Source organism: Gambusia affinis, linkage group LG08 (genome assembly GCF_019740435.1).
Source record: "Gambusia affinis linkage group LG08, SWU_Gaff_1.0, whole genome shotgun sequence".
Lineage (NCBI taxonomy): Eukaryota > Metazoa > Chordata > Actinopteri > Cyprinodontiformes > Poeciliidae > Gambusia > Gambusia affinis.
In genome coordinates, this window is record NC_057875.1 from 8,155,788 (window position 1) to 8,279,109 (window position 123,322).

At 37.7% G+C, this 123,322-nt stretch overlaps 8 protein-coding genes and 1 long non-coding RNA gene across 13 annotated transcripts; 6 read left to right on the forward strand and 3 right to left on the reverse strand.

The window, feature by feature from the left end:
• The first annotated feature begins 1,801 nt into the window (after positions 1–1,801).
• On the forward strand, positions 1,802–17,657 carry lg08h15orf39 (linkage group 08 C15orf39 homolog). The gene is made up of 3 exons (XM_044123739.1): positions 1,802–2,172; positions 8,012–11,195; positions 16,012–17,657. Exons 2-3 carry the CDS (start codon positions 8,054–8,056, stop codon positions 17,085–17,087), a joined length of 4,218 nt encoding a protein of 1,405 aa, XP_043979674.1. The 5' UTR covers positions 1,802–2,172; positions 8,012–8,053; the 3' UTR covers positions 17,088–17,657.
• A 2,931-nt stretch (positions 17,658–20,588) lies between these two features.
• On the reverse strand, positions 20,589–35,639 carry arih1 (ariadne ubiquitin-conjugating enzyme E2 binding protein homolog 1 (Drosophila)). The gene is made up of 14 exons (XM_044123740.1): positions 35,182–35,639; positions 31,568–31,635; positions 30,719–30,866; positions 28,376–28,468; positions 27,686–27,741; positions 26,461–26,527; positions 25,760–25,866; positions 25,636–25,678; positions 25,463–25,534; positions 25,237–25,367; positions 24,838–24,895; positions 23,896–24,156; positions 23,616–23,728; positions 20,589–22,448 (listed from the first exon to the last, which is right to left on the reverse strand). The coding sequence occupies exons 1-14, from the start codon at positions 35,464–35,466 to the stop codon at positions 22,364–22,366; spliced, it is 1,587 nt and encodes a 528-aa protein (XP_043979675.1). The 5' UTR covers positions 35,467–35,639; the 3' UTR covers positions 20,589–22,363.
• Positions 35,640–36,926: 1,287 nt separating this feature from the next.
• hexa (hexosaminidase A (alpha polypeptide)) lies at positions 36,927–41,189 on the forward strand. The gene is made up of 15 exons (XM_044124728.1): positions 36,927–36,930; positions 37,030–37,134; positions 37,226–37,291; positions 37,984–38,030; positions 38,141–38,251; positions 38,323–38,424; positions 38,616–38,748; positions 39,053–39,233; positions 39,383–39,469; positions 39,551–39,623; positions 40,014–40,038; positions 40,129–40,287; positions 40,529–40,619; positions 40,725–40,832; positions 41,024–41,189. The coding sequence occupies exons 1-15, from the start codon at positions 36,927–36,929 to the stop codon at positions 41,085–41,087; spliced, it is 1,356 nt and encodes a 451-aa protein (XP_043980663.1). The 3' UTR covers positions 41,088–41,189.
• A 2,925-nt stretch (positions 41,190–44,114) lies between these two features.
• On the forward strand, positions 44,115–47,016 carry LOC122835037 (photoreceptor-specific nuclear receptor-like). Its single transcript, XM_044123741.1, has 8 exons — positions 44,115–44,337; positions 44,928–45,072; positions 45,200–45,303; positions 45,403–45,663; positions 45,786–45,973; positions 46,269–46,506; positions 46,598–46,703; positions 46,801–47,016. Exons 1-8 carry the CDS (start codon positions 44,250–44,252, stop codon positions 46,931–46,933), a joined length of 1,263 nt encoding a protein of 420 aa, XP_043979676.1. The 5' UTR covers positions 44,115–44,249; the 3' UTR covers positions 46,934–47,016.
• A 598-nt stretch (positions 47,017–47,614) lies between these two features.
• Positions 47,615–52,117, forward strand: stoml1 (stomatin (EPB72)-like 1). The gene is made up of 7 exons (XM_044123742.1): positions 47,615–47,970; positions 48,064–48,170; positions 48,265–48,414; positions 49,333–49,536; positions 50,291–50,495; positions 50,594–50,794; positions 51,817–52,117. The coding sequence occupies exons 1-7, from the start codon at positions 47,814–47,816 to the stop codon at positions 52,011–52,013; spliced, it is 1,221 nt and encodes a 406-aa protein (XP_043979677.1). The 5' UTR covers positions 47,615–47,813; the 3' UTR covers positions 52,014–52,117.
• Positions 52,118–52,312: 195 nt separating this feature from the next.
• LOC122835039 (cholesterol side-chain cleavage enzyme, mitochondrial) lies at positions 52,313–55,343 on the forward strand. Its single transcript, XM_044123743.1, has 9 exons — positions 52,313–52,697; positions 52,866–53,021; positions 53,110–53,309; positions 53,379–53,582; positions 53,687–53,847; positions 53,929–54,095; positions 54,496–54,574; positions 54,654–54,845; positions 54,936–55,343. The coding sequence occupies exons 1-9, from the start codon at positions 52,426–52,428 to the stop codon at positions 55,056–55,058; spliced, it is 1,554 nt and encodes a 517-aa protein (XP_043979678.1). The 5' UTR covers positions 52,313–52,425; the 3' UTR covers positions 55,059–55,343.
• Positions 55,344–65,857: 10,514 nt separating this feature from the next.
• On the reverse strand, positions 65,858–98,027 carry LOC122835042. 2 transcript variants are annotated; one of them, XR_006371257.1, is made up of 4 exons: positions 97,903–98,027; positions 97,548–97,632; positions 77,161–77,267; positions 65,858–68,415 (listed from the first exon to the last, which is right to left on the reverse strand). It is a non-coding gene; the product is annotated as an uncharacterized LOC122835042 (long non-coding RNA). The 2 variants fall into 2 exon arrangements; XR_006371256.1 differs by lacking the exon at positions 77,161–77,267.
• Positions 97,552–117,087, forward strand: stra6 (signaling receptor and transporter of retinol STRA6). Of its 4 annotated transcripts, XM_044123747.1 has the most exons (19): positions 97,929–98,183; positions 102,072–102,288; positions 102,386–102,482; positions 103,408–103,474; positions 104,155–104,237; positions 106,043–106,176; positions 106,616–106,782; positions 107,512–107,637; positions 109,456–109,526; positions 109,600–109,679; positions 109,770–109,831; positions 110,149–110,311; positions 110,397–110,472; positions 110,853–110,986; positions 111,070–111,187; positions 111,509–111,610; positions 111,701–111,864; positions 113,037–113,174; positions 115,251–117,087. In XM_044123747.1, the coding sequence occupies exons 3-19, from the start codon at positions 102,412–102,414 to the stop codon at positions 115,490–115,492; spliced, it is 1,998 nt and encodes a 665-aa protein (XP_043979682.1). In that variant the 5' UTR covers positions 97,929–98,183; positions 102,072–102,288; positions 102,386–102,411; the 3' UTR covers positions 115,493–117,087. The 4 variants fall into 4 exon arrangements, with proteins under 4 accessions (XP_043979679.1, XP_043979682.1, XP_043979680.1 ...); XM_044123744.1 differs by lacking the exon at positions 97,929–98,183 and adding an exon at positions 97,552–97,693 and having other exon boundaries at positions 102,072–102,482; XM_044123745.1 differs by having other exon boundaries at positions 97,929–98,147; positions 102,072–102,482.
• A 246-nt stretch (positions 117,088–117,333) lies between these two features.
• islr2 (immunoglobulin superfamily containing leucine-rich repeat 2) lies at positions 117,334–121,498 on the reverse strand. The gene is made up of 2 exons (XM_044123749.1): positions 121,225–121,498; positions 117,334–120,676 (listed from the first exon to the last, which is right to left on the reverse strand). The coding sequence occupies exon 2, from the start codon at positions 120,666–120,668 to the stop codon at positions 118,500–118,502; it is 2,169 nt and encodes a 722-aa protein (XP_043979684.1). The 5' UTR covers positions 120,669–120,676; positions 121,225–121,498; the 3' UTR covers positions 117,334–118,499.
• Positions 121,499–123,322: the final 1,824 nt, after the last annotated feature.

The following is a 123,322-nucleotide window of genomic DNA, read 5'->3' on the forward strand; positions in this document are numbered from 1 at the left end:
TAATAAACATTATGTTTGGAAAAGACATAGTGAGCTACTTTATCAGATAGTGGTGCAATTAATCTGCCTTTGCAAAAAAAAAAAAAACACCAAAAAAACAACCAAACAAACAAACAAAACAAAAAAACCCTAGTGATTTAAGAATTCATATTCATTAAAGTTTCACTTGTTGTCTTGTGCTTTAGCCACAACTTCAATGTATTTTACTGGAATTTTATGAAGTAGGTCAATGCATAAAAAAAAATTGCACATTGTTTTCAAAAACTGCTGTACATTTTTACAGAGCCACATTTCCCCCAAGATTCAGTCTAGCAAGTTTGCTTTAGAAATAATTGACTAAGGTTTGTAAATAGAATCCACTGTATCTGACTAAAGACAAAGATAGAGATTCTGGGGGCCTTGGAGATTAGTTGGAGTACATTTGTGAACAAACAAAATCAAGAAGAGCAAGGGTATACCAGCCACCAGAGATAAAGTTGAAGAGAATGGAAAATCACTGTTGGGTTATAAAACAATCATCTGCCCATCCATAGGCTGATGCCTATCTCCAGTGGACATTGGGCGAGACTCTGGACAGGTCACCAGACCACCAAAGTGCAACATAGCCATACAAACACACACCTAAGAACAATTTGGTGAGATGAATTAATCAGTCATGTTTTTAGAGTGTAGATAACCCACATATGCACAAGGAGAACATACAAACTCCTTGAGATTTGAACCCAGGACCTTCTTACCACAAGACAAAAATTTTTAACTGAACTTTTTATTTTTTATTCAAAACACTAAGCAAAATACTTAGAGAAAACATGCTGTTCAGATACTATTCTTAGTCAATAAGCATTGATCTTAATGTTTACAAGAAGATGCATGGAGCTAAATGCAGGATAATGACGGCGGCCTGTTAGAGCTAAAATGAAATAGCATAGATGAAAGAATATTCAAAACTTAGACTGGCTTAGTTATTATTAATCCAACTGAGTGTCTGTGTCAAGATTTTAAAAATCTGACTGGGACCGAGAAGCTTTGAAAAGAATGACCATGATTTTTTTTTTTTCATTTTGAAAACCATGAATGACTTTTTCTTACTTTCTTCAACATTGGTTTCTCACACAAAAATCCAAAATAAAAAATACTGTCTTTCATTGTATTTTTATGGTTTTAAAGCTTTTTTGCACCCTTTGCTTTATAAAATGTACATAAATTTTAGCCTAAAATTTTTGACCTACAAACAGTAAAATAGTAATTTTAATATAATCTTAGCCATATAGAGTACCACTGTCCATTTTTATTCACACAAATGGATAAAATTCAGCTTAACAACATTAGCTGAATTTCAAATATTTAAAACTGACGATTGCACCTCTAATAGACTATAAGTTATGGGGGAAAAGGTAAAAATGTTACAGTTGGTTCCTTATCTCTCGCATTACTTATTAAGTTTTTCGTCTGTCTGCTTTGCTTAAAGTTTTGAGTATTGCGTGAAGTATTGCATCCCACAGAGCAGCATGCAATGTGTGGTCCCTTCTCTTATCTACAGAGAGCGGCAGGAGCCTCTATTTGATCATAAAGTGCATTTGAAGAACCTCGAGGTCATGGGTCTACGAACCTTGTTTTTCAGAATTCTGGCGGATTATAATGTCAGCGGGGGTAAAATAATAATAAAATTAGATACACTTCCGTCTGGTGACCGCGATTCCCCGAAGGATAAGGAAAGTCGAATTTGAGGAAAGAGGGAGGCGTGACACCAATACAGGAGCGCGATCTGTCAGGGAACAAACATTCAGAAGTCCCAACTTCAGTTTAGGTGCCAGCTGGCCGCCGGGTATTAAGGATATTCAGCCAATAAAAGCGAAGGAGTCACCAGCGGGAAAACATCCCATGTGAGGAAAACAAGCCCTGGTTTGACTCGGGTTATAACTCCGCCTATTGATCAAAGACCATCCTCCACCCTTTTGTCTTTTCTTTACTTTGTTAACTTCACTAAAAGCCTCGTGGATTTGGGGCCAGCTGCGCAAACCTTTTGGCATGCCTCCGTTCTTACTTGGTGGGATTTTAACGCTTTGGAGCTGAATAACAACATAAGCTGATTGGAGATTTCTGACCCTATTTTACTATCATTAAATCGACTTTCATGGAGTTTATCGGGAGATTACTTACGAAAGCGAAAAGGTAAGATTATTTGTTTTTGTATATTAAATTGTTCAATCTGGGTGATGGCAAACTTTTGAAGAGGCAAAACACAATCAAGAACCCAATTCTCCTAAAACAATCAAAGCAATGACACACGTCCTGAGCGCTTGAAACGCTGTTTTTTGCCACTGTGTGGTTTCTTCTTTTTAATTTAACCATGGCTGACGGCGCTCTGAAAGCAGCCTGTATGAAAATAAGCCGCACAATGATCGAAAGCTAAAACTCGTCAATTATTTCCATATTATTTGCGTCCTCCTCCTATCAAATTAAGCCGGGGCAGTTGGGACAAGCAGGGACAACGAGCCTGTGTTTACTCATTCCTCAAAACATGCAAACCAACCGGATACCAGGAAAAGCTGAGAGGCAACTTTTTCCCTCTCTCAACTTGAAGTTCCGTTTCAGACTGAGTCACTTTTTATTACATGGCGGAAATAATAGTTTCTCCTAACGCGAACTTATGTATTTAGCAGCACGAATAAATAACGACAGTGATGTGAAGTTTTCAGTGCATTCTCAAGGTCTCGCGTGGTTTGTGGCCTGTCAGTGTGGACGGTTTGCTTTCGGAAGTCACACTCCATCACCCTTGCCCTACAGATCATGGAGTTGGGGCTTGGGGGTGAGCGCACGGGGACTCACGCGCGCGCACACACACACGCTACTCTTCACGCCTGCACCCTTGACAGCGCGCGCCTTCCGTCCGTCGAAAACAGCACTTCTGCTGCTGCTTCCTCCTCCATGCACAGAAACCACATTTCTCCTCTCTACAGATAAGCCATCGCCCTGTGTGTGTGTATGTATATATATATATATACATACACACATTTTCTCACTGTGAAAGGTGTCAACAGGATGAAGTGATAACATCTGTTAGCGTTGCAGGCCAGTGTAAGGCAAGAGGTTGGATGAAGCCATGTTATGTCTAATCCTGTACATCTTCATTTTGGTTGTATAGGCTACACTTTTTTCCGGATGCATATGTGATCATGGGATTTGATAGACCTGCTTCAGCGCTTATTTTCAGATATTTTCGGTAGCTTCAGTTTGGCAGCTGGTCATAACACATCAGGGGTGTGTGCTGTGTTGTGACTAAAGAAGGTCTATGACAGTTTTAAAAAAACTGCTTGGCCTCCATGTATTACCATTGTGTAAAAAAAAAAAAGTCTCTCTCTCTCTTTTTTTTTTTTTTACCACACTTTGAATGTTACTTTTAAGAAATAAATAAAATAAATTATTTAAATTAAAACACATGCAACATGCAGTTTTCCAATAATATGTACATCCATCTACTGGTTTCCTCATCTAACAGCTTCAGGAGGGAAGCCCATACATCTCTCTCCTCTGACCCTTACAAGCTCACCCTGAGGCATTCCCACCCAGGCTAGGAGGGATGTATAGTCCCTCCAATGTAATCTGGATCTCATTCCAGTTTAAAAAAAAAAATTGCCTCACTTTTAAAATCATGAATTAACTGAGCTTAACCACATTTCCTGGAAAGGCGAGTTCAATTTCCCAAGAGCCATTCATTCCTGATTGCTGCCAGACCTATAGAATTAAAAACAAATCTGTTAAATTGAATCTCTCGGACAACATGAAAGAAAATGAAAGATCTCAAAAGGTAACACATTGATCCCTGAAGTAAAAAATTGCAAGAACAGATGAGCGACAAAGTCATTCAAGGTTACAAAGTCCTTTTTAAGGCTTTGGGGCCTTTATCCACAAAGGGAGAAAACATGGAACACTGATGAACATTCCCAGGAGTGTCAGACCTGCATTGACAACCTCATTTTAGAAGTCAACCTCATTCTAGGCTACCATAACCCTAACCCAGAAAAACAAAACAAACATCATATGCAATACTGCAGATCTCACTTACCTCAGCTAACGTCAGTTTTAACTACTCGACAATAATAAAAAAAAGAGACTGAACAAAAATGGCATCCATGGCAGAGTTACAAGGAAAAGCCACTGGTGACCAAAAAGAACACAAACACTCATTGCATTTCCCCAAAAACTATTTTGATGATACTCAAGGTCTTTGGGGAAAAAATCTGAAAAATGTCCATCCCATTACATAAAGTCAACACAGCTTTTCATAACATTGACTTCAAACTGACAGCTCTACATGGTGTTTGTAGTGTGATGGTGTTGGGCTACCATGAGTTGTACTGTCTTCCAGGAAATCTTGAAGAAACATATTAGGTCATCAGAATGTGATAGGTTCAAAGCTACTCAAGAACAGAAGAGAATTTTCTGAAATGACAAACGATCCAAAATAAATAAATAAATATATAAATCCATGCAGTCAAAGTTCAAATCTGAAACTGATTGAGATTACCTTAAACTGAGGCCTGACTAAAACAAAGAAGTTTTAAAGAGTAGAAACTTCAGACTGATTGCAGGCCTCCTCCAGGATTAAGAGGTGAATGAATATATTTGGATGTGTGATTGAATTAAACCATTGTATTGCATGCATGGTAAAGTAAGTAATGTGTAATTCTGATCATTTCTATTAAAATATAGTTAACTTTTACTGTTATAAAAAGAGCACCTCATGAATGTTACACTTTCTGATTCAATATTTTGAAAAAAATAAACTTCTCGGTGGCAAATTTTATTTATGTAGACTCTTGTGACCCCAAATATTGGTTGATATACAAGCATTGCAATTATACCAGTAACACTGATGTATAGATAGGCACCAATGACATACCCAGGGACTGCACTTGTAAATGTCTAATTGGCTCAAATTAATGATCAGTGGGTCAAATACAAAAAAAAAACAATTGTTTTTTTTCCCCTCTTCAGTAAATTAATTAAAACTGAGAACCCATGCAGCATTGTTGCTATCCCCATTAGTCATAATTAAAAAGACAAAAGATATGAATTATTTTTATGAGAAGAAAATTAGCAAAATATGTAGCCGAAATAGTATGACAATTTGTCAAATACCCAGTAAGCCTCATTTAAGGTATTTGCCAGAAAGGATGTGAACTAACCCTGATTTGACCTGAAGCCTATTCTCTTTAAAGTGATTTGAGGGATCACAATGTTCCCTCCCTCATGGTACTTGCAGCACTTTGTGACTCACAGCTCCTCTGACAGGGCTGAAGAGGAAACAAGAAAGGGGAGAAGAGCTACTTCTGTATTTTTAACTTTCTACACAGAAGTGGACCGTGGGGCGCAAACCCAGTGACAACGCTGAAAGTGCAACAGTGTTCTTTTTTGTTTTTGTTTTTTTTTAATGCAGTTTTGTTTAGCTTTTACTTGTGCTTTTGTTTGTTTTTTGAAATGTTGTCAGACCTCCTGGCTACCATGAATTTTTGGGGTAATGATTTAGATGGGCTGTAAATGATTTGTACTGTAGAATATAAAACAACATGCCACTAAAGTTGGGTAGTTTATAAATCCGTCTAACAAGAGTAATAAAATGTTAATCACTTTATTAACTTTATCTGCTGGTGATTTCCTGCTGCTAACACTTGACCTACTAGACATCAAACTAAATGATATGTACTTTCAGCTGTTGTTCAGACTTAGGATGATGATAATTTTTTTTTTTTAAATGCAGTAAGCAGAAGATCAGTAAAAAGGATCTGAGTCAGTTCCACACTGACATTAAAGAAGTGCAGAAAAAAAGGAACTGTTGCGTCTCTTGCAAGTTTTGTGGTAACAAAATGCAGAATAGAAACACCAAGTCCTCTCTGCTGTTTTGCTGTTTTAGGTTGTAAACACAAGACAAGGCATGCATGCCACATTTGGGAACACATTCTGCTTTGGCGAAATGTTCCCACCTGACGGCAACAAGTGATTCGGGCATTTGAAGCAACCAAAACAAGCTGAGAACAAATGAAGCATTTATCAATTTCAAGAATTCCATTGTGTCGTAGTTCCCACGCTTGAAGTGAAATATCATCCAACCAAATCAACACGGTGTTTAGGAAATTGCTCCCATTCTCTCTGTTTCTCAGTCCCTGCAGTCCTTGCAAAAGTGGTAAATAAATCATCCTCAAGAAATTCCTCAGATTGTAACTTTTCTGCCACTTGTTGCACAGTGTTGTTTCCACTGTTTCTCTGAATCAGCTGATAAGAGTTGGTGTGATCTGTGTGATAAACCACAAGATTCGTCAAGGTTGCGAAATACCCTCAAGCAGATTTTATCTAATGATCACTCTGTTATGTGCACAAATTGGCCATATTTCTTGTAGTTGTCTATACTTCCAAAGTGGGAGAATGTTCAAGATGGCTGTATCAGCTGCAAATACAGTTGCACATCGATACATGTCAATAAGTTTTAAAGGCTAATTTATTTCAGTAATTCAATTTAAAAAGTGAGATTTGTCACATTTGTATGTATTTCAAGTGTACATTTTTATGACGTTTTGATGATTATAGCTTGCAGCTAGTTAAAACCAAGACAATAGTTTTGCAAAAAATAGCAGAATTGCATAAGAATTAATTTATAAATTGCATAAAAAGGAAGTACTGTCCTATTGACAGATGAGCCCGTGTACTATAGTATATGCATTCAAACCTTGAGATGTGTATTGCATTATTTACTGTTCAATGGAACAAAGCATGGAGGTGATCAGGCTGTGAAGTGTTAAGGAAGCGCAGGTGGCTTTGACACCAGTTTACAGATCTTCTGCATAGTTTGGTTGCCAAATGCAGGGATGCCATTCTCATCAAAGTTCTGCTTCTTTTGCACAGTCATGCTGAAAAATTGTGTCTGTGTTTTGATAAAGCTTGTTGGTAGAGGGAAGCATGCAGCAGTGATAAAATTTACTGGTGGCTTAATAAAACAATTTGGGCAGACACCTAGATGACATGGCTCCAAAAGTCATCAATGATTGGAAACTTCACACTGGATTTCAAGCAGCCTGGATTCTTTGTCTCTTCACACTTTCTCCAGGCTGTGGGAATCTGAGTTCTAAAATAAAAACGTAAAATTGAATTTAATCTGCCAAAACACTTTTGACTACTGAGCATTTGTGGGGTCCTTTATCACCCTGACCAAGATAAAAGTATTTTGATGCCATCTCTGGTTCAGGCATGGCTTAAGACAAACAATGTCATGATTGTAGCTCTTGTCCTGGATATACTTGAGGTGGCTCTTCAAGCTCTGACTCCTCCTACAGTCTACACCTTCTAAATCCATCCAAAACTTTTGACAGAGCTTAGCTCTACAAACCTCTCAAAATTACTGTTATCCTAGTTACTTGTGCACATTTTTCTTCCACTCAACTTTCCCAATAAATGCATGAGTAAAGCTTATTAACGTAGCAGTCGACATTGCCTGACTGCTGGATAACTGTGAGCTTATCAGTCTTTCCCATGGTTGTGCTGGCCATAACATGACCATAACTTAACATTTCTGAATTTAAATCTTTTTTTACTGGGCTTGTAAGATTTTTATATATCATCACTACATTTTGGGCTTTAGATGGATAAATGTTATTAATCACAAAAGGGTTATTTGATTAACAGCAGTAATCATGATTGATAGAGCCTGATGGCAACAGGGAAAAATGACTTCTTGTATCATTCCTTTGAGCATCTGGGTCTAGTAATAATCCAACTTCTGAGATTGAAGTGGCTGAGATTTGTTCATTTGCTGTACGCCACGAATATCAAAATGAACTGAAATAAAACCTTGAAATCCATCTGTGTGTGTGTGTTATATATATATATAAATCTATTCTTAACTTGTTTTTGATGATTATTTCTATAGAGAATGTCAGTTTTTAATATTGTAAAATTTTGAAATTCCTGTTTTATTATAACCATTGACATCCTACATCATTTTTATATATTTTCTCAGGTTTGGAGTCATATCAGTTAATCGCAACAACATCGCCAGACGATGAGCCACGAATCGATGCAGACCCTCTCAGACCCAGTGTTTCGGAGAACGATGCCCTTATTTAACGGAACAGCAGCATCCAGCGGACTTTCAAAACCGCAAGCCATGTCTGGTTTCCTGGGTAAACAGACTCTGCAGTACAATGGAGCCTATTTTACTTATGAGCCCAGAATAAAGGAGAGGGATGGATTCATCCCTCCTTGGAGCCACTCGAAGACGTCTCCAATGGATGACCAAAGTCCTGTGAGTAATCTCACTGGAATGATACAGAACCACATGGCATACAGGAAAGACGGCATTTCTTCAGAGGCAGGTCATCACACCCCAGTTAAGAAAGGTTTTACAGTTTACACTAAAAGTCCTGAGATAAACAATTCGACAACTGCTTCCTCTGGAGTTATTAGAAAACCAAAACCAGGAGGTGAGAATGCCCCCTCCCCATCTCAAAGCTCTGTTTACCTGGCAATCCCCAAACCAGTTTATGGACTTAGTCCCTGCTGTACTGAGCTGGGCTGTGTGATAGGACACCGATATGGCATGGAGCACATCTCTCCCAGGATACCAAACACTGTCTACGAACATGAGTGGATGCAAAGCAATGGCCACTACCTTGAAAAGTTTCCTATTCAGAGAAAAGACGCACTGCTGCAGCAGAAAGACTTGCAGTTCGAATGCAGTGCAGAACAGCTGAAGAGGGCAACTGTGGAGGCCTACACTCCGAGCAGGGTAAGGACACTGCCCTCTGTCATTGAGCCAAGCTACAGCAGCTACTCCTGCACCCCACCTCGCACACTGTTTAGTTCTTTCAGAGAGCCCAGCAGTCGGCAGCTGCAGACCTCCCCCGCAGGCTACCCCGGCCTGTACGCCCCCCGCCCCACATATGAACATATGACCTCAGAGGTTTATCAGGAATGTTCTCCCATGTCCAAATATGGCCAGCTAGCACAGCACCCAGGGTTTTACTACTCCCAGACAAACGGAGAGGCAGAAAACAGGACACTGAGGAAGGAGAGCAGTAGTAAGCAGGGAGAAGATGGCCCTCTCCTTCATAAACAGTCAATTCCAAGTCCCCGAGAGCATTTTGTAGTTCCTCCTCTGCATCACAATGATATTCCTCTGTCTTGCACTGAAATGTTGCCAAATCATTGCTTTATACAGGGTTATGACTATCCATCTTATATAGTTCCAAGATTTCACTTGAATGCAGGACAAATCAAAGCCCCTTTAAAAAGGCTAAATTCATTGTCTGCGTTTCATCCAAGTCACATTAATGCTTCCTCATCCAGCCAACACATGGATGTCCCTACAGCTAAAGAGAAACCCAACACCGCTGTGCACATTGACCACCTTCACGGTGCGTCGTCATTCATGCGGGTGAACAAAACCAGTCCTGCCAGATGTTTAAACCCATCTGCTGTCTCACCATCCAGAATACAAGTCAGCAGGTTTTTCCAACCGTTCACCAGCCTGCACATAGACCCAGCAGTCCATCCACAACCTGGCAGTAACACCGATAGGATCATAGACCATTCCCGTGGTGAAGCTCAAGTAAAACGGTCAAAAAGCCTTCCAGTTTCCCCAGCACTGTGGTTGCCCCCGTCACCCTGCCACAACTCAGAAAGAACCCATGCAGCTGTGCCCAGTAATGTCAGAAAAATTATCTACTCCCCCACTGTTAAAACAGGAAGGAAGCACAATGGGCCAGTGTCTGACGCAGGAACCAGTGACTATAAAAAGTGCCTAAAGAGGAGTGTTTCTCACTCATCTCACCCAGTCAGAATAAAAGATGAGGATGTATATGAGGTAGAATGCACCAACAACAAACGACAAAAGGTGGAAACGGAGAAAGCTAAGGCAAGTAATAAAACCGACTCTCCTCCAATGCCAGTTATTGACAATGTGTTCAGCTTGGCACCCTGCCAGCCGCATCTGCAGGAATCTGGAGTTTTGTTTCCAGGAAGAGTAACTCAGAAAATCAGCCAGACTTCTGGGAAGTACAACAAACTCAAACAAATTACCAAAGAGAACAGGTTGGTCCAAAATGATCAGGAGTCTGTTATCTGCCTGGAGCCTAAATGCTCATCAGAAACTTCAGCTGATGAGTCACCTGTGGAATCTAAAATGATTAAAGTGGAAAAAGCAGATTCACCAGATGCTGACACCTCTGCAGAGAGTCAAAAGCATCACAGCAAAGTGGAGATGATGAATGAGCCTGAGGAGACTGGATCATCTGTCAATGTGCCTGTGGCATCAAAAGAGAAATGTGAATCCAATGAACTAGAAAATAAGTCTTTATTTGCAAGTGAAAATACAACTTCAGATGAGTTGAAACCTGCTGAATTGATTGCACAAATAGACCTGGATAATCCGGATGAGGCGACAAAAAAACAGGCAGTTACATTACAACCACAAGCCAGCGCTTTGTTGCCTCCAGGGAAAGTCAGTTTTAAAAGCATTCCCCCTCATTGTCTTAAACTTTCCACCTACAATATTATCATTCCTGATGGAAAGCACTGCAAGATTGCTCTACCTGCAAAGCAAATTCCACCCCCACAGCCAATAACTGTGCTCACAGCTAAAGAAGAGCCCCAATCCCCAGTACGCAAGCACTTCTTAGAATTGCATCAGTCTCTCTGCAGCTTGATATCCAAATCTGTATCTGCCTCTTCAGAGGAAGACCTCAAAAACTGGCTGTCTCAGCTGGAAATATCGGAACCTTCTTCTCTTTTAAGCAAGGTCCAGAGAGTGCCCTGCCTCTTGGGCGTAAAGGTGAGAGAGGCGTGGATCAACAAGGAGATCAAAGCAGCCCTCCAGGAGGTCCTGAAGAGGCTGAGGGAGTACACAGCTCAGAAGCGCTGTCCTTTTCCGCACGTGATGCGGACGGGCACGGTGTTTCTCCCCATGCTGGTTGTGAAGGAGCTGCTGTTTCCAACAGTCCAAAGCTGCTTCGTCGACAAGGTGCTGCAGGAGCACAAGGTGGAGCTACGGCCCACAACGCTCTCTGAAGAAAAGATCCTCATCCAGCTTCATAAGCGAGCTTGTTCCTCCAAGCTCAGGAGGCTGATGTCCCTCAAACACCTGCCAGACATTTACACAGAGATGGTCAACCTGCTGTACTACACGGATGTCTGCAAGCACCTGGGTGAGTACATTCTCCCTGCAGACCTATTTGAAAGGGTCATTTATTAAGGACCCACTGCAAATAGATTGCTGCTGTTGAGTCAGAGACTTGTTTGGGATAATTTCTCCAGTTCTTCCCTACTAAACCTTGTAACAACTGCTTTGGTAAGGAAATTATTCCTAATTACTCATCAGGACATTCTGGACACAAAGTATTACAATGATCACGACTTAGACAGGGAATGAACTGCTGAATGTTTTACGCTTAATTTTGAGGCTGTGGCAGAAGTGCTACCTATTAAGTGGGTGGGTTCAGCAAACTACAGCTCAACCGCTCATCTTTGGAATTCCAGTTGTTGCAACATAACAAAAAATATATTTAAAGAAGCAAACGAGTCTATAATAACACCTGGAACTTTGGGCATGTACTCATGTTACATTAAAAATCTTTCTAGTTATTGGGTTTTGATGGGATAGAAAAACACAAAGTAGTGCATAGCTGTAATGTAGAATGAAAATTATGCATCGTTCTTAATAGAAATCTGAAAACTGGGAGGAAAATATGCTTTTTACTCTTAAGTAAAACTCAGTGCAATAAATTCCCTTCAGAAATCTAGAAGTAAATTGACCTGCTTGTAATTTAATCTGACCTCTTTTATGTAAAAATAATATTAATATAAATCAATTTGTTCAGTGGAGGACTCAAAAGTTTTGATAGGGAACATTAAGAACAAACAGCATCATGAAAATAAAGCAGAAAATACAGCAGATAGGCCAGAGATGGAGTTAAAACAATACCAACGTTAAACATCTTACATAGTTGTTCTATAAATAATCTGAAAATGAGTATCTCTCAAATACAAGCCTAAAAGGACACTATCATCCATCTAAACAGGCAGATCTGGTAAAATGGCATTAACAAGAGAAGGAGCTAAGTGACCCATGGTAACTGGAGGAGATGCAGAGTTCCTCATGTCAACATAGTAATTCTACTGACAGGACAAAAATTACTCATGAAGTTAGTAAACATGGCCTATTGCTGAGGAATAGCAAAAAAAGCCACAAAAAGACCACTCTGCAGTTTTTCCTCACGTTGCCCAGGGGACTGCTAAAATGTGGAAGTACTTCTTAAAGGGGAATGAACCCTTTTGAGGAGCACTTTGACTATAATGAACCATGAACTCCAAAAACAAGATGCTGCAAATAATGTAATATTTATAAAAACAAACTATAAAATAGGATAAGGTTTTTATATTACAGGTTTTTTGGGCATATTACCCCTTTTTTACTTAAATTATTTGTACTTTCCACAAATTTCACTTGAATTTGTGTTTTATCATTTCTTTTTCTTTCAGTGACTGTAACAACATCATCTCTTTGTGGCATTTACAAAGTACTGTTCTTGTACCTATTTTTATATGGGAATAAAATTATTGCATGGCTACAAAGATGATCATCATCACCTTTTTAGTTATAGCTAACTGCTGCTGTCAATGTAAAACTCTTAAAACAAATTGAAATGTCTTTTTCCATGATAAATAAAATTATATGATTTAGATAATCCTGTAAAAATGCTGAATGTAGGATAAAGGGCAGAAAACAAGAATGATCCTTGGACCTTTTAAGAAACTGTTAAATAACTCATGAACAAAACACTGAATTCAGCTCAAACAGACTTCAGAAAATCAGTCTGTGGAGATTATAACATAAAATTGAAAATTTAGTAACTTGGTCCAGTGAAACCTAAGACTTATGCTTCACATACATTTGACACAGCACTTTTTTAAAGGTATTAAAGGGCTTTGGTAACATTCTTTTTGCATGTAATAGAAGAACTTTGTCTTTACAAATAAACAAAGTAAACTCGGTATTAGCTTGCAGATTTTTGGAAATCCCCTTTAAATGACTTACGAGCTGCAGTTCTGTTTTGTAGCCATCCCTACCGTCTGTCTTTTTTTTTTTTAAATTCATTATTTCTAATTCATCTAATCAAATTACACTGGTGGCCCCTTTTTTGTGACAAATGAAGCAGAATTAAAAACAATTATGCAATATAAAATTCATTTATTTTTTTACAGAATCACCCTCACCTGATGTCCAAAAGAGAGTCCAGGTATATATATACCTTTCTGTTTTTAATTTCGACCTTAAATTAACCACTCTTTGCTTTTCCATGATCGAATAGCAGAAGGTCCTTCTGCTAACTTTCAGCAGCAAATCACAAGAAGTTGCATGATTTTACTGGTAGAGGCCTGGAGGGGGAAGGGTGGTGAGCTTGGCTGATTATAGAAAAATGAAATCATTTGGGAATTTGTTAACTGACCTCAAAAAAAAAAAAAGGCGAGGGAGGTTGGCGCATGACGTAACCAGAGTAGTCGAAGAGATTAGCTTTTCTCTCCTTTTCAAATCACTTGATCTTCACGTTTCAGCCACAAATGCTCTTTACTGAAATTTTATGTGATAAACACAAAGTGGTGCATAATTATGTTGTTAATAAAAGAACATTCATGTTGTTGTTTGTTTTCTTCTACATTTCTACAAATTAAAATCTGAGAAGTCGTCCTGGGTATATCTTACCAAGTTTGAACATCTAGTTGATAAACCTTTTGCTCATTCATTTTTGCAAAAAAGCCCAAGTTCAGTCAGATTCAACGGCAGGTTTCTGCCAACAGTGATATTAGAAGATATTGCAACAGAAGCTTAAAATTTCGTCTAGGCACGGACTAACTAGAATTTTCCTCTGCTGTAGCTCTGGGTGTACGAGGTCCTAGTCCTGCTCTCTTTCAAGAATTGTCCCGTATTTAGCTCAGTACACCTCACCATCAACTCTGACCAGCAAGAAAAGCTTAAGCACAGCAGGAAGCAGCCACAGCCCTTGTTTCACAGTAGAGATGGTTTGTTTACGATCATGTGCTGTTTGTTTTCCACCACACAGCATTTTGCATATAGTTGAAAAAGTTACATTTATGATCTCATCTGAGCAGAGTCCCTTCATTGTCATGTTTGCTGTGCCCCCCGCAGCTTGAGACTAAACACAAATGGAACTTCTTATGGCTTTAAGAATGATTTTTCTTCTTGCCTGTCATCCATATAGACCAAACATACTGTCCTAACTTAAGTTTACAGATATTCCCCCTCCACACCTGGACTTTCCCAGGTGTGGAGTTACAATGGCTGTCTTGGCTGCTTCTCTCATTAATGCTCTCCTTGTCCGATTTAGGTGGACAGCTGTGTTTTGGTAGGTTTGGAGTTGTGCCATATTGTTTCCATTTTCAGATGATGGATTGAACAGTATTCTGTGACATGTTCAATGTCTGCTGGTTCCCTTAAGAAACCTCTGAGACCTCGATATTCTTTAGCAAAATCAGAGGGGATTAAATCCAAATTAATGCCACATTTTTCAGATTATTCGGAAAACAAATTTGAAAACCGTGTGCAATTTCTCATTTCGCTTCACAACTATGCACTACTTTGTGTTTGTCTTCCACATAACACCATGAGGCAGTAGGTTTTGGGAGGGTGAGTGGACTTAAGTAAAATTCACACCTTCAATTCTAAAGAATTTACTGCCCCACTTACCTTAATAGTTCAATTTTAGCTACACATGTAGTACTCAAGTAGGTTTTTAAAAGGAATTCAAGGTTACAAGACATGTTTATTTTTCATGAATCTGTCCTGAACTTCTGTCCACTGCTGACACTTTTCAGTTCACATGGCTTAGAGGCACTTAAGTTTAGTAAATGATCTTTGCTCCTGTCTTGCTCTTGCCCTCACTGTTGTTTTAGTCCCTGACTGATTGCATCCCCTATAGCAGATGAGTTTGTTTCCAGCCTTCACATTCACTCTGATGGCCTTTCTTTCTCTCCCTTGTCTGTCTGTCCTGTTAGAATGTTTTGTGGTGGAGGATCACAGGTAGACGTTTCTCCGACTCCTGTTTATCAGTTGACATCAGTTTCCTATTGTTTCTGTGTGCTGATGAGGTTCCTTTGCAACATTAAACTATCTGCCTTTCAAGGAAATCTCACTTGGGAAACCTGGAAAAAATGTACTCATTATATTTGTTTACCTTTGGATCCCTTCTAAAAGTTCCCTTTTCCAAATCGCTGTCCGGTGGTTCTTCTGAGCACTAAATAAATGCTATAACCCTCTTTAACTCTTGTTCCCTTTTTAGTAAGCAACCTGATTTTTTCCAAACAGGTTATAATATCATCAAAATGTAGATTTGTTACAGTAATTACATTTTAAAAATGTGTACATTCTTTGCACACAGTGATGTATTTCAAACCTCTACTTTTGTTTATTATGGCTTATAGCAAATAAAAAAAATGTTTTCCTTAGAAAAATAGAATATTATGTAGGGAACAATAAAATCATCTTTAAGGTCACAATGTTGAGGCCTTAGAGAGGACTGCTAACTTCACCATTATGTTTGACACTGAAAACATTGTCAACCATCACATACATTACTGTATGTGATGAGTTTCTATAGCAGCAAACTTCTGTGGAAAGTGTTGATGGCTGTCAGTTGGATGCCTGTTAAGTCAGCAGTGTTCTCAATAGTTGTGCTGACCACATTGCAACGTTTCTGTTTTAAAGGAATAATTTTTCTCTTTTTTTTCATGGTCTTGTGTAGTAATCTAATTTTCAGAGAAATCATATCATGGGTTTGCATTAGCTGTGAGCCATAATCATCAAAATGAACAAAAACTAAATGTAGTTAATAGATAAGTTGTTTTATTGCACTGAAATAAATGAACCATTTGATGATATTGTGATCTATTGAGATAGGTGCCATCAGTTGCTACCAGCTTCTAAATGTAACGATCTTTGTGTTGCAGGACTAAATATGGATCCTTATTATAAAGAGCAAGATGGGGGCCATGAAGTGTCAAACGCCACCAATGCAGTTCCTTCTGATGCTCTTGCCTCCCCAGCCTCTCCATCGGAGTCGCACCAGCAGACATGCGTGAAGGAAGAGGAGAGCGAGTCGTTTCCTAGCCAGAGCAAAACCAAATGCAGAGTAAAGAGCGAATTGAGGCATACGTTTCTGGTTTCTGATGAGGAAGGGGCGGGTGGTGCAGGGCAGGTAGCAGATGAAGAGGATCTGAAATCACTCATAACTAAAACTCATCAGATAGAAAATGAAGACTCTGATCATGTGGATGGAGAGGAAGATCTTACACCTGCTACACAATCAGCTGACAATTCCTGGACATGTCCACTAACGCTGGACGAGCTGTCTCCCTCTCATAGCGATGCTGAAACTGAGAGCTCCTCTAGTCTGTTGACCGACAAACGGCCTTTGGGACATTCTGTCCAATCCAAGAACTGCTCTGGCATGATTCTCAAACTGAGGAAGATGCTGAACGCAGGGATAAACAGAAAAAGGGCTTGCTACGAAGCTGTGTCGCAGTCCGGGGCGATTGCTGAGTCTTCGTCATCGCAGACTAAAGTTGGAGAGGGTGTAAGTGGAGAGAGCAGCCAACACAGGAAGCCTAACGCACTGCGCAGGTGGAAGGGAAAAGGAAGCTTCTGTCATCCTGGAAGGTCCCTCAGCAGCCCCTCTAAAACTAAACAAAGATCTCTGCTTAAGATCAAATACTGTCCCTATTTGTCGGCCTGCCACAGCGCCCAGCACAGGCGGCGGTGGGTTCTGCGCTCGGCTGTCCAGACGGCCCGGAGGGCCATGAGATTCTACTACCCGGACTTGGTGGGGAAGAGGATCAGGCACTTGTATGAGGAAGACGACAAATCAGAGGTGTGGTACCGAGGAGAGGTGCTGCGTATCCACGAGGCTCACACCAACCCTCTAAAGACGGTATTTGAGGTGAGGTACGACAGCGAACCAGAATGGAAGTACTACCTGGAACTGCTCATAGATTACAAGAAGGGCTGGCTTAAAATAGAAGACTAAACATTCCTCAAATGTTCTTATTCTGAAGGGTTGTCGGCCACAGAGTGCAACGACGAAGTAAAAATGATGCTGGACTGGATGAGGGGAAGTCATGCAAACTTCCCCCAAGAATGCTTTTCTTCGTCGTTTTTCTTTGTAAATGACATTTTGTCTTTGACGCAGTGGCTTTAAGGAGTTTACTCAGAAATTACTAATTTCCACCATCATTTATATTTTGGTAACTGTTCCTTTATTTAAAAAAAAAAAAATCCCTTTTAAAAAAATGTAAATGAATACAGTGCCACGTGTGTGTGTATGTTTACAAGACTTAATTTCGAGTAATTAGTTTTCAAAGGGACATTTTTTGGAGCAAATGAAGCTCAACAGGCATTAAGGTACTTTATATGAAGCTGCTTTTTTGTTTTTCTAAGTAACTGGGAACCTTACTGAGATTTGTGAATGGAAGTATATTGAACTCAAATATTCTGACATTCGTCTATGACTGAACCTGATACCTTTTACATTTTTTCCACAAGAGTCTTAGAGAGTGAACAGGTTGAACCTTAAAAAATAAATGTTTTTATACTGAAAGTATGTTGCATTTTCTATTCAGTTAATTTCACATGTTGCCAAATATTTATCTAATTAACAGATACATCATCTGTTCAGAACATGGAAAAAGTCTGGTAATGGGAAATCTATTCCATTTGGTGAAATGCACCTGTATTCTCCTAATGCCTGACTCACTCTGAATCTGGTATGTGTGGCAATAGGAGAGTGAACTTGTAGAAAGGCAGAAGTTTGTTGCTATAAAAAAGGCGTTTGTCACCATCCTGTGGAAGTTCATACCGTTGCATGCTTTCTCTTCTACCACAGTTTGCCTGGATAACCTGCAGTCAGATCCACCATGTGCTAACCCTGTACAGGAGCATCTTGAATTAGAATATTAAAATTATTTTTTCTTTTAATTCAAAAAGTGAAACAAAGATTCATATTTTACTTGGCTCCTTTTGTATGAATTAGGGCATCAATGTAGTGACTAAGAGATTAGTCTGTTGAACCTTCTGCTGCTTTAACAGAAGCTTTCAGCTGTTATGGATGCATCAGTGTATAGCGGGTCTTGAAACTTTAAATTCAGCTGCAGTCCACACGTTCTGAATCTTTTCAAGACGCCATTTGCTTTGCTTCATCATCCTGAGGCTACTGGTATCCCAGTTGGTTGTGCAACTTTTTATATCACTTTTTTTCCACTAAGCTTTCCATTAATATAATTAGATACTTCTCTCCAAACAGCCAGCTTATTGAGCAGGGATGTTTTGTGACCTTCTGTAGGGCGTCATTGACTGACTGCTGGACAACTGTCGAGTCAGCAGTCCTCCCTGTTTAGGTCATTACCTGGCAATGATATTTTTGTATTAAAAATGTTCATTTTTAAAGTCAGTGTTGTGTAATAGTCCCATTACAAAAATTTTACTTTGGGGATCCTGTTAGCTTTAGGTAGCTTTGACAATCTCCTAAATAAGCAAAAAGATCTCAGTTTGTGCAATGAATATGAGTTTCACACTTAAGTTGAATTACTGAAATTAGTAAACCTATTGATAAAATTCAATTTTATTGATATGCAGCCAAAGGCTGGCGGATGCCAAACAAAATGCCCACAATCAACCACTCATGCAAGACGACTGTTTGCAACATTATGCACTTTAATATTTTTTTCTCCAAAAACAAACATCTAATTTCCCCTCACATTTTACACTATTAGGAAATAAAACACCTTTAATAGCATAAAGGAAAGGTATGTAGAAAAGTATTAAAAGTTTTTGGATGTCTCGGTTTAATGCAAGTAGCTGCTTCTGTTACTCCAAAACGTAAAATCTGAAATGGTCAAAAACTTCTAGCAGACAGTGAAAACAGAGTGGGCCCCTGGAGAGCGGGTTAGGATAACAATTACAGCTGAAGCTGAAGTTAATGCAAGACAACTTTGAGAAAAGCAATTTGTATCCATTCATCTTGTGTCATCTTTGACAAAAACAACTTCTAGATGCAGTGACGTGCGGTGAGGTTCATAGCTGGTGAGGCACTGACGTCATCAGAATCAGATTTGCAAATAGATGCATAGATTGACAGCAGTTTACAGGTTATGTTTCACTTCTGCATCCTTACACATACAAACTGTAGCTCACAAAACACACATATTATCTCCTGCTTCGATTGAAAGTCCACTTGAGAAAACTTTTTTAGTGTTGTAATGTAGTCATCCATGTCGAAAGTCGGGATAAGCGAGAGGAAAAAATCACTATCTCTATTATAATCTATCGCTGCACTTGACTTGCTTCCCGAATCGTTTAGCCTAGCTCGCTGTCACTTACTCGGCAGTTGAGGAGTGAACAAGACGAACGTCTGGGATCTTGAGCGCCCCCTGCCATGAGGCAAGAGAACTGCCTGCCTCACCTCGAACCTGTTCTCTGCCGTTTATAATCGCTCATTACACGAAACACGTTACACAAACACAGTTGGTGACAAAAAGCACTGTACATTATATACATAAGCTAAATTATTGGAAATAAGTTCACATATTAAATTTGTTTAAACCATTTTATTGACGCCGTACAGCAACATGCTCTCTCCGCTTAGCAGCCAGCGCAGAGCCAGGGGTTGCGCAATCCAAGGTGAGGCAGAGCTAGCTGCCTCACCCTCGCTTCAAGCATTTGAATGGGAAAATAAGAAAATTCAGCGATTTTGAACAAATAAAAATCGAAATTGGTGAAGCTACATGAAAAATAAATATTTTTTAGTACAAACCACCGGATGAATATAACAATTTAAATTACTTTATGATTATATATTTTCTTTCTTTCCATGATGGCTGGTGAGGCACTGCCTCACCTGCCTCCCCTGACCGCACGTCACTGTCTAGATGCTCAATAACAAAAGAAACAATCTGAATGTAAACTTGGTGATAAAATGAGTCAAATTTGATCATTTAGACCAAAACTCAAGATTAAAGTTTCCAAATTGATTCCACACCTATTCGGAAGACAAAGCGCTGCAAAGGTCTGCAGTGTAGAGAAAAGAGTGATGGGTTAGAGGTGCACCAATCAACTGAACAATTCTCTTCAGATCCCTCAACCACAGGTTCAGTTTTCCATTCATTAAATGAATCAAAACTAAGAAGTCCGACCATTTTCTGCCTCTAAAAGCATCAAACAAAATGCATTGATTGATTAATTTTTAGTTAAACAAAAATGAGAACAGTTTTGATGCATAAATATTGTTAATCTTATATTTCATTTTCAGTTGGATTCAAAACTACTACCTCCATCACAGAACCAGCAGTACATTTTGTTCTTTTTTTTGTTTAAGTGCTTATAGAAAAGAAATAAAACTGTAAAGACCTCAAAGAAAGCAAGAAATCGATATTAGCCACTCAAAAGCCTCATCTGTGCATTTCTCCTGATATCTGGCTAATTACACTGCTTGACACCAGGCCTACTCTAATGACTCACACATCACTCCCATAAATCAGATTTCTCATGACATTTATTCAAATAAACAGTACAGTTTATAATTTGCTAGGATAAAATAATAACTTGAAACACATAGAAGCATTTTGGGTGACAATTGCCCAAAGATCTGAAACTAGGGCGAAGGATGTATTTTAACGATGGCTGACACTGGTGTCATCTTTCCAACTTGCATCAGTGCCTGGAACGATCATGTCCCCTCCAGCCAATCTTGTGAAGACTGCCACATTGCAGAGACATGAACGAGCATCTACAAACAAAGAGCTTGACAATCAGGGCAGCTGCTACACAGAACGATGCAAAACCTGGAGGGGCACTGATATTTCACTGCTGAAACCTCAACCCATGTACAAAAACAGAAAAACAACAAGCAAAAGAAAAACACTGACTTATGCAAAAGTATACCAGCTTTACAAAACACCCCTGCAACCTTTAGGATTTGCCCTTAAATTTGCATCTCTTTACAGAACACTGAAGTCTGTCTGTGTAGCTTGGTTTAAAGCAAGGTTCCGTCTTACTGCAAGGCAAAAGATCTCTTCAAAGCGATCGGGCAACTATCGGCCTGTTGAGAAGTTACCTACAAGGGTGACGTAAATACCTGGCAGACTTCGAGAGTGATCAAGCCCAGTTAGAACTAAAAAAAACTGTCAGTACATTCTACCAACCCCTCTCTGTCCACAAGGTGCAAGCTGACTTAAAATAGGACTAACTCAAGCCACGTCAGGAACAAAAAAAAAAAAAAAAAAAAAAAAAAGAGTGAATGTCACTCATTTTGGCTCTTGCAAATAATTAGTAATGTCTCTAAAAAGAATTATGATAGCGCAACGATAAGCGCAGAGGGGCATGGGGCTGGTACGTTACTATCTCTTACCTGTAAAATCAATTTTTTTTCCTTTTACCTTGACTGTACTTTCAGAGTCACTTTTTTGATCACCTAAAAGGTTTCTTGGAGTTTCCTTACAGACTAACCTGATGAGGAACTTTTGTCCAGTGATCTGAGCAGACTGATGACGACAGGATGAATGCCTTATTGCCAATGCTTCCAAACTCCCACTGTTAATGAGAGGTGTAAACGGACTCAACTTAAATGGGAAAAGTACATCTTTTTCAAGATCGGTAAAGAATAAATATTTCAAAAGTATGCAAACACGTGCCACTCTTGCTCTTTAACTTCCATGCATATGGACTATTTACAATTTGAAAAAATACAGACTTGCTGTTTTTTGTTCTTTTTGTGTTTTTTTTTTCTCCCCCCCTGAAATGTCTTTGCCCCCTTTGCAATCAGCCCATCAATATTCAGCCATCCAAATGAGGATTTCACCAAATATTGCAGACATGGCCAGAACAATTAAAGCTGTGTAAAACATTTTTTCACACTTATGGAAAAAATAAAATAAAAACAAAAGTCAAAAATCAAAACAGAATAGTTTCACAAAAAAAAAAAAAACCCAAAGAAAAGATAGTTTAGAAGAGGGTTACAATACAGACCCAAAGGATGTATTTGTTTATGATGGATTTTTCTGCTTCCTGTAGACTCCACTCTGTCGCTAACAATACTGTAGTACACTTTCTCTGTATTACTCTACACTTTCTTTAAATATAATTTATTTTAAGATTTTTTTGTTAAAGAAATCCAGGAAAAAGAAAAAAAATGATGCAAAAGTGGTTGGTTGCCAGAGGAGAGGCGGCAGAAGGCCCGTGCTGCCCTGTTTAATTGCATCAGCGCTCTAGTTTGTCAAGATACTCAATAGTCCGTTGCATTGGGACGTGTCCTCAATCTTCAATGTACTCCCACAGGTCCTTCTCATAGCCTTCATGTACGTGCTGTAGCAGCACTCTTCGCCTGCTCTCACAGTATCTACAGACACAGGAGAATTTCAGCAGAATTTCAGAGAAGTCCAGAATAGCATATTTACAGGAAGTGAGAGTTCTGGTCAGAGATGTACATCCACTCATGGGTACAAATGTTACAATAATTATAAGCTTTTAATTGTCCATTTGGACCGTTGATTTCCCTGCAATATGACAATGTTTCAATAAATAACTTCAAACAAACATTTGAAAAACTATTGAGCATAAAAGAGGAATCCATATTCAAATATATACATGCAATCTCACTTGGATAAATATAACATGGTAAGTTGCAGAGCAAACACAGCCATCAACAAGGGATAAATCTGGCTTCAAATTAGTTTTTTCCCCATACATGGACCAAGATTTTGGTCAGAGTCTTTACAGAAGATCAATATTCAGCCGTTTGATGTGTGCTTGGGATTGTTACTCAAATGCCAACAATATAGCTAACAATTTTAATTGAGGTGGAAGAATTTGGAGGTGGTCTCACCTTGATTACCCCAAACATGCTTCCTGTTATTGTGGCTACATAGCTCAGTCCTTGTCTCGTCTGACAATAAAACATTTCTTTAGTAGGAATACTTTTCCATACAGGAAGTGGAAAACTTCAGTCAAGATTGAAGGTGTTGATTTTTCCCTGGTGTCTTGGCTGAAAGCCTAAGTCCATGATGGACTTTGATCTTCTCTCCAAACCATTACATTGGCATTTTAGCAGCATCCATTTTATGATCCTAGCTGGTTCCTGGAACAGTCATGAACTTTCCAAATACTTCCCTTCCAAATGAATGGATAGATTGTATCAGATGGTTGGTACTTGGACAGACCAGTTGTTGGAACAGGACAATGATCCCAAACACACAACAAAACTGCCTTTGGGAGGCTTGCATTATGGATTCTGAATAGCATAAGTGAATCAACTGATTTAAATACAAATTCTGCTAAGAAAAATGGTTAAAAAAAATCCAGAACGATACCAGAAATATGTTGACAGTATATAGAATTTTGACTGTGTTGATTTGAGAATAGCCACTATCTTGGGCAGCTAGTTCTTTTACAAATCACTTAATACAAGTGCTACCCAATACCATTTACTCCATACAATAAAGGTTCAAATGTGTAATTAAAAGCCAAAGAGGATGTAAACTTCTTATTGGAACACTACTTCACTTACCTGTACTTATCTTGTACTTTCTGTTTGATGTCCTGCAAGGAATCCTGGGAAATATCCCGCTCCAAGTATCCAGAGAGCACCTCCGTGGCATTTTCCAGATCTGCCTGGTTGTTCTGGGGAACAGAAGTAACAAATGTCATCCTCAGTAATACTTTTAAAAATGTGTTTCTAGTTCATACCAATAAAGATAGATTTGGTTCTTGTGTGCTTTGGATTTGTGTGACTTTACATTTTGGTGGTTGGTAGCTTTAGCGTTAAGCAACACTTTCACCCATCTTACCTCAAAAATAATGGACTGGTTGTTCTTCTTGAGGTAGAAGGCAAAGACGTAAGTGAACATGAGTGTGGAGCGGCACTGGCAGAGCACATCTACAGCCTTCTTTAGGAACTGCACTTCAATCCAAGACATGTTGTGCTGCTGCATCTCCTCCATCTTCTGCTTAACCTGAGCATAGAGCTTGTGCTCAAAGCGCAGACTCTGCATGTGGTTCATGTAGCGGTTGCAGTAGAACAGGTACCTCTGCAAGGCTGCCCTGGAGCGCTGTACACACAGTAAGGCGAACCGGCTTAAACTCACAAACACACCCAAATACTGGATACTGGATTTACCCAACTGTACAGTGTTCACATTTCAAATTTCCTGAACTCTCAGTTCTTTTTGCTCAATTTCTGACATATAGATACAAAACCTTATTGCAGTAAAAAAGGAACCTACAAAAATCAGAGATAAACAAGCAAAAAAGAAAAAACAAAGGAAAAAAAAACAAGAAAGAAAGAAAAAACATGGAAGGAGCAAAGTGGGGGAGGGAGAAGGAGGCAAAGAAGATAAATTGATATTTTTTAGACTGTAGGACAGGGAACAAAATCTGGAAAATGCCATTCCATACTTATCCTGAATTGAGAAGAACTTAAATGTCATAATTTCCCATACTGCAAAGAAACCCTGAAAACTGTAAAAGACAAAAACTGTGTGTTGTACCAGCAGCATGAATGTCAGTCTTGGAATCTCTGCAGGTGTTTCATAAAATAAATTTTGTTACAAACTATAAAATCCTAATAGTACTTGTTTACCATACAATTCTCTGAAAATTAAACAATGCAAGAATAAAAGAAAGAATAATTCTGCACTAAAACATGAATTAAATTGATGCATTTATGTAATAAACCTTTTAAAGTTAACAAATGTTTCACAATTTTTGAGGGCAAATGTAGATTTATTTACCTCTTGAGCATCTCTGGCTGCCTTGGCATCGTCTTCATTATAGCGGTTGCAGTTGTACCTGGAAGGTCAAACAGGTCAGTGGTATTTACAGAGTATTTCAGACAGACCTCTGGACATTTTTATTACCAAGATTTGAACTCTAAGGTGGGTGCGTGAGAGAAGCCAGAATATTTTAGATTCTGTACTCTTTGTACTGAGACTAACAAATGTATCTAATGAATGATACGCCGTTACAAAAACCGATGATCAAATATGTACCAGCTGTGGTTTCACATCTTGAAACATTTAAATGTTTTCATTTTCTACCATCTTACCGGGAGTCGCATTTAGTTTATTTACTTGAAAGCAACATTATTACATAAAAAGTAACATGGAAAAAAATAAGGCTTTAGTTCTCACCAGGCAGAGCCATGAGGTTCCCATGGACCCAGGCAGACCCAACAGAACTCCGCTTTGCAGTTCTGGTTGCGACAGACCATGTGGTTGCAGCCGCCGTCCTTCTCAATGGTCACGTGACATTTTGGACACTCCTGTAGAGTTAAGGAGAACATTGTGTTCTGCTATTAAATTGAAGAACAGAGAAATCCAATATTATTCATATCAGGGAGTCTGATGAATGTCATACCTTGGTATTTGCTGCAATCCAGTTGGAAGTCTCACTGTCGTCATCACATTTCTTAATCCATTTTCTCAGCCACTAAAAAAAAAAAAAAAAATAAAAAATAATTGAAAAGGGAATAATATTACTTCCTATAACTGCCAGAATTCTGCATATTTTCATTTTTCCATTCAGCTTACCTTACACTTCACAGGATCATGCCAGTTCTCTCCACAGTTGAAACTGTAATAACAGCATGCAAATCAACCCAACGTCCAATAACATGTAGAAAACCTGCTTTCTGTCAGAGTTTACTGATCTTACCAGAACTGACGGCCACACTTGCATCTCACCGGCTTGGCATCTGGATACTGGACTTTGACAACGTGATGGCAGTCCGGTGCAGGGCACCACTTTAACAGTCGATTGCACTTTAACGAGTAATAAAAAATATGTTTTTAATTTTTCCAGTAGTAGACCCACAGGTTGTCAATTACATTCTAACTTTTCTCAAAGCACTCTACAGAGGAGAGACGTATGGTTAGCTATGTAGAGATCTGCATAAACACAGCCATGCGGTTAACTAGGACATTGAAGATGTACAAGTTTATTTATCTAATAGAAAAACAAAACATGTATACAGAATGTAAATGCTAAAGAATTTACAAACATAGAAGTATCATGTGATAGTAACAGTCAAGTTTAGGTCTTGACACATTCATTTGTGCTCATAAATGAAGGACCATAGGGTTAAATAATTCTACATTTACTTTTAAACCAACCAAATCCTTAAATATGTGTGGGCTCACTACTTGTTATTACTTGTTTACCTACATTTTCCTTAAGCAATGTACAACAGAACTGTTTTTACTGAGTGCTAAACTGACATTCATCCAGCTCTATAGACATGTTATAATTAAAGAACTAGTTGTTTCAGGATTCTTCTTCTCAGATTCAACCTGAAAGTCAAACTGCAAAGCTCAGCATAAACGTTTTTCAATTTCCTGCCAAGCAACAAAGCTTACCTCTACAAAACTATTCGTGATTAAATGCTGGTACTTCAACTTTACTTTTGAATCTGTTATGAGGCGCCTGTGGAAACATTGAAAATCAATTATTAGCCTTCATTAGAAAAATGTTATATATATGTATATATATATATGCACATTTGGAAGCAGAGATTTTTGTATTTACTTTCTAAGACCTAAATGCATAAGTTATACAGTAAATATACTGATTATTTTCTCCTCTTGAAGAGGTTAATAATTTTAAATTTAAAGTGACAAAAAGAAGATCTGGAATCTTGGCAGCATTAAAAGACCTGGAGATCCACCAAAGACAAGTCATGAATCACTCAAAGACTCAAGATGAGGGGGAAAATTATTTTTCAGAAAAAAACTTTTTAGAGTTCATAGGAGACAAAACAGAGATGAAATCACACTTCAATGATCGTCACTAAAAAAAACAAGTTGGATTAACATACATTGAAGAATATAATATTTGATAAGTATAATAATTATGTACAAAATATAAAGTTTTAACAGTGAAAACTACCTTGCCGATTTTAAAATTGGGATGAGTCAAAGTAACTTTACATTTTCTGTAGTGTGCTCTGCTACACATTTGTTGAGACCGAGATGATATGAAATTAATTTTCCGGTTCGTCCATAAAGCTACATTTACATTAATCATTTACTGTGCAGCCGCCCGCCTTCTTCAGTCTATCCGTATAAATACACCTTCAGTGCTCCTCTCTGCTCTGAACACCGGCCAGTAGGCAGCAGCTCCGGGAGGAGAAAAGCTGCTGTACTATAAGCATCACGCCAGTCATTTTAAGGATGCTTATTGGTGCCCCAAAAGACAACAAAGACCCAGACATTATCATCAATCAATAAAATCCTCCCAGGCTGAACTTGAAAACTGGACGTTATGCTGCTAACACTTAGCTTTCGTCAATAACTCATAGGTGGAAGTGAGAGCTCTGCGCAACGCAAGTAATAACCCGGCCGGGAACACGGAGCGATAAATAATAAAACATAAATTAACAAAGTTTCGAGGCAGATAAATTTTCCTCGAGGAATTTTAATAAACGAGATACTCGAATTACACAAGGAATCGTTTCAGCCCTACTTTACATTGAGCATCACAAAATTGTTTTTAATGAAAGACTTTATCAGCGTTATCTTCTGCCAAATATGATGATCATTACAGACCAAAAAATAAAACGAATACATGTACAAACATACTCACATGACTGTGTTGTCATCAACCAAAATGTCACAACTATGAGCAGGGCACGAAATCGTCTGAGAAGAAAACGTAAAAATAAAATCATTAGTTGGTTATTGAAAAAAATAAAGGCTATTTCAGACATCAAGAGTGACACCAAATGTAATAACAGTGCTAATTTTACTGTTTTTAGCTGGCTTTTAGTTCAGCTAACAAGTCTTTATAGTGATTATTTTATGTTATTTGTCTTCCTGACACAATATTAAACGTGTATGACCAATCTAAGTCAAAGAAGCCCACTTATATTCCAAAAGCAAATTTCAATTAAATGCAGTAAATCTTAGTAGTCCCTCTACTTTTGCTCCATAAACGAATGACAGACCTTAATAGACATCTTAAGATAAAAAAAATTTAAAAAACATCAGAAACCGGTTAGGTATATATACTTGGTTCCATTAAATAGAGAAAATCTTGTCAGTTCTTTATTTTCTGTTTGGTTCACAACTATTGCCTTCATCAAAGAAGCTGTGCTACATTTTCTTTTCTCTTTTATGCTTTCTAGTCCTTAGAAACGAAAAGCAAACGTGCTGAAAATCTGAATTATTATGTCAGGTATCATAAAAATGTAGAAATTATTTAACAAATGATAAAATTGTTACTGGCAAGAAAAGCCAGATTAGTGCATCTCCACAAATGAACCTTGAAATGTACCTGTCCCATTCCTTCCTCTATGATTTTGGTAGTCAAATAATCTCCCCAGCACTGCATGCAGAACTTGTGTCCACACTCCAGACCGGTAAAGTACTGAAACAAACATCATCCAACAGTTTAAACATACAACCCTTGTCATCAATATTAACTTTTTAAATAAAAGACATTAAAATGACTTGAGATTAATGTGTATTCATGACTAATACTACAATGCTCAATACAAATTTTATTTCCAGAATAGTTTTTTCCCCCTTCGTAAAGCCCAATCTAAATTTATTTTTACATTGCTAAATGAAAGTACAAAGGAAGGAATATTTGAATAACTTCAAGTGAGGGTGTTGCCCTTCTTCTTATTTATAATACATCATTAAAAATTACACAAACACTGTATAGAACAGTGGTCCCCAACTCCCGGTACCGGTCCGTGCAAGAAATAATTAAACATTTCCGTTTTATGTATTGAGTCTGGAGGATCTTTTATTTTGAAAATCCTTTAACCGGATTCTGTCGGTTACGTCTTGCGCGGCAACAGCATCGGTTTCGGTCTCCTCCAGACGCGCGGACGCGGACCCCCCCTCACCTCCTCACCCCCACCCAGTTTTCTTTTCCAGACGCGCGCGTCCAGCCCCTGGTCCGCAGGAAATTTGCGAAGTCTTAACCCGTCCGCGGTACTAAAAAGGTTGGGGACCACTGGTATAGAAGATTTAAATGCATTCCAGTGTAAGGAAACGGCTAATAACTGAAGAAATAAATATACATAAAAAGACTTAGACATACAGAACAAAATTTTGTTGCATACGGCTCAGGACAATGTTTTGAGGTTCCAACGAGGTTACTCCAGAATAAATAAATACAACATTAAATATAAATATTAAATATAAAGTGCAGGAATGACAGTAAAATAGAAGTTATTTAGCTATGTACATGAAGTGGAGACCAGTTTTTGAGTGCAGTCCAGTTAAGAGTTCAGCAGTCTGAAGGGGAAAAAGCTGTTTCTGAACCTGGAGTAAAGCAATTTTATTCCATACGTAGAGCTGCAACAAGTCAGTGTATGGGAGGAGAGAACACGTTGACTCACTATCTGCTACCGTTTGAGTCAGTCAGCGCTTATTGCAGTTTATTTTAGAAGAGCAGCCCTTTTTAAAGTCTTTAAGCACATTTTTGATCTGTTACCAAAGAAAGTTTCAGGAATTTTCCTTGAATCTTTAACATCACTCATTTTAAATAAGAGCATATTGCCACACTGACACATTTAATGCAGGGATAATTAACATCAATTTAAAAAAATCTAAAAATCTCAACAAGAAAATGTTCTTGGAGGGTGTTACAGTTAAATAAATCCTTGCTTTACTGCCATCCCTGATGAAACTGATTAGGATTTCTTTACTGTGATTTTCAACCCTCCTCTTTATAAGGGAGAAACCTCAGAAAAGCTTGCCAATTTAACTGAATGTTTCTTTGTGCTCTTTGTGGAATAGCAGTAGAAGTTTGTCAAGCTGACCTAGCAGGTTAATTTGTGAAACAAGCTGCTTGGGAAGAGGCAGCCAATTGGCTGCTTTACAGATGGGCTGCTTGTAGCTCCAACATTAGAATTTTTAAAAACTGTATTAGCTTAAGGTTGAAACTGGCAATCCTTTAGTTTACACAGCAGACAACTAACTGTCAATTACATAGATGGTTGGTTTAATTTTGTTCTATGTACTTAATACTAAAAAGTATGCTATCCAGGGCGCTACAGAGAAAAGACAACATGTTTGATGGTACAAAAATAAATCACTGCTGTCCTTTGATACTCCCCAACGCGATCATATATTATTTTCTTTGGACAATTGAAATAATTGTCCAAAGATGTAATGATATCTACACTCACGGTCTGCTAAATAGCTTAAAAACTTGAAAACCTCATATTAGTAAGAAAGTACCTTTTAGAATCTACAGATGTTTTCAAATCTAGAACAAGTAGGAACCTCAGAACCCAAAGAAAAAAAAACAGTAATCATAAAATAAAATGGCTGATCATTAACCTTTAACTTTATGTTTTAAGTTTTTTTGGCATCCAATTCCAGATTTATGTTTTGTAATTTCAAGAATTGCTTTCAAGCTTTTCTGAAAATCAATTTCTGGATGAGATACATATTTTTTCTTCTTGGCTATGCTACTTCTCCCTTGAGATGTTGTCACATTATGAAAGAAACATTTGCCTTAATTCTCTAAAAAACTGTAAGTTTGGAAATCCAAATACATAAATACAATATTTAACATAATTCCCATCTATGGCTGAAGATCCAGTATGATCAGCATTATGCTCATCCAGGATAATGCTGCTCTAACAAGGTTACTCACCGAGTTGGGGAAGTTTAAGTAGCAGATCTGACAAGGCATGTCTTGTGCCGATGATCTAGTGTTGATTGGAGGACGGATCCGAGGCTTCTTACTGGGGTTGATGACATGACACTCAGAGAAAAGCTTGTCGAGATTTCCATCAAAGTATCTGCAATATTTACGCAAACAAAAACAAAAAGCAGAGTTAAGAGGCATGTAAACATTCAAGATCCAAGAAGAGCTGACCTGGCTATTGCAATCCTACGCAATTCTGCTCGATTCTCATGTCCCTTCAGTGTTCTGTCTGGGATTTCTCCCGCTGAGCTTGATTTCTCTGGTTGAATTCCAACCAGGCTCATCAGCAAACAGAGGGAGGATTTGTGAGCAGTAATATTGATTTTCTGCACCGTTTTAGGCTGACTGTAGTTTGGCAATAGCAGCAGAAGAAGTGAATGAAGCTGTTCACTCCGTGTTGGCCACTCTTCCAAATACTGAATTAACATTAACAGCCATCTTCTTCGACTTGTCACTTCTCTCTTCACAGTGAGGGATAGCCATTTACAACACACACATTTTCCGGTAACCTTCATACTGTCAAACTGACGCATTACATACATGACGATCAAATGCCAGCGATTGGGTAGATCTTAAAATTTCAAAAAAGTCCACGTCTTTAGCAAGCAATTGCTTTTTAACAGACCCCATGTACAAAGAAAATAGCATAGAGTGAGGGTTTGGTCTTTACCAGGTGGAAGAAGTGCCTTTGTTATTATTTTTCTTTATTTTCGCTAAGTACCAATTAATAATAGTACTAATAGTACCAATTAATATCACATCATCAACTGGTCAACATAATCCAGAGATTCCTACCTTTCCATAAGCTTTTCTTTATCCCAGTTAAAGTGGCTGAGGAGAATGCGTGTTATTGTTGCAGGGTTCTAGAAGGGAAAAATGGTGAGAAATTAAAATTCCAATTTACATTTAAATTTTGCTATTGTTCAAGGAGGTTATCATACGAATTAATTTTGCCAAACCAAAGTTAAAATCAGAAGTTGTAGAAGAAAAACATTTGCAGTGATGTCATCTCACAATATCAAAGATTAATATTTCTAAAAATACTTCATCATATACCCTGCTTAATACAATCATAGGTTAACAACTTAACTTCCCCCCCAATATGCTTACATGTTATCCATGGGTAACAAAATTTGTTTTATTTCTATTCAAATGGCAGCTGCTTTGTCAAACATAGAGAGCCGTTTGTAGGCAAAAATATGTGTAGAGAAGCAGCAAGGTGACTTAAAAATAAGTCCAAAAGTTGTTTCTTCGACTTTTTAATGTCATCACTTTGCTCAGGAGGGAGCAAGAATTGACACAGGGTTTGTGTCTTATGTAAATCCAGGGAGTTTTCCTGAGTCTACTGTCTTTATAGGGTAAGGTAAGGACAATGGCAACTTTGTTGCAGGTTGAATTCTGTTCATTCAGTAAGCACTCAGTGACTCTCACATTTCTCTGCCTTTTGAATAACAGCTTCTGAAACCCAAACAAAAAGTCCTTTCTGACACAACAGAGTAGGATTAATGATCAAGAAAGCATCATGTGAAACCAGTAGGCAATCTAAAACAAAGATAGTCTCATCTCCTCATGAATCAACTACAAACTTCATGTGATCAATGCAATGCCAAAAGAAAAGAAAAAGTATTTCATGAAGCACAAAGTATTTCATGAAGCACAACATTTCCACATTTCATGAAAAGTATTTCCACATGAAAAAGTATTTCATGTGGAAAAATCTACTACACTAACTTAAACTGTAAAGAGTCAGCTCAATTAACTTGTTACTGTTCTTTCCTGTTTCCACAATCAGTAAAATTCACAGTTTTGAGATTATTTGTGTATTCACAAATTTATAAAATTATTAAAATGGCAAACTAAATGTGTTGTTTTTTTTAAATCTAATTTATCCTAGTGTTTGGGAGAGATAAAACCGTAACAAGACCGCCCCGTAGTGGACAACTGTTTCATTTGTAATGAATCCTGTGCTACTTTTCAACATGATCACATTCAACCATTTGATTATGGGGTTGACTTGATGCATTAGCATAGAGAGAATACTTAAGACTTTTCAAACCAACATTAACATGTAAACTTAGTAAACTGTCTGAACTGTCTTTACTCACCAAAAGAGTGCACTGATTTGGCTAAAAAAATCAGGCATGATGACAACCATGCCTGATGTGGTTGTCATCAAGGTAATGTTCACACTGCAGCCTGAAGTGACCCAAATAAGATTTTTTTGCCCATATGTAACCTGTATCTGATATTTCCATGACAGTCTGAACAACACAGGTCAGATTATTACAAATGCCACATAGGCTACTTGCATATGTGGTCCTAAATCTGATATGCATCTAATCTTTTCAAATGTGACCTGCGTCTGTGCGGCCAGGTTGCAGTCATACTACCTGTACGCAAGTAATTCTCAATAAATGTCACTACTGTGCATCCTAATACAGACAAACGTAGAGAAAAACAACAACCATGGCAGAGGATAATGAGGATCAAGTTCTTGATGTGCTGGCTCTGATTGGACAACACTTTAAAAAAGTAAAACAACTCATTTGAAAAATCTCTTGAATGCATTTACAACAGTCTCAATTTGACTGCATTAAACGTTTTTTTGTAATTTGAAATAGGTTTGTGACTGGCAAATTACACACTTGGTAAACAAAGAACAAGGAAAAATTGTGTAAAAATAAAGCTGGAAAGATTGTGCAATATTAGCTTTAACTAGGTACTATGTAGACATACCTTTGATATTGAAAATCCGTAATACTTTTGAAAATGACATATATATGGAGATACATATTTATTTAATTATGGAGAACAACAGTCACAAAAACACTAGGCTCCCACTTATAATTTAAGTGTACATTGCTTTTGAAAAACTTTGTATTCCACCCTATGTCCACCAGGTAATAAAACTTAACTTTTATGAGAGCTTTGGACCTTTGATTAAACCAACATAATTCAACAAACTCCTGTTGGGAAATATTGTTTATTTGAGTCACATTGCCACATTTCCTTACAACACCCTATAAAGAATATTATTGGAAATTGCTGTAAAATCTGTCATTTTCAGAGACTGCACTAAAGAACCTAATGGTGTCTACGAATTGAGCCGTTGATGGTTGAACATATTCCACTGTGGATGGCACTATTTCCTACCCCAAACGATTAAGTATGAAAACAACCAAAACTAGAAGAATATAGGATAGCAAAGGGATTAAATTACCAAAATCCTAATGTTTATTAATAGAAAAAAGATTTAACCAGCACACAGTCAGAATTAAATTATCAAGTACAACAAAAACAACAACAGGTTCTATCTACCCGAGATATTTTTGTATTTCTTTACATTTGTTTTTTTTATTGTGTAATTCAAAGCAATTACACTGACACGAAGGACCTCCAGCAATGTCAAACTTCAAACAACCTATAAAACTAAAACAGGTATGCTTGTATATTATTACTACTCAAAAACATATAACCACAGTCAGTTCTTAAAATTGGAACAAGTTCAAAGCAACCGTTTTGTATGGGAAGAATTTATATATTTTCGACTTTCAAGCTTCTTCGAAGTCATATTTCGGAATGATGGTTCATGCTATATCACAGAAAACTAAGTGCTAACTTAATAGGACCATTTTTTCTTTCTTTTTTTTTTGTTTATTCTATGCCTAAGAGAGGAAATGGAGGCCTCAGTTGGCTCTGTGCTGCACCGTACATCTCTGACAAACTATTGCGAATGGAATCAGTTGTTAAGTCAAAAAGCTTATTAAAATTCAATTCTTTAACATTATTTTATCACATCGAAGTTCGGACAAAATGGTTGGTCGCTATTCTGTGACTAACATAGCTTGTCATTTGCTACATTACACAATGTCCAACTAGCCTTTAGACAAACGTCAAAATACGTTAACGTTAGTCTAGCTACATATTTCTATATATTTATAGAAGTCAAACTTGAATTAATTAGTTAACTTTCAACCGTTCTGTCGTCAAAAGTCACACCTAACGTACACCAAGTCAACAACCAAAGACGTTGGGTTTTTTCAGAATACTGCTGCTAGCATAGCTGAAGAAGATGCTAAGTAGCAAGAAAGCTAACATTAGCTTAGCAAAGGTAGCTGCCAACTTCTCAATGGGGATTAGACTACTTCCTGTAACAAAACTTCTGTTTAAATGTGTATATTTAGTGAGATTTCAACATATCCGCATTCATTCTAAATACACACTAGTAACAAAAACTTACCATCGTTAAAAACGAATTTCAACACGTGTTAATCTTGTGAAACTGTCACCTTCCTGTAAGTTAACTACTCCTACAAGGCTAGCCGATAAGCTAACGTCCGTGGCCTGTAAACGCTTGATAAAACCCTGGACCCCGGTCTTTCCTGACGATGGTATACCAAAATACCTACCTGTATGACCTCGTTGACCTCCCTGATACACTCCACCATATGCTGGAGGATCTGCTCGGCAGTCAAAACCTCGAAACGATAGTCCTCCTCCTCTTCTTCACCAGGACCGTGACCACCTACACCAGTCTCGCCACCCTCGTCTCGCTCCCCGCCGGCCACCACAGGATCGACCAATTCCACCTCACCGATATCCAGGGTGTCGTCCTCGGGCTCCACTTCGCCGCTGTCCTCGCTACATTCGTCTTCGTCGTCGTATTCATAGTTATAGCCCTCGTCTGAGTCCATTCCTAGGGTGTTTACCGACTTACGACGAGCACACCTTGAGGTCGAAAACGCCAGATGTAGATTGCGGAACAATACGAAAACCAAAATTATCCGAACCTGTTTTTCAGCTGCAGCGAAAATAACAACAAAACGTCGCCGCTGCTAAGCCAACAAAGAGAGGCAGCGTCACCAACTGACGACGGCCTTACGTCAGACAAACTAGAAAATAAAATGTGAAGAGAAATTTAATGCCTTTCTTTCTCAATATCGAACCTAGATTAGCCAAACAATATAATAAATAAGTAAAAATTGTTTCAAATGTTGGCAATGTCTCACTCGCACACTTAATGTTAAAAAACTCTATATTTGTGTTTTAAACCTCACCATTGTGTCCCAATAAAATTTTAATAGTAAAACTTAAGTAAACCACTCATATGAGTAATAGGTTTTACTTTTACTTTTGTTTCTATGCCCAAGATTCAATAAATAAACTGATAAATAAATAACTAATGCATTGTGCAAAATGAATTTAATCTTCTCTTATGATCCTTCTAACATATTATTACTATTACGTGGCCAAAAATAAATATTTTGTTTATTTATTTATTTGTATATTTGTTAAATTACCTTCTTAGTTGTAAATAGGCCCATAGTATAATAAAACTCCTGAACTTTTAAGCCTTTGTGTGTTGGTTGCCCCTATTTGGACACCCCTTTGAAAATGTTGGCAAGGCACCCCTGGTAGTAGTAGTACCACTATTATTATGTATATTAGTAGGCATAGTGGTAAGCTGCCTGTTGTTTACCTCACCTGACTATGCACCTGACTAACTCAGTTGCGCAGAAGGTGAAAAGTCGAATATGAAAGTCATGTGCTCAGTAAATCCTGGACACTGTATTCTGATGAAATATATTTTCCTACTACTGATCATAATTCATCTCGGCTTAAACACAGCAGAGAGCGTGTGGCCATTGCCACAAATATTTATCCCCTCTCCAGAGAGATACCAACTGAAGCCCCAATCTTTCAGTTTTGGATATAGAAGATACTTGGATACAAAGCACAGCTGTTCTGTTCTGGATGCAGCATTCAAGAGATATTTTTCCATTTTATTTCCAGGATACACTTATGGTAAGTGTACTTAAGAAAATACATATTTTTCACTTTATTTGAATTTAGAAGCCAACCTGATCACTTTTAGTGTAGCTACATAATCATTATTTTTAAATAGCTTTTAAAACAACTCACTGTTGGTAAACAATCCTTGTATGTTTTATCATGAACCTAAGAGAAGACATTCTGGTGATAACATATTTAAAACTTATTTACAGCTGTGAATTGCTCAGTAGTTTTATTATGAATGTTTTTTTTGTCATGCATTTTAAAGTAGATGAATGGGTTTTGTAAAAACAGCAGCTCAGCTGTAGGCTGTGGTAACAGGCTGTAACAAAGCCTGTTACCACAAACACATTCAATGACAATGGGCCAGCTTTACCCTTGTGTTGTCTAACAATACTTTGGTTGGAGCATTTGTACATTTTAGTAAAATGTCATCGATATATATTTACACTCATTTTTCATAGGGAATGATACTCTACAACTCAGTGAGAATGAGGTATTCACTCTCACAATTAGTCTTGACCGTCATGACTGTGAAGGTTACCCAAATCAAGACTCTTCAGAGAGATGTAAGAATAAACATACATACTGAGGTATTAAATTTACAAAATCCAAATGGTAAGAGCTATCACTGAGAACTTTTTCTCATTTGTGTTTTAGACAAATTGAGTGTCTCTGCTGGGCAAGCATCTCTGAATGCAGAAACTGTGTGGGGTTCTCTAAGAGGTAATTACTGTGACTATATTTTTACAGAATTAGAAAGTATCTTATTAAAATGGACATAATGGCAGTTAACTAATGTTATCAATAACTGTTATCTTACACTCTAAAACCTTGGTGAAAAACAATAAAATTTCAGTTATTTTGCTTAGCAGGTCCAAGATCAGAGACTGGATAGGTTATGGGTTTTGCCTAGAGCAGGGGTCCCCAAAGTCGGTCCTCGAGGGCCGGCATCCTGCACATTTTAGTTCTCTCCCTGGTGGTAGTAACAACCTTTTCAGCATGTCAGTGTTCTCCTTAGACTTTCCAACAAGCCATCATTTGATCCAGGGGAGAGAACTTAAACATGCAGGTCTGACTTTGGGCACCCTTGGCTAGAGTATTATTCCAAGTAAAAACAAATGGATTAAAGTGACAAATTAGAGCTACTAAAGACTTTTTACAGCTAAATCACTGACTTGTTTTTTGCTGAACAAGTCACATTAGCATCAAAAGTAACCCATCTTTTTCAGCTCTGGCTAAATATGACTATGTAAGTTACTATGTAATCTCTGTATTGGCATTCAAAACAAATTTAACATACAAGCCTAATATTTGGGCTAAAGAAATAACTCATTAGTTTTTAGAATGTGAATGTCCTTCATATATGAATATTTGAAAAAGAGTTTTTAATGTGTGTTTTTTCTGATCAAGCACAGGTCTTGAAACCTTCAGTCAGTTGGTGTATCAAGATGATTTTGGCTCAGTAAGTCAGAGTCTCTCAAATAATAAAGCTCAGGTTTATAAATGATATCCATCATTATGCAATGATGACTTAGCTTTTAGTTACCAGTTTTTATGTTTTTTGTTTTTCAGTATTATATTAACAAGACTGAGATTGAGGACTACCCACAATTTAACTATAGAGGAATTTTACTGGACACTTCACGCCACTACTTACCAGTGCAGGCCATTTTAAAAACTCTGGTAACAGTCATATATCATCTTAGCCCATATTTCTGTTCAATTGATCATACATGGCTGTTTTTCTTTTCTAGGATGCAATGGCCTACAGTAAGTTTAATGTATTTCATTGGCACCTTGTTGATGATCCATCATTCCCTTACCAAAGCCACAAATTCCCAGACCTTTCCAATAAGGTATGTCATTTGGAACAGCTGTTACATTGTATTTAAAGATAATGCATTTTAAGAAAAAAAATGAAATAAACATTAAACCACATTCAATTATGCATTTCCTTAGTGAATATTTGTAGCCCCCTGCTTCTTAAGTCATGAGTGCTGGGAAGTTGCCTCCTCCCTATAACCAAAAACTTCTGGCTTTGTTACAGGGGGCTTTCCATCCAGTGACTCACATCTACACACAGTCAGATGTGAGAAGGGTGATCTCATATGCCAGGATGCGAGGAATAAGAGTCCTTCCGGAGTTTGATTCACCAGGCCACACAAAATCTTGGGGAAAAGGTAGAATTTCAAAGCAAAATAAACAACATTTAAAACAAACAAGCAGTGAATCAGTCCTCCAGATCTCATTTGTGAATGTCACGGTGGTATGGTTTTGAAGGCCAAAGCTTTGATAAATATTGTATGTTCATGTGTGTTTTTTTTAAATAAACCTCATACCACACAAATCTTCTAAAAGTTCTAAAAAATGTCAATATTTAGTATGTGCATTGGTTTGCTCCACTAGCCATTTAATGTGATAACTATTTATTTTATGTATATGTGTATGTATATATATATATTTACTAAAGGATTTATGTCTCAGGTCAGTCTGAGTTGTTGACTCCCTGCTACAGAGGGGGCACTCCTTCAGGGACTTTTGGACCTGTTAATCCAACACTGCCTTCCACATATCAGTTCATGGCGTCACTTTTGAAGGAAGTGGCCTCTGTGTTTCCTGACCCTTATATCCACTTAGGAGGAGATGAGGTTGACTTTTCTTGCTGGTAGGTTTAAAAATTAAAAGTAAGTTAATGCAAAGAAGAGAAACACAAACTTAATATTCAACTGAAGTAGTTTTCAGCTGCCAAAAAGCTGCAAGTCATCACTGAGCGTAACAACATGAAAGTAAATACTATCCACTGCTTTTTTGTAGGAGATCAAATCCTTACATTCGTGCATTCATGCATAAGATGGGTTTTGGATTGGACTTTTCTAAACTGGAAGCATACTACATTGAAAAGTAAGAAAGTAAGATTTTGGGTTGAAGTCTACATGCAAATCAAATCTATAAAAAGATTAATATGTCCACTTTTATTAACAGAATTGTGAACATCACATCAGTACTCAGGAAGACATCCATTGTGTGGCAGGATGTTTTTGACTACCATGAACGAGTAAGGATGCACCAACAGACATATGTACTGTTTATTGAAAATGACACATCTGTGTCACAGAATGTCTTTAGAAATTCATCATTTATAATCCAAAATTAATTTTAAAAAAATCCATCCATTATCTGTACCCATGTATCCTTGCAGGACTGTGGGAGGCTGGTGCTTATCTTTTGCAGTTATTGTGCAAGTTACTAGAAGGCCCTAATTTTATGTGACATTCATGCACAGTGTATGTAGACTTTTGAAAAGTTGAAAACCCTTTGACTGAAATGAAACTAAAATGTTGTGGATGTTTGATTGAATTATAAATGTGATCAGATTACAGTGGTCAAAATAAAACTAAAGAATTAATTTCTCCATGACTGTCAACAGCGGCTATTATTTTTAAAGGTAAAAGATGATGGACACCATACAAGTGTGGATGATGTGGAAGGTAATGAACCACTGAAACTGTGTGTATATCTAATAGTGAGTTGCTTTGTGTTGCAGCGCTGGTTTTTGTCAGTGGTGGAGGTGTGGAAACAGGGCTGTTACCTTTGTGAAGTACGCAGGGTTGTTAAAGCTGGACTCAGGGTGATTCTGGCCTCTCCGTGGTATCTGGACCAGCCTGGACCCACACACAACTGGGCCCGCTACTATAATGTGTGGCCACTAGCCTTCAAAGGTTAGTGAAAAAACACTCACTGCTGTGAGTTGTTCAGGTTGTGGAAATAGTTCTCAATTTTAGACAACCAATATTTTCATTGATGTTCCATTGATTGTCAAACCACCAGGTGGCAGCAAACCCCAAGTTTTATAGAACAAAAAATAGACTTTTGTGAACATTCTGTTTTCATTTGTCATTACTTATTTAGTCTCAAAAGTAAGAATCTTTTATTTTCATTTAAATTTTTTTATCTGAACAGGTACTGAGAAGCAGAAGAGTTTAGTGATCGGGGGAGAAGTGTGTATGTGGGGGGAATATGTAGATGCTACCAACCTGTCCCCACGTCTCTGGTGTGTAAGATCCAAACATCTCTGCAAAAATAAAATATTATTGAAAAATGTGCTTGTTTGACAAGAATATCTTTAATTCTTGTCTGTAATGATCAAAATGAATAGGCCAAGAGCAAGTGCTGCAGCTGAGAGACTGTGGAGCAATGAGAGGCAAACCTCCTGTGTGGAAAGAGCATTTCCACGACTACAGGAATTTCGATGCAAGCTCCTGAGGTACTTTAGCATGTCCGCCTTTATACCACTTACTGCGTGGTATAACGCAGTATACCACGCAGTAAGTGGCCTTTAGGAAGGCACTACCATGCCTTTAGCAAGGCATGGTAGTGCCTTTAGTAAGACACTACCATGCTTTTTATAATATCTGCCTGTTACATTCTGTTGTTTCTGTTTCACTTTCTGTTTAGACGTGGAATCCAAGCTGAACCTCTTTATGTGGGCCACTGCAAACATGAGTATCAAAGTGTTTAAAGGATGATTTTGCATGCAACCTTTTTAATCATTTGTAAAAAGAGAAGAAGAAAAAAAGAAAGATCAAAGAAAATACAAGGAAAATGCAATACGTGACACATTATTTTTTGGGTACCCAATTTTACATAAAAAAATTGTAAAGGTATTTTTTTTAGCTTTACTGAATTTTACTAAGGTTATTTCTTGAACTGCAATAAAATACACAGTGTGCAGATCATATAAGATTTTCGTCCCTATTGTGTTCTTTCTAATTAAATTCAATTCCCTCTTCAATTCTATGAAAAATAATGGAATATAAATTTCCTGGAAAACCTTTTAGCTTATACAAAATGCATCAGGTTTTTTTTTTCCTTTTTTTTTCTCCAAAGAGTTTTTGCAGCGCTAGTGGCTTGTATTTTTGTGGCAGTAGGCAGACAGGAAAGCGGGTGAGGAGAGGGGGGAAGACATGCGGTGAAGGTCGTTGGGACCGGGAGTCGAACCCGCGACGTCTGCATTGAGGACTAAGGCCTCCAAATGTGGGGCGTGCTAACCCCCCTGCGCCACCACAGCACACCCCGCATCAGTTTTTAAAGTATAAAAGAATTAAGGTAATAAAAAAAAGATAAACCAAGTGTATTAAATAAAAATCATTATTAGACCGCTAGAATGGAATATTTTAAAGAGTCCAGAACTGAGGTGATGCAATTGAAGTCATAAATAAGATTGAGAGACAGACTTATGGAAAGATGCAAACATAAGCATCTTCTGTTTGCATTTTTTTCTTTATTATTTAAAGAAAAAATATAAGTACTTTTATCAATTTCAGAATGTACAGACAGCAAACTTATACTTTAACAGCTGTGTCATATGAACTTGTCTTCTTAGGCAGTTGAAGTTTTAGGTATTTGGAATGAAACTATGGTTTAAAATAGTTTCATTAACATAGCTGTGAATGTAATAAAATGTTTTCTAATCTTACCTCCCAGTTGTAGTGCAATAAAAAAGATTAAGAGGGTGGGATCCACCGTAAAAGCAAACATTGTAAATTGCTATGTGGTTACTCATAATATTTGGATGAAGCTGAGTCAATAAACCCATATAATTTTTGACAAAGAAGGAGAACACAACACATCAGGCTTATTAGTCTTTTTATAACTCTTCAGCTTTTTTAAAGAGTCGCATTATATTTTATACCTTAAAATCCTGTTGAAATGCTTTTGGGCATTGAGAAACACTGTTTTGTTTTCTTTGGTTTTTCTTACTTCTTTGACCAGTGAAAATAATATTATGCAAACTTTAACTGACAAATAATTTGACCCCTGAAGATCTCTTACTATTACATTTCATGTAAAATTTCTCACACAGAGCACCTCCAACTCACATGGCTTTACTCATCAATAGCCACAATTTTATGTCAGGATCTGACAATGTCTGTGTCCCTGTAAAGACCAAACATATTTGCAAACGTATGAGACTAGCTGCATGGAGCTTGTAAATCTACATTCTTCATTTTGCTATTACAACTAAACTGTCATGTCTTCTTTTTTATTTCAAAACAAACTATACACATGGTCTGTGGTTTTGGTTTTATAGAAACTCTTCATTGATTTAGCCATCAGATGGATTATAGTGAATGACAGCAGATGGCAAGAGACGACAATCCCTAAAAGCCAGAGTGCTGACACCTCAGTCCTTCTACTTTATCTGTTCTGGAGGAGGGGTGAAGGCTGCGGGAGGCTATGAATGATGTTCGGCTGGAAGTCAGGAATTGCTGACCACAGACTAACCAACGTTTATTTATGACAGAAAAACTATTACCATTCATTTTTGCCTTTTTCAAAGTCATACATTAAAAATAAAATAAGTAAACAACACAATAGTCAGTTTTGCTTCAGCAACCTTGCTCCACTTGCTCCATATGCATGAAGAGAAAGGTAACAACTCGAAAAGTTAAGCTCACTCTTTGACAATAGCTGAAAGGAGATTACATCCAAAAGCTGCTCAGACTGATGCAGAGGTTTGCAAACTAGCATTCAAGGGCATCTTCTCAAGGACAATAAAGTTATGTCTTGCACATAATCTCTTCTAAACTCCATTCATGTGCAGGATTTTACTCTAGGCACAGAATGCTATAGGTGTGCACAATGTAAAAATGCATTTAAATACAAGCAGTGAATAAATAATGAGCTATAAATATAAGAATGAAAAAATAACAAGGGAATGAGCAAGGGTATTACCAGTGACGTGTGTTGATTCACCTGCAGGGAGCTGTTGTGATAAAAGTTTCCACTAAATACATAATCACTTGGCTCATGGTGGCCCGCTGCTAAAGATGATTGACATGTATCTTCATAAGAGTCGCAGGACTCAGGTGTGAAGGAACGTGACTGCTATCCTCAATAGTTAAATCTCAAAGTAGCCCTTTGCTGATGGTTGCAGCATGTTAGTCCTGCCTACATCTGGACTGTTGAGCTGGTTAGATAAACCAGGACAATCAGATTCAGGACTATGATATAAATCCAGTGTAAAACTAAATCAGACATTATGAGTTTAAACTATCCTCATTTGGACCGTTTAAACTTGAATATTAAAAAAGTGCACTGTTGCAACGGCATGTTTTCCACATTAGTGATATGTCTTTGAGATTAACATTCTCTAATGCAGTTTTTCTCTATCCATAATTAATTGCAAGATTGATCTTATATCCATTAAGTCTTTTACTCAAAATACCTTTAAAAATATTACATTTTGCATCTTATTTTGATGTTAAAAACCTGTCTTTTTTGCTAAAGAGAAGTAGTTCATCTTCTCTTTTGGAAGAAGGGTTTTCAGTGCTTTTTGTGACACTGGTTCCCCATTGTTGACTACTTTGCAAAGACCACACCAATCTTTAGCACAGTAAAGATTAAGAGGATGACACATTGGTATTTGCTTACACAGCGACTGGTGTTAATCTTCTTGTCCTCCTCATGAAAGCCCCCAGACGACTCAGATGACACTCACTCTAGCAGATCTGGCAGTGACCTGACATTACATCAGACACAGAAAGCTGTTTGTGTTGGGTGCTTTTATGATCAAAAAACAGGCTTTTTGTGTTTTTCTATTCCTCGATTGATTTTGACTAGTCTGTTCTTCCTCTAAAAGATTTAATTTCCATATTCACGTATAGTGGTACAATAAATAATGGAAGATCAGGTGATTAAAGTAGATATTTTTTCACAGGATGACTCCAGCAACTTCACAAAACAGACCCTAGATGGAATTCAACAAGGTATGAATTCATTTTTTTCTCCATGACATACAAAGAATTGAGTTATTATTTGCATTATATTGAGAAACATGTTCAGTAAATATAAAACTCTGTTAGCTGTAGTAGAACTCATAAGTGTATGTACACTGCACAAAAAAGAAATATAACCGATTTTTTCTCCATGTCTGACACTAAATCAAACAGAACTTTTTCTAGTTTTGAGTTAGCACGTTTGCCAAAAACTATTTGCCAGTGAGAATTTTATATTAACTTTCTTAAATTCAGAAGTTTACTAATATTTCCTTTGATGTAACTGCCTATTAAGCTGAAAGACATGGTTAAAAAAATTGGGGTATCCTTCCACAAGGTTGTCACAATTCTCTGTTGAATATATCAGATCATTAGCTCTATAACCACATTATATTACTGTCTTTAAGACATTTGAAACAGCCTAAGTTATAACATTATACCTTACATTATGATTTTGCCCATTATTACAATTACTAGTTGCTGCAAGGCTTCATAACAAACTTAACAAATATATAAATGTAATATTTCTAACGATAAAGCATTTGTTTAAAAGATTCCCTTTGGCCATTTATTCTGTGCAGATAAAAGTCGTCTTAAAGCTCTCGGTCAAGGCTTGCTTTGCAAAGTCTGCTCTGATTCAAGCAGTGGCAAACACTATGGCATATATGCCTGCAATGGCTGCAGTGGCTTCTTCAAACGCAGTGTACGAAGAAGACTCATCTACAGGTGAGTGAGGGGTCATGCAATAAATGTTGCATTGCAAGGACAGTAACAAATGAGTCCAAATTAATATAAAGTATTTTCTAAATCAGTTATTTTAAGAGTTATGCATGTGTTTTTATTAACCTTCCAGGTGTCAGGCTGGGACAGGCAGATGTCCTGTTGACAAAGCTCATAGGAACCAGTGCCAAGCCTGCCGACTAAAGAAGTGTCTCCAAGCTGGAATGAACAAAGATGGTAAGATATTTTGTTTTGAGTTGATTTTACTCCTTCAGTGACAAGAATATTATTTTAACTCCTCTTGAAATAATACATCTTCCATTTTGTCTTTGGCAGCAGTGCAGAGTGAGCGTCAGCCTCGAAGCACTACAAATGTTAGTCTCGATTACATAGATGGGGAGGCCAAGGCGGAAGACCTTGTTACCACACAGGAGCTCACCACTTCCAGCCTCCACTCCTCTATTAGATTTAGACCTCTGGTCACCTTGCCTGATCCCAGTTCTGCATCTGTACAACCCTGCAGCAACCAAAAGACTCACTGCTTTATGGTCAGCTTGCTGACAGCAGAAACTTGTACCAAACTGGAGCCAGAGGATGGTAAGGTCATTGGAATATGGAGGAATTACTGATACAGTGGGAAGCAATATATAGATATGTAGGTATTGTACTAATCTTGGTTTATACCGGAATCTGTTTTCTGCATTTTTTTTTGCTCATAGATGAGGAAAATATTGATGTGACAACAAACGATGCAGAGAAGGGCAACTCTTCATTAGACCGCGCCAGGCTTACATCCATCTCTGGCTCTACAGAAAGTTTTGATGAAACAGCAGCTCGACTTCTCTTCATGTCTGTGAAGTGGGCAAAGAATTTGCCTGTTTTTGCTCATTTGCCATTTCGAGACCAGGTGAGGTAGATTGTAGGTCAGGGGACTGTAACTCCATGTTCTCCAGTGCCACTCTCCTGCAACCTTTGGATGCTTCCTTGTTCCAACACACTTGAGTCAAGAGGCTGGATTACTTCTTTGGCATGTCAGCGAGTTTTACAAAGGTTTAATCATTAATCATTCATTTGATGCAGGTGAGTTGGAACAGGGATGCATTCAAAAGTTACAGTGGCACTTGAGGGATAGAGTTTCAGACACCTGCTCTAGGTTTTTGGTTTCTGTCTTCTAATATTATACATTTCTGTAAAATCTTAAGGTGATTCTGCTGGAAGAAGCTTGGAGTGAGATGTTCCTTCTGTGTGCCATTCAGATGTCTCTACCTCTGGATAGATGTTTAATTCTGTCTCCAGAACTTTCCCCCACTCATGAGGTTAAGACCAATCTTGTCTCATCTGAGATGCAGATTCTTGAAGATGTATTCAGTCGCTTCAAGGCTCTGGCTGTCGACCCTACTGAATTTGCCTGTCTTAAAGCAATTGTTTTGTTCAAGCCAGGTAAATTAAAGCCCAACTATGCACAAAGCCACTATGTATTCTGTAAATTTGATAATCCAACTCATCTTTGCTTTTTGATTACATGACACAGAGACACGCAACCTCAAAGATGCCAGCCAGGTTGAAAACTTGCAGGATCAGTCTCACTTGCTATTGAGTCAGCACATTCAACTGGTGTACCCCAGCAATGCTTCAAGGTGACAAACTGTATCTTTAAAATATTACAAAGATCTTTAAGCATTTTTGAACATATAAAAGGGAAAAAGTAAAACTTTTTTGCTCTTACTCAACAAGGTTTGGGAGGCTGTTACTTCTGCTGCCTTCTCTCCACTTCTTGAGTCCACGTAAGATAGAGCAGCTGTTCTTTCACAGGACAATTGGCAACACACCCATGGAGAAGTTACTGTGTGATATGTTCAAAAACTAAACAAGCATAAATAGAAGCTTCCCCAAACGTATCCTTTTTTCATGTTGTGAATATCTTTTTCTCCAATAAAATTTGAAATCATGTGTTTGTCTTATTTGCCTAAATGTAGTGTGAATTCTTTGCTCTTTATTATAAAACCCCACCAATAATAACGGAACATAACAAAATCATAACAAAAAGGGGCAATCTGGGCCAGAACCCAGCATGGGTTTACTGAGGAGCTAATCAAGGGACATCAGGGTTTGCTTGTTTTTTAATGGCAAATAAAACTGTGTATTCTTTTTCTGTCACTTTACATTTGTAATTTTTTTTTTTGTGTGTGTTAGTTTATCACAGCTGTAACATGAAAAAAGGTGAAAATGGGAATAATGCATCCATTTTGACCTTTTGACTTACATTTGTGTAAGTTACATGTGTAAGCTACAAATTACTTACAAAGTAATTTGTGACTTTGTAACAAAAAGTCACAAATTAACATTAAAAAGACGTTTAGAGCATACGAAAAACGCCATCGCAAGTATTTTTAATTTCCTATAAACATTTTATTTGTGTGTCAAAAGTGTTATTTTTATGGAGGTTCTGAAACTTTAGATTTTTTAAAAAATGTGCCAACAATGACATTTGTGCAGCAAAAAAGATCCAACTTCTTCCTGGTGTGCAAGCTTCGTTTAAGAAACATAAACATTAGGTGGCAGTGGTGAGCACATTAACAGATGGGTACCACCGTTAATTCCCAGAAGAAGACAGTGGCTAGTTATTCCAAAGTACTAAGCTAATTCTGTTAAAACAAATTGGTTCTCTTAAACCAGGCGGCTTCTAATTAACAGAAAAGTATCAAGTTGTGGCTTTAATGGTGAAATAAGTCGTATTTTACGGAGGAATGTTCGGCAGGTCGTATCAGCTGCTTCCGCAGAGGGATTCAAGTTCCCAGAAGACTCCTGGTTTGTTTGCGAACTCTCACAGCTTTTCACAGCCCAGATATCATAATGGACTTTCCTTTGATCATATCCCAAATATCTCTGCAAACGACTTTACTGGTAAGTTTTTAGCTACTGTTAGCTGTTGGATGTTTTTTTTTAATTAGTGCTATTTTATAGTCTACAGAGTTTCTGATGATGCATTTCTTTAAGACGCCTCTCAGGGATGGGTGTCTTGGATCTGCCACCTGATTGTGATCTTCTTCGTTTACATCTGCACCTTCATAGCCTTCCCAGTAACAGGATGGTTTGTTCTAAAGGTAGAGTAATTTTACCTTCCACCACGCCTCATCATTATCTCGACCCATTTGTTATCAGTTGAATTTGACCAAGATGGACTCATTCTACACGCAGACTGTCCCTAACTACCAGAGGGTAGTAGTGTTCCGTCTGGGTCGGGTTTGTCCCCCTAAAGGCCCCGGGGTTGTGCTGGTGCTGCCCCTCATTGATCAGTGGCAGAGAGTAGACCTGAGAACCCGAGCCTTTAACATCCCCCCATGTCAGGTAAACCTAAGCAGAAGATCTCTGATATAAATTAGCTATTTGGATTGATGTTCAACATGTCAAAGAATATAATTATGTCCAAACAAGGTTGTTTTTACTCCATATGTTGAATAAAAGAAAAGTCAACTCCAATATCTACTTCAAATCCCAGTAAATTTATGCCTCACTGGGTTGAAAATCTCAGCCCTATCTGTGTTTTTATAATCATAATTATGATGTGTGTACTGTAGAAAACCGTCAAGTACACACATCATTTAGGGAATCTTTTTTTAATGTTTCAACCAACTATGATATATATATTCTCCTCTGTGCAATTTGCTGTAATTTTGAATTTACTGAGTGAATAACAATAAACCATCTTCTGATTGTAAAATGTTTTATGTCTAAACAAAAGTTTTTATCTGAACATGCATAAAAAAAAACATTCAAAAGATACCAAGATCATGTGCTTAGGTTAAAATATTTATTTTACCTTAAAACACTACAATCTGGATTAATTTAAGTCCCTAAATTTACAAAAAGAAACATGTTAAATAATAACATTTGTATATATTCAATATATTGCCATAAAATTTTCAGCCAATATTTTTTTTATCTATGTTTTATTTGTTTTTATGGCTAACATAAAATTTGATAAATAGCCTGTAATCGTCCCTTATTCAACCAAAAAGTCAATATATATTCTATTACTGAAGAGAATATGTTCACAAACAAAAATTAGCACCAAAAAATGTTTTTCCATGAAAACACTTGTTTGGACAAACAAGTGTTTGTATTATTATGTATTATTTATTATGTAAATAACACATTATTATATATTATTTACATAGTAATGTAAATAATATTAGAAACAAAGATACAACTTATATGGCCTATTTTTTTTTACTTCAAATGTAAAGTGTAACTCTGCTCCATTAGGTGATTACTCGGGATGGTGGCGTGTTGTTAGTAGGAGCAGACATCCAGTTCAGGATCTGGAACCCAGTCATGTCAGTGGTGTCGGTCCAGGACCTGAATGCCTCCACCAGGATGACTGCGCAGAACGCTCTGACCCACAGCCTATCTAAGAAGACCATTAGAGAAATTCAAACTGAGAGACTGAAACTAGAGGAATATCTTGGTGTAAGTTCAAACATGAGCTGTTTGTTATACTTCACTGGATGCTTAATATTTAGTGTTAACATAATATTCATGAGTAAATTATTACTACATACAAAAAAATGAGGACAAGAATATTTATAGTTTCACCAACTGTTAAGATACTGATGCAGACCTTTGATCACTGTGTATCTTATTTAGATCAAACCATGATGTGTTGCCTTTTTAGCTATTCGAAACTACTTTATGTTGTCAAAGTCAGTGGTCCCCAACCACCGGGCCGCGGACCGGTACCGGTCCGTGGACCAATTGGTACCGGGCCGCGCAAAAAACAATTAAATATGTCCGTTCTATGTATTGAGTATGGAGGAGCTTTTATTTTGAAAATCGTACACCGGATGCCGAGGTTTGAGTCATGCGCTAGCTCACAACGCGCGCACCCCCCCCGTCCGCAGGAATTTACGAAGGCTTGGCCCGGTCCGCTGTACTAAAAAGGTTGGGGACCACTGGTCAAAGTGACATCTGTTTGTGCTGGACCCGGTCAGCACAATTCATACATTGTTTGAATGTGGATTACCTTTCCAAATACAGCCTGGTTTGTGTGACGAAAAAACAAAAGCAGATAACATTTGTAAGGGTTCACATAATCTTTTTAAGGCATTTTATATTACCCAACCTTGTCTCGAAAGTTTTATGTGCTCACTATTTATATAATCTTGGACTTGATCCTTATGAAATTAGTTAATCCTGATCTGAAATGTGTTTCTTTTCTCCACAGATGGACATAAATGAGATGACTCATCCGTGGGGGCTCGAAGTTGATCGGGTGGAACTTACCTTTGGTTCTCTACTCAAAGCACCAGAAGAAGGCCAAGCTGCACCCTGTACTACATCTGCACCTGGACTCGAAGATCTCACTGACTCCATTCAGCAGCTGGCCATGCACTTTCTTAGTCACAGTGGAAGTTCACATCCTAAACAGGGTAAGATCAAACATTCTGATGTTTTTTTTTTTTATGTTTATATTTTTTGTGTAAATTCTATTGTTGTAGCTGTTTTAATGTGAGCTTCTTCTTTTCAGAGGACAGTCTGACATTAATGAATGAGCTCAGTAGTGAGGCTGAAGTTGCCGTGGTTACACCAGGTTCTGTTGAAGAGTTGCTCAGTGGAGTCCAGATGCTCCTCTCTGAGACTTTGGTCCAACAGGTTAGGGCTTGTTTCCAGTTTGAGATCAGCACTGGTGATGGACAGCAGCGTCAGTACTACCTGGATTTAACTCAAGGTGAGCAGCTTAGAGCTTAGAACCGAATATGAAACTTAATCTATTCAGGGGTGCCATACTTTATTGAAAATGGAATATGACTCTTTGATTTAGCCTGGATAAGTTGTGCATGAGAAAAGAGTTGAAAACTCAAAATTTCTTGAGTACATATATACATACATATATGTATATATCATAAGTAGGTGGACAGATAAAGTTAAATGTGAAGATGCATTTTGAGGGATTTGATCACAAATCCACAAATGTAACTTAATGTTTCTTAATACCTAACTTTCAAAAGGTATAATGCCCATCTCAAGTGACTTGTTGTGTTTAGGTTTTGGCTTCATTTGTGGTTCTCTATAACAGCAAATAGTTTTATCCATTTCAGGGGTCCCCAAAGTCAGTCCTCGAGGGCCGACCTCCCACGTGTTTTAGTTCTCTCCCTGGTTTAACGCACCTGGATCAAATGATGGCTTGTTAGAAGGTCTAAGAGGAACACTGACATGCTGGACAGGTTGTTGGTACTACCAGGGAGAGAACTAAAACATGCAGGATGCCGGCCCTCGAGGATCGACTTTGGGGACCCCTGATTTATATAATTCAAAGATGAATAAATTCCAATTTCCCTGGTTTGGTATCTTGAAACAACATCTAGGATTCACATCCAATAACTTGTTCTCAAACTGTATTATTTAATTTTTGAGTCAGTTTGGAGTCGTCTTATTACAGCACTGCATACGTTTTGTGCAAGCAACCAGAATTTAGCCCCCATTTCCTTATGGTTGAGGATGTGTAGACGTGCAGGTATTAATTTAGATAGTTAAGTAATTCATTTCAATTTAGTTTACACTTAAAGTACCAATTAAAAACAATTTTTATCTACAGGAACTTTTACATGAGAAAAACATAAACAGAAATGTGTTATAAGTTCAATTCAGTTGGCATATTTTCCAATTTCCAATGCAGTACGGTTCAGTTTATTGTGATTTCTATCTAAGTAAAAGTTCTTAAACTTATACTTGTGTGGGTGTGTGTTGCAGGTAGTGGCACAGCTGGGTCAGGGTCTTTGTGTCGAGAGCCTGATGTGACTTTGAGCATGAGCGATTGCGACCTCGTGGACATGTTCCAAGGGAGGCTGCGACCGTTTGCCGCATACACCAGCGGCAAGCTCAAGGTGCAGGGAGACGTCAAGACGGCCATGAAGCTGGAAGAACTCATAAGGCAGCTTAAAAAGTAGCTTCCATTGTAACTTTGTTTTGCTGTTAGATATATGCTTAAATTTTACATGTAAATTTAATACATTTTAATATATGCTTTGATTAAAGTTATTAAAAACTAAAACTGCGTTTTTGATTTTTTTTCTTTATTGCTTCTCGACAAGATACATAAAATATTTTTTCTACTATATACATTTCTTTTAATTCAACTTAAAAAAACTTTTAAATCATAAATTATTTTGACGCTGTTGCTCAGTGTCATCGTTTGACACAGTGTACTGTTGGTGTGTTCTGTTATTTAGTGCAGAAGAGCCTTGATCAGTACAAAAAGGAGGGCTGACTTTGTGGACCAGCCTCCTGCAGCCTTGTTTGAGAGGGAGGAAGCAAGTGAGCCAGAGAAGCTGTTGGTATTGTGAGTGATTTGTTGCTGAGATGGCCAGGTTGAGTATGTGGCGGAGCACCGTGGCGCTGCCCCTGTCCTGCATGGAGGAACCGGTTGCCTCTGGCATTCGCAGGAGCAGCAGCATGCCGGTGATTCGGCAGGCGTACCCAGAGAGCAGCAGCATCATCCGGCCGTTCAGTGAGATTCCTGGACTCTGGAAGAATGGGGTGGTTAACCTGTACAACTTCTGGAAGCTGGATGGCTTTAGAAATCTTCACCGTATCATGCTGCAGAACTTCAACACATTTGGACCCATTTACAGGTAAAATATTTATACATTAGTTTGCTCTTCTGGGAAAAAAATATTTCACTAACGTCAGGCGAAATGTTGATTAAAAGTAGTTGAGAGTTTTGCACCACAAGGTCACGTAATCCAACAACATGTGACTGCTGCAGTTTTATTTTTTCATTCTTGTTTTTTGTAAAACAGGGAGAAAATAGGTTATTATGAAAGTGTAAATATCATCAAACCAGAGGATGCTGCAATTCTCTTTAAAGCAGAGGGCCATTATCCTAAAAGGCTGAAAGTTGAAGCATGGACGTCATACAGAGACTACAGGAACCGCAAATATGGGGTTCTCCTAAAGTAAGAATATTTGCTGTCATATATGCAAGGTCAGGCATTATTTTTCAAAATTCTCTGAGCTTTTATTCAGCATATGTTCATTCGATAGGAACGGTGAAGACTGGAGAAACAACCGTGTGATTCTTAACAAGGAGGTGATTTCCCTGAAGATGCTGGAAAACTTTGTGCCACTGCTGGACGACGTGGGCCAGGATTTTGTGGCCAGAGTTCACAAAAAAATTAAACGAAGTGGCCAGAACAAATGGACCACAGACTTGTCTCAAGAACTTTTCAAATACGCTCTAGAGTGTAAGCCCATTTTCAGTTCTACTTGTTTTCCACAAACACTTTATCTAATTTTAATTCTGTCCCACGCAGCGGTGAGCTCAGTGCTGTATGGGGAGCGGCTGGGCCTGATGCTGGACTACATTGACCCTGAAGCTCAGCACTTTATAGACTGCATCACACTCATGTTCAAGACCACTTCCCCCATGCTGTACATTCCTCCTGCTCTGCTGAGGCAGGTCGGAGCAAAGGTGTGGCGGGACCACGTGGAGGCGTGGGATGGAATATTTAACCAAGGTGATATATCATCATATCATTAATAGTCTTTTCAATTGCAAAGTTTATTTTATGGTGTAGTTCTTTTTTTCTTTATATTTCTATATCTAATTTTGGTGTATCAGCTGACCGCTGCATCCAGAACATCTATAGGCAGCTGCGTCAGGAAACAGGAACATCCAAGGAATACCCAGGAGTGTTGGCCAGTTTGCTTCTGTTGGACAAGCTGTCCATTGAAGACATCAAGGCCAGTGTGACTGAACTAATGGCTGGAGGAGTGGACACTGTAAGACAAAAAAAAAAGATGGACAAAGTGTCCTTATTGATACAGTGAGAAAAACAATTTAGTTAAGTTTTTATTCCTTAGACTTCCATAACGCTTCTGTGGACGCTGTATGAATTAGCCAGACACCCAAACCTCCAGGAGGAGCTGAGGGAAGAGGTTGCTGCGGCTCGGACTGCAAGCCAGGGGGACATGCTGGACATGCTGAAGAGGATTCCTTTGGTCAAAGGTGCTCTTAAAGAAACACTCAGGTAAAAAAACCCATAACAATAAAAAAATGGTTTGACGGGTCTGAATATTTTAAATGTTTCAACCTTTTTTTCTGTGGATCATTGGGTAGAGTGGTTGTCTTACGATTGGTAGGGTAGGTTCAATTCCAGTTTGTCCAATCATATGTAGATGAGACCCTGGTAAGTCAACTAACCACAAGTTGTCTACTGATGTGTGTATCAGTGCATAAATGTGTTGTGAATGAGTGAATGTGTCTCTAGCATAAAGCTCTCTGAATGTAATGTATGACTGGAAAAGCACTAAATAGGTTCAGTTCATTTTCCATTTATTTTATTTCTTCCAAGTACTTTAACTGTTATTATTTTGCTAAAAACAAAACTTTTAATCACCTTATCAAATTTTTTTTAACCTACTTTTCAGGTTGCATCCAGTTGCAGTAAGCCTGCAAAGATACATAGCTGAAGACATAATTATTCAAAACTATCACATCCCAGCTGGGGTAAGGAGCACTTACAAATTCATACATTTTGAGCGTCTTTATTGCAAGTTTTGTTTTGTCAGTTTGTCTTTGTGTTTAGACTTTGGTCCAGTTAGGGCTTTATGCGATGGGCAGGGATCCCAAGGTGTTCTTCCGTCCGGAGCAGTACCTTCCGTCTCGCTGGCTGAGGACTGAGACGCAGTACTTCAGAAGTCTGGGCTTCGGTTTTGGTCCCCGTCAGTGTCTGGGACGCAGGATAGCTGAGACGGAGATGCAGATCTTTCTTATCCATGTGAGCCATGCAGAAAAATAAAAAGCAGTTTTACCTCATTATGCAGAACAGGTTGTATTTACTGCTTTGGATTTTCTTTCTCTTTTGCAGATGCTTGAAAACTTCCGATTTGAGAAGCAGCGCAATGTGGAAGTACAGAGTATGTTTGAGCTCATTCTCGTGCCAGATAAGCCTATAATATTAACTCTGAAACCTTTGCAAGTCAGTCAGTAAGGGATTTAGGAAATTTCTGATGCATGTGAAGCTGTTCTCTTTTCAATAGCCCCTTTTATGGGCTTCCAAAAGTATTGCAGTCTTAAACATCTTAAATTCCTTATGAAAAAGATAAAAATGTGACCTCAGAGGTTTAGTAGTCATATTTGTTGTACATAGCTTAGTAAATACTTTGATTTAACAGTGGATTATTGGTCTGTGTAAACAAAACTGGATTCCGTCTCATTCCTGTAATATATTTATGTATATTTGTTCAAACTGATAAGGAATAAATAGCAAAACTGATACACTGTTTAATTTTTGCTATGAAACACTTTAGCCTTTCCAGGTATTTACTGATATTAGAATAGTTACATGAGATTTATTTTCATACTGAGATGGGTACATTATTTCACTTTGAAGAATGTGCCAGTTTCTCATACAGTTGGTCTGCATTTCTTTCCCAGCTTTATAATTATGCACTGCCTGAAGCTCAGTAAATATGTTTATATAGAGAGGAAGATAATGAACTTAACAACAGCAAAAATATCTGAATATAATCGTCATTTAAAGGCATCTTATTCAAAGCCTTACTTAAAGACATAAGATTAAAAATCTAATCAATTAAAAACTTATTTTTACATAAAGAAGCTTTCTCTAATTTGTTATCATAATGGGGCTGTCTGCCGATCCTTACTTTTTACCTTCTCCGGTTCATATTCCCTATAACTTTCCCAGAATGACTGTTACTGGTGATGCTACAGTTGTTCCTGCAATAATTCACTTATAATAGGAGACAAATGTAATGTAAAGAGTGTGGAATCACACAATCTGCAACTCAAAGACAGAAGAGGTTCCTGTCCGCCATTGTTTTTATTGATTACACTTAAACCAAAAACAGTAAGTTTTTCCAGAAATATTTTCCTCATATTTTAATCACTCTCTGCATTTAGAGGTATTGAAATGTCAGCTCTCTAAACGATCAAAAGTTACATCAACTCGACTTAAAATTGACTGGATTCCCTTGGAGATGGGACTTAAATGCAGTCTGTTGGTTTTAATGTCAGTAAAGAGACCTTCGTGAGCATCCTTTCATTGAAGGCCACAAACTGGCCTTCAGGAGATAAGAGTTGTTATGTCCAATGAGTTTATCAGGGTCTATGGCCTAAAAGAGCTGCCTTATCGCAAAACAGCACTTTCTGCTTGAGAACAGCCAGACACTCACAAAGATTTCCAGTCAGCATTATGCTTTCAACTGTTAACTTTTCACTAGTTTGTAACGTTTTGCTTCACCAGAGACAAGAGTCATGATAAAAGCTGGTTGTTTTTTTGCCTAAGGCATCAGATGTGTCTTCATTATTTTGTCTGTTCTTTTAAATGTTGCAGTTATTTAATTTGTTTCAAGTCACAGAGTTACTAGGAATTTCCGATATCTTTATTGTGTACATTCATCAGTGGATAGCAATTATCACTATTGTAGTTGTTTTGACAGCAAAAACATGAACACTGCAGTGATTGTAATATTTTTGTTTCAATTTGACATTGAATATTATCAATTCTGCCAAAAATAATACTAATATAAACAATAATAAACAATGCTACATATTATGTCAACTGACATAAGATGAGCAAAGTAATATGTACCATAATAGAAAACAACAGAAGAGATAAATGTAACTGAGAACATTATAATATACTGAACATACATAGATACAAATACAACTACATAAACTCTGTGTACTGTTTTTTCCTGTAAACTTTCGTGCCTAATCATATTCAGTAATCAATGCAAATCAGATTCCTTTATTTGTGCCAGTCTAACACAGTTGCTGACCAATAAACTTGGGGACATGGCTAGATGTAATACTGAGTTTTCACCACTAGATGTCTCTTAGTTCCATCTTATGTCGAACCATAAAGGAAATTCAACTTCTTGAGGTTGTTTTATGCACATTGTCATAAAGCTCATCTCAAACTCGTTTTGAGATCATATGGTTTTGTGAATATGACAATAATTACATTGTAATGGCCATCACTGTCACTAATTTCCAATACAGAGGGGAATACAGTACAATATTCGAATATGTTAGGCCTTGATGGATGCGTACACTGTAGCTTTTTGGCTGTACCATGACGATAATGATGCCCGAGGGGAAATGCTGTGTTTAAGCTAAGATTCATACAACCTTAAAATGGTCATTCATGATAATGCATCATACTCCTTAGCATTATAGCACCTTACCATCCTAGTCCTAGAGCGATGATCTCTAGGACCAGAAGACAAAGAGTTGCAGATGCTTGTCCTATATATAAACAACAGTCTCAATAACACACAGTATTTAAATCAGCAATTGTATTTATTTATTTATGTTATCGTTAGCCCAGACATTATTACTCCTGAAGAGAAAGACACCTGCAACCTGATTCTGAGCTTTTGTTATGGTTGCTTCAGCCAGAGAGTAAGTTGTGCTTGCAAAAGGCAATTCTACATGAAAGACCATTTGGTAAGGATTAAGACAATACTTGTTCTAAATTGTCATAACACCACAAGACAGAAAAAAACTGTTTGGTGTAGTGGAGAACTTTAATCTTGACCTCTGGGGTGTGGATACCTTTTTTGAATAGGTTGCTGACATGTGTGAAACTGTGTCTATAAGAAGTTTGCTCTGGTTTTTGGTTTTTGCTCTCTGCCCTGGTGAGAGACATAAAAAGATGTCTCGGCTTTTTGAATAAATGCAAGACTAAATGCATTTTATTGTTCCTAATTGCTTCAGCAGTCTTATTTTAAATAGGATCTTTTATATCCTGAACATTGGCAAACATATATTAAAACTACCAACTGTACAAATTTTCTCTTCACTTCATGTCAGTTAACTCCATCATCTATCCTTAAGATAAAAGAAATGATTAGAGTCTAGTGTGTGCTGTTTTAAAAGATTTGCTATCCCGTCACTTCTCTGTACAACTCATAGTTATGCTGTCAGGCTGTATCAAGCCGATCATTGTTCCCTGTTCTATCACATGTTCCTCTATCTTTCTGAAAAATGTCAGAATGAATAGATGCTAAGAACAAAGTCAACCTCTGTTTGAGTGGCGTGACAATGAGGAGATTCCAATCTGAAATGGTGTTGTTGTGACTCCCATGGGACACAGGGATGAAATTGAGCATCTAATTGAAAGGGCAGCGACAGGGTGACAATCATGACTATAGATGAGAACGTGTCTCTGCTGGGGGGCTCCCACGGGCAAAATGGGGAGGACAGCTGGAAAGTCCTTTTATGTCTTACAAATAAGAATTGGAATCTTATTGCATGTCAGTGGGAACTCGAGATTCCCTTTCAGCTGAATGTTGTAAAGACATTCAAGCGCCCTCTCTGTCTTGCATGTAATCAGTTGTGCAAAATGACCTGTACAGAAGAAGAAGATTGTGTTCCATGCTGTGTCATTATTGCAAGGTTTGAGAAGTGTACTTTCACTGAAATGATACTCTTATTAAAGTGTGAGCTACTCTACATAAATACATGAAATTAGAAGACAGTAACAGAGCTGGGGAAAATGTCATTATTTGCATAAACACCCCCAACTTAAGAATCAGCCTCGTCAGCTTGTAGAGTGCAATCAGTCGAAGAAACGTTAATCTATTTCACAACCTGCTTTTTATACATACCTCCCTTACTATCATCAGCGTTATCCACCTCCTCTCTTGACTGCTCACTAACTCAACCTGACAGCAGGAATTGCCTCACAGATTGACTGAACAGATAAGATATTGATCATCTCATTTCATCTTACTTTAAATAATAGTGATCACTTTTTTGAGTAAGGTCACTCACTGCGACACATGGAGTGGACGCATGAATAGGTTTTCAATAGTTATTCTGTCAAAATGTTATAGTAATATAGTTGAAGCAGTTCTCTGTACCACATTTCCCTGGATATTTATGGTTCCTGTGGGGTTTATTGTTCTATTAGCCGGTGCCTGCTGCTCCAGCTGGACTGTGCTGGAAAGGAAGGACTTTCTTCTGTTGAGGTGTGACCAGTTATTAAGTGGGAACCATGCCAAAGAGATTATTACATTCTGCCAATGCTAAAAGCAATTAGTTCTGATAAATATGATTGACATAGTTTTAAACTTCCTTAAAAAGCAGAAATTTCTAATCACCAAACTGTTTAAATTTTTATTTTTAATGCCAGTACAAATATTTCTAAAAAATCTTTCAGATGGAAATTCGAAACCATAATTTTTTCATATTTTGGTTTCAAGGAGCAACGTTTTTGGATAATATTTTAAGCTAATCTTGACAAGTTCTTCTGCAGGATTTCCTAATGTCTTTTCTTGTTCTTCATCAAACTATAGCTGCTTTTCACTTTCTGATAATTTTTTACAATACAAAGTTTTTTTAACTTGTTTCTTTGCTTAGACAATTAGAATTTGAACAGTTGGTAGTACTATTTCCTTCCAGTAAGATAGTTTTAGGTTTCAACTCCTTTGTGTCTTTCTTCATGCAGTCAGTTGTGCAAAACGAAGCCTTGTGGTTAATATGGTGGGCCACTCATTTAGTGGTTAGGTTTAGAGGAAAGCTTTTGGTTAAGCTTAGGGTTAAGAACACATTAGTAATGGTCAGGGTCTGGCTGCATTTGCAAAATTCAGCAGAAGTAAATATAAAGTCCTAATATGGGTAGAAATACAAACTTGTGTGTGAGTTGCTATTTGTACTGTTCATCTTGGTACCCAATCTGAGTCACTACTAAGTGGTGAGAGGTAGGACAGCTCTAACCCAGGGTCTGTTGAATTTTAATGCGTTTACATTACTGCCTACTCCATTTCAAGAGAGCCACTTAGTCAATAACCCTGAAGCCCTTTAGTTAGCGTTTTCATACACAATGTACACTTTCGATGATGATGGTTCTCACCCAGGCATCAAAGTAAAAAAAAACAAAAAACAGATGTAAGATGGAGCCCTTACTTACAATTCCACCTTTATTTAACAGAACTTTATTAAAAGTATTGTAGTAGCATATGAATTGTAATGTTGCCCAGGTCATTTGTCCTTATTTATGTATTTTAATGAAATGTTTAGTAAACAGAACTAACTTATCTAAAGCAATTGCAATAAAAAACACGAGTAAAATATAAATAATCAGGGACCACTACAGCAAAGGTAATAACTCCATAAATGTAATTATTTAAATGTAGAACTTTAAACATTCTCCTGGTGGCCTTCACCCCACATTATTGATAAAAATGCTAATTATTTGTAATTAAATATATTTGAGACAAAGTAGAAAAAACCCAGTTACTTAAAACTTCTTAAATTAAATAAATACTTAATTTCAGCTGTCTGGTCAGCATAAAAAAACCTATCATGTAAAGTTTCACCTTTACAGTTTGTGAATTCTTGTGCACATGAACACATGCAGATGTAGGTGAAACCATCAGTCACTTTGGACTAATATGCCTGAAATGCATTATCTTTGAAGCAGAGGGTAGACTATTACCAGTGACACATGATCTGAATTAGAATTGAAGATATTAGTGGAGACACGAAGGAAGTGATCCATCAGCAGAAAGCTGTGCTCATACTTTCTATGAAACTATGAAGGTGTGAAAATCTCACCCTCTTTAAGTTTTCAAATCCTGCTGAATGTTTTAAGAAATGTAAATAATGGCTGTAAAGCAGTGTACTTAAAAACACAACAATAATGGTAACATCTCCAACATAAAGAGGGTGCATGTGCTGCAGATTCCCAGATAAAATTCTGCTCATTTTCTTTTTACTCTAAATGACTGTTTAATTCATTATAAATAATTCACTGGATGCTTTCAGCTATGTGCTCTACTAGAAGATTCTTTAATATTCTTTAATCCAACAAGAGTAAACGGGTTAGCATAAACATTTTCAGCACTTCTAATATCACATTATCATTCATGGCACTAGACTGCTCAACAAATTCACGCAATCTTGGGTGCAAAATAATTCATATTCATATTTTGTGTTTGGCTGCTAGTGTTCATGTTCGGAAAGCTTCTGACCTTTTGCACATAAGATCTCTGGAGATTCAGTAGTGGAGATGGGGCTTGGATGAGTGATCCACAGGAGGAGACGGGGGAGTTTGGGAGTCTCAGAGGCACAGTGTGACTCTTCTGTCCTATCATCAGGATTCAGCTCACAACCTACAAAATGTAGCAAATGGGCTCTGCATTGGAGGAACTGCTTTGAGCCTGCTGCTCCACTTTGCTTAATTTAGCCTGCCAGAGGAAAACAGTTCCCAGGAGCTTTCTCCACCTCCACCTTTCCTGCACACCTTCTTTTAGTTTTTCCCGTCAGTCCTTCATCTGACCCACACTTTGCTTTCTTTTTTTTCTTTTTTTCGCCTAAGTCAAAGCTCAGAGCTGCCGTGCGTCCAGCAGTGTCCCATGCCACCAGCTGCACATGACGAGCCAAGCAGAAATAATGTAGCTGTGCTAATGGACACAGAGGAAATAGGTGTAAAGGACCTGAAATTGGCAGCAACAGAAAAGAAAAATTGAGATTCTCTTGTTTACCTGGCTGAACTGTGACATTCAGCACATAAGTGTGGCGTAATGAGCTTCTTTCCTACAAGAGTGCTCCTGTAGTTTTCTCGAGAAAACATGGTTGTACAAGCAGGGCTGTTTGGAAAAATCAAGCAAACCTGTGATATAATGTCTCTAGATGGGGAATTTTCAGTTTTTAATTTATTTTGTGGTTTGACTAGTTAATCAAGATAAAATCAGCTCTTGAGAAAACAAGCTTTGACATTCATACAAATCTTGTTTCATCATTATAAAGCATTGGATCAGTTATTTTTAGTGGGTCCTTTTGTATTTTTCTTTTTGTTTATTGTAATTTTTTGCAGTTTTTAGCATAATGCATCTTTCAAAAGTGTCTACTCACTGAAGTGCTACAGCAAGCACTTCACCTAGTTCAGTAAAATTTGACAACGATAAAACAAACAGATATGATTTGTCATCATATCTCCCACCTTTCTTTTGCTGAATAAAAAAATATTCTTTTACATGACATGTGGCACACTTTTACTTCTTTTTCAGTTTGTTTATAAAATTTTCATTTTACACACAAAACAATGAAAACCGTGCTTGGTTTTCATTTCTTTTTACTGTTTTGGAACAATGAATAGAAAAATTCATTGTTTTGGAAAATGTTCTCATCATTTCTAAAGAAGACAAATTAGTAATAATTAGATGAGATGCAATACAACTGAATTAGCCACCACTCCGCTTAAACTTGTTGTGGCAAATCTGGTGGCCTGAAAATTAAATTTACAAAGCTCACAAGAAAGAATTACATTTGGCCCAGTATGTAATCATATCTGTGCCCTATGAGCAGAATGACATTACTTCTACAATGAGCTTCTTTGTGGGTGTAAGGTTTTTAAAATTGCAGTATGGACAGAGCGAGGGGTTGAGGAAGAGAGAGCAGAGCGATGGAGGAAGGTGCATATCAAGGACAGCTCAAGGCTTTGACTCAAGGACACATGGGGCTGACAGCCAATGTTGCTCCCTGTAAGGTTCACAGTGAGAGCAAAGCCAAGGATTAACTATAAATCAACATCTGTCAATTACTGTAAGGCTGCTATGAAAGTGTCCTCCACCATAAACAAACAGGCCACATGCATCTGCGGTTGCCTCTAAGCATAATGATGTGTGCTTGGGGAGCAAAACAGAAACAGGGACATATTTCTAAATTTGAGCTTAAGATGTCATAATAGTGGTGGAAGATCTATAGGTTTCCAGCTTGAACTTTGCTCTTTTCAGGCAGTTCTGAATGAACAACAATAACTGTGATTCCTTAATAATGCTAAAACAAAAAATAAATATTTTAAAATGTTATTTTAATTTTAGTTTTTGTTAGGGGTGAGGTGTTGGGATGTCAACATACCCAAAGTAAACTTTGTTGTTAAGCAAAACAAAATGTTACCTTTTCAATAACTTCTGCATTCCTTGGGTTTCATGATTCATAAACATGCGGAGCAGCCCTGTCAGACTCTTGGGGAAAATGAAGCAATCCATTTCAGCCTTTGAGCCAAGCCGACTGCAGGCTGATATCCAGACTGCTGTCAGCAGCAACACAGCAAGTGTCAGTGACTGCTTTTCCCTGCTGGCTCAACGTGACCTTTCCAAAATGCTATACAACCATGGCTTAATGACTAACACGGTGGGTGACATTTATCAAAGCCAGCTTGGTGTTGAATACTTTAGTGAAACATAAAAATGCTATCGTTGCCCCGCACACCAAAAGATCCAAACCTGAGTGACAGAGACAAACAAACTTTTTAGGAGTGAATATGGCCAGAAAGTACATATACCGTAGCAGGAAAAATCATTACAAGAATATGTTAATTCATGTGACTTGAGCATCTTTGTTTTAAATTAAAGTCATGCTACATCCTGTCTGGTGCTGTGAAAAGGGCATGAAGATTGAGAGAGCAGCGAGCAAGCCTGTCGTGTGATGCATCATTCACATTTTGGCAGCTCTGTCACTGAGATCGAATTTAAATGGAAAGATGCCAAGTGATGCAATAATGTCAACAAACAGCTGTACTCCCCTTTTATAGGCTGAGGTCACAGAGAGAACTGTGATTTGAATGTTTAGACAGTGACATCAAATACCAGTCCAGATTCTGTCAGGAGGAAAAAGTGTCAATTTATATTTAACTCCCCTGAGAAATGTATTCTAACAAGAATATGTCCGTCCATCCATCCATCCATTTTTTAACACCTTTGTCCCTAGTGGTGTCAGGAGGTGCTGGTGCCCATCTCCAGCTAACATTCCGGGCGAGAGGCAGGGTGACCAGTCTGTCGCAGACAAGAATGCATAATCTACTTTATTAGATAAGACTGTATGTTGGCTAGTCATATTAAATCCAAAAATACTACATTAAATATATGGTTGCAATGTGAATTACTGACTTATTCACTTCACATTATTGCAAAGAAAAACAGCATTTAGAGCATAGGATAGCATCCATACTTTAAACATAGCCTCAATGTTTGTGTCTGAAAGATGATTTATCATGAGCTGAGGGAATAATGGTATTAGTCAAAGGTCTATTAGATGGAAAATACTTACATTAGCCTTTTACTGACCAGGGAGTGCAAAGGCAATGGCTACGAGAAGCTAATTTAAATTTCTAAAATCAGATAAAGTGACATAGTAGAAGCACTGAACCCCCCAACCCTCTTTTGTGCAGGCTATTTCTCTGCTCCTTAATGACTATGGGGTAGGCTGTATAGAAAGGTTTTTTGAAAGGCAACGTTGTGTGGATGAGCTCGTAATGGAGCGTTAACTGGAACTGAGCTGATGCAGGACAGCCCAGACAATAGCTGAACACATCTGGAACAGCTTCTTTGGGAAAGCGAATCGGCATTCACAGGGAAGAAACGTGAGGTTACACGTTTTAGCTGAGGTGGGAATATGAGAACAGCTCTAAATCTGCTCCACACAGCTGTGGTGGGGAGATACAGGAGCTTCAAATAGAGAAGCCCAGCCCAACCTGCAATGACAGACCGAGGGGAAATAGCTTCCCACATTCTTCTTCTCCCTTATCAGAAGAGTACAGGAGAATGGAATAAACAAAGGGGGAATTAGCCAGAAATAAGACCGTGGAGCATCACGTGTTTACTGTATTTACACTGTATACAGAGTTTAGCAATTCTAATTCCTGGCAAAATGTGTGAGGTTCATTAAACTGAAGAGGCACAACATGTTAGAAGAAAACAGATTCTAAATCTGCACTCAGCTGAAAGGTGCTTAAAACATATACAGGACCTTGGCTGCAGTGACCCTCAATATTCAAGGTCTTTCAAGCACCCAGCTCTTGTACCAAGCCAGACTGAACCACCCACATTCATGATCTGCCTTCAGCAGTCACTTCAGTCATTCTTTTCTTTCTTTCAGTCAGTCAAGGCCTTCATCGCCTTGGCTTATGTTGGATTTCATCCAGAGATGAAATACTGGATGTTTTCCAACATCTGCAGTCTCTGCTGATATACATTTGTCCTCATTTTGTCTGAGTAATGAAGAAAAAACTGCTTTTTTGCTGCAGACAAAACACAATGATTGAAAGCAAAACAGCACGATGGAAAAACATTAGCTTGAGATGAGAGCTGTCATTACTGGACTACATCACTCTCTTTCTCTGTATATATATATATATAATTTTTTTCTTTTAAGAAAATTCTTTTACAATTTTGAACTGAAATGTAAATTAAATCAGAGAACGTGAAAGTCTGAAAAATATAATTACAGTGCTGGCACAAAGCCACTAGATGTCACTGTGGTACCATTTGATTTGCTGTTTGCTGATTAACTCCTATCTTTTATGTGTGAGAAGAACTCAGTATATATTGCCTCTGTTATGGGATATTTTCAGAGCCACGTCTGAACTGCACAGCTGCAGTATATGGAAAGTGTTCATAAAGCTATTACTATTCAGCCCCAGTTCGACACATCCTTCTTGTCTGCAACACTCTGAAACAGCAACAGTGCCCGTTGGCTGAGGGGCCGAAAATTACAGTTCGCCGCAGCTCTGCTGAGGCAGGACTGCATAAATTACTCTGTCTCTAAACCCAGGGTCCTGCCTGTGGGGAGTCTCACAGCCCTGCTGATGAAAATACACAAAACACACATGCTTCCTGCTACTATTTGAATAATTTCAGTGGTATTACGGTCCATGCAGCAACATATAGCCAAACTGAAAAGGGATATGGAGAAATAATGGTGAAATAAATACATCAAGTTATGTTAATGCAGGGAAAAACCATTTATGTGGGAAAAATGAGGTTACACTCTTCATCCTTAGGACACAACATTCGCACCCTGAAAGATAAACCTGCTTGCTAATCATGATTATGTTTATGCATTCTGATGGGGTATAGAAGTGATCAAACATTTTTCAGAGCACTCACTGCACAAATCAATACCATATAAGGAAGCCCAGTGAATTTGAAATTTGAACCGAGTGGATATTGATCACCTTCAGAGAAAAGACCTTTGAAAGCCAATGTAGATTTTCAATCGATATACAGTTAAAAAGCTGTTATAACTCCTCCAACCATAAAGAATGTGCATAATGAAGGTACATAACATGATTTGCAATATTAGTAAGTCAACTGATCACAATGTTTTATCAACCTCGCTGTCCATCTTTCAGCAGCTGCTTCACCGCACAGAGCATTAAGACCTTAGCAGCAGGACATATGGACAGCCGGGATGGGTGTGGCGCTGCTCTGTAAGAAGATGGAGCAATCAGTTTGAGATTGCATAGTAGCTGAAAGACATTCATACTGGTTAACACCATTACAGCCAGAGCATTAGCCCTGTAATTACACCTATCAGCATTTCAGTAACCACATAACAAAACAGACATAACAAATTTAAACATGATGAAGGAAGGACAATCCCATATCAGTTTGCCTTGGTTGTCTCGCCATCTTGTGCTCCAGATGAAACACTTATACAGCCTGACTGCACAGCAGACACAGACTCATCCGAGATTGAAATGGCATGGCAGTTCCTGTGGCTCATAAACGTGAGAGTTGTGCTTGGGTGTACTCTCCAGACTCCCTTCTAATTTCATTAGCGGTGGATATATGATGCCTGAACTAATCCAGATGTTCCCTGCAATTGCCTTTTACCCTCTTAGGTATCTTCGACTCATGCTCATTGTAATGTTGGATTCCAGGCAGAGCTTTAAAATAAAAGCTGGATGTGAAGAGTAGTAACAGTTTCTTGGAAAAGAACCCATGCACCTTGAAGAATGTAATTCACAGTGTGTGAAGTGGAAGGAAAATAATACATGGTTTTCAAAAGCTTATGCAAATAAGAACTCGAAAAATTGCAGGCAGAGATCCTCTAAGTGAATACTTTGTAGGATTTCATTTTGTAATTGCAACAAATGCTGGTCCAATAATTTTTTGCAGGGTGTCCATTGTTGCAATTACAGCTTCCAGTCTTTAGGAATATATCTTTATTAACCTCACACACCTGTAGAATGAAAAGTCTTATCTTATTTTTCTGAAAATAAATATGACAAAGTAAAATAAGTAAATTCTGCTCACTAACTAAATAACTGGTTACATTGAAATATATTTAGGGGTATTAGAAAATAAAATTCCATAAAAAATATTGAGAAGGTTTGGTTTTAGCATGACAAAAGTTCTACACATTTAAACGGTAATTGTTTTTCCACAGATCTATAAAAATTATTTTAGGTGTACTTGTCATGTAAAATGTATTTTTCCTATTGACTTAAGTGTATTTTACTGTATTTTTTTTCATACTGAAAACAGTTCTGAACTTGTCATTTTTGGAACAGTGTACTACATGGTTTTGTTTCTCAATTTTCTATGCATTCGATACCTCTTCAGCCACAGGTTTAAAAGTTCAACTCCAACATTATACATATGTTGATATATTCTACATGACATTCACTGAAATCAGCTGAGCTAACTGGAGGAGGCAGCATGCTTCCCAGAGAAGCGATCTCTGCAGACTCTGATCTATTTCTTTCAATTAAAAAGGTTGCCTCGCAAATTGCCCTCCATTTCCTCGCTTCTGTAGACCTACTAATGACCTGACTTTTCCTGAAAGCATAACTTTGATTTGTCTCTAAACCGAGGGTGCTGAACTGTGATGGGCATGGTTGAGGGAGGAGGGATGCAGCTGCAGGACAAACCCAACGCTAAGGTATGCACAGTCACAGAGCTGTCTTTTTCTCCCCTAATGCTTGTTTGATTTGTGTGTCTGAGGCACCTGTCCTTTGATGTGTGAGTAATAGGGTTGTGGATGTTACTCTCAGATCAATCAAGCACAAGATTCAACAGGAAAGCAGCCTAGTTTCTAACCAAAACTGAACAACTGATTTATGGTTGCCAAACTCCTGCATCTCTCTTTTATTTTATTTTTTATTTTTTTGTGGACTCTGGATTTCAGACAGAGCAGTTGGTAAGATGTTGCAGTGATCATCTGACTCTCCATCCAGCAGCAGGCAACCAGTTGCAGCATTGAAACCCCCTGGAGCTGTCCATGGTGCTGAGGAGAACAAAAGCTTCAAAGCTGAAGCGCTCCTCTTGGCTCTTCTCATAAGGGGAGGGGCTGATGTGGGAAGGGGGAGGGGCCATGTGTACTTGATTCAATTAGGCAGTCTGCGAGGCCTCCCCTGGGATGTGCCGGGAAGGAATGGAGCTGCAGGCCTGTCGAACAAAGACGTTGAGCCCAGCCCTCTGCCCTGCACTGAATCCACCTCATTAGTCAGCTGAGTGAGTGTTGATCATCTCAGACTGCGTCTTTACCAGCATGAGGAGTGGGAACAGATTTCCTGAATCTCCATCTGACTGGAAAGAGAAGACATGATGAAATAAGAACTTTTTGTTTTAGACGTGTAGTGCGTCTGCTTTGTTTAAACAGTTGATATTTTCAGCATTTGTGAAGATTCTATAATAAATGAGCCACTGGTATTTTTTTCCCAACAGTTATCCATATTCAGTTATTATTGAGGAAAAACTGACATTGGGAATTGAGAAAAAAGATTAACAAGCTGCAATATCTCACACAGTGTGAGTACTTCAATGAAAGCCATATCTCTTGGCAAACATCTGTCACATCCTCTGTCTCACTAATGCTACTGAAGATCCTACATGTTCAAAGTTTCTTCTGTGGCTCTGGAAATGAGCAGAGCTTTTAGTTGCTTTTAATGTCAGACTGATAAATGTATTCCAGCCACATTAGTATTCCTTATGTGCGTTGTCACCCCTTTGAAACACAACAGATGTGTGTTAGTGAATCTGTAGCCTGTCAGTGTTGCCTGGAACGAAGGGTGGACATTTTAAAGGATAAAAAAAAACAAAAAACTGTCTGCTTGACCTGATTTAATCTCCGCCACATTGAATCTGTCAACTCCAATCTGTTTGAGGAATATGAAGCACCTTTATAAGTGAATCTGCCTACATAGGTGTAAAAAAGGATAAAAATATGGTGCCTTTAAAAAACAGTCACAATTCTTGAACTTATTCACGTCACAACTACAAATATTGATGCATTTCATTGGGGTTTATGTAACAGACCAACACAAGGTAGCATAAACATATGAAGTCAAAGGTAAATAAAACCTAGTATTCTAAATATTTTGTAAATTAAGTTTTCACCCCCTTGTTAAAGCACTTTTCACTGCAATTCTAATTTTTAATTAGATTTAGGTTTAGAAGTTCTAACACATGAATATTATTCAGTGTAAAGTATTGCGATATACAGAAGTCTCTGAAGCACTACCAATCAAGAGTGCTTTTAATCCACCTATTTTCATTTGCACAAGTTACCGCCAGTGAGCCACTGTCATCCCAAACAATTATATGCACTGGTGCACTCATGTGCACTCACATCCAGCGACACGAGGCCACCAGCTGGCAATTTGACAACCTCACCTGCTGTGATCTGGGACCACTCGGCTGTTTTAGCAATCACAGGAATCAGAGATAATTACGTCGCTTCAACACCCACCAGGCTGGCCTGTGTTGCCAAAGCTGTATTGCTCCAATGCAGCAATAACACTTGTCTAAATGAATGCATGACATTTTACTGCACCACTGATGGTAATCATTCATTCTGCTGTCCAACAGGAAAGACAAAAACAGATTCATTTGGCACTTAAAGCCCCACATCCTGGTTAATAATGTATCACCACACCCAAATATGACAAACCCTGCCAACTTCACTCCCTCATATCAACACCATCATTCAACCCCCCATTAATTTATCATTTTTAGGTAATAAAGAAACAAAAACTATATCTATCTATACATATATAATATTTGTATTTGATCTACATCTACTTTAATCAATAACACTGTTTATGTTTTGCAGTCAGAGTTTGTTCAAAACAAGCCTTCTTTCCCATTTATGAAGCTATAAAAACATAGCATTAGTACTTTGAAAATAAATCTAGCTAAACCCAATTGGAGAATTTCTTTGGTTCATTTACTTTTTAATCAGAAATCCTATTTTTCCACTTCATGTTCCCCACATTATGGCCCGGGACCCAGAATTACAGCTCTCCAATAATTATCACTTGTGCACAAAGATCCCAGCAACACCTCTCCTCCTCCCTCCTGAGGGAGGACAGACGTTGGGCTTTGCACTCTCCTGTGCCCTATTATATTCATGCAAATGAGAGTAAAGTCAGAGGAAATCAGGGGGCATCCTTTCTCGTTAGAGCTAATTAGTAATGAATGCAGTACATTGTATACATTATGTATGCACTCCCCTTTAGTGCAGATGTACACTCTGACCTTGAGCGCAAGCTCAAGAGCTTGTGACTGATTTTCTGCTCAGTCACTGCAATTTTCTTTTTGTAAAAATTTCACTCAGAAATTTAACACTGAGCAAAACAATATAGAGCGACTTTCTGGTTGCATGAGGATCTATTATAATTAAATGGGTGCAGCTTGCTACTGAATCAGGGCTCATAAAGGAGGCAAACAGCAGGAGGGGTGCAGACCTCAGGCACTCAGGTGGTGAAACCCATCACATCCGAGATTGTCACTGTGCTCCTGAGAGCTAGTAAATGGGATTTCCTCATCCCCATAAAAGAGGCTGCGTTATGATAACAATTTTGAGGAGGCAATTATTAAAAAGCCGTAAAGTGTGTTTAGTGCCCTCTCAAGGCAAGTGGCACACTCGTATTTCTTTAGTAACTGAGCTGAGACAAGATTGTGGCTCGCTATCTATTTACTAAAAATAAATAAATAAATAAAATAAAATAAATAAATAAATAACATCTAAAAAAATGCACAGCAGAATTTCTAATAAATCTACTGTATTTTCTGGACTATAGAGCGTACCTACGTTTTTTTTTAGTTAAAAAAAAACCCAAAACATATAATATAACATATATGAGCCGCACCGGGCTATAAGCTGCTGGTATCTCCGCCGCTCTCAGTTTTCTGCAGCAGAGGGCTGCGTTCTAATAAATCTGCTAGATTTATTGAGGCGCAGTTTATCAGAAAAAATAATAAGTAGTGCAGCATGAGATAAGCAAAGAGCTATAGGGTGATGTTTTCATTGTACAGTATTTATTTTATTCCATTACCACAGGCTAAGAACAAAATCAATTGGGATTACATAAACTGTAAACCAGGTCATCATTATTTAAAGACTTATATTGTAATACTAATATGTTTAATCACTGTCAAGCAATAGGAAGACTTGACAGGTTTAAAAATATCAAAGTTGAGCTTTGTGTGAATGCATGAGCAAGAGAAAAAATATCACGTTTCTAACTTCCTTCCTACTGTAAAACATGGCGGAGTTCCTCCAAAAGATAGAAAATTCAATTCATACTTTCGTCTCCTGTTTAGTCCTGTTTCTGACACCACCTTGCATGATTTATGAGAACAGCACTCTGACCGCTTCTGTAAATAAACATTTATATAAATAGTCCTCATTAAACATTTGCTGTACCTCACTTTGTCTTTGTGCGTGTTTAATCCTCATGTTGCGGCTAATTAACCAAGGCTCTGCGACTCCTCTGACTGTCTCTCTAGGGGGAGCAGCCATGGAGATCTGCAGCAAACCCAGCAGAAACAAACATCTTCAACATCCTTCCTGTAAAATTAAAATACATTCTGAATTCACATGTCATTTTCTGGGTTACTGAGTGGGAATAAGTGGAGGTGATGATCAACAGTTGGTGCAGCAAAAGCCGAGCCTAGCAGGCATTGCTGTTGTTGCGAGGCTGGAGTGAGAGCATGCCCAGCACCTGGCTGACGCCCTGAGGGGGGATGGCAGATGGAGCTGACTCCAGGGTGTTCACCCACACACAGGGAAAATGTTTAAGCTTCAGTCTCTACAACAGAGATGGTAGGAGGATGCCTGAAGGTGAGAAAATGAGGCAGTGGCAGAAAGGTTGGGCATAGGTGCTTTGTTGGATGGAGTGGGGCTATAGGGGTCATAATGTGCCCCGGGCAGACAGATGTTTCAGCTCATTAGAGTTTATCAGGCTGGTCTGCATACTTTACTGGAGAACTGAATTATTTATGTCCATATTTTTTCTGGTACCAGCTTATGACCTTATGGCTCAAATGTGTTATGTATGTAAACATACCAAAATATCAATGTATTGTTACTTCAAACATTTCCGATCTCCAATGACATAAAATAAAGCTTCTTAGAAACAATCTGGAACATATTTAGAAAAAGGTATCAAGTTTGTTTTTTTTATTTATTTATTTTTTAAAGTGCATTAAAAAATGCACTCTTTTGATAACAAAATGGTACAACCTTTGATTGATCAAACCTAGACATTGGAATAATGCTTCTTCTCACAGAGTTCTTTGTCTTTTACCTACTTAATCTGTTTTAAACACTAAAATATGTTAGCGTTATTTAAGAAAATGTGTGCAAAAATGTTGTGGCTTACCAGCAAGTTAGAAGAATCCACGATAAGTCTGATTAAAGATTATTTTTTGTGTTTATATTATATATATTTTGCAGTTTCTGTTTTGTAGATTTCTTATTTATTGTATATTATTATATTATCCTTCTCAACACTTCTTCAGAATGAATCTGGTGAAATGACTCTTCCAGCCATGTCAGTGCATGTAGCTCATGTTGAAAATTGTTGTCATTTTTGGTATATTTGAATGGCTTTTGCAGCTGGAGCTCCGATTGCTGTGAGTGTCATTCACACTCTGCCTGATGAGCTCATGTCTTTGGGGACCTTTGAACTCAAAATATCATTGGCTGAGGCTCACAAAGGTCATCTGGAGCAATGGCTTCCGAGCTCCTTATTGATTCCCAATTGTGCATCATTATGGCTGACAATTCCAGTCACATCTCAAATTTTAATCATGAATAAGCATTATGTGTACGAGTACATGTTGAATTGTAAAAAAGGAATTAGGGATTCAATTAGGGATCTTTTCTAAATCTAAAAATATTTGAGATTCTCTGATAAATGTTTTTTGTCAAAATAACTTCTGCTGACTGAAAATAATATATTTTGAGATAAGGAATGCAATATTTAAGAGGTTTTTCATTAGATAAAATATCTACTTGGTCAAAAAATACTATTTAATATTAAAAAATCCTTGAATTAATTATAGTCTTACTATCATGATTAAAGAGTGCTTAATTTTAATATGGAAGCAAAATCACTCATGGTTGTCATTTGAATGCATTTGCATTCAGCCCTCTTTAATACCACCAAATAAAATCCAATGAAGCAAATTTTCTACAGTCTCAAAACTAGTAAATGGAGCCCAACAATGTCTAATTTTAAGCTAAGGTCTCAGAGATTTCTAAAGCACGTTAGTGAACAAAGTATCAGGAAGACCAAAGGACACGGCAGACAGCTCAGGGAGAAATCCATGGAGATATTTGCAGCAAGACTGGGTTACAGTAAAGCAACTAAGAGAGCCATAGTAACTCTGGAGAAGATGCAGAGATCCACCATTCAGGGGAGAGGATCTGATAAAAGGACATCTTTTTTTAGGGATTTCACAATTCTGGCCTTTAGATAAAAGTGGTAAGAAGAAAACCAACCATAAGCAAAAGTATCAAGAAGCCCCGTCTACAGTTTGTAACACATCATGTAGAGGGCACAGCACATGAGGAGAAGATAATCTTTGACAGATATAACAATTGAAAATGGCTTTTTGGGAAGGAACACTTCATATCATCCTAAGCCTATCCTCTATACAGCAAGACATGGTGGTGGCCACATCATGCTAGGGGAATGCTTTTCTTCAGCAGGGACAGGAGAAATGGCAGCCTCTAATAGAGAAACTATTAGAGGCTGCAAAAGATTTGTAACTGGGGACAAGACTCTCCTTCTGTAAGGACGACTCCTAACACCCCAACAGACCTACATCAGAGTGGTTTAGATAAAGTCATTACTGATATAATAGAATGGCCCAGTCAAAGTCCAGACCTAGGTCAAATTGAGACTTAGAGTTAACAATGCTCTCCATTCAATCTCACTGAGTTTGAGCAATTTTCCAAAGACAGAGCAAACGTTTCACACATTGTATATGTAAACCTAAAATCCTTCCATCAGTAAAAACACAAAATACTACCTTTGTAAAGTATTGACTCGGGGTTAATTACATTTGTAAATTACACTTCTTACATATTTATCTGTAAAAATATTTTAAAAATACATCCTTTTCTTCTTTCACAACCTAATTGTTCCCTACTTTGTGGGCTAAATCCGAAAATCCCAATTAAATACATTGATGTTTGTTGTTGTAACCTTAAAATTGTGGGGAAAAAATGAGGGGACTTTAAAGCGAAGCAAACAAAAAAATATCAAGGGAAGTGTGGCTATATGGAGATGGTGAGTATATAAGTGGCCTGATTCCTAACTGAGCACAGATGGTGAAAGAGCAGGATGTAACAACCTGTACTTTTGCCCACAAGCTTATGCACACACACACACACACATACATATTAATCCCATATTCATGAATGCATGTGTAAACAGTCCCTGCATGCATAGACACTAAAAGACTGCTGCTGGCAAACAGATTCAAGACCTTTTTCTGTGCCACAGAAGCTGCAAAAATGCTTGCCTATATTTTTGCCAGTTAAAAAAAAGCAAGTTAGTAATGATGTTATCAGTCATATTTTTGATTTGTTTTGCATTTAAAGAGGTATGTGATATGGTTGTCAAAAGCTGTCTGTGGTTCACAGAGTCATCCAAGGCTAAGCAGAACAATTAGTGCACTGGAACGATCAATATGCCTCGTGTGGGGGTTGGAGTTGAAATAGCAGAGCGAGAAAGAGTTGGAAGAGAAGTGCATGGTAAAGAAAAAAAAAACGAGCGGGCAGCTTGAATTACAGAATGAAAGATCAATAGGAGAGATTCCAACTCATTCAGACTAAATGCAAACTGAGAGCAGGATGTTCTATCTTGGTGAGATTCATATTAAAGCTGATAAAGTGCATTAGTTATGTTTCACTATTAAGGTACTTATTGATCTTGCACAAACGCAACAGAGACATCCTTAGTGAATGAGCAAGAAAGACAAACGATGTGGCATGAAAACAGGAGAGACAGATAGGTAGGTAGATAAATGAATGCAAGGGCGCAGCAGATCAATCAGCAGAGGAAGAGCAGAAGTCCCTCAGGAGACTTGAGGCCTTTTTAGCGCTATGTGAGGAGAGACGGATGACATGTTTCCCCTTTGAGGTGTCGAGTGCTTGAGGGAGGCTTGTGCAGCGATGGTCAGAGTAGAAAAATGCCTGAAAAAGATTGTGTGGGCATGGCGCTCCGTGGTGTAACAGACGGTGAAAGCAAGAAACAAACAGAGCTCTCTGAGAGAGGGGAGGAAGGCATGCCGCTTCTCCAGACTCGGGCTCTCAGCCATGACACTGGGACTGTAGCCATGCCCTGCCCATCCTCTCTCAGAGAAACATGGAGCTTTTGATTTGATCTGGAAGCTTTTGGGAAACATGATCCTGGCTGTCTTTCTGGAGGTATTTCTGGGAGCGGGCGGAGGGGGGAACCTGATTGAATTGAGCCAAAAAGAGCATGATGGAGAAACCTGAAGTCAGCCCTGTGCAGTGAGCTGTGGGAGCTGGAGGAGGGGAAATGAAATGCAATGTGAAAGCGAAAGAATCAATAATGACACCCTCTGAAAATATATAATCCAAAAATGCACAAAAATAAAGTTTATGAGAGTATTACTGTACTGAATGTCCATTTTGTATTATAGCCTGAAGCAATTTTAATGCTTCAAAAAGAAAAGAAAAATATATTATTAAATACAATCCATTGTCTGACATTTATGTTAAACTGAGTGATGGAGACAAGTTTTTTTGTGTGCAAATACAGAACCGCTCCTCATTTACCAGGATAATATGAATTTGCAATGGCTGGCCCTGCTCACCAGGGCATAAATGAAAACATGGTCTGGGCGTGCACAGCCATCTCTGTTACAGATTAAGATTCTGACACTCAGCTAGGAAATCCATTATAGTGAGCAGAATAAATAAAAGGTTCAGCTGCACCGTTCACACCTTTATTGCAAAATTTGCAGTCACAACAGAGACAAAAATGGAAATGCGGTTGTGTGGCCCAGACGGGCCTGACTCATGAATAAAGCAGTCTGGAAACAGTGCTGTGGTTTCACAGCTTCTATTGACAATATCTGGAATCACGTTACATTTATGTGCTAAAAATGTCATAAAAGTAAAATCAATAAAATTTGTATCAGTGATTACAAGGTGAATTTTAGACTCCAATCATGAAATCTCCAAGCTTTTGAGGCCAGCGCCCAAATCAACTAGATTGGCAGATTAAAAAATAAAAAAATGTAAAAAAAAATACTCCTCAATGATAACATTCTGCTAACAAACTTAAGTACTGTCAACAAATTAAGTTACCTTACACTGATCACTCATAATTCATGTATTTATTTATTTATGAAAAGAAAGAGTTTGCCTATTTTAGATTTATGTCTGTATTATTTATACTCTTTGAAAGGACATATTTCTAATTTTCAGTAACACAATCCAACACAGATTTACCAAATAAAAGGACCCAGAAAAAAGAGAACGCCAACATAAACGAACTGTCCATTCTTCTTTGTGAAATAGCTCTAGGTAAGCCAGTTTGCATGGAGAGCATCTGTGAAAATACTTTGCAAAGTTCTATACTGAATTTAATTTAGGTTTTGACTTTGACTGGGGCATTTCAACAGATTAACGGGCTTTGATCAGAACCATTCCACTGTTTGTTTAGGGCCATCTAAAGGTTTTCTTCAAGGTTTGCTGTGCATTTATCTTCACTGATTACCTCATTGCTGCCTTCTGTTTAAATAATGCTGAAATCCTTAATTCATTTTTCAATTTTTCAGTTATTCAATATAGTGTTGCTCTACCACATGCATATTTATAAAGTACATCGAAACTTATGATTGTATTGTGACAAAATGTTAAAAATAATGTAAGAAGTAGAATACTTTTGCAGAGCCCTCCTACCTAAGCTTTTGATAGAGACTTAAAATGAACAATTTTATAAGTTATTATGTAATTTACTTTTTATTGTGTTTGGCATGCTACATGTACACATTGTGTCATACCATTCATTCTGTAGGCAGTTCTCCAATCTCTTAACTGATGTCAAAGTCCTGTGGGGCATCACTGCATCGCACAATGTTTCCACGCCGGTGTTCTGATGCAACCAAGCCTGCAGAATGCACAAAGAGTGCATCGATTATAATGCTCATGGACGCAGACTAGAAAAGGAGGATGTTCTTCCTGCCTGACTGGTTTGAGTGGTAGTTATTGGAGTAATATTGGGTGACAGTGGTAAGTGGGCCTACTTTGGAAGGATTTTCATTGGGCTTCACCCAGTTTGCTGAAGGAAGCAGATCGACAGCACACCTCCCCCACTGTATCGTATCTGCAAGCACGGAAGATCTCTGCCAATTAGCTATAAAAACCTAAAAAGTATTAATCTTATCAGAATTTATTTTAATAAAATAAAAAGATTTGCAATCAGTGTAATCCACAGTCTATAAAGCCCTTCATCCACCTAATTGGATATCTATTACCACTACAGGATTTATTTTATCTGTAAGAAGAATAAAAATTTGGGAGAAATAATAAATATACAGAATAATTATTTGGTAGGCAAAACACCCAGGGAGTCTTTAGTTCAGGACATGGATTTTGTGAGGGGAAAAGGGGGGAAAAAACGTGACACTCGGGCAGAGCAATATTACCACCACAGAGGGGCAGTAGTCCATTAAACTAATCCAATACTGTAGAATAGGATCCCTGGACCAGCAGCATTCACTGCATTATTTACCAAACTAGAAACAGGAAACAGGCTAAAGTAGCCTTTCTGCCTTCAACAAATGAAATAAAGAAAACTGAAAAGCACAAGCTTTCAAGAACAGTGATTATGACCCAGGCCTCTCAGGAGGCTTCTTCATTAATACCTCAGCACAAATCAATCTTTATGATCATCATAAAAAAAATAAACTGGAGGTCTTTAAGGTCCCCAAAGCCTGATTAGTATTTCATACAGCACATCCAGTTGGTTTCAGACTGATTTAACCTAAAACTTATCTTGATTTAACAGATCCTCTTTAGTCCAAGGGACCACATAGAAATTGATGATGTTTTTATTGGTCCAATAATAAATTAAAGATTTCATTAAAATGTCCAGTAGTCCTTCAGCAGATGAAGCTGAGTGGAAGCCCAAATATTTTTGCTTTAATATCTGATTTATTTATTAATTTATTTATTTGTATTGTATTCATAAGTTGAATGCAGACTTATTATAAAGCTTTCAAACATTTAAAGGTTTTACTCCTAATGATTGCCAAGGCAAAAACTAATGGTTTACAGCACAATATTACATTAAACCCACAAAGTTTTTTGGCACATTTGAATTGTGTTTGAAATGCATAGAGGGACAAATATGTCCAGCTTTTATAGTGTCCAGTTTAAGCCAATATTTCCATATAGTCTTAGAAACAGACGGAAACAGAGATGAATACTGTCTGATCATTCACTAGAATGGAATCATCTGCATACGTGCTGCAGTTTAAGAAGAAACCTTGGTAAATTGTTTATATGAAGACATAGAAAAAAATGGTTCCGAGACTGAATCTTGTAGTATTTTAAGATTATTGTTTCAAGTTGTTGATTCTATTTTCATGTTCTAACTCACTTTATCTGTGAAGAAATATATAATTCAATCTTTTTTAATGAGTTATAATGAGTATAAAAAGTTGAAGTTAATATGTTTAGCTGTTACTATCTGATGGTTAACAGTATCAACTAAGGGAATGTAATTAAAAAAGAGAAAAAGTTGATGTACACTTGTTGAAATCGGAAGTAACCGAATTTTGCTCTTGTTTGAGAGAAACAAATATTGAAAATTAGAATAAATATGGACAAAACATTAGTTTAACTTATTTCTCCAATATCCCTACCAACATTTTGTGAAAGATAAGTTAATTACCGGGTACTTTCATAATTGAAACGCTGTTGTCTTTGCCTAAGTCTACATTTTCTAAAGCCGCTACTTAAACCTTTAAAAAAAGCACTCATGTTGGTTATTTGCAAAAAGGCGACAGAGACCGGTTGTAAAGGGATATGCAGAGTTTCACAAGAAAAGGGTAAAGAAAGCATGGATTATTCATGCCTTTTCCCACAGTGCAAACACCTCCTCTTTTGATGGATTGAGCCTGGGGCGCTTCTCTCTGCTCAGTACCAACAGTTCCAGACAGCTCTGGCTCACGCTGCAGCACAGAGCTGAAATAGATGATGAGCTTCCCCCAGAATCACAGACGGAGCCAGCGGCTCTTGTCTTCGCTCTGCAGCCAGACATAATGATGCTGTGTGGTCTGAGGTGAGCCTAAATTTAGAGCTTCAGCAGGAGGTTAGTAGACCAGAGAGGTAGCGGGAGATAAGTGCTGATGCCATCTCAGTGAGCTGACTGAAGGGGAGGAAATAACATGGATGGGGTGTAGATTTCCGCAACAGACAGTTGATAGGTGGAGGGCCAAAGGACAGATGAGACTACACAAGCTGCTGTCACCTTCTGCAGGGTGCAATAACAAAATTTCCATTATATGTGTCAGCAGTAGCCTGTTGTGAAAGAAAAAAAAAATGTTTGAATTTCTCACTTGGATCAACTCCAAATGGTGGGGGGAAAAAGCTCCCGGACTGTCAAACCAAAGAGGAAGGCAAACTCCGACTGTCACATTTGTCATGCTTTTGCGTTTACCACCAATGAGTCAATACTTTTGTAGTGACATCATTCTCTGCAGTTCCAGCATTTCATAGCTCTGGCATGTTTAGCGTTATTGTCTTACTAAGGAGAACCTCTACCTTCTCAAGTGTGTTTCAGTCAGTACTTGTTTCCCCCTCAGGACTGTTTTAAATATTAATAAAAACCCAAAAAATATATGCCAACTTTGACCAACCTTGTGTCCTTGTTGTAAGAAACATTCCTATAGCATAATGCAGCCACCCCTGTGTCTCATAGCGGAAATGTTATGTCCATTGTAAGAATTGTTCTTTGCACATTATATATTATATAAAATCCCAATAAACTTTTACAAAGCATTGTAAATACCAGCTTTTATAACCCAAACTTGCAAGATTTAGGATCACTTGTAATCCCGACATTTTATTTCCAAAAACAAAACTTTCATTGTGTATTAAAATGACAAGTATGACTGCAAATCAAAATACATTTAAACATAAACCTAGTCACTGTTTATGTCTCCAATCTGCAGCAGGGAATCAGTGTCTCTCCTCGTGAACTCTGAACTGAGAGTGAACCCTAGTTTGTTTTTTCAGCTCTCTTTATAAAAGCCACGCCTGTAGACAGCATGTGTCTTTACCAAATTTATTGAGACAGAGAACTTAAAAAAAAAAGAAAAAAAGAAAGAGAACATGAAGGAATTCGGCACGATGTGGTTCAAATCTCAATGACAAACATTCCCTGAAGCTGTCGACACCCCAGACAGCATGTGACGGAGAAGGATGCCTGGCTCCACTGATGAGAAACTGACTAATCCCTGGATTTCACACTCTGACCAAGTTTCACACCATTTCTGAGCATTCGGCAGTTGAAGATGGATAGCAAATGAACTCATGTAATGGTCAAATCACCATTCAAAGTACCTTAGCAACAGTTAGAATCCTTCAAGCTGTAGACATGATTGTCAACCCGTGACTTTGCAGTCCTCCAATGAGATTGCTTCGCCGCAGTGGGGAGGAGACAGCAAGGCAGCCGTTTGAACAAAGAGAAAGAGGGGTTTCAAAAACATTGGAATATCAGTATTCCTTCCACATTTACAGCTATCACGCTTCACACCTACATTAGCTTTGTGTGTAATTACTATGTCACTTAGCAGACAGAAACCATGTAGCATGAATTGTAGGACCTGTGTTGGGCATTTATTGTTATCAGAGTCCCGCTGCACTCATACTTAAAATTTAAATGTGAATTTTTTGCCAGTAACAGGAAAAACATTTTCTATTAGCATTTGCAGAGCTGTCATGTCCATCAGTTTCTCAAAAGCAATTTCTTCCCCCTCTTTTCTGCCAGACTGACTTCAGACAGACACACACACAGATCAATAAATCTCTTGATGTTCTAGCTCTCAATGTTTTAATTTCAGTCAATGACTGGAAATGGTTAGCTGCTGGCAGAAAATGCAGCCATGGACGTTTATGAAGCACATCCCATTTCCTACATAGAGTTTGCATCATTGAATTTAAACTGGATTAAAATATTTTCACAAACGTGAAAAATCAGAGGCATTGCATTCATGCATGTGCTTTTGCTCAAATATACATAAGCTGGTTTACACAAAAATAATCAGAATATTTCATAAACAGTGCCTCCGGTTTTGTCTTAACAATAATAAAATAGGAATTTTGGTCCAAGGACTTCCAAGTTTTATTTACCTGAAAGATAAATAGTAAGTTTATTGCAATTACAACAAATATCTCTATTTAAATAAATCTCTAATAGCACCGTCTTACAGGAATTCCCAACCACCAGACAATTAATTTGTCCATTTTCTGCAGCCAGTGAGTAACACTGACGTCATCATTGATATGGACAGGTGACCAGTACATTTTAGGGCCAACACTGAGTCCACACATTGATGACTAACCCGTATTGCATGTTTTTGGATTATGGGAGGAAAGACACAATCCAGAATTTCCATTATTTTGTTGGTTTTATTATAGACCACCAACTAAAATAAAATGTATTTTCCTACTTCACTCTTATCTGTCACACTCAGTAAACTGTTTTTTCTGTCTATTTTTTTTTTTTTTGGGTTCCATTCCAATTTTCTTGAAATTGTAACACCTAAAAACTTGTTTTGGTGAAATTCATAAGTATTTTAGTTTATCATTTGACCAGATAAATAAGGATAGATGGCATATAAATTTTTGCATCCGGTAATTCTTAAAAAATGTGTCCGGATAGTGCTTTCAGCTTAATGATTTTGTCCCTCGGGACGTTGAGTTTGTACACCACTGCTCTGAAAGCTTTTCTTTGAGTTGCATGCATCACTGCTAATTTTGATGGCATGTGCAGTGTTTTCTGCAACAAAAAGAAAAAAAATATATTAAATTTGGTCTCATTTGACCAGAACACATTCTTCTGCAGTGTTCTTGTTCAATGACATTACAAGGTCAACAAACAAGACTTTTTATTTGACATTTAAGGGTTTTTTTTTCTCAAAAATGTCTCCTCTTGTCACTTTTCTATAAATGGCAAATTGTAAACTGCATGAAAAGTATTTGTTCTTTTAACAGTTTCTCCCACCAAAGCTGTGAATCTCTCTTCATAGCTCATTATGTGCCTCTTTGATGCTCTTCCAGTTAATTTTGTTGTTTTCAAAGTCAGTTTTGATGGAAGATGGTTTCCTGTTTAGTCTATCAACACCTGAGGCATTTTTACTAAATCCTGCTAAACCAATTTTGTACGTCTCTGGTGCGCTTCTTGCTGTTCCTGTTTAATAAATGTTCTCTAACAAATCTTTGAGGCCTTCACAAAACAGCTGTTGTAGAGTAGCAGTGTTAAGTAACCTAAACATATATGCTTGTCACATTTTTAGGAGTATGGTATAAGAAAATAAACAAAATCACTGTAACTATACTTTCAGTTGTTGAGTATGTCTTACTCTGTGTTTAGTTTGTTTTTGGTCTATCCCCACAAGGAGTTTGCAGTTGTAATGTGACAAAATATAACAAGGTTCAACTGAAATTAACACTTTTGCAAGGCATGATATAAAACGAGAACTGGATCAATGCATTGTTTACATGCGTTTTTCAGGAGATAAAAAATAGGTTTATGAATGTTTTTTTGCACCAACTTTAGGAATGACAATATGTTTTTGTCTTGCTTTCTGAACACGTTTAATACAGGATTAAAAGATCATTATAGAAGAAAAGATTCAAAACGATTGCCAAAGAAATATTAACATTCCACAAATACTGTTTAAACTCAAGCCCACACAACATTACTCAACAGTGTTATCCTATTTGGAGGTGCTGTACTCTGACCGTTCAGAGTCCCTGATGGAATGCAACTGCAGCAACTCAATAGAGAGCTGCGTGGAGGACTGTGTGTAGGCTGGTGGAAACAAAAGGTCAGATTCAGACTCGCACACCTACAGGAGTCATCAACTCCTGCTTCCACTTTTCCTGTTGAAGATGCAGTGGGCTGAAAAGGTAACATACGTCACCGAGTTATCTTTCTTTTTGCCCTCATGTCAGTATTTTCTGAAATGGCTCTGAAGATTGAAGAAAAGAAAACAATTTACAAGCAGCAATTAAATAAACTCAAAGAAATCTTATGTCTTACAATGACATTTCCTGTTAGCTTACAAACACTTTAAGGTCAAAGATTAAATTTAACTCGATCGTCTACTAGAAGCAATGTGGCTCAAAATGCCCGGAAAATCACATGAACAGCCAAGCAGTCTCACATATTTTTGAACAGGATAAATGAAATATTCCCCGACTCTTTTCAGACTCATAATCCCTATTAGCAAGGACGCAGAAAATGTGCCACCTGCTTCCAGTCATACAGCTTGGGGCATAAGTGCCCTTGTGACACCACACTAGCCTTAATCTCATTAACAAATGCAAAGCCTCAAATGCCACCGGTGGAAAAAGATACGCATTTCAGCCATCACTTAGCAATGTTACAATCCTTTAAACTGGCTTGCATACTGGAATTAAGACCAACACTGACCAAAAATATCAATGAACAATAGATTCTTACATTGATGGGTTTTTTCTATTTGTTTGTTTTTTTGCATAGCGTCACATTACAGCCGCAAAATGGTGTATAATTGTGAACTTTAAGGAAAATGACCCATGGTTTTCAAATCTGTCCACAAATAAAATCTGAATAGTGTGACATGCATTTGTACTCAGCCTCTATTGCTTTAACATACCAAAATTAGACCCATGGAGAGGCTTCATAGAACATTACTGGACCAAACATTTCTTGAAAATGAAAGAACGCAGCAGACAGGTCAGGAAGAAAGTTGTGGAGAAGTTTTAAGCAAGATTAGGTGATAAAACAATATCTCAAGCTTTGAAGATGGCTGTCTATCTCAACTGAGAGGTTGGGCAAAGAGAGGATTAATTGAAGAAGCACCCAAGAGTCACAAATCATGTAGGAAGACACAAGAAACATGGTAGATGTATTCTATAGTCAGACGAGACCAAAATTAAACTTTTTGGTCAAAATACAACACTGGCAGAACACTGTACATCACCCTGAAATACTGTTCTCCACATAAAACAAAGAGGTAGTAGCATCATGGTGGGGGAATGCTTTAATTCAGCAAGGACAGGGAAACTGGTCAGAGTTAATTGGGGTTGAGTAAGGCTAAATGTAGAGAAATTCTGGAAAATAAAGGCTACAGCCTGTAAACAGCTTGATCCTGGTTCATTTCCAGCATAATTACAACCTTAAACATACAACCAGAGCTACATTTAAGTAGTTTAAATCAAAGTGTATTCATTTGTTAGAGTGGCCTAGACAAAGTCCAGATCTAAATCAAATTGAGAAATTGTCTGTGGAGAGACTTGAACAGTGATGGTGAAAAATGGTCTTCTTTCAGTTTGCCTGAGCTTGATCTATTTTGCAAAGAAAAATTTAGAAAATATTAAAATTTTTGTATATGTAAAGCTTTTTAATGGAACACCATTCAAGTAAAAAACATCAGTGTTTGTGATTCTATTGCGATAAAATTTTGCAAAGCTCTATGTGGTGTTTATTCTAGGAGTGGCTATTAAACATCAAACAAAAAACAATGTAGAAAACAAACCCTTTTTGACCTGCAATGTATTGCCAGACAAAGTTCGGTGAAAAAAAAGAAGAAGAAAGTTTGCAGCTGTGTTGAGTTAGGTCTCTTCATTCAGTGTGGCTTTACTTTGCATCATCCTATTTGGGATAAGATGAGCTGTTTAAACAAGGATGGAGATGTCAGGATGTATTACCATCCAGACAAATTCCCAGATGATTCTGAAAAAGAGAGAGAGGGAGACGGAGAGAGAAAAAAAAAAAATCACTCATTAAATTTGCAGCCGTTCTGCAGAGCTCCATGGTGAGCTCATAGGACGAGGGCAGCCTTTTATGATGATAGCTCCTTTTACTGGCAGAGGTTCATGTTTCTGACTCACTTCACAGATAAGGAGTCGTCTGTACCAGACACGTTTAGGAGGATTTCTCTTCAGTTCAAAATGTGATCATAAATTTTGTTCAGTTGCCAGAAATAATGTGCTACTTAAAACAGCAGAGTTCATGAAAATAAATTGAACATTAAAAAAAAAAGTTTATCTAAACATCAGTTTGTCTCATCTGTTGTCCCAAAGTAAACCAAGTACAAGTTATTTACTTTAAGATCAGTATATACTGTAAGTATATAAAGATTTTGAAATACTTTAGAAGCAAAACTACTTACTTACAGCTCATACTAAAGTGTTTGAATGACACTAATTGTATTTTTTTTTCTTTACCCATAAAAAGAACACTGACAGACAGTGTAAAACTGACAACGTAGATTTTTGCTCTGCTTTAATCATTGGTAATATTTGCCATTTATGCTCAACAGTGATTCACTTGCAGCGTTTTTGTTCAGTAAACAAAGGATTTTTTTTTGTTACTTTTTGTTTCATGAGCCCTCCCATCCACAAACCCCCTCCTCCAACATGTACCTTTTGTCTCTGAAAGCCCTGAATTGTTTTTGGGAGCCTTCAGCTGAAGTCTGGCTGACCTGCCCCCGTCTCCGTCCTCAAAGCCGGTTGGAGATGAAAAATTTATGGCTGTATGACTGTTTCATTTGAAGTGCTGCTCCCCTTCTGATGCTGCCTACACTGATGGCGACTGCATCTGCCATCTTCCTTCGACCGGTGCTTTTCCCCCCTCACAGCGGGAGTGAAATCTGGGCGAGTGCGTGGGATGGTGACCAGGGTTTTTGTGCTCTTTCTCTGGTATTCACTAATCAGGAGCATATTTTTCTTGCCTGTGGGTAATTAGGGGAGATTGATTAGCTGCTTTTCAGAGTCACAGAAAGAAATCCAGCCCACGCTGCTCAGACTGCTAGGTGTGTCTTTACAGTGATGGCATATGGAAAGCTATATATGTATACAAGTATATGACATTTCTTGAATGCAAGTTTTTATTTTATAATTTTTCATTGTTTCTTTTATATATTTACATAGAAATCCATCTGGTCACTGATGGATTTCAGGTTTTTCTAGATAGATGTAGGTAAATTAAAAGACTATATCTCTTGCTTAGCTAAATTTTGTAATGTGAGTATATATGAATTTTTAAATGATCTATCTTTCAGAGTGAAATACATAACAACTAAAATAAAGGCAGTTTTTTATAGGGTTTTTTGTTATTTAAGCAAAAATTGAAATTTGTACTTAGCAGTTAGTGTGCCTTACATGATTGATATTTAATTTCTAACTTAATCGCCTTACTTTCTTTGAGAATTACTTTATCCCTCAAATTTTCACTTTCCCTCAGAAAAAGAAATTATTAATGATGTATTATTTTATAAAGTCATATTATGTTTATATAATGTTTGCAACAAAAGCTATTAACCAAATGCCAAAAAGTCTTTAATAAAATGAATTGTATAAATAACAAAACAAGAAACAGAAAACACACAAAATAGCAGAATAAAAACATATCAAGTACAAAACAAAATTAAAGCAAAACAATAGGTAAGTTGAAAACATTTAAGATTGTAGCAATTAAACAACAAAAACACAACTCTCACACAGAGCTAAAAGCAAAACAATAAAAATGAAGATAATTTTAAAACAAGTAGTGAGAAAGTCAGGGTAGTCAGTGGCTTCACCAGAATTAAGTCCTAATCTCCACTTAGCTACATCGCAGTAAAAGCAGAAATGATCTCTCCAAACATGACTGTTAGGAATCTGAATTTATTTTTCTATTGTTAATTTCTTTTACATATGCTGCACACTTTGTATGATTCCAATATGGTTTTTCATATGGGCCAACACATGTGACATTCACAGATTTAACTTAAGATGTGACTGTGTGAAGAATGTGTCTCATTAAACATGGAGAGATTTAATCAGTGTGAAAATCTTCCAGGATTTTTCCATTCTTCTATCCTTTGAAAAGCTTTCAGTTCATTTCAATGTCTGTCACATACATTTAATGTTTTACATAAACGGTTACAAAACTAACAAAAGATGCAAAAAAACTGGCTAACACATTGTGTATTCTCATTTTCAACTACGACCTCAGTGAAACAAGTTCAAAATATCCAACTGACATCAAATTAATTGAAACATTATGGGTGAAACAAAGCAGTTATGTCCCTTTAAGATCTGAATAGGGCCATAACAACCATCTTAATGGAAAATATTAGTAGCAGGAAAATTAGTGGAAAATTCTTGTGCTAAAAGACCTTGACAAAAATGTGCTCCCATGCATGAAGTCACATTGGTTCCTAAGCAACAGGTAATTTCACAACATGCGCCGCTGTTCGTGCAGCAGACAGCTTTTCATAGCAGGGTTTCCAGTCAATGTAAAGTCACATCGGATGGGCAGCCTTGAGCCACACAATGCTGCTCAAAGCCTGGCTCTAAAGCTACAGAGGAGGTGTCACACTTGTCACTGGAGTAATTAGTTCGGCACAATGAAGCAACATTCATCTGCAGCTGCAATGTTGCATTGCCACATGAATCGACATTCCCCTACACAGTCTCCGGTTTCCAGGCACAAGCTCAGGTTGCTGAGTTTAAATAGATAAGATGGAGAAAAAGAAAATCAGAAAGCGGCTTCCAGGAAGATCCCATCAGATTGTGGAGGTAACTGGGCAGCAAAATGTCAGTGAGTGTGTGGGAATGCATGGATTTACATAAACTAGCTGTTTCATCACTTAGTAACCTTATCCTAACCATCCTTCTGTTAGGACAGTAAATCGTATCGATAATTACATCAAAATGTCTTTCAGATTGCAAATAGGTGTAATTTTTCAAATTTCCTGTTATGTTCCTTTCTTTCTCTCTTAAATATTTAAAATAATCAAAAAAGCATATTGAATAAATACTAAATACAGTTTTCCAAGCCAATCTAGCCCATATTACAGCGAGATCCTTCCTGGCTGTTCAAAACTACAACTCTTTGTGATTACTGCAAATGAGTTTTACAATCACTGTGAAGGATCTTTGGTGCACTTTTCTTAGGTAAATTATTTCAAAATCAGTTGCTCATACAGACATGAGTGGCATGTTTTATAAAAGAGATATTTTATAAGGTCAACAAAAGTATCTCAGATTTAAATCCAGACTTTCAGGCAACTCCAAAACCTTGATTTCTTTTAAAGAGCCAATCAGAGGAGTACACGCTGTTGTGCGTTAGATTATTATGCTGCTTCATAATGTTATTGTGTCACCAACTGATGGCCAGACATTCTTCTTCTACAGGATTTTCAGGGAAAGAGCAATACTCATGGTTCCATCAGTTACAACAAGTCATCCAATTCCTGATGTAGCAAAGCAGCCCAGGTTATCACATAAGCACCAATATATTTGACTATTGGAAAGACGTTCTGCTCGTCTGTGCTGATTTATATGGAGCTCATTTTAAAACAGTTTAAAAATGTTTTCATAAGTCTGTCAAATATTTTCCCCAAAGTCTAGGTGTTTTTGTTGTTGTTGTTGTTGTTGTTGTTTTTTGTTAGGAAAATGCAAAAAAAAAAATAGAAAAAAAAAAAGAATTTCAACCTGGCCTCAAAGGGTTTTTCTTTTTAAATCCCTCTGAGCCTAGATTGAAAGTTTTTAAAAACAGGTTTTAAAACAGCATTTTACCCATAATAAAATAAATCAAAATTTCACAAATGCTTTTGATATTTACTTTATTAAAATATGTCAGATGATCTATATTTCAGTGTGACAAGTGTGTAAAAACATAACACTGCATGTGACTATTGCACTCACTGACACACATATTAAATAAAGATTTATCTCTTTATCCATGATACCATTTCTACTGGAACTGCACAAAACTTTTTTAAAATTTATTTTAAAAAGCCATATTTTTTACTCATTTTAAGTGTTTGATAATTTTTTTTTTTTTTACCAAGACAGCTGTTTTAGAAAACTAAACTTGTGAAAGAGGGATACAAAAGAAGGAATCTTGATGTTCAATATATTATCTTTAAAAAAAACAAAAAAAACCCTAAGTAATCATTTCTTTTGATGGGCAAACATTGCAGACAGAACTAAAAGAAAATAAATAAAGCACAAACTGATCAATATATAACCTCAAATATTCGACCCCCCTTCAGACTTCTTTCACAAGAATAAAAGCATTAATTATGCAGCCATGCAGAACAGTGTTCACTAATCACAAACACACTGGTAAAATGAATCCTCTCATTTAACAATTTGTGCAATATGCTGCGTATTTCAAATCTTTTGTCAGACCCAATCATGTGTTCACTGTTGCTTTAGGTTTCGACAGAAACAAAAGCTTTGTCCTCCTGCAGACAGTCAGCAGTGCACAGCCGACTCAGTCACACGGGGTCTCCAGACAAGTCAATAATTCAGAGCAAGGAGTGAAATCTTATAAGGCAGCAAGATAGTGAATAGAAAAAAAGCAGCAAACAGTAGATATGGGGGGAGTATTGAGGCTAACTCCTGTTTGCAGCTCCTGACCCAGAGCAATAACATGTCAGATGAGGCTTTCAGGGATTCTACCCGTCAATCACACAGCAGTCTCTACATGGGAGCAGCTGAAAAAAAAAAAAAAAAATTTCTTCCACTTTTTTTTAAAGCCAGGGTTTTATTCGTGAAATATAGTTAACCATTAGATGACATCAGGGGGGAAAGTTATGACAATTCTATTTTCCCTGCCAATTACAAAATTAATCATATTGTATTTTCGAAGACTGTTTTTAGCAGTAAAAATTAAATGTTACCCCTCCCAGACCAAAAAACACGCATCCATATTTGCCATGAACCCCCCCGGATCTGCATGAAATAATTCGTTCCTGCTTGATGGTGACCAGCAGCAGTCAGTAGAAATTGATCAGTGTTGCAAGCCGAGATGCAAATCACTGCAGAGAATATTTGCATGATAGCATCTGATGACAGCATGAGCGATGACGTGTGATATTAAACCGGTCGGTAGCACATGCAGAGCTGCCAAGTACCCTAACAAATGGTACAGATAATGAACAGCAAATTCAACATCTTGTTGCACAGAAAAAAAAATAAAAATACTTAAGTGTGGCGAGAACATCATTAAGCTATGGTCTAGAAAAACCTGGTAGCCTGTAAAATAGAATCAACTTACTTTTGGAATTAAACAGAATCTTGTTGTTTTATGTTATAAATTGGAAAAGATATAGGACCATTGTCTTGAGCTTTGATAATCTGTGGACGCACAGAAGCCTGACTCATGTCTTCGGTTTTATGACTCTGTCTATTAAAACGTAAAGGCACAACCTCTTACAATGTATTAAATGTCGTATTAAAGGAAGAGCGAAATACTGAGACTTTTTTTTTTTAACATGAAAGCAAACAGCCACAGGCATGCTAACGTCTAGATTTCAGTGGCTGCAAAATGAAAGGAGTATCACAGCAGTGCTGATCTGCTTTTGCTCTCCTGAGAGAAAAAATCCCAGTAGGAATAAAAAAGAAAAAGGTCTTTTGTTCAGATCTGGATGGCAATACCTTGTACAGTCTTTTTGTTTGAAGTCCATATGAGAAATGGTTAAATCCCAAAGTAAAGATTCAGTGAACAGAAGAAAAAAAAAATCAAGATTTCTGTATTTTTCTGCAACCCCTAATGCCTCATTGGTTTTTATCTTTTGATGCATTATTTAATCTACTTTTAGATTTTTGCTATAGTAATATTTCTGAACCGACTGGTTGTGCCTCTCATCCTCTCACCTGAACATGTGTATGCAAATGACAATCTGTTGTGATACTAATTAAAGTCCAGCTCACATGAAAAACAGCCGTGTGACTCCATGAGATCAAGGAGGGCTTTTTTATGATCCAATCACACCGTGAGTGTCCCACTGAGGAAGGTAAGGGCAAGGATGCTATTAGAAGTGTTTCAGAAATTATCTTTGAAGAGCCATTTCAGAAGATTGCAATGAAAATAATGTGACAAACGCTAAGCCAGGAAGTATGCTACACTGCTCGTATACTGCTGGCCCCAGGGGTTTGCGTCGCCACTCATCATCAGACCTCTCCGGGAAATACGACTCAGATTCCCGTGGCAGGATTCCATGAAATCAATACGGTGATGTTACTCTGACAGGTGGGAACTAATCTATCTCCCACGTTAGGGAAATTACATCTAGAGTGAACGTGAGACAAAGCTACAGTATCCAGATCCTCCAAAACAAAGACTTCCTCAATGAATGCTACAACCATTCATGTCCTTGGTGTTCGCACCCCCCTCCCCTCCGACTCCGAAATAAATCTCCTAATATAACATAGACGATTAGTTATAAATATGTTAAAGGTCTGACACTACAAGAAAGTGCTACACTAAAACTCCCTTTTGGTCGTTACACAACTAATGGATTACACAAGGTTTTTCTTGTGTCAGGATGTGTTTACCTAGATCTAATTTATAGCTCCTGGCATTCCTCTTTTAGTGTCGGGTGAAAATGTGTCTCTTTGTTCACTCAGTGACATGTGGACGGGTGTCTTCGGCTAATGGACTCTAGTATGAGTGATCTTTGCAGGGGACCCATCAGTGTGACGGTGCTATCGTCTCTTGGGGATTTCGGCGAACACCCAGATTCCCTCTAATCTGACCATTTGTGCTGAGCTGACTTTTACAAATCATCACACTGACGGCTCTCCCTGTGTTCAAAGTGACCAGTGCAATCAATTAACAGTGGCGGGAAAATCTGTTTTCTTTTCATTTTATGCCTACTTTCTAATCAATATTTTCTTTAACACATAAAACACACACAAATACCTCAAAGCAAACAATGAATGTGCGATGAAAATATATTTCTTCATTTAGAATTAATGGAACATAATATCATGATACATTTTCCCAATTTCTTCAAATGACACTGATGATTTTCTTTTAAAAGATACAAACATGTTACAAATGAAAAAAGAGTCGACCTGTTGGCCATTATTGGTCATATTTTATCAAAAACTATTAATATTAAAGGGTTTAAAATATCAAATTAAGTTACCAATGTGGGGGAGCACAAAGAGTATTGTAGCTTCCCCCTAACACCCTGAGAAAAAAATTTTAAAAATCCCTAGTAAAATTAGTTAGAGAAATTAAGCTTTGCAATAAGAAAACCCAGTAAACCCTTAAATACTAGAACTTTTACTGAGAACTGTAAAAGTTCTAATTTATTTTGTCCCTAAAAAGAAACCCAGCAATCTGAAGAAGTGATTGTCTTTAGTCATTACATCAGTATCCATCCATCTATTGCCTTCTGCTTATCTGATATCCCAGACATCCCTTTCCTCATTGTGAAAAGTTCCAGAGTATTTCCATATTCAAAATTTTTATAAAAAATCTGGGGTCTGCGCTGGGATCTCCTCCCAGTTGGACATCCTCAGTAACCTTCCAGAATATGGCTTCCTGGGAAAATCCTGATCGCTTTTTAAACCACATCAAAATGTTCCTATTAATGTGGAGGAGCAGTGGTTCTATGGAGCTCCTGGTGTCATTTAATGATCACATGTTAAGGTCAGAACAAAATAAATACGATGATAAGTTGTTGTTTATTTCTGGTTTCTTTACCGTGATAGAGCAGAGCATCACCCACATTACTGCAGGTGAGATCTCAAACACTCACTCCAAATAACTTAACTAACATCCAAGTGCTTTTTTGTTGTTGTTGTTTGCAATTTTAATTTAGATCACTGGAAAATATACAAATCTGAATATAGTCAGCATTATCAAGCCTCCAAAGCCAACATCTATCAGGAGGAATATCTGCTCTTCCTGCAGTTTCTGATAGTTTAGACAAGCTCTTGATTCATCCTCATTCCAGCAGAGATGTGTGAAAGTCAAGCATCTCTGAACACACAGTGAGACGCATCTGCACCCTCAGACGATGAATGCATTATTCATAAGAAAAATCTAACAGACCAGGAGGCCGCCTCGATTTTATGAGGAGTGGACAGACTGAATGCCTGTGGCACAAGTGATTCTCTGATGAAGGGACTCAACAATAACCAGACATTAAATTCATGAACATGGAAAACACTCTGGCTTTAATTCAAACAGTTCCAGAGAGCTCCTATTTCCAATAATAGTGAAAAATCAGCTACAATTAAATGGAATATTATGGATCTTAATTTAAAAACATTCATAGTAAAAAAAAACAAACAAACAAAAAAAACACACACAAAAAAACAGTAAACCCTGAAGATCTAAGCACAAACTCCACACACCTGCCTACTGACAGATAGCAAAATCCTACGACCTCCATTCTTTTCTCTCCTTAATAACCCCTAAAAGGATCATTTTCCAAATATCTCATTTAGATAACTATTACATGCACCAATTTTTGAAAAGGGATTTTATTAATATGATAATTGAAAGCTATTATGTGTGAAATAGCAAAATTAACCAAAAATCTATAAAAAGATTCTGTGGCCATAATTAAGTACATTTCTTCCACATTTATACTGCATTTTGGCATTTCTGGGGAAGCTCTATGGATAAAACTCTATTTTTACCAATTAGAAGGAAGAGGAAGAGTACCTTGCAAATGACTGCAAAAATTTTACGTTATCATCACTGATATGTTAAAAGACATCTTTAAAAAAAAACCTCAAAAACTGAACAACAAGATAATATTCCTTTGAACTCTTGGCCAGCTTTAGATTTATGCTTACCGAGACATCAGAAACCCCCTCACACACAGAGACAATAACACAGCAGAGACCAAAGCAAGGACATCATCTATCACACCCGCAAATACATCACCCCGGCTAAAACAGACATGAACACACGCTTACCCAACAACATAAACACACATCACAAAGAGCAATACAATGAAAACAAGCAGACTTTCTACAGATTTTATTTTATCATTAGCTGTCTTCAGCAGGACACACGAAACTCACTGAGCTTTTTCCAGTAGATAAAATGAGACATCTGCCGAGAACGTTCAGAGACTTTATGTCACACAACGTCTCGGTTTGTAAAGGTTCATCTCATAAACTGTACCTTAGTCTAAGTGCATGTGAGTGTACCATCATTATCTCTAGGCAGTGTTTAATCATAAACTGGGAACCATTACCTTAGATAAACAGGTTGTGAAAAATCAAATTAAATTCCTGAGTGTGTTTGAAGGCGTTTTCCGAGCCGTTACATAAAGAGGATTACTACACAGCAGCTCAGACTCAAGCCTGCCTCCCTGCCATAAATTTCAGGTGCCTGTCAGGCAAGTGCAGCAGGAATGTGACACAGTGAGCACAGCACACCGCCGTCCTCAACAGAGTAATCATGACCACTTTAATAACTATCAGGATGATTTGTACTTGTCACAAGCTCTTTATATATAATGTCTCATTCTCTGTGCTCATAAACTCTGAAATAAATCTGTTTCTTTCTGCCCAGTACAATAACAGTAATATATCACTGCAGAAATGACCAGTGAGACTAAAATTGATTTTTGTTTCGTTCCCTACAGCGATATTGACTTTGGATTGCAATATAAAGAAGATATTAAGCAATGGATTATGCAGGAAAAAAAAAAACAAAAAACGTTTTAGATGTTTTGCCATTCAGCTCTCATATCACATTCCTAAAACAATTGTAAATATCAGAACACTGTTAGAAGACTGAACCTGCAAACTTCATGAGCAAAGTAAAAGTTTTCCATCCTGATGATCCTTTTAAAAGATGTGAAATGTTTACGGTCTGTAATGGTAGGAAGGTATGTCTTAAAGAAAGAAACATTTGACTTGACATTTCTACAACTGAACAGTATAATTGAGATGACATATTGTACTACGCACAAGTTTTTTCCACTCACTTGTCTATGTTTCCGGTACTCAGACTTCTTGCAATCATTTCAAGTGATCTTGAGCAATAAGCTAATGAAAAGACCTTTAGTGTTTCAAAGTTTTATTTAGAACATTGGCTGCTTTTTTCCCCTTTTTCTGCCCAGTGCTTGTGTGTGAGGAATGGGGCTTTTGTTTGTTAAGCCACTTAAATCTGACTGATTCAAGCATTACCACAGCCCCTAAACTGCTGGGGTAATATTGTTGACTAACAAAACACAATCTTTGTAAAAAAAAAAAAAAAAAAAAACCCACACAATACAGCATAGCTTCAAGTGCAAAAAATATTATTTCAGAACATAAACAGTAATATTTAAGACGAACATTCAATGATGAGCATTTTGTGTTTGGCATCAGTTTGTAACTAAAGTTTTTATGCGAAAAACTAATTGAAAATTCAACATTTAGTGCCTGAAAGAACTTTATGGTGAATGATAAATGAAGAACATGTTTAACTTCATAACCTTGTATGTTGCTTCTCTCTGTTTCAAAGAACTATATGAACAAAGCTACATAAATAGCCTGGAATGTTAAAATACATCACTGTAACGGGAGACCAGTAGAATGTAGCTTTCAAATAGAGATGGACAGGTCAATGTCCAAGGGTTGGTTCGTGTTACATATATGTTTCTGGATTGTGGTAGATGCAGCAATAGAAAAATTAACACATTTATGAAGTTTTTGAGTATCTGATGTGAATAAATCCTTTGAGTTCAGTCGCTTGTCCAATGTGAAAAATGAGTCGCTGGTAGGCATTCAGTGGATTGTATTAAACAAGAAGGACTGTGAACCATTTATATGGCAGTCAGTGTGTGGATGGTAGAGGAGCTGCAGCTTTTCAGATGAAGCACAGACGTGGAATATCCTGGACATCCCACTCAGACCCTCTGGTCAGAGTGGCATCCTTATTTGGTCATGTGACTAACATAAACACAGCTGGTGTTTTTCCACAATAAAAACTCTTTAGTGAATTTACAGATTATAATGTCGTTTATCCCTTAGATTTCCCATTTACATCATCAACAACCACTAATGATAACAAAATAACTGCACTTGCCCTGACAAGTTGTTTCCGTTGGCAAAGTTTTTGCTCTGTTTTAAGGAGACAAATTCCTCCTCCACCTCTTCATTATTACTTCTGCATGGGTAACCCACCACCTGACTGCTAAGGAATGTGAAAAATGGAAGTGAAAACTGATCCAAACGTGACAGTTTCCAAAAGGAAACGATCGCGCTTTGGTCTACCACAGTAGCAACCTTAAAAAGCAGGATTTTCTTAAGCATACAAACTATGTATGTTGCAATAACATTTTTTAAAGACATGTTTGACACTGACTTTAATTATCCTGAATATTAACAGCTACCCGACTCTATTCAGCTTCACTGCAGCTGTCGACAGAGATAAGCAGGTCTACGCTTTTCCACCTCAAACAAACACAAAATCCAATTATGCTCTAATTGACTGTAACAGGGCTCATTGATTATGACAGAGGCGGTGGAGCAGACTGAGCAGTAAAAAATATCCACAGTAATTAGCCCTGGGCACCCTGGAGGCCTTTAGGAGCCATGATTTAATATAAAGACAATATTTCTCACAACTGGTCGATCTGAACTGACTTTGCTGATAAATATATGTTGCTGTATGTGGAGCACAAAGTAAAGAACAAAAAACCGATTGAATATAAATTCAAATAGGTTACACTGCAGATATGACTTTGAAGTTCATTCTGCACGTTAGCTGCGATAGAAGAAATGTAAAAATGTAAAATGTTTTCTCAGAAGAAAACCTAGAGTAAGATAATTGGTAATTTGATTAAATGACTTGCAAAAACAGCTACTTTGAATCAATGTGTATTTTTAAGGAAGTAGTTAGAATAACAGAAATAAAATGAATGGAAAAGAGAAAATTGCTTTAAGAAAAAGCAACTTTTGTCCTTGTTTGACAAAGAATGACTATGGATTCGTGAGGGTATAAAAGTTGAAGAAAGCTGAAAAAGTCACTTATGAGTCAGAAAACCATAAATTGCTTACGTAAGCTTAAACAGTATGAGCTGATACATCAGGCAGACCCATTACACTAGCAAATCATGTAACTATTTACACTAATAGAAGCAGAATATGACATTTAATTGATATGCAAGTGACAAATGAAGACCAATCAAAAAGCCTCAAAAGAGAAATACAAAAACAACATACTAATGGAAGTTCTGAAGAAACCTTTACGAAACTAAAACACACAGATTTCACTACGAACAGCATCAGTGAAAACAACTTGAACTTGACCTCATTAGTCACGACTTAATGTTTCACAACATTGTTTTTTTTTTTTCTTCTGCTTGCATAAAGCAGACCTTTTATGATGCTTTCACCATCACAAGATAGAGACAGAGCAAAGTCCCACCTTTGTGTAGCATGGGGTGTCCAGGGGGGAAAAAAGTTACCCTTGAGAACGCTGTTTATGTAATAACTGGATTGCTGTAAGGTGCCTGTGAAGGGGGGAAAAAAGCCTGTTGAAACTAAGAGTAAACTGGACAAGACGGACCAAAGGTAAGATCCTGATTTAGGACTGAATTTTGTAAAGACTTATGAGCTAATATGCAGGGTTTATTTTAGACAATTTATAGCGTCCAAGCCTTAATGATGAATACAATTTTAAAAAGCGTGTGCATAATTATTAATAATAATGACAAAATCAATTGCTATTAATGTAGATGTTAACTTTTTAAGCCTACTTAGCGGTGCACCAGCACACCCACCTGTGATTCTTTCAGGAGGCTGAAAGATTTCCGCCACCGCACATAATGCTTCATAGAATCTGTTCCGGTGTTTAGTCAGCGTTGATACTTAATGCGAGTCAGTTATTTAACCACAATGCTGAAGTTCCAGGATGGTCTCCAGCGCGCAGAGCAAAGGCGCAGGTGACTCGGTTACCTGGCGGTGCTGAAAGTGTCTTTGTTCGGAAGATCAAGCTCCACTTCAAAGGCTTGAAGTTTGTCGTGAGGTTTGTTTGAAGCCGAACCCAACCGGGTCTGTCACGGTAAAAAAAAAAAAAAAAAGTGATGCTTTCACAACTGTGGGAAATATTACGGGTCTGCACAGCTGAGAAACACAAAACTGGAATCACGTCAGTTGATTATATTTTTAAAACGTCCACGCATTCAGGTGATTGTGTTTTCTAATCAGATATCAGTGTGAAACTCATAGATAATGGTTTGTTTGATTTTTATTATGGAACAAAAATATTACACTTGAATATGAGTGTTTTTTGGCTGTTTTGTAATGGATAAACAGAACTCTTGGTTTTGTTTTCTTTTTATATTTATAACATTAAAAAGTAAAACAAACAGCAAAGAGAACCCAAAGAATATGAGTTTTATCTTGTTCTCAACTCAAAGATGTCAAAATAGCCACGTGAATGAGTTATCGTCTGTTTGTTTGGTTTCTTCTGGTCTGTATACATTTGTTTTGCTGTAAGTAGGACCATTGCCAGCCACTTGGGTGCCCTAAGAACAAATGCTTTGTTGTTCCCCCCTCAACAGGACTATCAGAGGAAAATTAAGGCTAACTAAGTTAACTGACTTCAAGTGGAATTGAAGAGGGAAAAAAGTACATCATTCTATACTTGTTTGATGCAAATCTCTAAAAGGCAAAGGCAAGCAGCTGACTCATGCAGTTATGACAGGTTTTATTTTCTGATGAAGATAAATAAGGAACATTAATGAGGAGGAGCTCATTAAAACCAGAAAATCCTCAAACTCCACAGAACTTTTTTTCTACATTAAGATAATATTTCTAGATTAAAATGATTTTTAAAGATGGACACATGTAACCAGCTAAAAATGAGATTATTTCCCATGTCTTTGTTGCTTTTGAATTTATAACTATGTGTGTTTTTTTTTTCCATTTGCTTAAAGAAAATTAGTATTGCTTCAGTAGTGAATAACTGTATGTAAAATTATGTTATTTTTTTTATGTCTATAACAATAAGATCATTTTGGTGATTCACCCTCTTCCCTCCTAGTTGCTGTGTAGAAAAGGGAATGCAGAGCCTGGCCATTATCTTCTTTCCTAATTTCACTTGATTCTTATCTCCCTTCAGTGCTCCATCTGGGCTTTCTCCCATTGAAGTTGATTTCTCCGGTAGAATTTACACTGAGCCAATGAGCGAACAGAAGGAGACGTAGGTTTCCTGTGCTGCTTTAGGATTGTAGTCTGACTGTAGTTTTAGCAATGGCAGCAGATGAACTGAGACAAGCTGTCCTATGTTGCGCTGAATTAATGTTAACAGCCATCCCGGCTCTCCTCTCTTTGCAGAAAAGGTTTGTTGTTCAAACCGCAGACGGTTTTCCGTAAACTGTGTAGAATTGGACTGGTACATTATATACATTCTTTCACACACTCGATCATAAATCATAAATAAATCATAAATGTGCATACAAAACATGAAAGCATTTGTTTAAGTACCGTGACATTTGGAGTACCAAATGTCACGGTACTCCATGACATTTGTAAAGCTGCAGACAAATTTTCCTTGATTGCTTTGTTAATGCACAGCCTGTCTGTGTTGATGGTTTTCATGTTTACATTGTTAAAAATGGATTATCCAGTCAGTACCTCAATTAGGTTCTGTTTTGTCAAGGCTCATGCCCTTTCTTAACATAGCTTGCCTCTTATAAAAAAAACCCCAAAAAAAACTTTTGAGTTAACTTCCTAAACCTGATACAAGTAAGTTAAGTGTCTTATTCAATCAAACCACCTCTCTGTGATGTAACTGTTCAAAGCATTCTTTGTTCAGTGACCCCTTTATTTTGTGGGCTGCTTTTGCTTTGGGAGCACATTTGATTTGGTGACTTAGTGTGCTGTGTTGTGTTCCCATGAGTGTTAGAGGGGACATTTGAATAATGAACAACAATTTAAGACTCAGAGACAGAAGGAGAACATTGCTGTCAATGACATTTACAGTGTGTTAAGAAATACAGACCTTATAAATATATTTATTCAAATTTGTTGAGAAACAACATTTTAAAGATTGTTTTTGTAAATACGGTATGCTAAATTTGCAGAGAATGGTTGCTTAGAGTAGTGACTTAAAGGAATACAAATAAAGGTTGGTGGCAAAGAATTATTTATCTATGTATTTTATATTCAGTACATTTATTGCTACTCTTTTTAGATTGCAGTACAAGAAGTTTTAAATTAATCTCTGCTGGACCTCTGTCCTCTAGTAATGTGTTGCAATTAAACAACACTTGGAGGCTATCAGTTTTAATAAAATACAAAGCTGGGTAGATTTAGATATTGCTGAAATATTATGTTTTGTAAGAATGTGCAAATCCAAATTGCATGTATTGGTGACATTTAAATGTGATCTTTCACTTACCGCTGACTTATTGTTTGTTTGCTATTGTTTGTCGGATAAAAGGTTATTGTTTGTCTCTGAAACACTGTAATAATCTCAAGGTTTGTTTTGCTACTTTGAAACTTTTAACCACGAATCCCACAAATCTGTTTTGATAAGTAGGTATGGCAAAGTAAATGTTTTCTCTTTAGCAGTATACATTAAAATAAATCATGCTTAATTGTCAAAGCTAAATTTCTCAATTTGGGAAAAAGTACAAATTCTGCATAAGATATAACTTTTCTCAGTTTTGGACATGGATGTTTTAAAAGTGAAAATAAAGGGACCCAACTGCTCTGTCTCCAGCAGGGGAGTTTTGAAAAAGATGTTGAAGAGGCTGAACCAGTAAATTCTGCACAGCTGAAATGATAACATGACATTATCTTAACTCTTTGTAACTATCAGGATGAAATCAGGAGGCTTTATCAATGTTTGGACAGTAAAATGGGTGCTTAAAATACTATGACACCTTCACTTTGATACCCTTCAGTGAGATAAGTTAATAATTTAACCATTATTTACATGTTTGTGCACTTATGTTAGTTGTAAAAGTTGAAAAATATGTGTTTGTTTAGATTTGTGCAAAAACATGGAGCAGATGAGTCTTCATTCCTGTGTTCTGTCTCTTAAGTAATAAGATAAGCGAGCCGAAATGTTGGCAATGTGGTAGTATAAGATCACTTTTAGAATCCTGCTCCAGGCTTCAAAAACACTTGAGACTAGGGTATAGGTTTACTTTCCACAGGACAATAACCCTAAAAATACACACATATGTTAGGTCCAGATCTAAATTAAGTTGGAAATCTGTGGAAAGACCTGAAAACATATAGTTAAAGATGCTCTTCGTCTAATCAGAAGTTCAGAGATCATCAGTCTGTAATGACACACAGGTTTGTATTGGTGAATCACATAACATCAAAATAAAATACCCATAGGTTTTGGTTGCAATGTTACAAAATCTGAACATGTTTAGGGGTGTACAAACTTTATCATAGTACTCTGTATTCTGTTCCCTGTATCTGTTTCTTATCTGTAAATGACAAAGTACTGAAGTGAATGAGCCCTTCCTTGATTCTTATCCATCTGGGAGGGAGAGATATAACCTTTTGGGAAAATGTTCTCTGCCCTGCTAGACCAAGCACATTCTGCTGCATAATTCTATGTGGTTTTGTTGACTCACTTTTATTAACCTTTGGTAACCTTTCACACATAATTTGCCGCGGTACAGGATAACCTTGTACTACGACAAAAAGGAACAGTAGAATTTTCCTGTTATCAGCGTAGAACTCCAATGGCTCTGATAACACTGACCCATTGCTTCCAGCTACCCACGCAGTCAAAGCTGGAATTTTATTACCATGCACACCCAACCTCTTAAGCTACAAGCAACAGGTCCGGCAGCAGACTTTAAAAAGTAGATGTAATCCCAGTAAGACACGGGTGGCCTTCCAGATTGGCTCCCCAGATCTCCACATATCTCCCTCCTCTCTCACGCTCTTGCCCCCCTCTCTCACTCTTTTTCTCCAGGCTTGTTGGTGGTAACCCTAAGCTGAAACAGGGCCTTAAAGGAGGGTGGAGGCAGCAGGCAGGAGCTGGAACTTGTCACATTATACTCAGGACCAGAGCAGGACGAGGGCACCTGAATACAGACTGTGAGAGAGGGTAGCCGACTCTGAGTGAGAGTAGACCAAACACAGGGAACAAGGACGCCGGGGCAGCAGCCGCAGCCGCAGCAGAGGCCAACGTAGGACTTGGTAGATTCCTTCCCCCCCCAGAGGCAGGGGGATCCCAGATTTCCGTCACCAGACACTGTGGACAGTTTTCCAACTTCTTTGTAACAGGATCTGTTTAAAAAAGTGACAGTACAATGGATAAGGATACGCTCGTGGATTATGAGTATCCGGATCTGGATCCACTGCCATCCAAAATTGAAACAGAGTAAGTTTAGCACTTGCTAACTGGAATTTATTTAAGATCTGTATTTTTGAACATCATGCTGTTTTTCAAAACAAATTCAACTTAACCTGTCCTCCGTTTCATGTTGAGTAGTAATTCTCCAATCTTTTGTTTGGAGTCGGTGCAGAGATACACCTCTCACTGAGATATAAGATGACTCATACCAAACTGCTACTGTATCACAGTAGGTGACCCAGATTGAAATGGGGTTTTTTGTTTGTTTTTGTCATTCTTAAACTATATAATTTTCAACCTTTTAGGTTTGCAAATATTGTTGGCTGAATCTTTTTAACAAAAAGGCTTAAAAACCTTAACAAATTTGACCCAAAGTAGGCATCAATTCAACATTCAGTACTGATTTAAAGTTCAAATCATTTTAATAAAGACAAACCTCTTAAAGGAAGAAAAGTATCTGAGACCAGGTCAAAGGTTCAACTTCAAGCAGGAGAACAACAGTAAACAAATGTCCAGACAGACAATTGATTGGTGTACCTTATTAATGTATTACAATGGCCGAATCAAAGTCAAATTTTCAATTGAAAATTCAGCAAAATGTGGAACAATCCATGAGTGATTCTGCATAAAATAATAAGCAGCAGCCCTAAAAAGTTATTAAAGGCCAGAAAATGTTATGTTTAATGTTTTTCTGAACGCCCCATGTGAAGCTAGCATATTTACCTCCCCTGCTGCACAGGAACATGAACATAGGCTTTTCTCGTGTCACACTCATACCAATCCATTTAAATCCAAATCTCTGCTCTTAGGCTTTGACTACCAACTTTCCAGCAACAAATGATCCTGACACTGACGTGAAATGCTTAGTGACGTACAACGAAGGTCAGATCAGGAACTCGGGGCATAGCCTTCTGTTTTTGGTAACATGTGAATCATTTGTCTTTTTATTTAGAACTATCCCCCCATGTGACCCCACTGCAGATGACATGCTCTATCATATATGCATCACTGCGATATCTGTAAGTCTGACGTCTGTTCACTTTTCTCTTACACAGCATTACACTGACGTGCTCAATGAGGTTATGCAACGTCAGTCATGTTTCACTTCCTGGAGTATAGAAGTTACTCCATGCCTGGTCCTATTTGTCTGTTCATTAGTAAAATAACAACTCAATATTGCATGACCCCTTGGGTTGCAGAAATTACATTAAAAAGCAAACTTCAGACATTTGTATTTCTTGTGGTATACTGAAGAAACCTTTCTGTCATGTTTTGACTCATGAAAATTGTACATCTTCATCTGAGATGTTCATTCATGACCACTGATGGTGCAAAACAAATGTGCAACAGTTAAGATTAGTACAGTATCCACTATCTTAAATCTTGCTTTAATTTATCTTTAGATTGCACCTTATAACCTTATGTGGAGATGATACTTAATGTTTTTTCTCTCTAGAGACTATTGTGATAGACTGCCTCAATTAATAGCAAAACATTGTTCCCACCTCAGTATTTCCTAAATGTGTCACAGGTCACAAAGGTCATTGAACCCCCCTCAGGAAATGGTCATCCTGACTAATGACACGTTGGTCAGACCGCATATATAGGGAACACTAATGAGACTGAGGTTAAGCCTTTTGTTACATGTCACTGCATGGTGCTCTGCAGCTGAATCTAACCAAGATGTCTGTTCTTTCAGCTGGTCATCATGCTAATTCTAGCCATCCTGGCAAGACGTACAAAGGTCTGTAAGAGACAGAAAGGACTTCCAGGTTTACTCAGGTATCATTTATGTTTTTCTTTACTGAAATGAATGGATTATTGTGATATTCAAGTTGTTTGGTAACATTCTGTTCCACTGGCCTTAAATCCTTTGGAGTAATATAAGCTTTAACATGTAAACAAGTTTATTTATGTAGGGAATATCCCTCTTAGAAACCATTTGCTATTGAAGGGTGAAATTTAACCTTTAAGTGTTTAGTGTTAAGTGTTTATTGGTTCAGTTGCCACGTCATAAATGAGGAGTAAACGTGTATGTTTATTTTGCTTTCAGTTGTGCTTTCACTTTTCTTGAAAACATTTTGGGAAACACATTTTAATATCGTTGCCAACTAACCAGGATACCTGAAAAAGTTGGCAAGTGTGTTTACCTCTGAAGCACTGTTCATATAGTTTAATATTCCATCAGTGAACAATTGATGGAACAGTTGGAATAGTATTAGTTTTATTGATACTAAGAAGCTTAGTTAGAATCTGCTTCATTTGCCGAGTGTGTGCACACAAACAAGAAACTTGACTTTGGTTCCACTTTGCTGGTAATGAAGACAATTAAAAATAATTATATAAGAGGGAAACTGAAAACATTTATTGCCCCTAAAGTTGAAATTGCATGAGGACAAAGTTCTTTAGTTGTAAGTAATAGAAACAGTTAAAGTTGCTGACTCCTCCTAGCTGTTCAAGTTGGAATTTTAACTTTAGCATGCGTAACGTTTGTATTTACAAAAGAACATCTGATTCTTAACATTTAACAGAGCACAGTATTAAAGTTCAATATTTAATATGAGGGCCATGCAAACAAAACTGTTAGTCCATTTTTCAAACTGTGTTTCTACACCAATGGCACAAACCATACAGCGATTCCTTGTGAAAATGTTCCTTCATAGCATTTGAACACATAGGTCTATTCTTAGTGCCTCTAGTTGTGAACATATTACTTTAATGTTTGAACACATCAGGACTTTAAAATACATTTTTTGTTTGTATTGCAAACACTGGTTAGCATTTCACCAATTAGAAAATCCAATATCCGAGCTAACATCTGAACATGAGTACCATGTGCATTTCGAGCTGGTTAAATAAGTTCTAATGAGTTCAGATGAGTCCCAAATAAGGATCTGAAAAATAAGCTGAACATGCACCAACATGGGCCCTTCTTCTTATCCATAATTGTCCAGCATCAAACCTTTATAGGCAGTTAACACAGGTCCATTATGTAACCAAATAATCCCATCTGAAAGACATTTTCAACCCATTTTCCATCCATGAGGGCCCCATATGTAAATCGTGCCTGTGTGGTCCATCTTGCAACTATGCCGCATTCCTTTTTCACTCAGAGCTAATTTTCCAAGTTATCAGTTGGAGAGAAAAAAACCAAAGTTGGAATTCCCATTGGGAAATCCGAGGGCTCGTTGAGCAGACATAAGGTTCATAAGACATAAGTATGCAATATAACTGCCGTGTGTACAAAAAGTAATAAAAATTGTAGATATAATCTAACTATGACCAGTTCTGAGGGTTTGCTCCTACTCTAACCAGTGGCACACGTAACACTCTATGACTCTATTTGTGAATATGTTTCTTTGGTGTTCAAATTCTTTGAGAAATACATCCTGTATTTCTGTACTGTATTGCTACTATACTATTCTACTACAACAATGAATCCCCACTGATTTCTCCACCTATTTTAAATTAGAGAAAATGAATGATAAAGATTCTAGCTTTTAAAATGTATTGACTAACCAATCTCTCAATCACATTTTGGTCTGGTAACATGTGCGTACCAAACACCTGCTGATTTGCTCTCTCAGTCCAGTCAACTTCCTGGATCATACGCAGCACAAGGGTCTGGCAGTGGCAGTGTTTGGAGTGCTGTTGTGCAAACTCTGGGGGCTGCTCATATCCACCAATCCCCTACCCTTCACCACAGACTCCACAAACAAACGTGAGCTCAACCTCCTCTTGTCTGCAATGGCTTAATGTATTATTTTTATATTTTGTGATATAAATCTTTCTCAGGAAAAGGTTGGAAGGATAACCACTCTTAAAACTCCACAGTGGTTAAATACATTATAAAACTGGATTATTGTGTCTTGTTGCATGCCTGCTCTCTTAGACGCTGACATTTTGAAGAGTCTTTTTGTCTGAAATTACATAAGAAGCATCTATAATTTTAAAGATTCACTGTATTGCGTCTTTTTGCCAAACCAAAAAACCGTAAAAGCTTCACAGATCAGAAAAAAACACAACTGCTAAATAATTAACAGCTGTTAATCCAAATAGATTCTCTAAGATTTATTTAGGCCCAGAACTACCTTTAGTGTGAAGATGAAACAAAACACATCACACCTCTAGATGTTCACACACTGGTGTTGTATTTTCAGAGAACTGGGTGATTCTGGGAGTCTTCTACTACCCCGCTCTATACTACCCTCTCCTGGCATGTGGCACTTTACATAATAAAGTTGGCTACGTACTCGGTAGCCTCTTATCATGGACACACTTTGGTGTTCTGGTGTGGCAAAAAGTCGACTGCCCCAAGACACCTCTGGTGAGTAATTTCTTTCTTTTTTTTTTTTTTTTTTTACTTTGAAAATAACTCAGAAATAGTCTTCATTCTTTGATATCTTTATTTATGTGAGAGAAGGAGGAAGAAGCTGTTCATGTGCATTATTTCTGACAGTCAGCCTGTGTGGTGTCTCCATCAGTGTAAAATGGATTATTTCAAAAACAAAGCAGCTCTGTCCTGCACTGGAAGCCCGCTGAGTACCAAACAGAATTGGTCTGCAGTGTGACACACTTAGAAAAGATGAAGACTGAGCTACCCTGAAAGATTAACAGACCTTTACTCTGAGGCTTTGAATGTTGCACAAAGCCAGATTTTGTCCAAAGATTTTAGGACTTTTTGTGCACTAAATAATGTTCTGTCCAAACGATTAGCTGCACTGTCTTCTGGTCTAAACAAAGATGTTTTGTTGGTATTAATCACTTTAGAGTGTGTCAGTTTAAAGAAAAAAAACATGTTGAATTGATTCTTTTGTGAAAATCTGCTTCTGTGAGGCTTTGTGAGGTGTTGAGCATTTTTTTATTATTTTCATTTTATTTAATCCAAAATAAAAGAAAAATGACAATTGAATAGTTAAAAATCGCTAAATCCCATCTCAACACAAGACATGTCTATCTTCTTTTGTGCCATGCAAGATGTTTTCTAAATGTGTTACTATAAAGATCCACAACCACAAGTGATCTAAAGTTTAGGTTTTTTTTCATTCCTCTGCAGATACACAAGCACTACTCCTTGTTTTCCAGCCTGCCTCAGATAGCTTGCTTAGCATTCCTCAGTTTCCAGTATCCCCTGTTTCTATTCAAGGGCTTCAAGGGCGCAGAAAGGATCAATGCCACAGAGGTGAGCTTTCACCAGGGAGCCTCTTAGACCTGGTTCAGGATGGTCGCAATTATTCAACTTATTCTTACTACCCAAAATTAGCTCCATGTTCTTTTCAAATAATTTTTACAAAATGCACGTTTACTCTAAATCCAAATGCACGTTTACTCTAAATCTGTGCACGTGAGGAAGGTTTAAGTACTGCCTGTTAAACAAGAAGCTTACTGCGCTCATTCAGTCAAGGCTTAGTAAATATATCGGCCCCTCACAGTACACCAGTCGCATAATCATTTTAAGCAGGTTTGACGTAATTAGTTTACAATATGCTCTTGATCAGATTATGAAAAGGTTTCCAGGTTTTTTTGCTGAAGGGAAACACAAAGCTTTTCTTCTTCCATGCTAATCTTGGAAGAAAGATTAGCATCACCAAACAGAGTTTGTTGAGGCGATTGCTTGGATTTTGTATCACCTCCATCCCACTTCTGCTGAATTCTTGCACAGAAATGAACCTCATTAACCTTATCAGGAAGAGATTTATTTTTCTTGACATTCGCAAATGACAAAATTAAAATTTCTAAAGGTTTCAGGACTTTATAGATGTGAGCAAAGTAGTTGTATTGAGGCCTTTTAAATCTTTTCCTTGAAGCTTTATTTAATTCAAATAAATGGGATAACATCAATAGAATGTTTTACAAGTAGAGACTGACTTGAAGTCTGGAAATCTTTGCCTTTTACCATAGCTGTAGTTAAACTGACTGATAGAAAAGTACTTTATACTCAGTATGAATGTGGAGTTTATTCACACTGTTCTTCTTTGTTCCTATAAGCAGGAATCAGTGTTTTTCTATCGATATGCAGTGTGAATTAAAGTTAAGTCAGATTGCAATCCATTCACACACGGTTTAAACAGATTTATTTTATTTTTAAAACATATTATAGCACAAAATATATGTGACATTCGTTGCCAGGGATATAAACTTCTAACTGGCAATGAAGACAGTTCTGTTTGTGAGTTTCTTTCTAGTCTTTTCTCTTTGAATGTGAAATGCAAGTTAATAAGGTTGTTGTCCTATGATTGACTGAAATATTAGAAAAACAACTACTTCCTTTATCGTTAAAATATCATTTAACATCTCTTTCATTTTGCATTTAAGCTGTTTATTATTATTATTATTATTATTATTATTATTATTATTATTATTATTATTATTATTATTATTATTATTATTATTATTATTATTATTGTTTAAAAATTGTTCGAACAAGATTTGGCTTGAGCTTAGCTGACACCATATATCCATGTAGATTTGATTTCCCTTATGTCACTAAAAACTAAGAAACCTGTACTAAAGTTTTGGAAGTCTTGTTTTGCTGTTCTTGAATTGATGACACATACAGTTTGCATTTCATTTGATTAAGTGTCATGTTCATGGTGCACTTGGCTAATGGCGCACTTATCTCCATGAGGCATTCATCACTTAGACATTGTGAAGATGGTTCCTTGACCACAAAGTGGATCTCATGAACATATTTTCTACTTAGCTCAGCTCACTGGATATGGAGGCTTTTTCTGTTTCTAACCTAACTACTGTGGGGAGTCTTTTTGTCTCAAAACCCCCCATTTGTGCAGGGTTTTGATCTCTAAACTATAAATGTAAATGGTAATAGTTTGATGAGCTTAAATTTTAAATGCCACCTTTAGAATAAAGCGTTTTTCTGTTTTATCAACAGCCATAAAGTAAAGTCAGGGTTGAATATTCACTAACATTATGAATACGCAGCTTGTGACTTCATTGCTTTTTCCGATATAAAACATGTTGCCATTTTCTGTTCCTTCAGGATCTTAGTAGCAGCTATTATAGAGACTATGTGAAGACAATTCTTTATGAGAAGAGGTCCAGCAAAGTCAGGTAAGAATAATATATTCTCCATTGTAGTATTTAGTGCAGTTCAAGTGCATAACTATTTGCTTTCCACCTTTAGCACATCAAGCACAGACAAACCAAAACTCCCACAGAGAGTGACTGATGCTGTGAGATCTTACATTTACACACCAGAGGAAGGTAAGAATGTGTTCATGTAAACTGATTATGTACAAATGTTAAAATATTTTTCACTTTTTTTCTGAACAACAATATTTTATTTTCAAACAGCTTTCCGTTTCCCATTGAAGTTGGCAATATCTTGTGTTGTATCTTTCATAACTCTATATCAGGTAACTACCTTTCTTCTATACAGATATTTAGCACTACATTCAGTTATATATACCCTATTAATATGTTCCATTTAACACAAAATAAACCAACACTGTTGACTGTATCAATATCATTTACTGAGATATTTACATACACTGTATATAAATAAGTATCCATCGGACATTAAATCAAACTTTTCTTGTTTCATGCAAAAAATTTTCCTTTTGCTGAAAGCCAGAATTATTACAGATTTCTATTTTCACATTACGTTTTTAAACCTTTTAGTTTGCTTGCAGAGAAATGACCAAATTAATTCAGTTTTTTATTTCTCCATCAGATGGGACTGGTATTGATCTCTGCTGTGGTGCCAACAATGCAGAAAGCCCGGTTTGGTGTCGATGAAGATATTGCGAATGTTTTAGCTGGCTTCCAGATTATTCTGTCTCCAGACAGAAAGGAAGTGGTCAGAATCGTTGTTTACTACATGTGGTGTGTGGAAGGTGAGTGAATGAACAGCAGATATCTTTATTTTTATTTTTTGAACTTGATGTGGCAATGTTTTGAACTTGCCACATGTCCCTGCAGTGTGCTACATCTCTGCGATGACTCTGTCTTGTCTGGTCAACTTGGTGCTGCTCATGCGCTCAATGGTTTTGCATCGGTAAGTCAGGAAACATAACTGAATAATTGCTTCCTTTTCCCTATTTTTGGTCCCCAGTCAGTGTCTAAAAATTGCTTTCCCGTTCCACTGTGCTTCATCATGATAATTTGAAGGTTATTATAACAAAATAGAGAGGTAATTATCCACAGAGAAGAGCAGTCAGTTTTCTGTTTGCTGATGTTTAAGTTGAAAACAGCAGTTTACCAGGAAAATTAAAATAATGTGTAATTATCAAAGTTGACATCATATTAAATGAAATGGCTACATAGGTGAAGCATAGTCTTGCATTTTCAGTAATATTTTACCGATGCAATATGAGTTTTATATTAAGCATTGTGTTTCACACAGTGCTGCATTGTCTTGAATGTGATCTCATCTAGGTCCAATCTAAAGGGGCTGTACAGAGGAGATGTTTATAATGTCTACAACTGCCAGCGAAGCATCAGGGCATCCAGGCCAGCTCTGGTCTGCTGGATGGGCTACACCAGCTTCACAGCAGCTCACATCTGTATTGGTACTAGCATTACCTATCCCATCAGAATTAGGCTTGTAGAAATGTAAGTTTGAGTCTGAAATATTTTTTTGTTTATTATGCAGGTATGATCATCCAGACCTTGGTGTTCTTCCTCTGCCTTATGGTCGCTGTCTTCCTCATAATCATACCCATTTTGCACAGGCAGAATCTGATTCTTTTTCAGATCGTATTGAGCATGTGGTGAGCAACATTGCACTGCTTACATTTTATACTCACAGTTGTCCTTTTACATGTTTTTAACATTTCTGTCAAATGAGACACTCATTTTATATTTAATTTTTAGCAAGGCATATTAAGATTTCAGTACATTTTAAAGCAATCTCTCTCTTTCTCTCTTTGTTTTTATTTTGACAGCCAGAAACCATTTTCATTTTACAATATCTTCCATGTGCAATTCATAGGAATAATTTGGCTTGGCCATATTTCCTGTCTGCTACAAATAGGTTTTGTGTGTCCTGTCTATAAACAGAAAATGTCTGACTGTCAAATTTGGCCTTCCAGGCCTTTCTGGTTAATGATTCTCCTAGCTGTGGTGCTACAACACATCACTGGCAGGTTTTGCTTCATCAAAAAAACAGCAGGAACTCGAGACCTAACCAACAGGTAATTTTCTTTACTCGTCATTTGTCTGTTTCCCTGTTTAACAGCTGCATGGCCTTTTGCACGTTTGACGCGCTCTGACCTATCTTACAGGGGTAATCTGTTCCTGCTGACATATCTTCTGTTTCCCGTCAATGTTTTGATTGGAGTGTTGCTTGCTATCTGGCGCATGATCATCACAGCCCTGTTCAATATCGTTCACATGGGACGCATGGATATCAGTCTTCTTAACCGCAACGTGGAAGCATTTGACCCAGGTGAGCCAGATATATTCTGCATGGTGTACAGAGGCATTGACGGTGCTGGGACTGTCATTTTATAAAGATGTATATTTTATGTAAATGGATGCAGGATTTAGAAGTATAAATCATAATCAAGTGTCGCAACAAAACATTTCTGAGGCCGAGAGGGAGTGGCAAGATACATTTTTTAATCTTTAAAATAATTCACACATTATTAAGAGGAGCATTGGGAGTCCATTCTATGGGTAGTTTTCCACCATGGCTCTCTTGGTTCTTCTTTGCAGAATACATCTGGCTTGATTGATGCTGAATTCCTTCTCCACGTAATTATTATCCCCCAATGCACGAGCAAAGCAGAGTTTCCTTTGTGTGCCTCAGCTCTGTTGCGCAACAACGGATGTGTTTACACTGCAGAGTTAAATATTCAGTTTGAGTTCTGTTCTTGACTCATGGATGTGCATGATGTTAAATTATTCCTTTGGTCCTGCAGGTCGCTTCTTTTTGTTCAAATCATTTCAGACACTTTGTGTTTCACAAAGTGCACCGGTCGTTGAGTATTGGATGCATTTTGCAATGGCTGTCATTTCGATAAAAGTGCATGAATATGAGTGGATTTTAGAATAAATGCATGCATAATTATTATTTTTATTTATACCCATTACATCTGGGTTGAGAGACAGCATGTGCTGAAGTGTGCAACACTAAAACTAAATGTGCAAGCAAGCCATAAGCACGCACAAATAGCTTTCAGAATTTAAATGGTTGTGTTTACATATCAGAGAGTAGCTCCAGCATGCTTGTACACTTGTAAATGCATTGTTATTTTTCTCACATAGGTTTCAAACGTGGCCTTTTAACCAACGTGAAAGAGCTTCTGTTATCCCACTTGGAGTCTAGAAATTAGCATCCTATCCATTTTCCTGTTCTCTCAGCTCTCTGCAGTTTGCATCATATCTGTATTCTGTGCAGTGTGCAGACTAATTGGACACCAATCTCTGAAATGGGCTCAGATTTAAGACATCTGTTGTCAGGAAAAGCAGGTGCTGGGGAAAAAAAGAGGAAAGTGTGATTGTGCAGCCATTATGTGTGATTGCCTCAAAGCCAACATGAGGTGTGGCCTTGGCTTTTTATTGCTTTTGCCCTGTCAGAGTAATACCCCCCTCTCTCTTTCCTGTGTCTGTCTGCAGCCTACCGCTGCTATGCTCATTATCTGAAGATTGAGGTAAGCCAGGCCCACCCTGTGATGAAGGCCTTCTGCGGGATACTGCTGCAGTCCTTGGACCAGGAGAGCAAAGCTGTACAAAAATCACAGGATGCTGAAGAGGGTCTGTAGCACCAAGTTAAATTCACATCAGCAACAATTCCTTCATAAGGCAATGTAGCTTTATCTGTTGGATTTTGCACAATACACTTGATGTTTTATTGCCTAACTTTAGGCCATAAAACCTCCAGTTAGATACACTTTCAAGATGAACATTTTGGAGACAAAAAAGGTAATTTAAAGTTTCAGAAAATAATTTTATCTATCTGCCTCTATACCAACATGAGGGAATGAGTTTATGGAAAAAGATAGCATATTTTCTGTGCTGTCTTTGTACCACTAAGGTTTCTGTTGTGCAGTTCAAGCACATCCCACTCTCTTTTGACTTGAGAGAAGCTGTACTACAGTTCTCTTCATGTGCTATCTTTTTGGTATACGCTCACTACTTTTGATTCTACTTTTTAGTCTTTGGCCAAACTAGACAAATGATGCAAAGTGAGCAATTTAATGCAAACAAACCATTCATCACACATTAATTTGTATACTTTTATCAGTCTGCTCCTTAAATTTGTCCAGCATAAACCCATGCTAGTTCTGAGTTTTTTCAAGTCTGAGCCAATAGCACCAGGGGAAGAGGCATCACAAGAGGTTAATCTAGTAAACGAAAGGAGAATTTGGATAATGTGAGAGATGCATCATGTTATAAACAGCCAAAAGGAAAGATGGATTCCATTAGACAAGAGAGAGAGCAAACCTTTTAAACTGTTATTGCAGATATAGACAATGAATAGATGTTTTGCTAATTTTGACACAGATATAAAAAATTTTTATAGCACAAAGCTTCGAGCTAATAAAAACCTTCATGTTTTGGAAATTACTAACGCCATCAGTAAAGAATAGTGGATTTTTGGTGGATGCATCTAAAGGGACATTTCAATGGGCCTTGCAGTTAAGCAGTTCATTTAAGTGAAAAGTCTGATCTGAGATATTCTGTATTATACTTGTTTCCAGTTTATTTTATTCAGCTTATTCAACTAGAGCTTGGGAAGGAACTTGAGATGCATGAGCTTGACAGCAGAATATGATGCATTTAACTGCACTGTCGCTAATTGTACTGATAAACTACACTGCTGATTGTGGTGATATACTAATAGTGCTATTGATGAGACGGATACTAAATAACCTTAATGATCCTGAGGAAACAGGATCATTAAACCATGAAGTTGCTGCTAGCATTTTAATTGGTGGATTTTACACCAGAAAATAACTCTCACGGTTAAAGATGAGCATTGGCCTTATATTGGCATTGAAAGCGAGACAGCAAGATATTTAATTTTATTTGAAATCGAGACATGGTAGCACATAATCAGATCTCAAAGCTGCCTTTCATGTATGCTCAAGATGGGAGATTCGCAGTTTTGATTTAATTTGCCTGGAACAAATTGAATCTCACTGAGGAATAATTTACAGCTCTGCTGCTGGTCTCAATCAAATCTGCCATAAATAAATCAGCATCCCTTGTTGCTCTGGTGAGCTTCCATCACCTGAAAGACAATATCATCACTGCTATAACTGTTATTTTTCCTCATTCAGATGAAACCAATTTTATACTTTTAATTACTCACAGCAAGTAGGGCTGTTTGGAGGCTCTGCTGCTGAACTATAATCATAGCTACAAATGGGTGGTGAGTGACAGTCACCCACGCAGATAGTCAGAGAGAAGCAGGGAAAACTCATCAGGACTCATCAGCTGCTGAGGAATGTAGGTCCAGTTGAGTCTAATTACAGACATGCTATGGACATGTTGCTTGTTTGCATCCAGAAAACAATGCATCTATCAGGAACAATCTATTGTATTGTAGAGATTACATCTTCAGCAGCTGATTAAACAGATGAGCTACACTAATTGCCTGCTACATATTCATGATGCCCGAGGGATTCAAGCTTTCAGCCAGTATGCTCCCACAACGCTTAGAGGATTTAAAAAATGATTGCTTTCTATTATTACTCTTTCCATTGCATCTTTCAAGCCCTTGGTGGCCCACACAAGAGGACCTCATTTCAGCTTTGAATCTAAAAGATCACTTTTTGTGTGTATGAGTGTCTTGTTGGGACCATCATATTGTTTGTCTCCCCTCAGGGATCCAGCTGGTGGATCAGGAGAAAAAGCTGCACAAAGTCTCCAGCGCCAAGCGGGCCAGGATGCACTGGCAACTCCTGTACACTCTGGTTAACAACCCCTCCCTGGTGGGCACCAGAAAGCACTTCCAGCTTCAGACGGCGGATAACTTTCTAAATGGAAGCCTCAACCGGAACAGCAAGCAAGGCAGCAAAAAGGAAGCGATACCCAAGGAGGCAGAGGCAGCAGCAGCCAGCAATTGAACCAGTGTTTAACCCTCATAATGTATTGGCTTCAGAAGCTGCAATAATTTATGAGATTTCTCCAAACCTGTAATAGATGTCCGCAACTTGCATTATACAGTGTCTTGCATAAGAATTCCTGTCCCTGGAACTGCTTCAAGTTTTACACATTTCAACCACAAACCTCTGAGGATTTTATTGGGGTTTATCTGACAACACATAACATAAAGTAACGAATATTTCTGAAATACAATGAATAAGTCGACTGGTCTTCCATAGTTATGATAAATAAAACCTTTAACATTTGACATGCATTTGTAGTCAGTCCATTTAAGTCTGGTATCCCTAAATAAAACACATTATAATGAGTCACCTTCAGAGGTCACACAATTATTCAAATTTTATGTAATTAACTTTCAGTATAAATACAATTGTGGAAAAGTTAAAATCAGAGCTAGGTTATAAAGCAATGCATCAAGGTTTGAACATCTCGTATACCACTTTTAAGCCCATCTTCTCAAAATAAAAGACCACTGTACTTCTGGAGAAGCTGCGGAGAGCAAGAGCTCAGCTGGGAGATTTTGTTGTTTACAAAATCTGGCCTTTGTAAAAGAGTCATGCCCTACAGTCCATGAGGAGGACAAGACGAATGTAGAAGAAGGTACTCTGGACAAACGGGACAATATTAGAACTCTTCAGCCTGCATGTAGTAAAATGTGTTGTTGTAAACTTAACACTGCACATCATACTGAACAAAAAGTCCTCACAGTAACACACCATGGTGAGGATAGTTTCCTTCAGTACACTTAAGCAGGCCAGATCTGACTATAAGTTGGAATGAACTAAATACAGGACAAAAAAAGTCCTGTATTTCCGCTTCGCTGTAACTGTATTAATAAACTTACAGCAAGTGCTGCAGAGGCATGGTTCAAAAACCTGAGCTAAAGTGGCACAGTCCAAGTCCAGACCAAAATCCATGAATTATACATTTCTAAGATTATGCATTGCTTTGCATCGATCTATCACAAAAATCCCCAAAGAGGCAAGATGTTTGTAGACTATAAATAGTGCCTCGTTTTGAAATATTTATCAAGTCTGTGAAAGATTGTAAGGCCTGTTTTGATCATTTGACTAGAGCATTTTTGTTCAGTCTGATGCGACTCTGACTCTGTTTTTTCCTACAAATGCATTAAATATAATTTGCAGCAAATGAATGTGCTCACCTTGGGTTAGACCTTGGCTGCACCAGAGATTAAAACCTCTAAAATAATCATGTTTTCTTTTGTGAAATGCAGAACTTACAAATGTTTAGATCCCCACACTGAACACGGGACTGCAGTCCAATGAACCATCTTTCAACAGAAGGTATTTATATAGAGATAAAGAGAATATTGACAGAACTATTTATAAATAAACAAATGTGTTTTTCTTTATTTAATTATTAATCTGTGGAGTAGGAGCTACCATCGAAATAGTGTCTTGTCCCATTTAGTCCAAAACCACTTGCTGCTAAAAGCTCTTTCTATTGTTGTCACAGCTCTATTGCGGTGTCCCCTGTCTAGACATGCTTCACTTTTCTGATTAATGTGAAAATAAAACAAAGTCATTCGAATTTATGTGACACGTCTTTGTGTCTTTTCTTATTTCAGTTTCAGAAATGTAGGGAATCTGGGGATAAAAGAAAATTTGGTCTCAGTGTCGCTTACAAATCCTTTAGTAATTCTAAATTTCACCCTTTTTATTCGGCTCATATTTAACTAGTGGTGGTGTGTTTTTTTTATCCTGGAATTCGGGGGGAAAAAAACCTGTCATTTATCATATTTAGCAAAAAATGTGCGGTTAAATCAAGACAGAACAGAGCATCCGTTTAGTTTTATGGGTTTTATTAATTCCACTTACATAAATTTCTATCAAAAAATCGTAAAAGGTCACGTTTTTATGCTTTCGTTTTACAACATTGTTCACAAAGAACTCACCATATGTAACAAAAATACAGGACAGTGAAGCCGCAAGGCGCTCCTAGTGCCTTTTTTTTCTTCCCGCTTCGCTGTAACTGAAAATAAAGTAAAACCCGTTAAAAATACAAACTAAAGAAATAACTGTAATTTGCTGGGATTTACATCACAGTTAGACAGCAACATCTAAAGCCCTACAGACTACACTAATCAAAAACCACACAAGGAAAATATGCGACATGCCATGGACGCGTTCTTAGTTTAAAAAAAAAAAAAAAAAAAGAAAGAAAGAAAGAAAGAGTAGGCTATAGGTACCGCAAGTACCTTCTGAATAATTTCTAAAGCCTTTTATACATTACGTGAAACAACATTTTATCAGTAAATAGCCTGGGATTTTTTCTCTTTCTTTCTTTTTTACCATCAAGCACACACAGCTGAAAGCGCAGTCTCCCTTTTTGGACGGACAGGACAGCGAATAAGGCGCAGTTGTGCGCTCTTCCCGACTCTAATACCTGTTCACCTTATCAAACGCCACATCACACTGAATCAAACTTTTTCATTGAGTCAGTGACACCTGAGAGGATGTTAAACGGCGGCCTTAAAGCAAAGCACAAAGACGCAGACAGGTTAACAAGAGAAGCGTCCCTGACGTCTGCTTATTAAAATTACTTTAAAAAAACATTATGGCACTTTGCTTGGTTGAGTTTTTCGCGGTCCCAAAACGGCGATTAAGGTTTCATTTGGCTTTTAATTAACGCACTCGCCGCACCTCTGTCTAATTTGCGCCTGCGCTTGTGCTTGTCCTGCAGAAAGAGAACATTTTGCTGCTTTCTTTTTGTGAGGTCCGATAAACTGTCTAGATCTGTGCTTGTTCTGTAAACACGACAGACTACAAATGCAACACGAATTAATTCACAATCTCGGTGACTGAAGGAGTCTGAGGTAAAAAATAAATAATTAAAATCCGCTTTCTTTTAAAATCACGTGTTTCGATGAGGCGTGGGTTACCTGCTCGAATGTGGGCTACTTTAAAGTAAACTATTTTACACAATACTCGCAGGCGTCCGAGGAGCTCAGCGGCTGGGCTGCTTGTAGTTTCCGTTAATTTCCTCCGAGATTGTGACGGCCTCAGCTCCGAGCGGTAACCTGTCGCTGTACTCGGAGCCGACCTCGAACTCCTCCGGGTTGGTTTTCGATGAGGATCCGGGGATGGATTCTGTCACCACGCTCCCCTCAGCATCACCATCCCTATCGCCGTCTCCTTCCTCTCCTTCTCTGTCTCCCTCGGCCTCCTCCTCGTCTTCTCCCTCTCCCATCTCACTCGGATTGAAGGTTTTCTCTGACTCAACAAATGACGCCCTAGGATCAAAATCTCTTGTCATTTGCTTCTCCATCTGATCCGGATTCTGTGCCTTCATAATCAGCTTGTAGGTCTTTCCTTGATACTTATACAGCAAATGGCAGCAGGTGGCTCCCAGCAAGGGAACAGTGGCCAGACCCAATAGGAAAATGCTGACAACCACAATAATTAACAGGGAGGGGATCTTTTTTCTTGTTGTGAAGACTACTTGGACCTGGCAGTCCTGCCCCCCATAAGTGAGGCAGAGAGTGTAATTGGTGCCGGGCTGTAAGCCGTGGAAACGATATGCATTTACCCCCTCCTCTATGTTGGACCACTGCACCAGGGAGTGTCCGTTTCCTGTTTTCACACAGAGGTAGAGCATGTCCAGTGTGTCCTTGCTGGAAGAAGACTGCCGCTGACCAAAGGGCTCCTTGACAACCATTTCCTGGTTCTCAGCCTGACTCAGATGGAGGTTAGACTTGCTGCTGGGGAGCTGCAGAGGGTTTAGCTGTACTTTGGCCTCTGTCTCCGAAACTTCCAACGCAATGACACCAAAATCGAAGGTGTACTGCTTGAGGTCATCCAGGGTCATGTTGAAGGCGTGATTGGAGATGTATTCGCTGCCTTCTCTCACGCCACATTTGCTCCCAAAGCTGGGGTCCTTGTAAACAACTCCAGCTTGCTCTAAGCCAGTTTTGTGCTTTGAACCGTCGTCTGGGCGTTCCTTTGTCTTTTCCTCATGCTTACCCCAGTTGATCACATTGTTCTTTGCTACTTTGGGGTCTGAAAGCTTTTTATCAGATAAACGGCTCTTGTCCAGAGTTGAATCAGGGACTGAATTGCTCCCTTGCTTCAGGCTGGGAGCCAGAGCCAGTTTGACACTTCTCTCTGCTTTACCTAACTCATTCACAGCAGAGCAACTATAATTACCATTCTCCTTTTGAGTCATGCGAGGGATGGCAAGAGTCCCATTCCTGAATACGAGAAATCTATTGTTGGTTGTTTTGTCATTTATTGGCGCATCATTTACTTCTGTGGTGGGTGGCAGGGGAAAGAGGTAATTTTGATTTCCAGCAATCACCTCCCAACTGACCTGAGGCATGGGGCTTCCTTTTGTCTCGCAGTTTAAGATGACCGAAACACCTTCATGAAGAACAGTGTTCTCTATGTTTGGTTGGTAGGTTATGGTGACATTCGGGGTTTCACATTGCAATTTAGGAATCTTTGAAACCTGCACACCTTTCAGATGTTCAGGGGCCTCACACAGGATTTGACTAGGCTCTGGTACAGAAATCTTTGTGGTTTCAATCCAATCTCTCAGCCATTCTAGACTGCAGGAGCAAGTGAACGGGTTGCTGTAAATCTGCAGGTGGGACATAGAGGAGAGGGCACTGAAGGTACCCTCCACAATGGTAGTGAACCTATTATTGTTGATGCGCAGGGATCTGAGGTCTTTGAGTGTGGAGAAGGCGTCTTTCGGAAGGTTGACCATCTCGTTGTTGTTCATTTTCAGTAGCTGCAGAGCTGTGAGGTTCCGCAAATCCCCCCAGGGGAAGTTCACAATCTTATTGTTGCTTATGTCCAGATTGCGTAGCTGAATCAGGGGGGCCAAGGTGTTTGTCTGTATGCTGACGATCTCATTGTGTGCCAGCCAGAGAGAGGTGACCTGAGTGATGCTGATAAAGCTTTTACTTTCCAGCGATGTGATCTTGTTGGCTGAGAGGCTGACGGTGGTAACGTTGAAGGGGAAGCCGACGGGCACCTTAAGCAGATCTTTGTAGGCACAGTCTGCAAACTGGTGGACAAATTTATCCTGGCAGCTGCAGAGCTCCGGACAGCTCTGCACAATGCCCATCAAAGTGGTCCACAAAGCAAGAAGCTGCAGGAGCCTTCGAGCCATTTCTGTACCTGCAGGCACCAATGAACAAACATTATAAAATGCTTTACAGTTTTATTACTCATGTAATATAAATGCATGTTTCAAAATTACATATTTACTAACAACTGCAAACAAAAACAGCGGATTTTACAGCATGATTAGACCTGATGGAAAAAGGAAGTGTCCTGCTTTACATTCTATCTTTTTAAAGTGCAATACTTTAGTTGATTGATGTAAATAATGGCGCAACAAAACTGTATTATAGGCTATGATGTTACATGAGCAGATACTCAGGGATCAAATTATCTTTCCTCCTTCGGGCGCGCTTTTGATTTCGCACCAGGCGAAAAGGCGCTGTCCAAGGTGATTAAACCACTTTTTCTATTTTATTTTAACCAAAAACATTTTATTCTTAGCAATGTTTATCAAATTATTATCTTTTAAATCGGCATGCAAAACGTTTTGAACTTTAGGGTTAACGTCCTTTGTGATGCATATAAGCTGTTTCAGTTTGCGTCTTTCACCTCATCTTGAACACTTACAGTAACTGGCTTGGTTATTTATCGAATCGTCTTACCTTCTCAGAGTTAACTTCAATTCCTGTTATTTTTATACGGAGTTTTGCAATCCTCTAGATTTTACAAGTTTAAATGTGGAAAAAAGTGGCATCCGCACGCGTGGTAGATCCTTTCACATATTTTTTGCCGAACTGGACAGCGCTGAGGAAGGAGAATGGTGGCAGGAACATTTTTTCTCTACCCCCGGACAGTCGCTGTTGCGGTCCGTCGGGCGCTTTTTTTCTTCCTCAGTGCGAGTGAAGGATCCACCGCGCGCTCCCGTCGCTGCGGAGCGAGATATGGGGACATGAACGCGCAGCCTCTCCCATCTCTCTGCCCGCTATTAAAGATACAGAAGCTCCGGGCTCCTCCGCCCTCAAAGAGAATTCATAATTTAAAAATTGATGTTTAATTTATGGCTAGCACTCCAGCCCAGTCTTTGACCTCTTTCGATCTGGGTGCAGCCTTTTGTCTGTCAAATACTTTGTAAACATACTTTATGATTTGTGATAGTTGTTTAGTGGCGACACGGTTGAAGGCTGCAGTATTATAGATTTTGTGCTTAGAAAAATACAGGAAAAATATAAACAGATCAGACAAGCAAATCTCTTGGAAAGGGAGATTTTCAATTTCGCACGTAGCATACCACTTCATTTTAGGCTCTTATTTTTTCATTATTTTGTAAACATAATCAGATATTAGTAAACATAACTCTGGTTTCTGGTTACATGCTGCCACCTTCTGGTGTTCAGTCTGAACTTTATCATTGAGTCCAAGCAATTGAAAAGACAGTTTCGTCTTAGGTTTAATAATAAAGAAATGTTGAACATTTTCACTCACTTAAAAAAAGTTATTCTTCCCCTTGATCTTCATATTTTGTCACATTAACCCAAAAGTTATGTTGCGAGTTAAATTGACCCGTTTTAAAGTTTAAAAAAAATAGTTGGAAGTATTTTATTTTTATTTATTTATTTATTTATTTTTTTTGCATGAAACATTTTCTATTTGTCTTAATAAGTACACTCTACATATAAATTGAAAATTTGTTCATTTTACACATTTGCAGCCCCCGCCCTGCGTCTACCTTTACATAGACACTGTTCGGGTTAATTTGACCCGGCAGGCAGGTTGAAGGGTAAAACAGATTTAAAAAAATGTCCAATTCTATATGTTTCCTCGTAGCTATGAACCATATTTCAACCCCCGCTACCTCCGCACACACCACACACACATACATGCTCACGCCTACACACACAAGCCCACTTTCTCTCTATTCTCTTTACTTCACTAGGAAACCGCCAGAAAGCAGGTGTTCATACAACTTTTCACGGGAACCTTTTCTGTTCCCGTGGATAAACTCCACCCCCACTGAGTGGGCACTCAGCAGAAGTGGGGGAAAACATAAATATGCTCTGCATGACTCATTTGTATTGATTTTAATTAGTGGGTCAATTTGACCCTGAACAGTATGTGTGTCTCAAGTTCAATTATAAAGCTCACCCATTGAAAAAAAAAAAATCAAAACGTAATATTAAAAAATTTACAAAAGATCAATTTCAAGGAAATTATTGGTTTTTTGTTTGTAGGTTTTTTTTCAGTGGACATAAAAAATGTAAATTCCATTTTTTATGTCCAAATGAGTAAATGAGTCAGTTGTCGTCATTGATTCTTTATTTGTGAGAAATAAAAAAAAACATCATCGCACAAATACTCATTGAAATACTTAGTATTCGAGCTAATAATCATATACAGGAATTTTTTGATTTCTGACACTATTGCATGATTAAATACTCCACGGGTCAAATTGACCCAACAACATTATTGCTGTACTTCAGAAATGAATATAACAGGATGGTTAAAGTAATTTTTTGTATAGTATACCAACACAAAACAGGAAAATATAGTCATAAAGGGGAAGGAAATTATTCATGGTTTTCGAAATTTTGAGAAATAAAAATCTGAAAACTGGAGTGTATTCTTATCCAGTCCCTTGAGTCAGCACTTTGTAGTATAATCAGTCGCTGAAATCCCAGATTCATGTCTTATGGGAGGCATGTCTCTTTAAGCTTTGTACATTTAGAAATTAAATGTTTGTCTATTCTTTACAAAACAACTCAA

Excerpts from the sequence above, each read along its gene's own strand:
- stoml1 (XM_044123742.1), top strand. The coding sequence starts at position 47,814 with ATGTTCGGCAGGTCGTATCAGCTGCTTCCGCAGAGGGATTCAAGTTCC. Across the intron at positions 47,971-48,063 it reads CTCTGCAAACGACTTTACTG|ACGCCTCTCAGGGATGGGTG; the intron begins GTAAGTTTTTAG and ends CATTTCTTTAAG. Across the intron at positions 50,795-51,816 it reads CTACCTGGATTTAACTCAAG|GTAGTGGCACAGCTGGGTCA; the intron begins GTGAGCAGCTTA and ends TGTGTGTTGCAG.
- arih1 (XM_044123740.1), bottom strand. The coding sequence starts at position 35,466 with ATGGACTCAGACGAGGGCTATAACTATGAATACGACGACGAAGACGAA. Across the intron at positions 27,742-28,375 it reads TAGAGGAAGGAATGGGACAG|ACGATTTCGTGCCCTGCTCA; the intron begins GTACATTTCAAG and ends TTTTCTTCTCAG. Across the intron at positions 22,449-23,615 it reads AAAGTACAAGATAAGTACAG|ATACTGTGAGAGCAGGCGAA; the intron begins GTAAGTGAAGTA and ends CTGTGTCTGTAG.
- hexa (XM_044124728.1), top strand. Across the intron at positions 37,135-37,225 it reads TCAAGACTCTTCAGAGAGAT|ACAAATTGAGTGTCTCTGCT; the intron begins GTAAGAATAAAC and ends TTTGTGTTTTAG. Across the intron at positions 38,749-39,052 it reads CACAAAATCTTGGGGAAAAG|GTCAGTCTGAGTTGTTGACT; the intron begins GTAGAATTTCAA and ends TTTATGTCTCAG.
- islr2 (XM_044123749.1), bottom strand. The coding sequence starts at position 120,668 with ATGGCTCGAAGGCTCCTGCAGCTTCTTGCTTTGTGGACCACTTTGATG.
- LOC122835039 (XM_044123743.1), top strand. The coding sequence starts at position 52,426 with ATGGCCAGGTTGAGTATGTGGCGGAGCACCGTGGCGCTGCCCCTGTCC. Across the intron at positions 52,698-52,865 it reads ACATTTGGACCCATTTACAG|GGAGAAAATAGGTTATTATG; the intron begins GTAAAATATTTA and ends TTTGTAAAACAG. Across the intron at positions 54,575-54,653 it reads ACTATCACATCCCAGCTGGG|ACTTTGGTCCAGTTAGGGCT; the intron begins GTAAGGAGCACT and ends CTTTGTGTTTAG.
- stra6 (XM_044123744.1), top strand. The coding sequence starts at position 102,412 with ATGGATAAGGATACGCTCGTGGATTATGAGTATCCGGATCTGGATCCA. Across the intron at positions 109,527-109,599 it reads AAGAGGTCCAGCAAAGTCAG|CACATCAAGCACAGACAAAC; the intron begins GTAAGAATAATA and ends TTCCACCTTTAG. Across the intron at positions 110,473-110,852 it reads CGCTCAATGGTTTTGCATCG|GTCCAATCTAAAGGGGCTGT; the intron begins GTAAGTCAGGAA and ends GATCTCATCTAG.
- LOC122835037 (XM_044123741.1), top strand. The coding sequence starts at position 44,250 with ATGGAAGATCAGGTGATTAAAGTAGATATTTTTTCACAGGATGACTCC. Across the intron at positions 45,073-45,199 it reads CGAAGAAGACTCATCTACAG|GTGTCAGGCTGGGACAGGCA; the intron begins GTGAGTGAGGGG and ends TTAACCTTCCAG. Across the intron at positions 45,304-45,402 it reads AGCTGGAATGAACAAAGATG|CAGTGCAGAGTGAGCGTCAG; the intron begins GTAAGATATTTT and ends TGTCTTTGGCAG.
- lg08h15orf39 (XM_044123739.1), top strand. The coding sequence starts at position 8,054 with ATGAGCCACGAATCGATGCAGACCCTCTCAGACCCAGTGTTTCGGAGA. Across the intron at positions 11,196-16,011 it reads GGATGTCTGCAAGCACCTGG|GACTAAATATGGATCCTTAT; the intron begins GTGAGTACATTC and ends TTTGTGTTGCAG.